Source organism: Copadichromis virginalis, linkage group LG15, assembly GCF_057382275.1.
Source record: "Copadichromis virginalis isolate Kocher_CV1m ecotype Utaka linkage group LG15, C_Virginalis_male_GT1.1, whole genome shotgun sequence".
Taxonomy (NCBI): domain Eukaryota; kingdom Metazoa; phylum Chordata; class Actinopteri; order Cichliformes; family Cichlidae; genus Copadichromis; species Copadichromis virginalis.
In genome coordinates, this window is record NC_140632.1 from 40120608 (window position 1) to 40261495 (window position 140888).

A 140888-nucleotide genomic window follows, 5' to 3' on the forward strand; every position below is an offset into this window, starting at 1 on the left:
CTTCGAGCCGGAGTGGAAACAACAGACGCGTTTCTGTGACTCCAATCCAAGGTCTGACTGCTGCATCCTGACGTCGTGGGAAGCCAGCACCGAAGTCTGTTGACAGCCCTCTCCAGGTAGAGGAGAAAGTCCTGGGATGTGAATTCGGGTCCAGGCCGGTGAATTAGTTCTGGTCGCTGGGATCCAGCCAGACGACCTGAACAACCAGCAAAAAGACGACTGAGGGTGAGAAAACACTGTTTTGGTCTGAACTGCCGTAAGGTTTTTGCGCAATAGGTCTAGCCCGCCGCAAGGGTCTAAAGAGGTCTAACCGGCCGCAAGGGTTTAAAGAAATAAACACGTGATAAATTATATTTAGACTGGTTTCAGAAGTAGCTGCAATTACTTCGTGACAAATTATTAAAAATGCGTGAATGTCTATGTCTATATGTGTTTTGGAAGTAAGTTGATTTCACAGCACAAATAAACTGCTGAACTACTTCCATGTTTGTGTATCCTGCAAAAGCCCACGTACTGGTGACAAAGGGGAAAGGTTGAGTTCCGCCTCATAAAACTGACACCGCTCCATGAATAGCACGGAGTAGAAGGGCGTGTAAGCCACCACTCCCGAGTCAAGTGTGCCAGAGAAGGCTTTGCAGTTCTGTGTAAATGGGGAATCAGCCCACCAAACTCACTGCTGACGAGCAGTGCTAGAAAAGAAATGTCCAGGCGCCAGACAAATCAGTGCTTGTAGATGGAGAAATCCTAAGAAAATAAAAGTCCCACTTGGGAAGGGAAATGTAGTCCTTCAGCGCTAACACATCTGAAGGAGGCTCTTTAAAAGAAGTAGGAGAGACGAAAGACTTAAAAAAGAAAGGAAAACATACTCAAGAATCACAATACTTCCTGGCCTGAAAAAAAAACCAAAGAAAAAAAGAAGCAGATAGGTGAGACGAAAACAAAGAGAAAAAACAAGAGAAAAAAAGATAAACAGTCAGAAAAAGAGAACATAATAATCCCTCATCAAGTGAAAAATTAGAGATCAAAGTACAAGTTTAAAAAGGGCTGGATACAGAGCCAACTGAATACATATAAATACAAGAGGAATAAAGTGGAATAAACAAAAGGATAAATTAAATTAGAGCTTATCTCTAATGTATTCAAACTAATAATAGCAAGGATAACAACCTGTAAACTGGTATTAACAATGAAACATAGTTGGGATGACGACCATGCCCAGAATGAATAGAATGAATGAAAGCAGATAATTCACACGAAGACATATTAAATGAAATAGAGAGATGCATAAGGTATATTAAGGTTGTGTCATTGTTCAGCCAAGGAAAGTGTGTGAAAAGGAAAATGTCTCCAGCTTGGGAAAGGGTGAAACTGCAGATCACCCGAAGCCCTTGATGGATACAAAATAAAATATCAATAAAATATTGTAATTTACTGTTGGGTCTGTGTTTCCACAAGCCCCGCTAATTCTAGAGACTTATTCATCATGAAGAAAACAAGACAGTCGATCGATCTATTATTTGCGCAAGGGAGGCCTCGTCTGTGTCTACCACGAAAATGACCCCCAGATCTGACCTCCTCCTCGTCAGAACAAAGCCACGCCCCCTTGGTTCTAAGACAAAGCATTGTATGTATATGTGTAAGAGTGTGTGTGTGTGTGTGTGTGTGTGTGTGTGTGTGTGTGTGTGTGTGATCCTGCTGATCAAAGGGTCATATAACATAAAAGCACAGGAGGAACATCCTTGGTCATAAAGAGGGTAGTCTCCCCCACACCCTAGATGGTTCACCCTAGATAGCACAGTGAAGCCATACAAAGGGGAGGAATTTTCCCCACATCAAACAGACCTTCACAAGGGTGTTCCTGTGATAATAAACACTACCGCCCCCCTCCCAGAATCTTAAGGATCTGGGGAGGGGAGGACAGAAATAATTCCTTAAAACTATGTACAAATGGTAAACATAAAAATGACAAACATTTAACAATTCAGCTTAACATTTACCATTGCTGTTATATGTAAAAAAAAAAAAGATAATAACATTAATAATGACATAATATTAATATGAAGAGGCACCTTAGTCAGTTATGATGTGAGGTGGATAATTGTTAGAAGTAGTCTGCATCAAGCTTAAGGTTGCTCAAATTCAGTACAACGACATATGAGATGAAGAAAATATCTAAACTAATTAAGTGCATAGTGTCACGACCTGTGGGATCGGCATCTCTCCACTCCTAGCCCCCCTTCTCTTCTCTTTTTCCTCTCTCTCCCTCTCCCCTGTTTTGCCGGGGCGGAACTCATGGCGGGTTCACGCCCTCGGTCCACGCCTTCCCGGATCGTGCACACCTGGGCCTCATCAGACCAGCTGGTATATTAGAAGGAGGAGATCAGCTGTTCAACGCTGGATTGTTGTGAAGGCTCTTGTCAGTACACACCTAGCTCAAGTTTCCCGTGCCTCTGTCTCAGAGACTTAACGTGTTCTTTTGTTCCTAGATTCCCCGGACCCGTCCCCGTGTTTCCCCGTGTGGAGTGTGGAAGGAGTGGCAGGTCGCTAGCGGAGTGGAGAGAGGCTGTTCTGAGCGCGTGTGTGATTTCCCCATTTTCCCTGGAGCCCTGGACCCCTGCCCCTCACGTCTTGTATATAGCACTAACCTCGCACTGTCTGTACATACACTTGGTGAAGATCTGTAATAAACTATCTCTGTTTGAACGCTACCCAGGAGTCCTGCGAGTGGATCCTCTAAGCAACCCGTGACACAGAGGCATTTGACCTGCTTGAAAACCTGTCATCCTAGATGAGACTTTGCTGAGATATAGAGCACACCTATACTAACAACTAATAAGCTAAACCCTGTATGCAACAGCTAAAGCTACAAGATTAAGAAGCTGAATTAAATATGTGGACACTGCTAAGCTTTTTTTTAGAGCAGGAGCTGCATGATATTAAAGCTCACACATGCAGCTGTCTGTGAGCTCAGTTTTTTCCTCACACTTCTGATTTGTTTTTGGCAGCAGCTTTTTTCTTTTTGTGTCCTGACTCATGTGTGTAAAGCGTTCATGCCATCAGCAACTTGTTTTTGTTTGTTTGTTTGTGTTGTTGGTTTGAAAAATAAATAAATTTGTGATCATACTTGTGGATCACAGTGACACATAATGATTAGGCATATGATTTACTAATGTCTAGTTTTAGAGCTGTGAGCAATGCATCCACATTGAGATTAAAAGCCTGGTGCAGACTTTATATGAAGCTGCTATAGAAAGAATGGAACCTTGTGGGAAAAGTTCAAATAAAGAAGTTTTTTAAATCCTAACTTAAAAGTTTGAAATATGTAAGATGTGTGAATTCTTTGAAAAAAATAGAAATGACCTAAAATGCCTTAAATATCATCATCAGTGGCACACCAGTGGAGAGAGTGGACAGTTTCCGATACCTGGGTGTCCACATCACTCAGGACCTGTCATGGTCCTGCCACATCAACTCCCTGGTTAAGAAAGCCCGTCAGCGTCTCTTCTTCCTCAGAAGACTTAGAGACTTCCATCTGCCACTGAAGGTGCTCAAGAACTTCTACTCCTGCACCATCGAGAGCGTCCTGACGGCAAACATCTGCACCAAGCAGGACAGACGAGATCTGCAAAGAGAGGTGCGCTCAGCCGAACGCATCATTCAATCAGAGCTCCCTGACCTGCTGTCCATCTACACCAAGCGGTGCAAGTCCAAAGCTAGGAAGACTATGATGGACCTCTCCCATCCCAACAATGGACTCTTCTCACTGTTGAGGTCTGGGAAGCGCTTCCGCTCCTTTAAGGCCAAAACAGAGAGAATGAGGAGGAGCTTCTTCCCCCAGGCTATTCGGGCCCTGAACCAGGTGTAGGACTGGACTCTCCCACACACGTCACTATAAGACTGGACTCTCACACACGTCACCACACGCACCACCACACATTTCCTATAATCCTGTAGTTCCTATAATTTATAATCTTTATAATCTTTATAATCTCTTCTGCTATTTGCACATTCTTTACTGTAAATTCTTAAGTTAATTTGTAAATTTTGTAGTAACCTGTAAATTGTAAATATTGTAAAACTTTTCTTCTGTCATTTAATGGTCGGGCATTGTACAGCTGCAAGCCTTTCACCCCCATGTCATACTGTGTATGGTTGTGTGTGTGTGACAAATAAAATTTGAATTTGAATTTGAAATAAAAATGTAGTGTCGCATCTACAAAAAAAAAGAAGAAGAAGCATACAGTAACTTAAAACTAGCATTACAGACAAATACAGTTTTAGCATTGCCTGACTATGATAAGCCCTTCTACCTGCATGTAGCGAGTCATAGAAGCGAAACCGCTCACATCCTCATACTCAGCTCAAAGTGCAGAACTCACAGCAGTAATACGTGCATGTGAATTACACGAAGGGTAAGACATAAACATACACACAGACAGTCAGTATGTTTTTTCAGCAGTACATCACTTTGCAAAAATTTGGCAGAACAGAGGAATGATTACACTGGACACCCAGTACAAACACTATTAGAAGTAATAATATTGCCAAAACAGTTAGGGTTGTGTAAATGTGCTGCACATCAAAAAGATAAATCAGAAATAACTAAAGGCAATAACTTTGCAGCTAAAGCAGCTAAGTTAGCCGCACAACAAACTGTAGACACATTAATGTCTGCATCCGCTATGCAAATACCATTTGACGTCCTTAAAGACGAACAAAGCGCAGCACCAACCACAGAACAAAAGAAATGGTTAAAGTGTGGAGCACAACTAAAAGATGATCTGTGAAGGAAAACCAATACTTCCTAAGTCCCTACACAGAACAGCAGCATTAGTGACCCATGGAGTAACCCATGGGTCATCAGGAGGGAGGCTCCAGATCATTATTACACACTTTTACACTCTAAATGTCGAAACTTCAGCAAAAGAATTTGTGAGAACATGCATGATCTGTCAAAAACACAATTCACGAGGCAGTCTGAGGACAAAAAGAGGACATTTCCCCACACCACCTCATCCATTTCACACCATTCATATGGACTTCATTGAATTAAGTGAAAGTCAAGGCTCAACATATGCTCTAGTGATTATAGACGTATTCTCAAAATGGCCAGTGAAAAAAAGCAGATGCAATCTCAGTTGCAAAATGCCTATGTAACCATTTCATTCCAACATATGGCATCCCTACTCTGATAAGATCAGATAATGGGACACATATTTTGTCAATGATGCGATCAGTAAAGTCTCTGAAGCACTAGGATTCAGCATAAGAAACCATTGTGCTTCTCACCCACAGAGTCCAGGCTTAGGCTTTGTGGGGATGAACAAAAGTATTTTACCAGCATAATATAATCTGCAGTATGATCATTGCTTTAACAATGTAACAGATAGCTTTAAGATGGCCTTAAGATGTTTATGCATACTGTTATCATATTAACTTTGTATTTCAGATGCAGTTATAATTATGTTATACACATTGCATATCTGCACTTATTTTGAGTTGATGTTTGGTTCATTAAGGGTCTTAAGCTTCACTGGCGTGACTGTCCAGGTGATACATGCTGAGGGAAACTAGAACATAGAAGAAATTGCAATACATGCTTACAAAACACTTATATCAGGTTATTTTTATTATCATTGATAAGTTCATATTTTTGTATTAAGCTTTTAGTAGAGGTGCTTGATTAAAACATTTATTTAGTAGATGATATATACATAGTTTCAGTTCAGGTTAGTACATACATGAGAGTGGCTTCTGTCTCTCTGTCTGGTGAGAGGTCAGGAGCTAGTCGGCGAGGTGAAGTAGGGTGCAATTGTGGTTAGCACACACACACACACACACACACACACACTCAGAGAGAATCATTTATAGGTGAAAGTTTAAGCATGTTTTGCTTGGGGTTGCAAAAGGAGCAGTTTGTCGCAGAACTGCAGCTGATGTGTCTGGATGACAAGCGAGCATCCGGCAGTAACAGGATGTACCTGTTATGATGACGACGGCGGCGTTCTTTTTAAATTGTGTTAAAAGTCATTGTGGTTTTGACCTGATCTATGTATAAAATGTATCTGTGACGTTGAAGGGGCGTCATTAAATTTAAGCCCAGGTGATGTAAAATATCTGTTTATGCTTTGATTAAGTCGAAGATCAATTGCTGTCTGTGGTGATCTTCCCACGCGTGTTTTAAAATCATCGTTTGACTTCACCCGGCCGGATCAGTGTGGTTATTCTTCGATCCCCTCTTGTACCCTTCCTCAATATTGAACCCTTAACAGCTTAAAACAGAGACTCAGAAAATGCATGGAAGAGACAGGAAGACCATGGCCTGAATGCACAGGCCTAGTAAAAATGTGGATGAGATTAACACAAGGCTCTCAAAAACTTACACCATTTGAGGTTGTTCATGGGAGACCTTTTCCACTATCCTTAGACAAATCTGTCAGAGAAGCAACTCTGGCAGAATGGATGGCAAAACTATTAGAATTTGAATGTTATGTTTCTTTCCACTGTGTTCCTGTTAATGATAGACTACAGATTTACCCTAAATTACTAAAATATCAACATTTTAATGTGAGAATCAATTCTAGAACATAAATGACTGTATCGGAGGAATCAATATTTCAGTATTGATCCGCACATCACTAGTACAGGGCTCTGTGCTGGAAAGCTAGCCAGATGCACGTGTACAGAAACCGTGTGTGAAAAGTGGTCAATAAAGAGAAGCCGTAAAGCATTGTGGCGGAGGTGTGGTCCTGGGTGCGGCTGCAGGGGAGGAGTGGTGCCGTGGGCTCAACGGGGCGGTGCTGGAGATGCCGGTGAGAACAGCTGATGGCGATTTGGACTGATAATGGTTTCCCTCCCTTTTTATAGTGAGACAGAGAGGAGCGGAGAGAGAGGGAAATCAGCTGGGACCGACAGCTGTCAGACTGTGTTCAGTCATAACCTGGGAAAATTGTAAATAAATGTGGAACCTGGTGATAAAGACCTGTGTGTGTGTGTGTGTGTGTGTGTGTGTGTGTGTACCTGTGTATAGTGCATTTCACAAGCATGTTCATGCAAACATCGTCGGGTCTGCCGTGATATGTTTAACATGGGACTTTTGCTCCTGAACCTCTGCAGACCGGAGCTGTACGAAGTCACTTTCCTCTTTACGCAGGACTGTAAGCTGTCATCTGTGAGGTGTGAGCGGTGTTTGTTTTTATCATAGTTCAAGGTGTGGGATAGCTACTCAAATACATATGTGGAAGATCGACAATCAACAAATTAGGCATACTGGTAGACCGCTCTCATCAGAAACGCAAATAAATCTGCTCAGACATCATTAAATGTTCTGTTTTCTTCAGATATTTTTTTTCTTGCGTTTCTCCATACTTGGCCTACCTGGGGTTGAAAGTCTCGACAGGGGCGGATCTAGAAAAATCTTCTTATGGCGGCATGAGGGTGGCAAAGAAATCAAATGGAGGGGAAAAATCAAAGCCTTTTTTTTTCAAAGACATACGCAGGTGGTTACATATGGTTAAAATGATTCAACTGCAGTAAGTGTGCACGTTTCTCATATCAATATAGTCCATTAGTTGATTATTGTCTGTAGCCCACATGATTAAACACTTTAGTTACATAAAACATGTGAGTTTAGATTTTATCTGCTGTATAGCATGTATAATAAATTAATATGTAGCCCAATAAGTATAAAATCCAGAAAGCTACACAACATGGGGCGGTTCATTTACAAACACAGGTCTAACTTGAGTTTCACACAGTTTTTATTAGAAAACAGTCAAATTGTTAAATGCTTAAAGTACACAAAATGTCAGAAATCTGCACCGTCATGAACACAAATTTAAACCTAATTTTTCGTGAGTTGTTGATTAACCCTCCGAGGTCTAAATCCCACGTTGTGCACATCAACATCACACATTTGTACAAATAAAGACATGTTAAATATTAAGCTCTGGAAACAGCTTGGTTGTTTTTGTTTGGAACATGTTGTTTTGTTGCCATAGCGATGCCTCCAGGGAAAAGTTAGGGATTTAAGCATGTTTTGAACGAAAACATCAGCATATGAACACAAAACTGAAGAGACACTGCAACCGTATGAAAGCAGACCACTATTTAGTGACATTTCGACGTTTCCCTGAGGATTAACTGCTCTGTAATTTACCAAGAACTAAAGTAAGCTCAAATTTCACTTTACAAACTTAAGATCATTTACTTCAATATAAAGCCTGATTTTCCTGCCTGCCAGGACAGTATTTATGTACTTTACATTGTGCAAGACTAGACTATATTTTCCATCATAGAGAGGATGATGTGGATCTATTATTCAGGAAAACAAATGAAGACTTAACTATTTGTCAGCTGATGTAATATTTGACAAATTATACATAAATGAGAAAATGTTCTTAATCATATCTGAGTGACAGAAGCTCTTTTTAACACGATTATTTTCTTAATTTAGGAAAATAGAGAAGACTTAAGTTTTCAAATTCAAATTTTATTTGTCACACACACACAACCATACACAGTATGACATGGGGGTGAAATGCTTGTAGCTGTGCAATGCCCGACCATTTTGTTCTCCAACAAACTATTAGAATTTCTGAGAAACTGAGGCTGCGTCCACATGTACACGGCTGTTTCTGAAAGCGCAGCTTTGTCTCTGCATTTGGGCCTTTCATCCACACCTAAACAGCAGATTGAGTCACTGAAAGGTGAGATTTTTAAAAACTCCTGCCAGGGTGGAGATTTTTGAAAACGACGTTTTTGTGTTTAGGTGTGGACGAGGAAAACGGACATTTACTCAGGCAATGTCAAAAGTGTGCGCCGCTGTTGACGCTGTGGCCACGTTAGTGTTTACATGAGATCCATTTCTACAATGGCCGATGTAGACAACATACTGTGTCTGTTACTCTTAGTATCTGCAGTTTTTACACGCTTACATATACACACACAGTTACTGTGCCTCCATTTAGAAACACAGAGGCATCAGACGTGGCTTCTACATTCAACACAGACGCTCTCCCAACCCAAATCCTGACGTCAGTTTGGAATAAATGTCATTTTAAAAAATGACATTTATGTATGCTGTATGCATTTTGTCCATTCCAAAGTTGTGAGTCTGTTCCAGCCAAAAAGCTGTCTTTAGTTATTAACATTTGAAACGATGAAGGCACGTGAAAGTAACACAAAATTAGCTGCTTTTCCAGAAAAAGACAAAAACTTCTCAGAAGTACGTAAGGTTTTGTGAGGTTTTCCCACCCAGGCTTCTAGACTTCTGATTGGCCAACATTTCCACACGGTTAAGATTTGGCGTGTTCTTGACAGCGTTTCAGTTTGTTTTTAGCGTTTACATGTGGAAGGAGATATTTTTTCAAAACTGCACATGTGGACTGGATTTTTTTTAAACGAAAAAGGAAAACGTGCGTTTTCAAACACAGCCGCGTACGTTCGGACGCAGCCTGAAGTCATCACAAAAAAAGCAAATTCTCTGAACATGCTGAGTTGAGGTTTACTGATCATTGTTGTTTTGTGTTCCTTGTAGTCAAAATGAGTGGAAGAGGAGATGGATCACACAATAACCGTCATGGTAAGCACATGTGCTCAGTCTTAAAAACAGATTTTCAGCAGATAGTTATGAATGCTAATTAAAAGATTAAATGATCTTGCAGGCCGACAGGTTAACCCACAAAGGTTTGAAAGAGGAGATCAGGAACCAGCTAATGAACCAGTTAATGGACCAGTTAATGGACCAGCTTTCGAGCCTATTCATGGACTCCGGGGCTTCCAGATCGATCTTTATTTTCTTCTCAATGATATGGTTTGGATGCTGAATGAGATAATAGATGTATTAGTGGAACAATATGTTAATTACCGTCACAATGCCAATGACAATAATGTCAACATTCAAAATATGAATGTGAGGGACAATAATGCCAATGCTGACAACAATGAACAGCACGAGGATCATAATGCTGTTGCTGTTGGTGGCATTGAAAATGAGGATTCTGATGAGGCATTTGAAGACTGTGAGGATGTTCACCAGTACATCCCAGAAGAGGATCCTCAGCCAGGTGTATCCAGGAGGAGGTCTAGAGAGATGGATGAAGCAGATGTGGAACCAAACAAAAGAATCAGATGGAGCGAGGAGTTTTCTGATGACGACTCTGACTTCTTCTCTGCTTGTGACACTGATAGCGAGGGCTGTCCTCAGCAGGTAACAGAAGAAGAACCGCAGCCTGGTGGATCCACGAAAAAGTCCAGAGAGGAAGATGTAGACGAAGAAGAGCATAATAGCAAAAAATCCAGGCTTGCAAACTCTGATTCGGGGACCAGCTCAGCTGTGTACGACCACTCTGAGAGCAGCAGTGATGAACTTTTTGAAGATGCGCACGAAGAGCTTGACAACCATGAAGCTGGAGGCTCGAGGAAGCGTTCCCGAGAGGACTTTGAGGAAGAAGAGGAATACTTGCCTGTTTGCAAACTTTGGAGGTGTTCAAATGAGTCCAGCAGCAGCAGTGATGAAGACTAACACTATTTCGATGGGTTTCTTCAGTATCCTTTTAGTAGGCTGATGGCCTACTCAGGTGACCCTGAATCCTCCATGCTGCAATAAGCTGGGCATACACTGTGCGATTTCTTTCAGTCGCGTTATTCAGCTCCTGCTCAAACTGTACGATTGACTCGCAGGGGTGAGAAGTTTGTGCCTCCATCGCTTGTGTCCAGATCACACACCGCACCGCCGTTCGACTCCATCTTTTTGCTCTCATTTCTGCGTTTGCGCGTGGGCAGTGTGAGACGCTGCGGTGACACCCTCAGGACGACCCACAGGATTTCAAACAGGTTTGGTTTTCTTGCGAGCAAACGATTGATGATCGGGAGCTGGTCGTGAGGTTTTAATTGCTTCTCATTACCCCGTTACCCTCGTTATGTAGACGACGCACGACACACGATTAAGGCCAAACTCGGGACGACTCCCAAAACGGTTGCACGACTGAAAAATTGGCTCAAAATGGGCCAAAAAGAGCACAGTGCATGCCCAGCCTAATGCTGCCGCGGGATTCCCATGATGCACTGGGTGTTTCTTCCTCACCCACTATGTTTAACAGACCTCTCTGTACTGAATTGTACTTGTTATTAACCTCTGGCTCTCTTCCACAGCATGTCTTTATCCTGTTTTCCTTGCCCCTCCCCAACCGGTCGCAGCAGATGGCCGCCCCTCCCTGAGCCTGGTTCTGCCGGAGGTTTCTTCCTGTTAAAAGGGAGTTTTTCCTTCCCACTGTCGCCAAAGTGCTTGCTCATAGGGGGTCATATGATTGTTGGGGCTTTCCCTCCCCTGTCTCTATCCTTCTTTCTATCTACCCCCCCCCCCCCCCCCCCCCCATCTGTCCTCTTAATCTCTTCTTTACAACCCCTCCCCCCCATTTTCATTTCCTCCATCATCTCTCTACCCTGTGTTCACTTTTGAGAACACAGGGTAGAGAGATGATAATAAAATGATAACAATAAACACAATTGGCTACATTTTACATGTGTCGGATCAATGTCTTCATTTAAGTCTGTCTTTGTGTATAATATGCATACTTTACAGACATTGTTTGACTTGTTATCATTCAAGACCTGATGGAGAGGTTGGAGCTGTGCATGTTTAATGCTACGTTTCGATCAAGAAATGAACTTGTAGCATAAATGTCTACTCATCTGTGATTGTATTAATCATTTCAGCTTCATAAATCAAACTGACTCAATCACCAAAACCAAAACGGGGCTCACACAGTAGTGTGTCCTTGACACAGCTGGGTCAGATAACTCTAGTGAGAACGCGTTTGTGTACCATCACAGACTAACACATGTACATTATCTCATCAGCAGAGGCTTCTATAATCTTACATTTCATGGCATTTGCATTCTACAAGCTTATTTATTGAGAAGTCTCAATAACAGCATGTTTGTGCAGGTGCTGCTTTGTTGCACAGACACTAACTCACACCAATATTCCCCCTTTTCACAAAATAAGCATTCTGCTTCTCTTATCCTAAAGCGTCTTTAATCTTCCGTCAAATGCCATTCAGTATTACTTGATTCCACAAATTTAAACAACACTCTAATACCAAGTACGCCTGTAAAGATTCCCTAAAATGTTGGAAGTGTTTAGACATAAAATTCACGGAGGTTAAGGTAAGCTGAGAGAGAACAAGGGGTTTGGGGAAAACAACAATACTGAGGCCAGAAATGCAAAAGCATGTCTTTTTCTGGATTCATGTTCAAGGTGGGTATCGGTTTTCACAGGGTCTTCAAAACCCACAACAAACACACCTGTCGAGTTTCCAAGTGACAACAAAGAGCCATTTCAAATCTCAAAGCGGCTAAAAACCGCACACACCCACATTCCAGCTGACAAGCGGAGGATCGTTTTTTTCAGCTGGATGTTCGACCTGCCTTTCTGCCATTTCCACCCTTAAACGTAACTCCTCAGGTCATGACAGATAAGCAATCACATTCAAACGTCCTGGGAATATTACAAAACATGTATCTCATTGCCTCCTCTCTGTGTTGACCCATCTTGTGTTCATTCGCATTTGTGCTCCTCAGAAGAAGAAAACAAAACAAACAAAGTTTTTAGAGCCAGCCTCCACATACCTCTATTAATGATCCTTCTCATATTTTTGGACCTCAACTGGATCTTTGAAAACCTCCCAGTGAAGTCACTGGGATCCAACTTATCCACTAACAGACAGCCGATACGGTCCAGAACGATCCCATCCTGGCCTTCACTCTGGTTCACCCCCTGGTCCTGATTTTGGTTCAGACAGTGGCCACTGGAACGATCTGAAGCACTGCTTTCAGCCCCAAGGCTGGTGGTGCTTTTGACATCTTCTAGAGACATGTCTCACTATTTGCTCATTAGCCAGTCTCCACAGGAGCTCACCGACACCTCGTAGGATATTGTCAAAATGTGGCCCTCCTCAGAAAAGGAAAGACAACCTTACATTGTTCCACAGAAGCCTCAAAAGAAAAGAATCCTTGTTCCAGACAGGTAAAACTTGAAAAGAGGAAGGAAAAATATTTAAAAAGGACATTTTCATTTTCTTCATCACCTTTTTCCCCACATCTTGGTATCCAGTTTCCTTTCAGGGTTTATTCTCTTTATGTTGTGTTCATCCCGAGACACTGAGCTCATCGCTTTGTTGTTACACAGATCTCCTGAGAGTTCAGGTCTTCCTCTCAAAGCTCTTCCTCACAGTTGTTTAAGTTTTTTTTTAGTTTCTTATTTTATTTGAAAGCAGATTTCAGTTTTCTGTAAGACCTTTCCTTCTCTTTGCGTGCCACGCTTCAACTCTCACATGCTCTCGGAGCGTTTCTGTCTATTTCAGCCCTCTGAGGCACAGCTGTGTTTCTTCACTCTCACGTGGTGAAAAATAAGGGAGGGGGCCAATTCCAAGGACGCAGCTTGATTGGGTGGTTTGTTAAATCTGAGTGGTTCTTTTAGCCCCTCCACTCCTTTGCATTTTCTTCTTCTCTTTTTCCTCTCTAAGGCTACGTTCACTCTGCAGGTCTTGATGCTCAATTCCGATTTTTTGATCAAATCCTATTTTTTTGTCTGCTCGTTCACACTACAAATAAAATGAGACAGCAAACGCGCTCTAGTGTGAACCAAAGCGGCCGCATGCGCAAAAGAAGACGTCACACACAACGCGCTCTGTTTAGACCCAGAGCAAACAATACAGGGAGTGCAGAATTATTAGGCAAATGAGTATTTTGTCCACATCATCCTCTTCATGCATGTTGTCTTACTCCAAGCTGTATAGGCTTGAAAGCCTACTACCAATTAAGCATATTAGGTGATGTGCATCTCTGTAATGAGAAGGGGTGTGGTCTAATGACATCAACACCCTATATCAGGTGTGCATAATTATTAGGCAACATCCTTTCCTTTGGCAAAATGGGTCAAAAGAAGGACTTGACAGGCTCAGAAAATTCAAAAATAGTGAGATATCTTGCAGAGGGATGCAGCAGTCTCAAAATTGCAAAGCTTCTGAAGCGTGATCATCGAACAATCAAGCGTTTCATTCAAAATAGTCAACAGGGTCGCAAGAAGCGTGTGGAAAAACCAAGGCGCAAAATAACTGCCCATGAACTGAGAAAAGTCAAGCGTGCAGCTGCCAAGATGCCACTTGCCACCAGTTTGGCCATATTTCAGAGCTGCAACATCACTGGAGTGCCCAAAAGCACAAGGTGTGCAATACTCAGAGACATGGCCAAGGTAAGAAAGGCTGAAAGACGACCACCACTGAACAAGACACACAAGCTGAAACGTCAAGACTGGGCCAAGAAATGTCTCAAGACTGGTTTTTCTAAGGTTTTATGGACTGATGAAATGAGAGTGAGTCTTGATGGGCCAGATGGATGGGCCCGTGGCTGGATTGGTAAAGGCAGAGAGCTCCAGTCCCACTCAGACGCCAGCAAGGTGGAGGTGGAGTACTGGTTTGGGCTGGTATCATCAAAGATGAGCTTGTGGGGCCTTTTCGGGTTGAGGATGGAGTCAAGCTCAACTCCCAGTCCTACTGCCAGTTTCTGGAAGACACCTTCTTCAAGCAGTGGTACAGGAAGAAGTCTGCATCCTTCAAGAAAAACATGATTTTCATGCAGGACAATGCTCCATCACACGCGTCCAAGTACTCCACAGCGTGGCTGCAAGAAAGGGTATAAAAGAAGAAAAACTAATGACATGGCCTCCTTGTTCACCTGATCTGAACCCCATTGAGAACCTGTGGTCCATCATCAAATGTGAGATTTACAAGGAGGGAAAACAGTACACCTCTCTGAACAGTGTCTGGGAGGCTGTGGTTGCTGCTGCACGCAATGTTGATGGTGAACAGATCAAAACACTGACAGAATCCATGGATGGCAGGCTTTTGAGTGTCCTTGCAAAGAAAGGTGGCTATATTGGTCGCTGATTTGTTTTTGTTTTGTTTTTGAATGTCAGAAATGTATATTTGTGAATGTGGAGATGTTATATTGGTGTCACTGGTAAAAATAAATCATTGAAATGGGTATATATTTGTTTTTTGTTAAGTTGCCTAATAATTCTGCACAGTAATAGTCACCTGCACACACAGATATCCCCCTAAAATAGCTCAAACTAAAAACAAACTAAAAACTACTTCCAAAAACATTCAGCTTTGATATTAATGAGTTTTTTGGGTTCATTGAGAACATGGTTGTTGTTCAATAATAACATTATTCCTCAAAAATACAACTTGCCTGATAATTCTGCACTCCCTGTATTGTTTGACTGATGGCCCTTAATATAAAGACTTCGGACTTTACGTTTCCCAATTTTTGCTTTAAGTTTTTTTGTTAATTACATAATAATGTAACTAACCTAATAATGATCCTTATTGCTGTTTTAGAGAGGAGCAGTGCTTCAAAGGATAGCTGCAGATTTCTGTCAGAATCTGCAGATTATACAGTACAAATAAAATGTTCACGTTTCTCCAACGTTGTCTTCCCAGCAGTTTCACCGGATGGTCAGGAAGCGTTCGCGATGTCTTCTCGGGCACTTCACTGGCGCTGATAGTTGGCGTCTGTCTTGTGTCGGTGACGTAAAAGATGGATTTAATGCGACTTGACCATCAAACAGCAGTCGCTTTCTGAAACATCAGATATGTATCGGATTCAGCACCACATACGAAAGTGACCCAGATCGGATTTGTGCCGTTCACACTGTCACACCATGATCGGATATGGGTCGCAGAGGGTCAAAAAAATCGGATTTGATGCACTTTCGCCTGCAGTGTGAACGCAGCCTAACTGCCATTCCTTAACTGTGATTCCTCCCCTGAGCATCCCTCTGTTTTTATCCAGTTTTATGTAGACTGCACAGCTTTTCAACCTTAGTTATCACAACACTGCCAACAAAGAAAGAAATGTGTCACTGCAAGTCAGAGGTGAAAGTTGAGCTGAGAAGACAAAGCGGTGCCATCCAGTCTCACGTTCAACATTCAGTCTGGATTGTAGAAACTACTTCCTCCCACATAGTGTGAGTCGGAGACTGTGCCACAATCAATTGTTTTTTGTGGGGTCTTTTATTATCATAGAATTAATTATTAATCTGAGAATGATGGTTATTTTAAACCCTATTTTTTCACATTTTCCTGCTGTGTACCTCTTACTTTAACCTCAGCAGCCCAAAGCAACCCCTTGTATTTCTTGTCTGATCAAATTGCACCATGTGGGACCTCTGTGACAGGGGACTTTTATCTAAAAGTTACATGTAAGAATCCTACATTCCAATTTACTTTATGAACAGTACAAAAGGATTAGCAATGAATTAAAAGTAAGTCACTAAATGTTAGAATTGGCTGGTTGGTGTGTGCTGAACAGGGCTGATACTTTATACATGCATGGCTTCATAAGACTGGTTGAAACAGGCAAAGTAACTGACATGTATGTTTACATTTACTGCATGTTTTACTTCTCAGAGTGAAAATGAAACGTTCACTTTTAGCAACTGCATTTTGCGCATGCTTTCAAAACTACTTAGATTTTTGTTTTGTAATGTAAAAGTATGAACACCACACTGTACACTGCATACAAGGTTGCATGCAAAAGAACTGCATTCCATACATGCGTGTAATTATTTTTAGTAAGTGCTGGGGAAGTATCAAAGGCTTGATTGTCAGACTAATAATTCATTTTTGTTGACTTAAAGTAAAACATCAAAGTGATTAAATTGATTAAAACAGCCTGTATAAGTGAAAAGATGTGTCACGAGTTTAAAATTGATCAGGTTTAAAAGTTGTACCAATGCACCACTGCAATGACCATATTATGTCTGCCAGACCCCCACGACCCCCACCTCCTTATTGTGATATTTTGCCTCAGGCTTTCTGCAGGTCTTTGGAAATACGTTTTTAACTCATTTTCAGTGCGGTCCTTGTCTCTGACCATGTCTTTTAATTGTTAAGCCCCTTCACACAAAACTAAGAACCATTCAAACATAAGGCACCTAACTCAAGGGATGAACTGGTGTTATGTCTACACATAAGACAACTTGCTAAAAAGAACTATACATAGTATCTGTTGGGGGAAAACTCTGTAAAAGACCCAGGAGAAATAAAGACACAATGAGACAAAGTTACTTTCTTTATCAAACGTGTACACGGGTGAGCTGCTAAGAACAACTCACACCATGCACAGTGGCTTGGTAATTTTTATAGGCACAGAGCACAGAGACAGTGAGAACAGGATAACAAATAATAAACAGATAAAATAAAACAACTCCATATATGGTGCTAGTCTCGTCAGCAGAGAGCTAGGGAAGATAAAACAATCTAAAACAATATGTCCCAGAAACAAGATGTGTTTGCTGGGAAAGTCTAAAAAGATCATTCTAAACTAATCTAACCATAGGCAGAGGGCAGACAAAAGGCATCTTTGTACATTTAAAAGAAGGTAAAGAAACATAGAATCATTTTTCCTGTAACAGATAACAACCTGTAAACTGGTATTAACAATGAAACATAGTTGGGATGACGACCATGCCCAGAATGAATAGAATGAATGAAAGCAGATAATTCACACGAAGACATATTAAATGAAATAGAGAGATGCATAAGGTATATTAAGGTTGTGTCATTGTTCAGCCAAGGAAAGTGTGTGAAAAGGAAAATGTCTCCAGCTTGGGAAAGGGTGAAACTGCAGATCACCCGAAGCCCTTGATGGATACAAAATAAAATATCAATAAAATATTGTAATTTACTGTTGGGTCTGTGTTTCCACAAGCCCCGCTAATTCTAGAGACTTATTCATCATGAAGAAAACAAGACAGTCGATCGATCTATTATTTGCGCAAGGGAGGCCTCGTCTGTGTCTACCACGAAAATGACCCCCAGATCTGACCTCCTCCTCGTCAGAACAAAGCCACGCCCCCTTGGTTCTAAGACAAAGCATTGTATGTATATGTGTAAGAGTGTGTGTGTGTGTGTGTGTGTGTGTGTGTGTGTGTGTGTGTGTGTGTGTGTGTGTGTGTGTGATCCTGCTGATCAAAGGGTCATATAACATAAAAGCACAGGAGGAACATCCTTGGTCATAAAGAGGGTAGTCTCCCCCACACCCTAGATGGTTCACCCTAGATAGCACAGTGAAGCCATACAAAGGGGAGGAATTTTCCCCACATCAAACAGACCTTCACAAGGGTGTTCCTGTGATAATAAACACTACCGCCCCCTCCCAGAATCTTAAGGATCTGGGGAGGGGAGGACAGAAATAATTCCTTAAAACTATGTACAAATGGTAAACATAAAAATGACAAACATTTAACAATTCAGCTTAACATTTACCATTGCTGTTATATGTAAAAAAAAAAAAAGATAATAACATTAATAATGACATAATATTAATATGAAGAGGCACCTTAGTCAGTTATGATGTGAGGTGGATAATTGTTAGAAGTAGTCTGCATCAAGCTTAAGGTTGCTCAAATTCAGTACAACGACATATGAGATGAAGAAAATATCTAAACTAATTAAGTGCATAGTGTCACGACCTGCGGGATCAGCATCTCTCCACTCCTAGCCCCCCTTCTCTTCTCTTTTTCCTCTCTCTCCCTCTCCCCTGTTTTGCCGGGGCGGAACTCATGGCGGGTTCACGCCCTCGGTCCACGCCTTCCCGGATCGTGCACACCTGGGCCTCATCAGACCAGCTGGTATATTAGAAGGAGGAGATCAGCTGTTCAACGCTGGATTGTTGTGAAGGCTCTTGTCAGTACACACCTAGCTCAAGTTTCCCGTGCCTCTGTCTCAGAGACTTAACGTGTTCTTTTGTTCCTAGATTCCCCGGACCCGTCCCCGTGTTTCCCCGTGTGGAGTGTGGAAGGAGTGGCAGGTCGCTAGCGGAGTGGAGAGAGGCTGTTCTGAGCGCGTGTGTGATTTCCCCATTTTCCCTGGAGCCCTGGACCCCTGCCCCTCACGTCTTGTATATAGCACTAACCTCGCACTGTCTGTACATACACTTGGTGAAGATCTGTAATAAACTATCTCTGTTTGAACGCTACCCAGGAGTCCTGCGAGTGGATCCTCTAAGCAACCCGTGACACAGAGGCATTTGACCTGCTTGAAAACCTGTCATCCTAGATGAGACTTTGCTGAGATATAGAGCACACCTATACTAACAACTAATAAGCTAAACCCTGTATGCAACAGCTAAAGCTACAAGATTAAGAAGCTGAATTAAATATGTGGACACTGCTAAGCTAATGAGCAAGTTACACATTTTTTTTTTTTTTTTAGAGCAGGAGCTGCATGATATTAAAGCTCACACATGCAGCTGTCTGTGAGCTCAGTTTTTTCCTCACACTTCTGATTTGTTTTTGGCAGCAGCTTTTTTCTTTTTGTGTCCTGACTCATGTGTGTAAAGCGTTCATGCCATCAGCAACTTGTTTTTGTTTGTTTGTTTGTGTTGTTGGTTTGAAAAATAAATAAATTTGTGATCATACTTGTGGATCACAGTGACACATAATGATTAGGCATATGATTTACTAATGTCTAGTTTTAGAGCTGTGAGCAATGCATCCACATTGAGATTAAAAGCCTGGTGCAGACTTTATATGAAGCTGCTATAGAAAGAATGGAACCTTGTGGGAAAAGTTCAAATAAAGAAGTTTTTTAAATCCTAACTTAAAAGTTTGAAATATGTAAGATGTGTGAATTCTTTGAAAAAAATAGAAATGACCTAAAATGCCTTAAATATCATCATCAGTGGCACACCAGTGGAGAGAGTGGACAGTTTCCGATACCTGGGTGTCCACATCACTCAGGACCTGTCATGGTCCTGCCACATCAACACCCTGGTTAACAAAGCCCGTCAGCGTCTCTTCTTCCTCAGAAGACTTAGAGACTTCCATCTGCCACTGAAGGTGCTCAAGAACTTCTACTCCTGCACCATCGAGAGCGTCCTGACGGCAAACATCTGCACCAAGCAGGACAGACGAGATCTGCAAAGAGAGGTGCGCTCGGCCGAACGCATCATTCAATCAGAGCTCGCTGACCTGCTGTCCATCTACACCAAGCGGTGCAAGTCCAAAGCTAGGAAGATTATGATGGACCTCTCCCATCCCAACAATGGACTCTTCTCACTGTTGAGGTCTGGGAAGCGCTTCCGCTCCCTTAAGGCCAAAACAGAGAGAATGAGGAGGAGCTTCTTCCCCCAGGCTATTCGGGCCCTGAACCAGGTGTAGGACTGGACTCTCCCACACACGTCACTATAAGACTGGACTCTCACACGCACCACCACACATTTCCTATAATCCTATAATTCCTATAATTTATAATCTTTATAATCTTTATAATCTCTTCTGCTATTTGCACATTCTTTACTGTAAATTCCTAAGTTAATTTGTAAATTTTGTAGTAACCTGTAAATTGTAAATATTGTAAAACTTTTCTTCTGTCATTTAATGGTCGGGCATTGTACAGCTGCAAGCCTTTCACCCCCACGTCATACTGTGTATGGTTGTGTGTGTGTGACAAATAAAATTTGAATTTGAATTTGAAATAAAAATGTAGTGTCGCATCTACAAAAAAAAAGAAGAAGAAGCATACAGTAACTTAAAACTAGCATTACAGACAAATACAGTTTTAGCATTGCCTGACTATGATAAGCCCTTCTACCTGCATGTAGCGAGTCATAGAAGCGAAACCGCTCACATCCTCATACTCAGCTCAAAGTGCAGAACTCACAGCAGTAATACGTGCATGTGAATTACACGAAGGGTAAGACATAAACATACACACAGACAGTCAGTATGTTTTTTCAGCAGTACATCACTTTGCAAAAATTTGGCAGAACAGAGGAATGATTACACTGGACACCCAGTACAAACACTATTAGAAGTAATAATATTGCCAAAACAGTTAGGGTTGTGTAAATGTGCTGCACATCAAAAAGATAAATCAGAAATAACTAAAGGCAATAACTTTGCAGCTAAAGCAGCTAAGTTAGCCGCACAACAAACTGTAGACACATTAATGTCTGCATCCGCTATGCAAATACCATTTGACGTCCTTAAAGACGAACAAAGCGCAGCACCAACCACAGAACAAAAGAAATGGTTAAAGTGTGGAGCACAACTAAAAGATGATCTGTGAAGGAAAACCAATACTTCCTAAGTCCCTACACAGAACAGCAGCATTAGTGACCCATGGGGTAACCATGTGTCATCAGGAGGGAGGCTCCAGATCATTATTACACACTTTTACACTCTAAATGTCGAAACTTCAGCAAAAGAATTTGTGAGAACATGCATGATCTGTCAAAAACACAATTCACGAGGCAGTCTGAGGACAAAAAGAGGACATTTCCCCACACCACCTCATCCATTTCACACCATTCATATGGACTTCATTGAATTAAGTGAAAGTCAAGGCTCAACATATGCTCTAGTGATTATAGACGTATTCTCAAAATGGCCAGTGAAAAAAAGCAGATGCAATCTCAGTTGCAAAATGCCTATGTAACCATTTCATTCCAACATATGGCATCCCTACTCTGATAAGATCAGATAATGGGACACATATTTTGTCAATGATGCGATCAGTAAAGTCTCTGAAGCACTAGGATTCAGCATAAGAAACCATTGTGCTTCTCACCCACAGAGTCCAGGCTTAGGCTTTGTGGGGATGAACAAAAGTATTTTACCAGCATAATATAATCTGCAGTATGATCATTGCTTTAACAATGTAACAGATAGCTTTAAGATGGCCTTAAGATGTTTATGCATACTGTTATCATATTAACTTTGTATTTCAGATGCAGTTATAATTATGTTATACACATTGCATATCTGCGCTTATTTTGAGTTGATGTTTGGTTCATTAAGGGTCTTAAGCTTCACTGGCGTGACTGTCCAGGTGATACATGCTGAGGGAAACTAGAACATAGAAGAAATTGCAATACATGCTTACAAAACACTTATATCAGGTTATTTTTATTATCATTGATAAGTTCATATTTTTGTATTAAGCTTTTAGTAGAGGTGCTTGATTAAAACATTTATTTAGTAGATGATATATACATAGTTTCAGTTCAGGTTAGTACATACATGAGAGTGGCTTCTGTCTCTCTGTCTGGTGGGAGGTCAGGAGCTAGTCGGCGAGGTGAAGTAGGGTGCAATTGTGGTTAGCACACACACACACACACACACACACACACACACACACACACACACACACACACACACACACACACACACTCAGTTAGAGAGAATCATTTATAGGTGAAAGTTTAAGCATGTTTTGCTTGGGGTTGCAAAAGGAGCAGTTTGTCGCAGAACTGCAGCTGATGTGTCTGGATGACAAGCGAGCATCCGGCAGTAACAGGATGTACCTGTTATGATGACGACGGCGGCGTTCTTTTTAAATTGTGTTAAAAGTCATTGTGGTTTTGACCTGATCTATGTATAAAATGTATCTGTGACGTTGAAGGGGCGTCATTAAATTTAAGCCCAGGTGATGTAAAATATCTGTTTATGCTTTGATTAAGTCGAAGATCAATTGCTGTCTGTGGTGATCTTCCCACGCGTGTTTTAAAATCATCGTTTGACTTCACCCGGCCGGATCAGTGTGGTTATTCTTCGATCCCCTCTTGTACCCTTCCTCAATATTGAACCCTTAACAGCTTAAAACAGAGACTCAGAAAATGCATGGAAGAGACAGGAAGACCATGGCCTGAATGCACAGGCCTAGTAAAAATGTGGATGAGATTAACACAAGGCTCTCAAAAACTTACACCATTTGAGGTTGTTCATGGGAGACCTTTTCCACTATCCTTAGACAAATCTGTCAGAGAAGCAACTCTGGCAGAATGGATGGCAAAACTATTAGAATTTGAATGTTATGTTTCTTTCCACTGTGTTCCTGTTAATGATAGACTACAGATTTACCCTAAATTACTAAAATATCAACATTTTAATGTGAGAATCAATTCTAGAACATAAATGACTGTATCGGAGGAATCAATATTTCAGTATTGATCCGCACATCACTAGTACAGGGCTCTGTGCTGGAAAGCTAGCCAGATGCACGTGTACAGAAACCGTGTGTGAAAAGTGGTCAATAAAGAGAAGCCGTAAAGCATTGTGGCGGAGGTGTGGTCCTGGGTGCGGCTGCAGGGGAGGAGTGGTGCAGTGGGCTCAACGGGGCGGTGCTGGAGATGCCGGTGAGAACAGCTGATGGCGATTTGGACTGATAATGGTTTCCCTCCCTTTTTATAGTGAGACAGAGAGGAGCGGAGAGAGAGGGAAATCAGCTGGGACCGACAGCTGTCAGACTGTGTTCAGTCATAACCTGGGAAAATTGTAAATAAATGTGGAACCTGGTGATAAAGACCTGTGTGTGTGTGTGTGTGTGTGTGTGTGTGTGTGTGTGTGTGTGTGTGTACCTGTGTATAGTGCATTTCACAAGCATGTTCATGCAAACATCGTCGGGTCTGCCGTGATATGTTTAACATGGGACTTTTGCTCCTGAACCTCTGCAGACCGGAGCTGTACGAAGTCACTTTCCTCTTTACGCAGGACTGTAAGCTGTCATCTGTGAGGTGTGAGCGGTGTTTGTTTTTATCATAGTTCAAGGTGTGGGATAGCTACTCAAATACATATGTGGAAGATCGACAATCAACAAATTAGGCATACTGGTAGACCGCTCTCATCAGAAACGCAAATAAATCTGCTCAGACATCATTAAATGTTCTGTTTTCTTCAGATATTTTTTTTCTTGCGTTTCTCCATACTTGGCCTACCTGGGGTTGAAAGTCTCGACAGGGGCGGATCTAGAAAAATCTTCTTATGGCGGCATGAGGGTGGCAAAGAAATCAAATGGAGGGGAAAAATCAAAGCCTTTTTTTTTCAAAGACATACGCAGGTGGTTACATATGGTTAAAATGATTCAACTGCAGTAAGTATGCACGTTTCTCATATCAATATAGTCCATTAGTTGATTATTGTCTGTAGCCCACATGATTAAACACTTTAGTTACATAAAACATGTGAGTTTAGATTTTATCTGCTGTATAGCATGTATAATAAATTAATATGTAGCCCAATAAGTATAAAATCCAGAAAGCTACACAACATGGGGCGGTTCATTTACAAACACAGGTCTAACTTGAGTTTCACACAGTTTTTATTAGAAAACAGTCAAATTGTTAAATGCTTAAAGTACACAAAATGTCAGAAATCTGCACCGTCATGAACACAAATTTAAACCTAATTTTTCGTGAGTTGTTGATTAACCCTCCGAGGTCTAAATCCCACGTTGTGCACATCAACATCACACATTTGTACAAATAAAGACATGTTAAATATTAAGCTCTGGAAACAGCTTGGTTGTTTTTGTTTGGAACATGTTGTTTTGTTGCCATAGCGATGCCTCCAGGGAAAAGTTAGGGATTTAAGCATGTTTTGAACGAAAACATCAGCATATGAACACAAAACTGAAGAGACACTGCAACCGTATGAAAGCAGACCACTATTTAGTGACATTTCGACGTTTCCCTGAGGATTAACTGCTCTGTAATTTACCAAGAACTAAAGTAAGCTCAAATTTCACTTTACAAACTTAAGATCATTTACTTCAATATAAAGCCTGATTTTCCTGCCTGCCAGGACAGTATTTATGTACTTTACATTGTGCAAGACTAGACTATATTTTCCATCATAGAGAGGATGATGTGGATCTATTATTCAGGAAAACAAATGAAGACTTAACTATTTGTCAGCTGATGTAATATTTGACAAATTATACATAAATGAGAAAATGTTCTTAATCATATCTGAGTGACAGAAGCTCTTTTTAACACGATTATTTTCTTAATTTAGGAAAATAGAGAAGACTTAAGTTTTCAAATTCAAATTTTATTTGTCACACACACACAACCATACACAGTATGACATGGGGGTGAAATGCTTGTAGCTGTGCAATGCCCGACCATTTTGTTCTCCAACAAACTATTAGAATTTCTGAGAAACTGAGGCTGCGTCCACATGTACACGGCTGTTTCTGAAAGCGCAGCTTTGTCTCTGCATTTGGGCCTTTCATCCACACCTAAACAGCAGATTGAGTCACTGAAAGGTGAGATTTTTAAAAACTCCTGCCAGGGTGGAGATTTTTGAAAACGACGTTTTTGTGTTTAGGTGTGGACGAGGAAAACGGACATTTACTCAGGCAATGTCAAAAGTGTGCGCCGCTGTTGACGCTGTGGCCACGTTAGTGTTTACATGAGATCCATTTCTACAATGGCCGATGTAGACAACATACTGTGTCTGTTACTCTTAGTATCTGCAGTTTTTACACGCTTACATATACACACACAGTTACTGTGCCTCCATTTAGAAACACAGAGGCATCAGACGTGGCTTCTACATTCAACACAGACGCTCTCCCAACCCAAATCCTGACGTCAGTTTGGAATAAATGTCATTTTAAAAAATGACATTTATGTATGCTGTATGCATTTTGTCCATTCCAAAGTTGTGAGTCTGTTCCAGCCAAAAAGCTGTCTTTAGTTATTAACATTTGAAACAATGAAGGCACGTGAAAGTAACACAAAATTAGCTGCTTTTCCAGAAAAAGACAAAAACTTCTCAGGTTTTGTGAGGTTTTCCCACCCAGGCTTCTAGACTTCTGATTGGCCAACATTTCCACACGGTTAAGATTTGGCGTGTTCTTGACAGCGTTTCAGTTTGTTTTTAGCGTTTACATGTGGAAGGAGATATTTTTTCAAAACTGCACATGTGGACTGGATTTTTTTTAAACGAAAAAGGAAAACGTGCGTTTTCAAACACAGCCGCGTACGTTCGGACGCAGCCTGAAGTCATCACAAAAAAAGCAAATTCTCTGAACATGCTGAGTTGAGGTTTACTGATCATTGTTTTGTGTTCCTTGTAGTCAAAATGAGTGGAAGAGGAGATGGATCACACAATAACCGTCATGGTAAGCACATGTGCTCAGTCTTAAAATGGATGAAAAACAGATTTTCAGCAGATAGTTATGAATGCTAATTAAAAGATTAAATGATCTTGCAGGCCGACAGGTTAACCCACAAAGGTTTGAAAGTGGAGATCAGGAACCAGCTAATGAACCAGTTAATGGACCAGTTAATGGACCAGCTTTCGAGCCTATTCATGGACTCCGGGGCTTCCAGATCGATCTTTATTTTCTTCTCAATGATATGTGTTGGATGCTGAATGAGCTAATAGATGTATTAGTGGAACAATATGTTAATTACCGTCACAATGCCAATGACAATAATGTCAACATTCAAAATATGAATGTGAGGGACAATAATGCCAATGCTGACAACAATGAACAGCACGAGGATCATAATGCTGTTGTTGTTGGTGGCATTGAAAATGAGGATTCTGATGAGGCATTTGAAGACTGTGAGGATGTTCACCAGTACATCCCAGAAGAGGATCCTCAGCCAGGTGTATCCAGGAGGAGGTCTAGAGAGATGGATGAAGCAGATGTGGAACCAAACAAAAGAATCAGATGGAGCGAGGAGTTTTCTGATGACGACTCTGACTTCTTCTCTGCTTGTGACACTGATAGCGAGGGCTGTCCTCAGCAGGTAACAGAAGAAGAACCGCAGCCTGGTGGATCCACGAAAAAGTCCAGAGAGGAAGATGTAGACGAAGAAGAGCATAATAGCAAAAAATCCAGGCTTGCAAACTCTGATTTGGGGACCAGCTCAGCTGTGTACGACCACTCTGAGAGCAGCAGTGATGAACTTTTTGAAGATGCGCACGAAGAGCTTGACAACCATGAAGCTGGAGGCTCGAGGAAGCGTTCCCGAGAGGACTTTGAGGAAGAAGAGGAATACTTGCCTGTTTGCAAACTTTGGAGGTGTTCAAATGAGTCCAGCAGCAGCAGTGATGAAGACTAACACTATTTCGACGGGTTTCTTCAGTATCCTTTTAGTAGGCTGATGGCCTACTCAGGTGACCCTGAATCCTCCATGCTGCAATAAGCTGGGCATACACTGTGCGATTTCTTTCAGTCGCGTTATTCAGCTCCTGCTCAAACTGTACGATTGACTCGCAGGGGTGAGAAGTTTGTGCCTCCATCGCTTGTGTCCAGATCACACACCGCACCGCCGTTCGACTCCATCTTTTCGCTCTCATTTCTGCGTTTGCGCGTGGGCAGTGTGAGACGCTGCGGTGACACCCTCAGGACGACCCACAGGATTTCAAACAGGTTTGGTTTTCTTACGAGCAAACGATTGATGATCGGGAGCTGGTCGTGAGGTTTTAATTGCTTCTCATTACCCCGTTACCCTCGTTATGTAGACGATGCACGACACACGATTAAGGCCAAACTCGGGACGACTCCCAAAACGGTTGCACGACTGAAAAATTGGCTCAAAATGGGCCAAAAAGAGCACAGTGCATGCCCAGCCTAATGCTGCCGCGGGATTCCCATGATGCACTGGGTGTTTCTTCCTCACCCACTATGTTTAACAGACCTCTCTGTACTGAATTGTACTTGTTATTAACCTCTGGCTCTCTTCCACAGCATGTCTTTATCCTGTTTTCCTTGCCCCTCCCCAACCGGTCGCAGCAGATGGCCGCCCCTCCCTGAGCCTGGTTCTGCCGGAGGTTTCTTCCTGTTAAAAGGGAGTTTTTCCTTCCCACTGTCGCCAAAGTGCTTGCTCATAGGGGGTCATATGATTGTTGGGGCTTTCCCTCCCCTGTCTCTATCCTTCTTTCTATCTACCCCCCCCCCCCCCCCATCTGTCCTCTTAATCTCTTCTTTACAACCCCTCCCCCCCATTTTCATTTCCTCCATCATCTCTCTACCCTGTGTTCACTTTTGAGAACACAGGGTAGAGAGATGATAATAAAATGATAACAATAAACACAATTGGCTACATTTTACATGTGTCGGATCAATGTCTTCATTTAAGTCTGTCTTTGTGTATAATATGCATACTTTACAGACATTGTTTGACTTGTTATCATTCAAGACCTGATGGAGAGGTTGGAGCTGTGCATGTTTAATGCTACGTTTCGATCAAGAAATGAACTTGTAGCATAAATGTCTACTCATCTGTGATTGTATTAATCATTTCAGCTTCATAAATCAAACTGACTCAATCACCAAAACCAAAACGGGGCTCACACAGTAGTGTGTCCTTGACACAGCTGGGTCAGATAACTCTAGTGAGAACGCGTTTGTGTACCATCACAGACTAACACATGTACATTATCTCATCAGCAGAGGCTTCTATAATCTTACATTTCATGGCATTTGCATTCTACAAGCTTATTTATTGAGAAGTCTCAATAACAGCATGTTTGTGCAGGTGCTGCTTTGTTGCACAGACACTAACTCACACCAATATTCCCCCTTTTCACAAAATAAGCATTCTGCTTCTCTTATCCTAAAGCGTCTTTAATCTTCCGTCAAATGCCATTCAGTATTACTTGATTCCACAAATTTAAACAACACTCTAATACCAAGTACGCCTGTAAAGATTCCCTAAAATGTTGGAAGTGTTTAGACATAAAATTCACGGAGGTTAAGGTAAGCTGAGAGAGAACAAGGGGTTTGGGGAAAACAACAATACTGAGGCCAGAAATGCAAAAGCATGTCTTTTTCTGGATTCATGTTCAAGGTGGGTATCGGTTTTCACAGGGTCTTCAAAACCCACAACAAACACACCTGTCGAGTTTCCAAGTGACAACAAAGAGCCATTTCAAATCTCAAAGCGGCTAAAAACCGCACACACCCACATTCCAGCTGACAAGCGGAGGATCGTTTTTTTCAGCTGGATGTTCGACCTGCCTTTCTGCCATTTCCACCCTTAAACGTAACTCCTCAGGTCATGACAGATAAGCAATCACATTCAAACGTCCTGGGAATATTACAAAACATGTATCTCATTGCCTCCTCTCTGTGTTGACCCATCTTGTGTTCATTCGCATTTGTGCTCCTCAGAAGAAGAAAACAAAACAAACAAAGTTTTTAGAGCCAGCCTCCACATACCTCTATTAATGATCCTTCTCATATTTTTGGACCTCAACTGGATCTTTGAAAACCTCCCAGTGAAGTCACTGGGATCCAACTTATCCACTAACAGACAGCCGATACGGTCCAGAACGATCCCATCCTGGCCTTCACTCTGGTTCACCCCCTGGTCCTGATTTTGGTTCAGACAGTGGCCACTGGAACGATCTGAAGCACTGCTTTCAGCCCCAAGGCTGGTGGTGCTTTTGACATCTTCTAGAGACATGTCTCACTATTTGCTCATTAGCCAGTCTCCACAGGAGCTCACCGACACCTCGTAGGATATTGTCAAAATGTGGCCCTCCTCAGAAAAGGAAAGACAACCTTACATTGTTCCACAGAAGCCTCAAAAGAAAAGAATCCTTGTTCCAGACAGGTAAAACTTGAAAAGAGGAAGGAAAAATATTTAAAAAGGACATTTTCATTTTCTTCATCACCTTTTTCCCCACATCTTGGTATCCAGTTTCCTTTCAGGGTTTATTCTCTTTATGTTGTGTTCATCCCGAGACACTGAGCTCATCGCTTTGTTGTTACACAGATCTCCTGAGAGTTCAGGTCTTCCTCTCAAAGCTCTTCCTCACAGTTGTTTAAGTTTTTTTTTAGTTTCTTATTTTATTTGAAAGCAGATTTCAGTTTTCTGTAAGACCTTTCCTTCTCTTTGCGTGCCACGCTTCAACTCTCACATGCTCTCGGAGCGTTTCTGTCTATTTCAGCCCTCTGAGGCACAGCTGTGTTTCTTCACTCTCACGTGGTGAAAAATAAGGGAGGGGGCCAATTCCAAGGACGCAGCTTGATTGGGTGGTTTGTTAAATCTGAGTGGTTCTTTTAGCCCCTCCACTCCTTTGCATTTTCTTCTTCTCTTTTTCCTCTCTAAGGCTACGTTCACTCTGCAGGTCTTGATGCTCAATTCCGATTTTTTGATCAAATCCTATTTTTTTGTCTGCTCGTTCACACTACAAATAAAATGAGACAGCAAACGCGCTCTAGTGTGAACCAAAGCGGCCGCATGCGCAAAAGAAGACGTCACACACAACGCGCTCTGTTTAGACCAAGAGCAAACAATACAGGGAGTGCAGAATTATTAGGCAAATGAGTATTTTGTCCACATCATCCTCTTCATGCATGTTGTCTTACTCCAAGCTGTATAGGCTCGAAAGCCTACTACCAATTAAGCATATTAGGTGATGTGCATCTCTGTAATGAGAAGGGGTGTGGTCTAATGACATCAACACCCTATATCAGGTGTGCATAATTATTAGGCAACGTCCTTTCCTTTGGCAAAATGGGTCAAAAGAAGGACTTGACAGGCTCAGAAAAGTCAAAAATAGTGAGATATCTTGCAGAGGGATGCAGCAGTCTCAAAATTGCAAAGCTTCTGAAGCGTGATCATCGAACAATCAAGCGTTTCATTCAAAATAGTCAACAGGGTCGCAAGAAGCGTGTGGAAAAACCAAGGCACAAAATAACTGCCCATGAACTGAGAAAAGTCAAGCGTGCAGCTGCCAAGATGCCACTCGCCACCAGTTTGGCCATATTTCAGAGCTGCAACATCACTGGAGTGCCCAAAAGCACAAGGTGTGCAATACTCAGAGACATGGCCAAGGTAAGAAAGGCTGAAAGACGACCACCACTGAACAAGACACACAAGCTGAAACGTCAAGACTGGGCCAAGAAATATCTCAAGACTGGTTTTTCTAAGGTTTTATGGACTGATGAAATGAGAGTGAGTCTTGATGGGCCAGATGGATGGGCCCGTGGCTGGATTGGTAAAGGGCAGAGAGCTCCAGTCCGACTCAGACGCCAGCAAGGTGGAGGTGGAGTACTGGTTTGGGCTGGTATCATCAAAGATGAGCTTGTGGGGCCTTTTCGGGTTGAGGATGGAGTCAAGCTCAACTCCCAGTCCTACTGCCAGTTTCTGGAAGACACCTTCTTCAAGCAGTGGTACAGGAAGAAGTCTGCATCCTTCAAGAAAAACATGATTTTCATGCAGGACAATGCTCCATCACACGCGTCCAAGTACTCCACAGCGTGGCTGCAAGAAAGGGTATAAAAGAAGAAAAACTAATGACATGGCCTCCTTGTTCACCTGATCTGAACCCCATTGAGAACCTGTGGTCCATCATCAAATGTGAGATTTACAAGGAGGGAAAACAGTACACCTCTCTGAACAGTGTCTGGGAGGCTGTGGTTGCTGCTGCACGCAATGTTGATGGTGAACAGATCAAAACACTGACAGAATCCATGGATGGCAGGCTTTTGAGTGTCCTTGCAAAGAAAGGTGGCTATATTGGTCGCTGATTTGTTTTTGTTTTGTTTTTGAATGTCAGAAATGTATATTTGTGAATGTGGAGATGTTATATTGGTGTCACTGGTAAAAATAAATCATTGAAATGGGTATATATTTGTTTTTTGTTAAGTTGCCTAATAATTCTGCACAGTAATAGTCACCTGCACACACAGATATCCCCCTAAAATAGCTCAAACTAAAAACAAACTAAAAACTACTTCCACAAACATTCAGCTTTGATATTAATGAGTTTTTTGGGTTCATTGAGAACATGGTTGTTGTTCAATAATAACATTATTCCTCAAAAATACAACTTGCCTAATAATTCTGCACTCCCTGTATTGTTTGACTGATGGCCCTTAATATAAAGACTTCGGACTTTACGTTTCCCAATTTTTGCTTTAAGTTATTTTGTTAATTACATAATAATGTAACTAACCTAATAATGATCCTTATTGCTGTTTTAGAGAGGAGCAGTGCTTCAAAGGATAGCTGCAGATTTCTGTCAGAATCTGCAGATTATACAGTACAAATAAAATGTTCACGTTTCTCCAACGTTGTCTTCCCAGCAGTTTCACCGGATGGTCAGGAAGCGTTCGCGATGTCTTCTCGGGCACTTCACTGGCGCTGATAGTTGGCGTCTGTCTTGTGTCGGTGACGTAAAAGATGGATTTAATGCGACTTGACCATCAAACAGCAGTCGCTTTCTGAAACATCAGATATGTATCGGATTCAGCACCACATACGAAAGTGACCCAGATCGGATTTGTGCCGTTCACACTGTCACACCATGATCGGATATGGGTCGCAGAGGGTCAAAAAAATCGGATTTGATGCACTTTCGCCTGCAGTGTGAACGCAGCCTAACTGCCATTCCTTAACTGTGATTCCTCCCCTGAGCATCCCTCTGTTTTTATCCAGTTTTATGTAGACTGCACAGCTTTTCAACCTTAGTTATCACAACACTGCCAACAAAGAAAGAAATGTGTCACTGCAAGTCAGAGGTGAAAGTTGAGCTGAGAAGACAAAGCGGTGCCATCCAGTCTCACGTTCAACATTCAGTCTGGATTGTAGAAACTACTTCCTCCCACATAGTGTGAGTCGGAGACTGTGCCACAATCAATTGTTTTTTGTGGGGTCTTTTATTATCATAGAATTAATTATTAATCTGAGAATGATGGTTATTTTAAACCCTATTTTTTCACATTTTCCTGCTGTGTACCTCTTACTTTAACCTCAGCAGCCCAAAGCAACCCCTTGTATTTCTTGTCTGATCAAATTGCACCATGTGGGACCTCTGTGACAGGGGACTTTTATCTAAAAGTTACATGTAAGAATCCTACATTCCAATTTACTTTATGAACAGTACAAAAGGATTAGCAATGAATTAAAAGTAAGTCACTAAATGTTAGAATTGGCTGGTTGGTGTGTGCTGAACAGGGCTGATACTTTATACATGCATGGCTTCATAAGACTGGTTGAAACAGGCAAAGTAACTGACATGTATGTTTACATTTACTGCATGTTTTACTTCTCAGAGTGAAAATGAAACGTTCACTTTTAGCAACTGCATTTTGCGCATGCTTTCAAAACTACTTAGATTTTTGTTTTGTAATGTAAAAGTATGAACACCACACTGTACACTGCATACAAGGTTGTATGCAAAAGAACTGCATTCCATACATGCGTGTAATTATTTTTAGTAAGTGCTGGGGAAGTATCAAAGGCTTGATTGTCAGACTAATAATTCATTTTTGTTGACTTAAAGTAAAACATCAAAGTGATTAAATTGATTAAAACAGCCTGTATAAGTGAAAAGATGTGTCACGAGTTTAAAATTGATCAGGTTTAAAAGTTGTACCAATGCACCACTGCAATGACCATATTATGTCTGCCAGACCCCCACGACCCCCACCTCCTTATTGTGATATTTTGCCTCAGGCTTTCTGCAGGTCTTTGGAAATACGTTTTTAACTCATTTTCAGTGCGGTCCTTGTCTCTGACCATGTCTTTTAATTGTTAAGCCCCTTCACACAAAACTAAGAACCATTCAAACATAAGGCACCTAACTCAAGGGATGAACTGGTGTTATGTCTACACATAAGACAACTTGCTAAAAAGAACTATACATAGTATCTGTTGGGGGAAAACTCTGTAAAAAACCCAGGAGAAATAAAGACACAATGAGACAAAGTTACTTTCTTTATCAAACGTGTACACGGGTGAGCTGCTAAGAACAACTCACCCCATGCACAGTGGCTTGGTAATTTTTATAGGCACAGAGCACAGAGACAGTGAGAACAGGATAACAAATAATAAACAGATAAAATAAAACAACTCCATATATGGTGCTAGTCTCGTCAGCAGAGAGCTAGGGAAGATAAAACAATCTAAAACAATATGTCCCAGAAACAAGATGTGTTTGCTGGGAAAGTCTAAAAAGATCATTCTAAACTAATCTAACCATAGGCAGAGGGCAGACAAAAGGCATCTTTGTACATTTAAAAGAAGGTAAAGAAACATAGAATCATTTTTCCTGTAACAGATAACAACCTGTAAACTGGTATTAACAATGAAACATAGTTGGGATGACGACCATGCCCAGAATGAATAGAATGAATGAAAGCAGATAATTCACACGAAGACATATTAAATGAAATAGAGAGATGCATAAGGTATATTAAGGTTGTGTCATTGTTCAGCCAAGGAAAGTGTGTGAAAAGGAAAATGTCTCCAGCTTGGGAAAGGGTGAAACTGCAGATCACCCGAAGCCCTTGATGGATACAAAATAAAATATCAATAAAATATTGTAATTTACTGTTGGGTCTGTGTTTCCACAAGCCCCGCTAATTCTAGAGACTTATTCATCATGAAGAAAACAAGACAGTCGATCGATCTATTATTTGCGCAAGGGAGGCCTCGTCTGTGTCTACCACGAAAATGACCCCCAGATCTGACCTCCTCCTCGTCAGAACAAAGCCACGCCCCCTTGGTTCTAAGACAAAGCATTGTATGTATATGTGTAAGAGTGTGTGTGTGTGTGTGTGTGTGTGTGTGATCCTGCTGATCAAAGGGTCATATAACATAAAAGCACAGGAGGAACATCCTTGGTCATAAAGAGGGTAGTCTCCCCCACACCCTAGATGGTTCACCCTAGATAGCACAGTGAAGCCATACAAAGGGGAGGAATTTTCCCCACATCAAACAGACCTTCACAAGGGTGTTCCTGTGATAATAAACACTACCGCCCCCTCCCAGAATCTTAAGGATCTGGGGAGGGGAGGACAGAAATAATTCCTTAAAACTATGTACAAATGGTAAACATAAAAATGACAAACATTTAACAATTCAGCTTAACATTTACCATTGCTGTTATATGTAAAAAAAAAAAAGATAATAACATTAATAATGACATAATATTAATATGAAGAGGCACCTTAGTCAGTTATGATGTGAGGTGGATAATTGTTAGAAGTAGTCTGCATCAAGCTTAAGGTTGCTCAAATTCAGTACAACGACATATGAGATGAAGAAAATATCTAAACTAATTAAGTGCATAGTGTCACGACCTGCGGGATCAGCATCTCTCCACTCCTAGCCCCCCTTCTCTTCTCTTTTTCCTCTCTCTCCCTCTCCCCTGTTTTGCCGGGGCGGAACTCATGGCGGGTTCACGCCCTCGGTCCACGCCTTCCCGGATCGTGCACACCTGGGCCTCATCAGACCAGCTGGTATATTAGAAGGAGGAGATCAGCTGTTCAACGCTGGATTGTTGTGAAGGCTCTTGTCAGTACACACCTAGCTCAAGTTTCCCGTGCCTCTGTCTCAGAGACTTAACGTGTTCTTTTGTTCCTAGATTCCCCGGACCCGTCCCCGTGTTTCCCCGTGTGGAGTGTGGAAGGAGTGGCAGGTCGCTAGCGGAGTGGAGAGAGGCTGTTCTGAGCGCGTGTGTGATTTCCCCATTTTCCCTGGAGCCCTGGACCCCTGCCCCTCACGTCTTGTATATAGCACTAACCTCGCACTGTCTGTACATACACTTGGTGAAGATCTGTAATAAACTATCTCTGTTTGAACGCTACCCAGGAGTCCTGCGAGTGGATCCTCTAAGCAACCCGTGACACAGAGGCATTTGACCTGCTTGAAAACCTGTCATCCTAGATGAGACTTTGCTGAGATATAGAGCACACCTATACTAACAACTAATAAGCTAAACCCTGTATGCAACAGCTAAAGCTACAAGATTAAGAAGCTGAATTAAATATGTGGACACTGCTAAGCTAATGAGCAAGTTACACATTTTTTTTTTTTTTTTTTAGAGCAGGAGCTGCATGATATTAAAGCTCACACATGCAGCTGTCTGTGAGCTCAGTTTTTTCCTCACACTTCTGATTTGTTTTTGGCAGCAGCTTTTTTCTTTTTGTGTCCTGACTCATGTGTGTAAAGCGTTCATGCCATCAGCAACTTGTTTTTGTTTGTTTGTTTGTGTTGTTGGTTTGAAAAATAAATAAATTTGTGATCATACTTGTGGATCACAGTGACACATAATGATTAGGCATATGATTTACTAATGTCTAGTTTTAGAGCTGTGAGCAATGCATCCACATTGAGATTAAAAGCCTGGTGCAGACTTTATATGAAGCTGCTATAGAAAGAATGGAACCTTGTGGGAAAAGTTCAAATAAAGAAGTTTTTTAAATCCTACCTTAAAAGTTTGAAATATGTAAGATGTGTGAATTCTTTGAAAAAAATAGAAATGACCTAAAATGCCTTAAATATCATCATCAGTGGCACACCAGTGGAGAGAGTGGACAGTTTCCGATACCTGGGTGTCCACATCACTCAGGACCTGTCATGGTCCTGCCACATCAACTCCCTGGTTAAGAAAGCCCGTCAGCGTCTCTTCTTCCTCAGAAGACTTAGAGACTTCCATCTGCCACTGAAGGTGCTCAAGAACTTCTACTCCTGCACCATCGAGAGCGTCCTGACGGCAAACATCTGCACCAAGCAGGACAGACGAGATCTGCAAAGAGAGGTGCGCTCAGCCGAACGCATCATTCAATCAGAGCTCCCTGACCTGCTGTCCATCTACACCAAGCGGTGCAAGTCCAAAGCTAGGAAGACTATGATGGACCTCTCCCATCCCAACAATGGACTCTTCTCACTGTTGAGGTCTGGGAAGCGCTTCCGCTCCTTTAAGGCCAAAACAGAGAGAATGAGGAGGAGCTTCTTCCCCCAGGCTATTCGGGCCCTGAACCAGGTGTAGGACTGGACTCTCCCAAACACGTCACTATAAGACTGGACTCTCACCACCACACATTTCCTATAATCCTATAATTCCTATAATTTATAATCTTTATAATCTTTATAATCTCTTCTGCTATTTGCACGTTCTTTACTGTAAATTCATAAGTTAATTTGTAAATTTTGTAGTAACCTGTAAATTGTAAATATTGTAAAACTTTTCTTCTGTCATTTAATGGTCGGGCATTGTACAGCTGCAAGCCTTTCACCCCCACGTCATACTGTGTATGGTTGTGTGTGTGTGACAAATAAAATTTGAATTTGAATTTGAAATAAAAATGTAGTGTCGCATCTACAAAAAAAAAGAAGAAGAAGCATACAGTAACTTAAAACTAGCATTACAGACAAATACAGTTTTAGCATTGCCTGACTATGATAAGCCCTTCTACCTGCATGTAGCGAGTCATAGAAGCGAAACCGCTCACATCCTCATACTCAGCTCAAAGTGCAGAACTCACAGCAGTAATACGTGCATGTGAATTACACGAAGGGTAAGACATAAACATACACACAGACAGTCAGTATGTTTTTTCAGCAGTACATCACTTTGCAAAAATTTGGCAGAACAGAGGAATGATTACACTGGACACCCAGTACAAACACTATTAGAAGTAATAATATTGCCAAAACAGTTAGGGTTGTGTAAATGTGCTGCACATCAAAAAGATAAATCAGAAATAACTAAAGGCAATAACTTTGCAGATAAAGCAGCTAAGTTAGCCGCACAACAAACTGTAGACACATTAATGTCTGCATCCGCTATGCAAATACCATTTGACGTCCTTAAAGACGAACAAAGCGCAGCACCAACCACAGAACAAAAGAAATGGTTAAAGTGTGGAGCACAACTAAAAGATGATCTGTGAAGGAAAACCAATACTTCCTAAGTCCCTACACAGAACAGCAGCATTAGTGACCCATGGAGTAACCCATGTGTCATCAGGAGGGAGGCTCCAGATCATTATTACACACTTTTACACTCTAAATGTCGAAACTTCAGCAAAAGAATTTGTGAGAACATGCATGATCTGTCAAAAACACAATTCACGAGGCAGTCTGAGGACAAAAAGAGGACATTTCCCCACACCACCTCATCCATTTCACACCATTCATATGGACTTCATTGAATTAAGTGAAAGTCAAGGCTCAACATATGCTCTAGTGATTATAGACGTATTCTCAAAATGGCCAGTGAAAAAAAGCAGATGCAATCTCAGTTGCAAAATGCCTATGTAACCATTTCATTCCAACATATGGCATCCCTACTCTGATAAGATCAGATAATGGGACACATATTTTGTCAATGATGCGATCAGTAAAGTCTCTGAAGCACTAGGATTCAGCATAAGAAACCATTGTGCTTCTCACCCACAGAGTCCAGGCTTAGGCTTTGTGGGGATGAACAAAAGTATTTTACCAGCATAATATAATCTGCAGTATGATCATTGCTTTAACAATGTAACAGATAGCTTTAAGATGGCCTTAAGATGTTTATGCATACTGTTATCATATTAACTTTGTATTTCAGATGCAGTTATAATTATGTTATACACATTGCATATCTGCGCTTATTTTGAGTTGATGTTTGGTTCATTAAGGGTCTTAAGCTTCACTGGCGTGACTGTCCAGGTGATACATGCTGAGGGAAACTAGAACATAGAAGAAATTGCAATACATGCTTACAAAACACTTATATCAGGTTATTTTTATTATCATTGATAAGTTCATATTTTTGTATTAAGCTTTTAGTAGAGGTGCTTGATTAAAACATTTATTTAGTAGATGATATATACATAGTTTCAGTTCAGGTTAGTACATACATGAGAGTGGCTTCTGTCTCTCTGTCTGGTGAGAGGTCAGGAGCTAGTCGGCGAGGTGAAGTAGGGTGCAATTGTGGTTAGCACACACACACACACACACACACACACACACACACACACACACACACACACACACACTCAGTTAGAGAGAATCATTTATAGGTGAAAGTTTAAGCATGTTTTGCTTGGGGTTGCAAAAGGAGCAGTTTGTCGCAGAACTGCAGCTGATGTGTCTGGATGACAAGCGAGCATCCGGCAGTAACAGGATGTACCTGTTATGATGACGACGGCGGCGTTCTTTTTAAATTGTGTTAAAAGTCATTGTGGTTTTGACCTGATCTATGTATAAAATGTATCTGTGACGTTGAAGGGGCGTCATTAAATTTAAGCCCAGGTGATGTAAAATATCTGTTTATGCTTTGATTAAGTCGAAGATCAATTGCTGTCTGTGGTGATCTTCCCACGCGTGTTTTAAAATCATCGTTTGACTTCACCCGGCCGGATCAGTGTGGTTATTCTTCGATCCCCTCTTGTACCCTTCCTCAATATTGAACCCTTAACAGCTTAAAACAGAGACTCAGAAAATGCATGGAAGAGACAGGAAGACCATGGCCTGAATGCACAGGCCTAGTAAAAATGTGGATGAGATTAACACAAGGCTCTCAAAAACTTACACCATTTGAGGTTGTTCATGGGAGACCTTTTCCACTATCCTTAGACAAATCTGTCAGAGAAGCAACTCTGGCAGAATGGATGGCAAAACTATTAGAATTTGAATGTTATGTTTCTTTCCACTGTGTTCCTGTTAATGATAGACTACAGATTTACCCTAAATTACTAAAATATCAACATTTTAATGTGAGAATCAATTCTAGAACATAAATGACTGTATCGGAGGAATCAATATTTCAGTATTGATCCGCACATCACTAGTACAGGGCTCTGTGCTGGAAAGCTAGCCAGATGCACGTGTACAGAAACCGTGTGTGAAAAGTGGTCAATAAAGAGAAGCCGTAAAGCATTGTGGCGGAGGTGTGGTCCTGGGTGCGGCTGCAGGGGAGGAGTGGTGCAGTGGGCTCAACGGGGCGGTGCTGGAGATGCCGGTGAGAACAGCTGATGGCGATTTGGACTGATAATGGTTTCCCTCCCTTTTTATAGTGAGACAGAGAGGAGCGGAGAGAGAGGGAAATCAGCTGGGACCGACAGCTGTCAGACTGTGTTCAGTCATAACCTGGGAAAATTGTAAATAAATGTGGAACCTGGTGATAAAGACCTGTGTGTGTGTGTGTGTGTGTGTGTGTGTACCTGTGTATAGTGCATTTCACAAGCATGTTCATGCAAACATCGTCGGGTCTGCCGTGATATGTTTAACATGGGACTTTTGCTCCTGAACCTCTGCAGACCGGAGCTGTACGAAGTCACTTTCCTCTTTACGCAGGACTGTAAGCTGTCATCTGTGAGGTGTGAGCGGTGTTTGTTTTTATCATAGTTCAAGGTGTGGGATAGCTACTCAAATACATATGTGGAAGATCGACAATCAACAAATTAGGCATACTGGTAGACCGCTCTCATCAGAAACGCAAATAAATCTGCTCAGACATCATTAAATGTTCTGTTTTCTTCAGATATTTTTTTTCTTGCGTTTCTCCATACTTGGCCTACCTGGGGTTGAAAGTCTCGACAGGGGCGGATCTAGAAAAATCTTCTTATGGCAGCATGAGGGTGGCAAAGAAATCAAATGGAGGGGAAAAATCAAAGCCTTTTTTTTTCAAAGACATACGCAGGTGGTTACATATGGTTAAAATGATTCAACTGCAGTAAGTATGCACGTTTCTCATATCAATATAGTCCATTAGTTGATTATTGTCTGTAGCCCACATGATTAAACACTTTAGTTACATAAAACATGTGAGTTTAGATTTTATCTGCTGTATAGCATGTATAATAAATTAATATGTAGCCCAATAAGTATAAAACCCAGAAAGCTACACAACATGGGGCGGTTCATTTACAAACACAGGTCTAACTTGAGTTTCACACAGTTTTTATTAGAAAACAGTCAAATTGTTAAATGCTTAAAGTACACAAAATGTCAGAAATCTGCACCGTCATGAACACAAATTTAAACCTAATTTTTCGTGAGTTGTTGATTAACCCTCCGAGGTCTAAATCCCACGTTGTGCACATCAACATCACACATTTGTACAAATAAAGACATGTTAAATATTAAGCTCTGGAAACAGCTTGGTTGTTTTTGTTTGGAACATGTTGTTTTGTTGCCATAGCGATGCCTCCAGGGAAAAGTTAGGGATTTAAGCATGTTTTGAACGAAAACATCAGCATATGAACACAAAACTGAAGAGACACTGCAACCGTATGAAAGCAGACCACTATTTAGTGACATTTCGACGTTTCCCTGAGGATTAACTGCTCTGTAATTTACCAAGAACTAAAGTAAGCTCAAATTTCACTTTACAAACTTAAGATCATTTACTTCAATATAAAGCCTGATTTTCCTGCCTGCCAGGACAGTATTTATGTACTTTACATTGTGCAAGACTAGACTATATTTTCCATCATAGAGAGGATGATGTGGATCTATTATTCAGGAAAACAAATGAAGACTTAACTATTTGTCAGCTGATGTAATATTTGACAAATTATACATAAATGAGAAAATGTTCTTAATCATATCTGAGTGACAGAAGCTCTTTTTAACACGATTATTTTCTTAATTTAGGAAAATAGAGAAGACTTAAGTTTTCAAATTCAAATTTTATTTGTCACACACACACAACCATACACAGTATGACATGGGGGTGAAATGCTTGTAGCTGTGCAATGCCCGACCATTTTGTTCTCCAACAAACTATTAGAATTTCTGAGAAACTGAGGCTGCGTCCACATGTACACGGCTGTTTCTGAAAGCGCAGCTTTGTCTCTGCATTTGGGCCTTTCATCCACACCTAAACAGCAGATTGAGTCACTGAAAGGTGAGATTTTTAAAAACTCCTGCCAGGGTGGAGATTTTTGAAAACGACGTTTTTGTGTTTAGGTGTGGAAAACGGACATTTACTCAGGCAATGTCAAAAGTGTGCGCCGCTGTTGACGCTGTGGCCACGTTAGTGTTTACATGAGATCCATTTCTACAATGGCCGATGTAGACAACATACTGTGTCTGTTACTCTTAGTATCTGCAGTTTTTACACGCTTACATATACACACACAGTTACTGTGCCTCCATTTAGAAACACAGAGGCATCAGACGTGGCTTCTACATTCAACACAGACGCTCTCCCAACCCAAATCCTGACGTCAGTTTGGAATAAATGTCATTTTAAAAAATGACATTTATGTATGCTGTATGCATTTTGTCCATTCCAAAGTTGTGAGTCTGTTCCAGCCAAAAAGCTGTCTTTAGTTATTAACATTTGAAACAATGAAGGCACGTGAAAGTAACACAAAATTAGCTGCTTTTCCAGAAAAAGACAAAAACTTCTCAGAAGTACGTAAGGTTTTGTGAGGTTTTCCCACCCAGGCTTCTAGACTTCTGATTGGCCAACATTTCCACACGGTTAAGATTTGGCGTGTTCTTAACAGCGTTTCAGTTTGTTTTTAGCGTTTACATGTGGAAGGAGATATTTTTTCAAAACTGCACATGTGGACTGGATTTTTTTTAAACGAAAAAGGAAAACGTGCGTTTTCAAACACAGCCGCGTACGTTCGGACGCAGCCTGAAGTCATCACAAAAAAAGCAAATTCTCTGAACATGCTGAGTTGAGGTTTACTGATCATTGTTGTTTTGTGTTCCTTGTAGTCAAAATGAGTGGAAGAGGAGATGGATCACACAATAACCGTCATGGTAAGCACATGTGCTCAGTCTTAAAATGGATGAAAAACAGATTTTCAGCAGATAGTTATGGATGTTAATTAAAAGATTAAATGATCTTGCAGGCCGACAGGTTAACCCACAAAGGTTTGAAAGAGGAGATCAGGAACCAGCTAATGAACCAGTTAATGGACCAGTTAATGGACCAGCTTTCGAGCCTATTCATGGACTCCGGGGCTTCCAGATCGATCTTTATTTTCTTCTCAATGATATGTGTTGGATGCTGAATGAGCTAATAGATGTATTAGTGGAACAATATGTTAATTACCGTCACAATGCCAATGACAATAATGTCAACATTCAAAATATGAATGTGAGGGACAATAATGCCAATGCTGACAACAATGAACAGCACGAGGATCATAATGCTGTTGTTGTTGGTGGCATTGAAAATGAGGATTCTGATGAGGCATTTGAAGACTGTGAGGATGTTCACCAGTACATCCCAGAAGAGGATCCTCAGCCAGGTGTATCCAGGAGGAGGTCTAGAGAGATGGATGAAGCAGATGTGGAACCAAACAAAAGAATCAGATGGAGCGAGGAGTTTTCTGATGACGACTCTGACTTCTTCTCTGCTTGTGACACTGATAGCGAGGGCTGTCCTCAGCAGGTAACAGAAGAAGAACCGCAGCCTGGTGGATCCACGAAAAAGTCCAGAGAGGAAGATGTAGACGAAGAAGAGCATAATAGCAAAAAATCCAGGCTTGCAAACTCTGATTTGGGGACCAGCTCAGCTGTGTACGACCACTCTGAGAGCAGCAGTGATGAACTTTTTGAAGATGCGCACGAAGAGCTTGACAACCATGAAGCTGGAGGCTCGAGGAAGCGTTCCCGAGAGGACTTTGAGGAAGAAGAGGAATACTTGCCTGTTTGCAAACTTTGGAGGTGTTCAAATGAGATCAGCAGCAGCAGTGATGAAGACTAACACTATTTCGACGGGTTTCTTCAGTATCCTTTTAGTAGGCTGATGGCCTACTCAGGTGACCCTGAATCCTCCATGCTGCAATAAGCTGGGCATACACTGTGCGATTTCTTTCAGTCGCGTTATTCAGCTCCTGCTCAAACTGTACGATTGACTCGCAGGGGTGAGAAGTTTGTGCCTCCATCGCTTGTGTCCAGATCACACACCGCACCGCCGTTCGACTCCATCTTTTCGCTCTCATTTCTGCGTTTGCGCGTGGGCAGTGTGAGACGCTGCGGTGACACCCTCAGGACGACCCACAGGATTTCAAACAGGTTTGGTTTTCTTACGAGCAAACGATTGATGATCGGGAGCTGGTCGTGAGGTTTTAATTGCTTCTCATTACCCCGTTACCCTCGTTATGTAGACGATGCACGACACACGATTAAGGCCAAACTCGGGACGACTCCCAAAACGGTCGCACGACTGAAAAATCGGCTCAAAATGGGCCAAAAAGAGCACAGTGCATGCCCAGCCTAATGCTGCCGCAGGATTCCCATGATGCACTGGGTGTTTCTTCCTCACCCACTATGTTTAACAGACCTCTCTGTACTGAATTGTACTTGTTATTAACCTCTGGCTCTCTTCCACAGCATGTCTTTATCCTGTTTTCCTTGCCCCTCCCCAACCGGTCGCAGCAGATGGCCGCCCCTCCCTGAGCCTGGTTCTGCCGGAGGTTTCTTCCTGTTAAAAGGGAGTTTTTCCTTCCCACTGTCGCCAAAGTGCTTGCTCATAGGGGGTCATATGATTGTTGGGGCTTTCCCTCCCCTGTCTCTATCCTTCTTTCTATCTACCCCCCCCCCCCCCCATCTGTCCTCTTAATCTCTTCTTTACAACCCCTCCCCCCCATTTTCATTTCCTCCATCATCTCTCTACCCTGTGTTCACTTTTGAGAACACAGGGTAGAGAGATGATAATAAAATGATAACAATAAACACAATTGGCTACATTTTACATGTGTCGGATCAATGTCTTCATTTAAGTCTGTCTTTGTGTATAATATGCATACTTTACAGACATTGTTTGACTTGTTATCATTCAAGACCTGATGGAGAGGTTGGAGCTGTGCATGTTTAATGCTACGTTTCGATCAAGAAATGAACTTGTAGCATAAATGTCTACTCATCTGTGATTGTATTAATCATTTCAGCTTCATAAATCAAACTGACTCAATCACCAAAACCAAAACGGGGCTCACACAGTAGTGTGTCCTTGACACAGCTGGGTCAGATAACTCTAGTGAGAACGCGTTTGTGTACCATCACAGACTAACACATGTACATTATCTCATCAGCAGAGGCTTCTATAATCTTACATTTCATGGCATTTGCATTCTACAAGCTTATTTATTGAGAAGTCTCAATAACAGCATGTTTGTGCAGGTGCTGCTTTGTTGCACAGACACTAACTCACACCAATATTCCCCCTTTTCACAAAATAAGCATTCTGCTTCTCTTATCCTAAAGCGTCTTTAATCTTCCGTCAAATGCCATTCAGTATTACTTGATTCCACAAATTTAAACAACACTCTAATACCAAGTACGCCTGTAAAGATTCCCTAAAATGTTGGAAGTGTTTAGACATAAAATTCACGGAGGTTAAGGTAAGCTGAGAGAGAACAAGGGGTTTGGGGAAAACAACAATACTGAGGCCAGAAATGCAAAAGCATGTCTTTTTCTGGATTCATGTTCAAGGTGGGTATCGGTTTTCACAGGGTCTTCAAAACCCACAACAAACACACCTGTCGAGTTTCCAAGTGACAACAAAGAGCCATTTCAAATCTCAAAGCGGCTAAAAACCGCACACACCCACATTCCAGCTGACAAGCGGAGGATCGTTTTTTTCAGCTGGATGTTCGACCTGCCTTTCTGCCATTTCCACCCTTAAACGTAACTCCTCAGGTCATGACAGATAAGCAATCACATTCAAACGTCCTGGGAATATTACAAAACATGTATCTCATTGCCTCCTCTCTGTGTTGACCCATCTTGTGTTCATTCGCATTTGTGCTCCTCAGAAGAAGAAAACAAAACAAACAAAGTTTTTAGAGCCAGCCTCCACATACCTCTATTAATGATCCTTCTCATATTTTTGGACCTCAACTGGATCTTTGAAAACCTCCCAGTGAAGTCACTGGGATCCAACTTATCCACTAACAGACAGCCGATACGGTCCAGAACGATCCCATCCTGGCCTTCACTCTGGTTCACCCCCTGGTCCTGATTTTGGTTCAGACAGTGGCCACTGGAACGATCTGAAGCACTGCTTTCAGCCCCAAGGCTGGTGGTGCTTTTGACATCTTCTAGAGACATGTCTCACTATTTGCTCATTAGCCAGTCTCCACAGGAGCTCACCGACACCTCGTAGGATATTGTCAAAATGTGGCCCTCCTCAGAAAAGGAAAGACAACCTTACATTGTTCCACAGAAGCCTCAAAAGAAAAGAATCCTTGTTCCAGACAGGTAAAACTTGAAAAGAGGAAGGAAAAATATTTAAAAAGGACATTTTCATTTTCTTCATCACCTTTTTCCCCACATCTTGGTATCCAGTTTCCTTTCAGGGTTTATTCTCTTTATGTTGTGTTCATCCCGAGACACTGAGCTCATCGCTTTGTTGTTACACAGATCTCCTGAGAGTTCAAGTCTTCCTCTCAAAGCTCTTCCTCACAGTTGTTTAAGTTTTTTTTTAGTTTCTTATTTTATTTGAAAGCAGATTTCAGTTTTCTGTAAGACCTTTCCTTCTCTTTGCGTGCCACGCTTCAACTCTCACATGCTCTCGGAGCGTTTCTGTCTATTTCAGCCCTCTGAGGCACAGCTGTGTTTCTTCACTCTCACGTGGTGAAAAATAAGGGAGGGGGCCAATTCCAAGGACGCAGCTTGATTGGGTGGTTTGTTAAATCTGAGTGGTTCTTTTAGCCCCTCCACTCCTTTGCATTTTCTTCTTCTCTTTTTCCTCTCTAAGGCTACGTTCACTCTGCAGGTCTTGATGCTCAATTCCGATTTTTTGATCAAATCCTATTTTTTTGTCTGCTCGTTCACACTACAAATAAAATGAGACAGCAAACGCGCTCTAGTGTGAACCAAAGCGGCCGCATGCGCAAAAGAAGACGTCACACACAACGCGCTCTGTTTAGACCCAGAGCAAACAATACAGGGAGTGCAGAATTATTAGGCAAATGAGTATTTTGTCCACATCATCCTCTTCATGCATGTTGTCTTACTCCAAGCTGTATAGGCTCGAAAGCCTACTACCAATTAAGCATATTAGGTGATGTGCATCTCTGTAATGAGAAGGGGTGTGGTCTAATGACATCAACACCCTATATCAGGTGTGCATAATTATTAGGCAACGTCCTTTCCTTTGGCAAAACGGGTCAAAAGAAGGACTTGACAGGCTCAGAAAATTCAAAAATAGTGAGATATCTTGCAGAGGGATGCAGCAGTCTCAAAATTGCAAAGCTTCTGAAGCGTGACCATCGAACAATCAAGCGTTTCATTCAAAATAGTCAACAGGGTCGCAAGAAGCGTGTGGAAAAACCAAGGCGCAAAATAACTGCCCATGAACTGAGAAAAGTCAAGCGTGCAGCTGCCAAGATGCCACTCGCCACCAGTTTGGCCATATTTCAGAGCTGCAACATCACTGGAGTGCCCAAAAGCACAAGGTGTGCAATACTCAGAGACATGGCCAAGGTAAGAAAGGCTGAAAGACGACCACCACTGAACAAGACACACAAGCTGAAACGTCAAGACTGGGCCAAGAAATATCTCAAGACTGGTTTTTCTAAGGTTTTATGGACTGATGAAATGAGAGTGAGTCTTGATGGGCCAGATGGATGGGCCCGTGGCTGGATTGGTAAAGGGCAGAGAGCTCCAGTCCCACTCAGACGCCAGCAAGGTGGAGGTGGAGTACTGGTTTGGGCTGGTATCATCAAAGATGAGCTTGTGGGGCCTTTTCGGGTTGAGGATGGAGTCAAGCTCAACTCCCAGTCCTACTGCCAGTTTCTGGAAGACACCTTCTTCAAGCAGTGGTACAGGAAGAAGTCTGCATCCTTCAAGAAAACATGATTTTCATGCAGGACAATGCTCCATCACACGCGTCCAAGTACTCCACAGCGTGGCTGCAAGAAAGGCTATAAAAGAAGAAAAACTAATGACATGGCCTCCTTGTTCACCTGATCTGAACCCATTGAGAACCTGTGGTCCATCATCAAATGTGAGATTTACAAGGAGGGAAAACAGTACACCTCTCTGAACAGTGTCTGGGAGGCTGTGGTTGCTGCTGCACGCAATGTTGATGGTGAACAGATCAAAACACTGACAGAATCCATGGATGGCAGGCTTTTGAGTGTCCTTGCAAAGAAAGGTGGCTATATTGGTCGCTGATTTGTTTTTGTTTTGTTTTTGAATGTCAGAAATGTATATTTGTGAATGTGGAGATGTTATATTGGTGTCACTGGTAAAAATAAATAATTGAAATGGGTATATATTTGTTTTTTGTTAAGTTGCCTAATAATTATGCACAGTAATAGTCACCTGCACACACAGATATCCCCCTAAAATAGCTAAAACTAAAAACAAACTAAAAACTACTTCCAAAAACATTCAGCTTTGATATTAATGAGTTTTTTGGGTTCATTGAGAACATGGTTGTTGTTCAATAATAACATTATTCCTCAAAAATACAACTTGCCTAATAATTCTGCACTCCCTGTATTGTTTGACTGATGGCCCTTAATATAAAGACTTCGGACTTTACGTTTCCCAATTTTTGCTTTAAGTTATTTTGTTAATTACATAATAATGTAAATAACCTAATAATGATCCTTATTGCTGTTTTAGAGAGGAGCAGTGCTTCAAAGGATAGCTGCAGATTTCTGTCAGAATCTGCAGATTATACAGTACAAATAAAATGTTCACGTTTCTCCAACGTTGTCTTCCCAGCAGTTTCACCGGATGGTCAGGAAGCGTTCGCGATGTCTTCTCGGGCACTTCACTGGCGCTGATAGTTGGCGTCTGTCTTGTGTCGGTGACGTAAAAGATGGATTTAATGCGACTTGACCATCAAACAGCAGTCGCTTTCTGAAACATCAGATATGTATCGGATTCAGCACCACATACGAAAGTGACCCAGATCGGATTTGTGCCGTTCACACTGTCACACCATGATCGGATATGGGTCGCAGAGGGTCAAAAAAATCGGATTTGATGCACTTTCGCCTGCAGTGTGAACGCAGCCTAACTGCCATTCCTTAACTGTGATTCCTCCCCTGAGCATCCCTCTGTTTTTATCCAGTTTTATGTAGACTGCACAGCTTTTCAACCTTAGTTATCACAACACTGCCAACAAAGAAAGAAATGTGTCACTGCAAGTCAGAGGTGAAAGATGAGCTGAGAAGACAAAGCGGTGCCATCCAGTCTCACGTTCAACATTCAGTCTGGATTGTAGAAACTACTTCCTCCCACATAGTGTGAGTCGGAGACTGTGCCACAATCAATTGTTTTTTGTGGGGTCTTTTATTATCATAGAATTAATTATTAATCTGAGAATGATGGTTATTTTAAACCCTATTTTTTCACATTTTCCTGCTGTGTACCTCTTACTTTAACCTCAGCAGCCCAAAGCAACCCCTTGTATTTCTTGTCTTATCAAATTGCACCATGTGGGACCTCTGTGACAGGGGACTTTTATCTAAAAGTTACATGTAAGAATCCTACATTCCAATTTACTTTATGAACAGTACAAAAGGATTAGCAATGAATTAAAAGTAAGTCACTAAATGTTAGAATTGGCTGGTTGGTGTGTGCTGAACAGGGCTGATACTTTATACATGCATGGCTTCATAAGACTGGTTGAAACAGGCAAAGTAACTGACATGTATGTTTACATTTACTGCATGTTTTACTTCTCAGAGTGAAAATGAAACGTTCACTTTTAGCAACTGCATTTTGCGCATGCTTTCAAAACTACTTAGATTTTTGTTTTGTAATGTAAAAGTATGAACACCACACTGTACACTGCATACAAGGTTGTATGCAAAAGAACTGCATTCCATACATGCGTGTAATTATTTTTAGTAAGTGCTGGGGAAGTATCAAAGGCTTGATTGTCAGACTAATAATTCATTTTTGTTGACTTAAAGTAAAACATCAAAGTGATTAAATTGATTAAAACAGCCTGTATAAGTGAAAAGATGTGTCACGAGTTTAAAATTGATCAGGTTTAAAAGTTGTACCAATGCACCACTGCAATGACCATATTATGTCTGCCAGACCCCCACGACCCCCACCTCCTTATTGTGATATTTTGCCTCAGGCTTTCTGCAGGTCTTTGGAAATACGTTTTTAACTCATTTTCAGTGCGGTCCTTGTCTCTGACCATGTCTTTTAATTGTTAAGCCCCTTCACACAAAACTAAGAACCATTCAAACATAAGGCACCTAACTCAAGGGATGAACTGGTGTTATGTCTACACATAAGACAACTTGCTAAAAAGAACTATACATAGTATCTTTAGGCACTTTTCTTCTTAGCAGCCTGTCACAAAACAATAAAACAAAACATAATTTGACCCCATTTCTTTAGTTGAATCGATGAAAATTACCGATATGAGGGCAGATGTGAAGGAACTATCAAGAGAAGTGGCAGTATATAAAAATGCATTTATAGCAGATGAACAGTATCTGAAAGTCATGTCTTTAAGCAATAGAAAACAAGCCAGATCTGAGGTCCAGATCCAGACAGGACCTGAGAGATGCATCTTGCAGTTGAGCCACTGTTTGCTGTAGTCTCATCAGAAATGATCTGAGTGGAAGGGAAACGGAGAAAAGGCCACGGTATGTCAAACTGCACATAAACTTGACTAAAAATCAACAAAAGATGTTAACTACTCGGTTTGAATGATCGTTAATATGTAAGGAAGAGATCAGGAGAGCGGTACAACAGTAACTGGAAAACACAGTGGCGTCTTCTTTTTTTAGCGTGACAATTATTTCAAACACACAAAGCAACACTATCAGTCATGGATTCATCTCTACAGAGTCTGGACCTCAACGTTACTGAAGCAGTGTGGGATCTTGGCAGAGAGCAGAATAAAAGGCAGCAACATCCAAAGAAGAGCTTTGGATGTCCTTCAAGAACTGTTCCTGAAGACTACTTGGAGATATAACACAGTCGTAGTTTAACAGCTGATTATCTTCCATCTGCCATTACCAAGCCCAAACACCGGCTCTACAGTGGTGCCCTCTAGAGCTCAAACGCTCTGCTTACAAATAGTGTTTCTTTCTGAGGAGGTCGGATTTGTTAGTTTGTACGTAAACAAGATTGTTTTGGACACAATTAGCTTTGCCTGCAGCTCAGAAAAGATAAAAACAAGAACTGAGGGCTTGATTTTAAAAACAAAATGAGACATTAAAACACTGATTACAAAAAATGCATCATGGCATTATATCACACTAGCCATTGAAGTGTACATGTAAACACACACACACACACCACAGATGGCTGAGCAGTTACTTTCTGGCAGATTTACTTAAACAATGGAAGGGTGGCCGTGCTCATCCACACCGTACAACCTTATTTAAGCTTCCAAAAATATATTTTGCAAACTTACAGCAATATTATACCGGATTAGTCTCTGCCATTCATGGTAAAAGTTGTCTGATCCACTCGTCATGAGCTCCTTAATTCTGATCTCTGTGACCTGTGAGCGGGATTAAAGAGACTGTCGACAAATACACGGTAAAGCTTAAAAGAGCTCAGCCATTTACACTGACGTGGCAAAAAACAGAGTCTCAAGTATCATAAAAGGGCTTAAAGAAGGCTTCTCTACAAAACTCAAGAAACTCTTGATAATAGAGGACCAAAAAGTTTTAAATGATACTCTCACATAGATAATGACTTTGTTTGAATAGTCCATGTTCTTTACAACTAAATGCACAGAAACAAATGCTAATTCAAATTTTAAATAATAAAGTTTCTCTCAAAATGAATCTTTGATGATGCTAAAAGGTAATAAATGCAGGTTTTTTGCTCCACTACAGTGGTGCTGATGTATAAATCAGTCATGCTGCAAAGGCAATTGAAAGCCCCAGTGGGGCAGTGCATTATAATGCACCTCCATATATTCAACAGCAAGTACAAGAAAATTAAAATCTTAAAAAAGAGTTTTCAGATTTAAACAATAACAGAATGACTTCCTTGAAAAAGCTTTGAATCTGTAATAACAATCCCTATCAGTACAAATGCGTGTACTGATGTGCTTATTTAAAAAAGAAATCAAACTAGACTGGTGCAGGGGAAACATGTTCCAAACACCCGTCTGGATTTCAGGAATTGTATACAGGGAACAAATTTAAAGGGATTGAAGGAACTTCAGAGATGCACAGTACTCTGACACACATGTCAAACTCTGTGTGTGTGTGTGTGTGTGTGTGTGTGTGTGTGTGTGTGTGTGTGTGTGTGTTACTTGTAGCGTAAGTCCATACACAGAACAATAAGAGTTAACTGGGTCGCTCCTACTGCTGTTGTTGAACTGCTGATCTGCTGTGCACACTTCACCCACAGTACACAACAGAAGGGCACAAAACCCCTATTAAATATCAATCAGATTTCAAAACATTTAAAACAGTCAGCAGGGTACTGCTGCCTGCTGTGATACATCCTCTAACACTGGCTTCCTCTCACAAAACATCCAAGCTGACTGCTTCTGGACATCTCAGCAATGAGATAGAGACCGGATCTCTAGACAACACATTAATCCACAGCCCACAACTCTACATGTCTTCTCAATGAGGAAAAATACCTCATCAGTGAGGGGTCCAAAAGGCCCAGACAGGGTATCAGACAGGCACCGGAACTGAGAGACGTGCGTGTTTTCTCTTCCAGACGTGACACGCTTTTTTTTTAAAAATGCTCCCAGACTGTAATCACTGGCAAGTAACACTGCTGCTATTTACATTAGCTCCCTCGCTGATAGCTAAAGTGTAGCGTAGCCATCACTGTTGATTGTTTATGAAGTCTTAATAATATAGCAGGCGTCGCTGTAATATCAGTCAACAAAGTGCTTGGTCCACGTGGTCAGTGGTTCATAACAAACCTCTCTGTTCTAGCCTACAAACTGCACTGGAAAGGCGGTAGCTGGTGGTCTGGAGATGTTTGGACTACAAATCGTCGATATAAGACTGCAACTACACTCAGCCCCGTGGGTTCCCCTTCTCTTAGTATCCCATGATTCCTTGGTGTCTGTGACCTCGCGGAGCACGGGAAGAAGAAGCCGAGCTCGGTCACGCTGTATGCAGGAGGTGGTGCTGCTGGCTGGTTAACTATTGCTCACTTGTACATCATGGCTGCTTCGAAGCCAGTCGAGCCGCAGTCTGGGACTGGACTACCCCGGTGGCAGCTGGCCCTGTTAGTGGGGGCTCCCATAGTACTCGGAGTCGGGGCGGTCTACCTATGGAACCGCAGCAGGACGAAGGAAAAGAAGGGGACCGGGGAGCGGAAAACACCTGAAGGCAGCGCCAGCCCCGTGCAGGGCCAGGACGGCGAATCTCGATCCGGCCGAGAGCAGGAGAGCATGGTGACGCTTCTGCCGCCCTCATTTCACTCTTACCACATTAGCATGATGGGTGTCCGTGCAGTGGGTACACTCTTCTGACTAACCGTGTCATTGCCATAAAAATACAGTCAAGGACATCGGACGTTACCGCCTCTAAGCAGCTGCTCTACCTCCGCAGTGCAAGGCCGGCAGCAGCCGGTCCACTGGAGCCAGATTAGCTTATGCTAATCGCTAGAGAGCTAGCACTCAAGCTAACAGTAGCTAGGTCAGCATGCCTGGCTGCAAATGTTTGCGTCAAAAGACTTGAAAAACGTCCGTATCTGACGCCAAAATTCCCGATGCTGAGCGGTAAAATAGACATCAACCACATGATAATAATAATTACCCGAAATGAGGTTTGAGTTTTGTAACTAATGTTTAGCTGGCTAAGGCTGCTTTCCCAGAAAGTGACGTTGGGCGGGGATGGTTCGAGTCTGTTTTAGGTAGAGACAGTGTAGCAGCCAAAGGTGACTGTCACCTCATTTACTCTCCACTGTCATGCATAATGTCCTCAGTGATGGGCTGTATTTGCTAAACAGTGTAATGAAGCCAGTGCGTTTTAAATAGATGTTAAACATTTTCGGTTTACTTTCTGTTACATGTACATCTTACTAAAGTTTTTACATGATCTTAAAACGGTGTGACACACATGGGTAGGACAATTCTAACTGAAATGGATGAAAGACCAACGTTTTATTAGGTAGATACAGAAGTTTCTGTTCTTAGTTCAGGAAAATCATCAGGACCTTAATAAAACACATGTTAAACTCTTTTGTTTTTGTAAAGTAGGATTTATTTACTTGAGCGAGAAATTCATTTTTGTTTATGAAATAGACGTAAATAACCAAAAAATGCACATATTTCTGTTAAGTATGCCTGTAAGCCATTCCTGGTTATGTGTATAATCAACCCTGATGTCTTTTTTGTGGTCATACTAAATATTAACTTTCGTACAAACTCTGTTTTTGCCTTACATACTTTGCTGCCACATATTTCCCAGTATAATATTAAGAAATTATGAGTGGCTCAAGACATGGCACAGGACCTACTGTGCCTTTCCAAAGGCCTCTAAAATGATCACACTAATTGCTCTCGACACAGTGTAAAAGTGTAGATAAGAGTTCTGTATTTATTCTAGCTAAAGGAAGCATCCAGGGTGAAATTACCAAGACTCTGCATGCTACTGAGGTTTTGGGTGAAATTAATTGCGTGTACTTAAAGTTTTTGGTTGTATGCTGGTGTTATGTAGAGTGGGGAAAAGCATTTGTGCATGCAGTGCATAATCAGGCATTCAGTGTGCCCTTGGTGTCAATAATTACTGCAGCAGCTCACCAATTTGTTCGGCAAACCTCAGACTGTCGGTCAGTTGTTGCGTAGTTGTCATAAATTTTTTTTGTTTCCTTGGTCACGTTTCCAGTTTATTGGACAAATCAATAATTGTCCTTCTCTCTCTTTGTTTTTTCATTTAGAGTCCTTTGGATCGGGCCCAAGCATCTAAGAACAAAGGCAACAAGTACTTCAAAGCTGGAAAGTATGAAAACGCCATACAGTGCTACACAGAGGCCATTGCTCTGTGCCCCACAGAGCAGAAGTCGGATTTGTCAACGTTTTACCAGAACAGAGCTGCAGCCTACGAACAGCAGGTTGGCACAACATCCTGTAAACTATGCAGAAGTTGTTGTAGAGTTTAAAAATAATTAAAGGTACATTTTCAGAAGCATAATGTGTACACTGAGCTCCAGCTACCCCAGTTTAAGTGTTATTACTGTTCTCAGTTAGATATTGTCCCCAGAGATGTTCACTAGGTTAAGCTGGTTGGGTTGGACCTAAAATGGCTTTAGTTAAAAAGTCCTGCTGTTCTCACACCCTGATGGCATGCTAAATGAAACAAACTGTGGTTTCTGTCGGCTCCTGCAGAAGCAAACGGTTCGTGTTCTTTGGACAAGATTGTGTTTGAGTCTTAACTTTCCTCTTTTATATTTGAGGATTTACCGCACAAAGTATCTCATTTTGTCTCAGCGAGAGGTTAAAGTGATCTCTCATTGAGACACAGCAGGGATGTTTCAAATTAAAACTTAACTGAACCTTTGATTTCAGATGAAGTGGACAGAGGTGGTACAGGATTGCAGTAAGGCTGTTGAGCTGAATCCACGCTATGTGAAGGCTCTGTTCAGGAGGGCTAAAGCTCTGGAGAGACTAGAAAACAGGAAGGAGTGTCTAGAGGGTGAGATGTTTTTATAAAAATGTTTGTTTCAAGTTTAACTTTTGAGGTGCAACTCTCATTGACAGTCTGCTGCGTTTTTCTCCTGTGATCTCCAGATGTCACAGCGGTGTGTATTCTCGAGGCCTTCCAGAACCAACAGAGCATGCTGCTAGCAGACAAGGTGCTAAAGCAGCTTGGGAAAGAGAAGGCCAAAGAGAAGTACAAGGTGTTTGTTCACTTTCAGATAGAGCTGGGCGATATGAGATTTTTTCATATCACGATATGTTTTTTTCATTTCAGGCGATAACGATATCTATCACGATATAAGCCAAATAACTATATTTGTAAGATTTAAATGTGCCGTTGCTCACAAGTAAAATGTGAAATAATCAGCAGCTTGTTTTTATTTATATATTTATTTCCCATAATAAGTTCAACAGGGTAGATGTACTTAAGGAACATGAGACTTTTTCAGATAAATAAAGGCAAATATTGCAAACTACACTAAAGGCAGCCGCTAAAGCGTTTAAGTTTCAAAATAGAACAAACGAAACAGACTAAATTGTCAATTCCACTTAGAAACAAAATATTAATTCTACAAATAAATCTTAGTTTGTTTTACAGGAGAACAGACAAAACTGACTAACTTTTGTCAATATCAAATAAACTGAGAACTAAAAGGAAATTCTCAATCTCTCCTTGTTGTATAGCTGAGCTTTTCAAACAGTTTTAACAGTTACTTTAGTCTGACAAAAGCCGAATGACGAATTAGCGCTTCCAGTCAGAGACTGAGGCTACGTCCACACGTACACGGGTATTTTTGAAAACGGAGATTTTCCGTTTTCGTTTTAAAAAATAATCCCGTCCACACATAAAGGCAGAAATGAAGGAAAACGCTGCTATGAACATGCCAAAGCAGCAGGTGGAGCTAGATTCCTAACCGTGCAGAAACGTTGGCCAATCAGAAGTCTAGAAGCCTCGGTGGGAAAAAGTAAACAAAGCTGGGGCATAGAAGCAGAACCGAGTCGTATGTGTGGACGGACAGTAACTGTGTGTATATGTAAGCATTTAAACACTGCAGAGAGTAGAATTAACAGTATTGTAGAAATTCATTTCACCGAAACAATAACGTGGCGCACAGTGTGACGCATGCACCAGTTTATTGTATTTCCAGACTTGCTTTCGGCACAATTTACAGTGCACGCTACTCTGTTTTTTGTCAGACTTGAAATAGCCGAAATACCTTCACACTACGGAACTTCTATGGCTCTTCCGTTCGACAATCTCTCCGGCATTGGAACCATCATCTGTTTTCTCTTCGGTCACGCTCGGTTGATTTTTCTAGTCGGCACACTCATTTCCTCCATTACCCGCTGGCTGCTTCCCAAACAAACACACGTGCGGCTTGGCACTTGTGCTGTACGTAACAAGTCACGCGACGTGACGCTGCGGCTGTGATTGGTTCGGCTCTGCGCTACTGAATTTGGATTGGCTGACCTTTTTTTTTTTTTTTTTTTTTTTTTTTTTTTTTGAGGACAAGAGCGGCGAGGTCTATCGCGATAGCTTAATTTCTCTATCGAGTAAAAGTTATATCGCGATACATATCGTTATCGTTCTATCGCCCAGCTCTACTTTCAGACACTTTTAGTTTTCTTTGCCTTTATCTTCACATTGAACTTTTTTTTTCTTTTTCCCAAAAACATTTTGTTGCAGAACCGTGAGCCAATGATGCCTTCGCCTCAGTTCATCAAGTCGTACTTTAGCTCCTTCACTGATGACATAATCTCCCAGCCTCTGCAGAAGGGGGAGAAGAAAGACGAAGACAAGGATAAGGAGGGCGAGGCAGCAGAGGTCTCAGAGAGGTTGGCATATCTTCTTAATCCAAACTTTTTTCATAACCTACAGTTTCTGTTGTTACAGAACAATGTAAAGAATCTGTAGCACTGTGTTTATTTATGGCACCATTCTTGAGAAGAATAATTCAAATCTAACCTGCATGTTGTCGCACGTATTTAGACTAACGAAAGCAGGCAGGCTTAATTAGACTAAAGTTGTCATGGTATGCTAATTTAAAAACTGGTGGTGTGTGCTCATTAGGAGACATTTCTGTAGGTAATAGTTTTCCCTATATGCTTAGCTCTGGGTACCTGAAGGCAAAACAGTACATGGAGGAGGAAAATTATGACAAAATCATCAGCGAATGCACCAAGGAGATCGAGTCAGGAGGAAGATACACCGCTGAGGCGCTGCTGCTGCGCGCCACCTTCTACCTTCTGATTGGAAACTCTACTGCTGCTCAGCCCGACTTGGATCGGGTCATCAACATGCAGGACGCCAACGTGAAGGTACAGACGATTTATTATTGGGGTATTTTGGTTGTTTGTGTGGAAAGACTAAAAAGTCAAATAACGGTCTCGGGTAATTTTATTGTACTTCTTGCAGAATTTTGCCTGACAAGCTAGGTTTTAGCCAGAAGATGAATAGGCTTACCAAGTTGTGACTTTGGGAGCATGCCTGTTTTTTAGATCACATAATTTGTAAGCTCCAAAAACCATTTCTTTACAGGAGTCTTAAAAAGCCTTCTGTACTCTTATCTGAACTTTACAGCTGAGGGCCAATGCGCTGATCAAGCGTGGAAGCATGTACATGCAGCAGCAGCAGCCAATGCTCTCTACACAGGATTTCAACATGGCCGCAGAGATCGACACGCGGAACCCTGATGTGTATCATCACAGGGGGCAGGTACGAGTGAGGGTAAACTAGTAACCTGCTGTTGATTTGGTGTAATAACTGTTAACATCCAGTTATGCATGTATTCTCTCTCAGCTGAAGATCCTGCTCGACCAGGTGGATGAGGCAGTGGTAGACTTTGATCAGTGCATCCTGCTCAGGCCTGACTCTGCTCTGGCGCAGGCACAGAAGTGCTTTGCCCTTGTAAGTAACCAGATAAAGGCAAAGTTAAAAGCAGTGCGGCTCTTCATATGTAACAATGCACAGGTTCAACCACTATCTGAAACTATTCAAAAATCACAGAAGGTAAGATTGTTGGAGAGATCAGTCCACATCAGCACTGATTCAGAACCGGCACACACCAGCAGGGTGTAGGCAGAACTCCACAGGTCACCCTGCAGTCCCAAAGTGATGGTGACAAAATAAAAGGGACAACAAGACAGTGCAGGGTTCCTTAAGCCTTTAGACGGTGTGTCTGAGTAATCTACATATATAATATTATAAAGCAGCGGCCCCCAACCACCGGTCCGTGGCCTGGTCGTTTGGTACCGGACCGTGAGAGTTGAGGCTCGGGTGTGAAAGTTATGGTTTTCAGGGCTTTTATCGTTAACCCGGTTTCCCTGGGTCTAATCTCGTGTTGTAGTTGTGCGTCTTATTTTGAAAGAAATATTTACATATTACCATAGCGACCCGAGTACATTAAGGGGCAGAGAGGAGGATGTTACTCTCAGTGTTGTTGGTGCGTTTTAGGAGGACGCTGCTAATAAAGTTACACAATTACACAGTGAAGTCACGTTTATTATTATTGTAGTATTATTATCGTATCATCTTATTTTGTTGTATTTATCCGCAACAGCTTAAAGGTCTGGCATTAAACCGTCCATGGCACAAAAGGTTGGGGAGCGCTGATATAAAGTCACAATAGAAGAGAGAATTTTAGGGTAACTTTTCCAAAATAGCAGGAATGGCTAACGGTATGAGGAGACCTGGAAGATATGCCAGAAGTCTTTGAAAGTTTGGATGCAAGTCATGTTTGAGATAAAGCCTGAAAAACCTGCTCTCTGGTCCTCAAGCATATCCCACTTTTCACTGATCACTTTCAGTTTCCTCTTAATGGTCTGAGCGTCCCAGTTCCTGCTGTCTGTAACTGCCTGATTTTGCCTTAAATGTTTAATTATTTCTATTCATTATATGATCATATGGTGATTTTTGTCTGTGCCATTTATCATTTTCATTTGACTCTTCTGTCCTTCAGTACAGACAAGCATATACTGGAAGTAATATTTCACAAATACAGACAGCCATGGATGGCTTTGAAGATGTTATCCGGAGGTTTCCAAAATGTGCAGAGGGCTACGCTCTCTACGCTCAGGTATGCTCGGCTGGAGATGGATATAAACAAAATGTGACACATGAAATAGAAATACCGTGTGTTTCTGTTCTGTTTTAATACTTGTTTGCAGTCTTCTCTTTCTCTGTGATAGCTTATTGTAACAAAACTGCTTATCTTGATTTGGCCAACTCCTCATGATATGTATTCAAAATAGCCATAAATCCTTAACATTTCCCACATTTGCTTGGAAATGTGGTTAATATGTGCACTGATTTATTTTTAGTAATTTTGTGAAAGCATTATAATCCTGTTGGGATGGGAAAGTGTCGCTTTCATGCCTGGTGGGCACGTTTTTACCAGTCCTCCTGTGTACTTCTCAGGCTTTGACTGATCAGCAGCAATTTGGAAAAGCCGATGAAATGTACGACAAGTGTATTGAACTGGAACCAGACAATGCTACAACATATGTCCACAAGGGGTAAGGGTTTCTCCCCTGTTATGTGGCTATATTGATCCATATAATGTCTCTGATTTGTTTGTGTAAATGTGACATGTTGTTTGCTCTGTCTGCAGTTTGTTGCAGCTTCAGTGGAAACAGGATCTCGACTTGGGTCTCGACCTCATCAGTAAGGCAATTGAGATCGACAACAAATGTGATTTTGCCTATGAAACCATGGGAACCATTGAAGTTCAAAGGTGAGTCACACAGTATGTGAGTGTTTGTTCCCAGGGATGATTTCTCTGCTGCTTTGTAATGTTTTCACTTGTACAAAGATAAAAATGGTAGCATGCTGGTATTTCTGTCAGGATGTTTTTAGGAGTCCCATAGTGTGCATTTTTCTTCTTTATAAAACACTAAATGAGAGAAAGCAGTCAGCTGCTGCGCTTTGTGCTTTTGTGTTGCCCCTAAAGGAATATATTTGTACCATTTTGAACAGACTGGTTGAAGTGTTACAAACATCATGTTTGCGGTTTAAGGATCTGATTCTTACTTCAGGTGTGACAGGTTCCTGGGTCTGGATGAGCCCTTGTTAATGTTAGGAAAAGGAGGAATAGGAAATATTGTAATCGTGTAACCAGTCTGTCTCAATCTAGACTTGCCCGTGGTGGGAGGCTGTGGGCTGGGGTGGGCATCTTAGTATTCCCTCAACTTGCTCCCTGTAAATTGGGGCTTTTCACGATTGACAAGAGGTTTTTTTTTTGTTTGTTTTTTTTCCCCCTGCACCTTTGGGTCAGGGAACGGGTGCTGACTGTCCTCTGCACTCGCCTAAACAACAGTTCAGCGTATCGGGAGCGCCTCAATGCTGAAGCTGCTGTACTGAGCTGTGGTCACAAGGTGTTTGGCGCCTGTCGTGGGCTGTCTGGCCCGTTGCTAGGAGCCATTCGATCTGTATACAGCCGTTGCAAGAGCTTGGTATGCTTAGCCGACAATAAGTCGAACTCATTCTTGGTGGGTGTTACTCTACCACGACTGCACTTTGTCACTGATTCTGTTCATGATCTTATGGACAGAATTTCTAGGTGTAGCCAAGTGAAGGAAGGCTTCTGCTTGGGCGGTCTCAGAATCTCATCTCTGCTTTTCTTAGATGATGTGGTTCTGTTGGCTTTAGCAGGTGGTGGCCTCCAACTCGCACTGCAGCAGTTCACAGCCAAGTGTGAAGCTGCAGCTCCACACTCGGCTTAGTGATCTTACATTATGGGACTCTTTTGGGAGTAAGATGATGCCTCCAAGAACTTAAAACTCTGATGACTGCTATGGAAACACTGTCCCTGGGGAAAAAATTCCTGTGGTGGTAAAAATGATCAAATCTACACATTTTTCAAGTGCTTGGTATAACTGGAGTGTTTTCTTTTTACAGGGGCAATCTTGACAAGGCGATCGAGATGTTCAACAAAGCAATTAACCTAGCGAAGTCAGAGATGGAGATGGCCCACTTGTACTCGTTATGTGACGCCGCCTACGCCCAGACAGAAGTGGCGAGGAAGTACGGGCTGAAACCTCCGACTCTGTAACCGTTTTGCCAATGGATCGCCAATCTCAGTCTTCATTGTTGAATCTAACTGTGTTAAAAGTGCAACTGTCTGACTTCACTTTGATTTGTTAAAAAATAAATACTGGATGATATGGGGGGGGAATTTGAAAAAAAGGACAAACCCTGAATATATACTGTTTACGTCACATTGAAGGGGATTATTTTCATGGAAACCAGATTTGTACTCAAAGTCAAACTGAGGCTATGATCCTGGTCTCTGGTAGACTCAGTGGTTTATCAGGATGTGGGGTGGGGGGTGGATTTTAACCAACACCGCCCTTTATGCTGACACTTAATTCCACAATGGCGTCATTGTCTTTTTTTTTTATGGCTCAGAATGAAAATAAAGGTTGTCATTTATGGAGGGAAAGTGTAGATGAGTGAGACGTATACGTGTCAGAAGATGTAGAGAGAATTGAAATGTTCAGTCTGTTGAACCCACAAGGGTTTGGAGACACTTTTAAATCGACAGACAATACTGTGAGAGCTTTATAGTTCCAATGGACTGTTCACTTGTTACTTGATGCTGATCTAAAGTGTTTGTGTCCACCTACTCCCATATTGTAACATACAGTATCAGTTCTGAATGCAAGATTAAAATTATAGTCAAATGTACAATGTCTGTATTGAAATGCTGGAGTTGATCCCAGGATACAAGCCTACAGAGTTTAGGCAAAGTTTTTTTTCTTTCGTTTTAAATGGTGGGATTGCCTGTTTGCTTTTTTATATACTTCGTGCAGCATGTTCACTTTATAAATTAATGTAAATGCAATGCTTGTGCTGTCTTGAACACTAGGAAAACCCTTTTTGAGGCTTTTGTTTTTTTGCAGAACACTGATTAGACAAACTTAGCCAACTTTGTTTTTAGTTTTTTTTTCTTCTTTTTTTAAAAGAAGTTGCCTCTTGTGTCAGAAGGGTATTTAGTGGTTTTTCCCCAGCTCATGTAAATTGGGAAACCTGATTCTTTTTATAGTTTCTGTGATTTTTTTTTTTTTCTTCTTCATGCTACATTTCCTTTTACTTTTGACTGAATACTTAACACGGTGGTTTAATTCTAATTTGCTTTTTTCATCTCTCCTTTTCAAACAACCCGAGCCTTATTGTCTCCAGCCTATGCAGCTCTGAGAATCTCTTGGTACGGTGTGTGGTTTGGTTCTCAAGTAGCATCTGTGCACCACTGATGATTGTACGTCTGGAGCATTTTAAAAAAAAATGCAACAAAAAGCTCCCGTTCTCTGTGACATTCATTAGTCTCACCCCCAGTACACTATCACTGCATGTGTGGTGATGCCAAGGAACCAAATCATGCATTTTGAGCTGCAGCTGGTGAGACGGACTCCAACTAAAACCATATTTACTTAACCTTCAGAACATGGATGTGAACTAGATTTTGGCTGTTTGATATCACTGACATTCTGCATCTACCATACGTGTGGTGACCAAAGTGAAAGAATGAGTCCTAATAAAGTTATAATTCTTGGAATGAGCTTTACATCTGATCATTTCTGTTCACCCGGATTGTGCAGCACATTGTTTTTAAACCCCTGTAGTTAGAAACTAAATTTCGTTCTGATTATCTGAAACTTTGATAGAATTTTACAGTTTTTCTGATTTTCTTGCTAAGTAGCACACGTAAGTATTAAAGATATGTCTATTGAACAGACTATAGAGTCATTTCATAGTATTTCCTAAAAGGCCTCACAGCTGACCTTCCCAGATTTGTTTAATAGGAATTGTGCAAACTTTCCTGTGAGGGATTTTATGAAGACAGGGCTGTTTTTAGATCTTTTTCTGAGGGGCCATTTTAAAATTGCTAATCTATTAAAACACTTAAGCGTGACCTTTCAGATGCTTTAGGGTAAAGCTCTGGCACCATAAATATGAATGTGGACTCTTGGGACTGCTGCTCCATGACGAAGTTGAAACCCCTAAAATATTTGGATGTCTGACCACTGACAGCAGCTCCTGGATATCAGGACATCCTACTGATATTACATTGGATTGATAAAAAACATCACTGTGATATTTCCCCAGACAAGATATCCAATTTAACATTTCATTAAGAGCAACTTTCTGTTATTATTCGAGTCAAAATGTGTGATGGTGTTTGCTCTCTGTGCAGAAATATTTTAGGAACAGCTGTTTGGGAGGTAAGGATATAACAGTGAAGTAGTTTAATACTGACTTATGTTACAAACTCTGTATTAAATTTTCTATATTTCTTTATTGTGTAAAGCTGTGACAGCAACTTTGACAGTTTGCCAAGGATCTGGCTCCAGGTGTTGCAGATGCTGGCAAGAAAAAATATATATCTGTGAATGCATTGCTACTAAAATGAAAAGATGGGCAGCAGAATAAATAATATTTAACTATTAGTTCATTAGAAAAAAGAAATATTCATGTCGTCTGGTCTATATGTATTTGGGCATGACACAATTTTTGTAATTTTGTCTTGAAAATAGGTTTTATTTGCTTTGTTATTTGTTATAGAATAACAAGAGAACAGGCCTCACTTTTCCATGAAACAGAACCTAAGTCGACTGTACAATTACTGCTAATCCTCTGGCAATGGCTTTAATTTACAAACATTTCAAACAAGTCTTGATTGTTCAATTTAAAATCAGCTGTTGTGGTGCACACAAGGAAAACTATTTAAAAAACATGTTTACATTTATAACAATACTTACAACTATAATGTATATGCAAAGACTACCACACAAAATCTAAAAAACAAACTTAAGTTTCCATTTATGATTATCTGAAGTTAGGAAAATTTACATTCAAATAAAAATAACTGTCATTCACACGATCAGAGCCAAATGTATAACCTATTTGCATCGATTGCATATGTTTATGTTTTAAGTGAGATATAAAGAATTTCTGACTCCTGACTTTAGTGATGTGTCCCACACTTTCTCACACAAACACAAACTTTGACCCACGTTTAGGATCGTGTCACTGTGTGTAAATTGTTTCTTCATCACACAGGAAGGTTGTTGGGATTAAACTCTGAGGTCAGCACATGTTGATGATGTTTTCTGTTTTTCTCTGTTTGTTGATCAATTATTAACTTTTAGCGCCCAAAATCAAAGCAAACAAGTAGTTTTCTCATCAGTTTCTTATCGCACTTTGATTTCACTTGTCAATCTCGACCCCTCGTTGTTCGGTGACGTCACCGCGCATAACGCGCGTGTTGACGACATCTGACGTGTCTCCGTCAACACAACAATGGCGGATGCCGTGGAGGAAGCTCTTCGGGGCAGCTGGTGAGACAATTTGTTGTTCAGTCAATATTTTCGGAGCCTTTGTCTCGATTGTCAGACAGTCGCGTCGGATTTCTGTCGCAGATTTCCGTGTAAAGTAACTAAAGATGAGTTTTTGTGTTTAAAATAGTGTTGGAGTTTGGTGACGTTACTGCTTACCAGCTAGCCAGCTACATGACAATTAGCTAACCCGGTTCTGATAAATTAACGGTCGATAAATCTCAGACGGATAAAATAACAGCTCTTAAGTCTGTTCGGTGACGAAGTCTACATTTTTATCGGTTTCTCTGCCTCAGTGGGAAGTTTAGTAGCAATGTTAGCCGGACAGCTAATATTTAGGCGGACAGCCGCTTCCCTTTAATCTACCCCAGCCTCACTCTGTTGTTCCAGTTTTATTTTACTCTGAAATATAGAAAAGAGTTTATAGAAAAGTGCTGGTTATATCTAAAAACTTTTAAAGCAGCTGCCATTAAGATGGTTGGCATCGTGAAAGAGGTCTTCATGTGTCAGATTAAAGGAAAAACCTGAACGATAGACCAGCAGAGAGGGCTCTGGTAGCTCTGTTGGTGTGAATGGTGCGTGTCCATTCAGATCTATCGTGAAACTTTGTTAAGAAAGACCTCTTCTGTGACACTGCCATTTGTCACAGTGCACGGGTCACTGAGGAGTTCCATGAGTATAAAAGTGACCTGGATTTTATACATATGTATAAATGTGTACATACAATCATCGGAGATTTTGAACAAATGCGTTAGACATTGTTCTTCTCCGGCTTCATCAAAACGTCAGATGAGGAAATATCTAAAAATGGTGTTCATCTCTTTGGAGATTTGGAGAACCAACACACAGATTCACAGGGAAGCTGTGAATGCCCCCTTTTATGATGTTGCTGTATTGTTTTCCTCTTGAGTTTGTCACCTGTCTGTATGCGGAGTTAAATTAACATGTATTTTAAAAAAAGGATTAAGATGTAAATTAAGAGCAATAAACAACACAGGGCATTTAGTAAAAGCTGACATAATTTACATAATTACTCAGATGTGAATAATGATTGAGTTAAATATGAAGTTAATAATAATGCATGTTGTTAACCCGGTTGCCTCACAGCGAGAAAGTCATGGATTTGAATCCACCATCTGACCCTGTCTTTCTTTGAGTTTGCATGTTCTCTGTGTGATTACTACTCTCGCTTCACCAGTTAACTGCTGTTTCTAAATTGCCCATAGGTGTAAACATTGTCTGTATGTCTTTGTTAGCCTTGCGACAAACTAGCAACCTGTCTCTTGCTCTGTAACATACACTGCAGCCCCCTCGGGAAGATGGATGTATGAACTTAATAAAACGTAGTGCTGGACAGTACAGCACAATTTTGAAGATTGGCAGTTTTGTCGTTTATAGTGGTATTATTAGTAATAATATTGTTTCTGCATCAGTGAGCCTTTGCATGGGTTTACTCTGAACCTTGGTGTAATAATTTACCTTAAAATGAACTCTTCAAATCTTATGTTTTGTTTTCAGCCTATGAACTTTTATCTTTATATTTTGTGGGATTGTAACTGTGCCGTTCGTTACTCTTCAGGGACCAGGATCTCATTGACGCTCTTGACTCTGGTGGCTCAGACATGGAGATGGAGAGGGGCACCATCCAGGAGCAGTCAGCTGAACACAGGGCCAAGATGTGGAAGGTGAGAACGTTGCAGCAGTTAGATTGTGGTTTCAAACAGTTATTGGACATGTACAACATACTTTGTACGTCTGTGGACAGAAGGCAAGCATTCTTACGTTAAGGTGTGAGTAGACTGGATCATCCCTTATTGGCACACCCAAAGAAAAGACTTCAGTTATGTCTTACATCACATAACAAGAGTCAGTATTGTATGTCAAGCATGTGGATGACAATAATGATGCTACTTATAGGTGACTGACTCGTCTTGGCTTCGCATACAAAATACCAGCCTGTGAAAAGACACGTCATCGGCTGCACCCAGTTGTAAAGCAGCTTTGAATGGGATGTTTATTGTGTCTGATAATAGGCTGTTTGATAATATCATTAGGAGACCTTTTAGTCACTGTGTAAAGTTCAGAGAGCCTTTAATTTTACACCTCATAAAATTGAATAATTTGGTTTATTATAAAAAAGTTCAAATAATGCTTAAAGTCAAATCAAACACAAAGTGTTTATCAGTGCAGGAGAGCAGATGCAAGATTTCTTTTTTCACTTTAGGAAAACCTTAAAAATGAGAATAAAGTAGGTGTAGTTTTGTTTGTGTCAAATTCTGAAAACATTCGGACCTAAAAGTAAAAATTTGCACTTTGCTCCATTAATCATCGTATAAGTCATAGACTATAAACTGAAATTCACTTGGGCCACACGTGAAATGACAAAAAATATCACGGGCCAGACATTTACATTTGATTGATATGTTATATAATAGTTATTTATTTTTAAAGCTAAGCACTCCATTTACCAAAACAAAGTAATGGATTCTGATTTTAAACAACCTGTTTCACAAGCCTGAATATAACAACTCTGTGGAGTGGGCGTCTGTTTTGTGATAGCACGTCTAAGCCATAATTCCTAGACCTCCTCCTCACCAGTCACTTTCTTTAGCTCCTCCGGGAGTCTTGGGTCTGCCTGAGGGTCATGTCCTAGTTGGACATGCCTAAAACATATGACATGTCCAGGAGGTATCCTGGTCAGATGCCCAGATTACCTCAAAAAGCTCCCCTAGAGCAGGAAAAAAGAAGAAAGCTCATTTCTACCATTTGTATCTGCAGTCTCATTCTGATCATAAGTGAGAGTGGGAACGCAGATTGACCAGTTAATCACCTGCATTCCCTTCATGGTCAGGTTTCTCTTTAACACAACACACTGGTACAACCTTCGCATCAAAGCAGATGCTGCAATCTGGAGCGTTCACTATGGTCTTCTCATTCCTGCAGCTTCAACTTGATAACTCTGTGGTTGTGTGTTTGAAAAAAAAGAAAAGAATGAAAAGTCTGTAATCGTGTGGTTTCCATGTTACAGCCTGGAGGTATGAAAATGACTGCTCATAAAAAATCTAAAGATATCAAATGAACTTTCAAAGTTGTCGGTGAGTAAATATGGCCTCCCTAAGGGAGACATGAAGAAACGTATCTTTACCACTTTGTTACTTTTCAAAACAAAAACAATTATTTGCTTTAGCTGCGTGCCACGTTCATTGAGATCTGGAGCCTGTTTTACCTGTTCATCGCTCTGCAGCTGTACCAGTACCGGTACCGAAAAAAAGAAGATTTATTCATAACACACGTGAAAAGGCCCAGGAAAACCGAGTTAACGATAAAAACGATAACAAAATAACGCTGAAAACCGATAAAGACCCTGAAAACCAGACATTTCACACCTGAGCCTCAACTCTCGCGGCCCGGTACCAAACGACTCACGGACCGGTACCGGTCCGAGGCCCGGGGGTTGGGGACCGCTGAACTAGAGGGTGCAGAGATTTTTTTTAAAATTAATTTCGTTTTTTTTCTCTCAAAATGTTCCAAAAATAATATCAGCAGCTTCTACAGTATTTTCTTCATGTGTATGAATTTGTTGTCCATCAGTGCAGTGAGATTTTGGCCACTTATAGCAGATCAGTCTTTATTTCCTGAATGTCAGGTCTCCTTTTCTCCCCGTGCTCAGCACTGAATCCTTGTTTTGTTTTTGCAGATTGCTCTCAATGTCTCCGGAAAAGGCGATAGCCTGGCTTCCTGGGACGGTGTCCTCGATTTACCAGAACAGAAGCTCATTCATAACCGGAGTCAGCAGCTGATCGGTGAGTAAATGTCAGTGCCTCTGAATACGTTGACACAGTCCTGACTTTTGGATTTGCAGTGAGTTTCTCAAGTGTTTTCTGGCACATCCAACTTGAGAATAAATTTTTAGTTCAGTAAAAGTCAGTGCATTATTTGTGTCAGGAATTTTGCTCTATTTTGTTTTTTGGCTCCATATCTCAACATTTAAGATCCACTGGGTTTGGCTGGTGAGGTTAAGGGGCTAAAATTCAAGAAAAAAAAATTATAGGCTGTTTGAGTTTAAAGTTGGATATTTGTGGGGGAAAAACAAGCTCGGCTTAGATGAGATTTATTTTTAAAATTAGGGATAAAATTCACATATTTGAACTCTTTGGATTATTAACTCATAAAGCATGTTAGGCCTTATCTTTAAGTCAGAAAAGAAACTAAAAGCTCATTTTCATTAAATAGAGTTGCTCTGGACTAATAGCACTGGTCTCTGTGTGCAGCTGGCTCTGAGACGACCGTCTACAAAACACAAAGTATTTAGTAATAACATCGATCTGCTGTTTGCAGTTTATCTTATTGCAACTCTTGTCTGATATGATGCGCTGCTAATGGGCTGAATATGAGAGTTTGTGCCTGTGTGATGTTGGTGATCTACTGCTAAGACTTCTGAAGCCCTGATGATCCTCCAGAAATGTTATGTTTGGTTTAAAAATACTTTCTTTAAAGGTTTAAATCTTCTCCCTAATCTCAGTTTCCTATCATGTTCCTGTGAGTTTCCGATGCTGGTGTGGGAGGATACTAACGCTTCCTTGTTGTGGTAGCATTGTCCGCCCTCCATAATGCAAAAATGCCTCAGTGGAGCAGCACTCTTGCTGCTGAAGAGATGCAGAGGAGTTTATTTACCACTTCCTACATTAGATAGAAAAAACGGGGAGTTATACCATCGGGGTAGCCTCGTGAATCATCTAGCCTGCTCTAACTTTGTACTTTTTTCCCTTCTTGTTCAGTAGAATAGCTCCCCTCCCCTCCAGTCTTTGTCACACCCTCCTCTAATTTGAAATTCAAACCAAAAGTCCCGTCATTTATTTAAAGGAGTACGGAGCTGTGAGCATGAACAGCTGTCACAAGTTTAGATTATATGCTGACGTGAAACTATGGGGAGAGATTCAATTGAATAGAAATCTGATAATAATGACATCATTTAATGCATCAATAGGAAAAAAAAAACTTGACCTATTTGGAAAAGATAACTAAAACTGCCGACCCCCTCCGTGTGTCCCATGTTTAGACCAGCTGGCAGTGTCAGAGGAAGAGAGGAGTGAAATGGTGTCCGACGTTGAGTCAGTCATCACTTTCTACTGCAAGTCGCGTAACATCACTTTCACCCCTGAGCTCAGCTGGCCGCACCTGCTCAAACCACTGCTGGGGCTTCATCTACCCCGGAGCGACCTCTACAACTGCTTCTATGCTATCATGAACAAATACATCCCTCGGTGAGTCATCTCAGCCTCCTTGTCCCCTTCACCCCACTCACACAGACACGCAGGCTTTGACTGTAAAAGCTTTCCCGTTTCAGGGACTGTGTGCCCAAAGGCCGACCCTTCCACCTGTACAGACTACTGCTGCAGTATCACGAGCCAGAGCTGTGCTCGTTCTTGGACACCAAAAAGATCACACCAGACTCCTATGCCATCAACTGGGTATGTTGCCTCATGTTAAATAAGTTTTACAACATTTTTGCCCCATTTCAGAAAAAGATTCAGTCAAAAACAATTAACGGCATACAGCTTCAATTTTGGTGAAATAAAAGTTGGTACCAGCATTTTTACCCCTGCAGAAGTGATATTCGTTCACATGCATTTACTCCATATTTTTTCATCAGCTGTTCTCCACCTGTGCAGCTCTAGAGCTCAAGTAACACTGCTCTTCATGTGGCCATGGCAAACGATGCGTCTGTGTTTGTCTCTGTTCCACAGCTGGGTAGTCTGTTTTCAAGCCACTGCCTTCCTGAAGTTACCCAGACATTGTGGGACTCGTACCTCCAGCAGGCGGACCCTTTTCTCATCTTCTTTCTCATGCTTATCATCCTCGTCAATGCCAAGTATGCAGCCAGAAAGATAATCCAGCTTGTGGCTGTTTGTGCCAGCTCTGAAAGTTTGTTTTTGTTTGTATCCTCAGAGAGACCATACTTACACAAGAGGGAGAAAGCAAAGAGGACATTATCAGTGAGTTTGTTCCTCTCTTCTCATTTGTACAGTTTTTGAACGTCTTTTTAATGTAATTAAATGTGGGGGAAAAAAATGTCATCCCAGAAATGCTGGAAGCGTCTCCTTCTCTCCTGGAGTCTGAGGACATTGAAGACTTGTTTTCACTGGCCCAGTATTACCAGAGCAAAACCCCTCTGTCGCTCAGAAAGGTGAAGCAAATAAAAACTGAGCAGTGCTGAATATAAACAAAGAGACAACGGCAGCATCTAAAAAAACCTCATTGTTTGTTTCCCTTTGTCTGTTTCTGTAGATGAATCAGAATCTGTTTGGTAGCAGTTTGGTGGCTCTCAAAGAGGAGGACACTGACCTCAGTCAGGCATTGTGCCTCCCTGTGTCTGTCCCTGAAATCCTGCAGGCAAACCAGCTGCAGCAGGTCAGTGACACTTTGAGTGGGAAATTATTAACTGTTCTCAAGTTTGCCCTGTGAGTTTAAGGAAGAAAGAGGATGTGAGGAAACTGGACTTTTTCTTTTTTTTTTTTTTTAGGATGGGGTACGTTTCTTCGTGGTGGATTGCCGGCCTGCAGAGCAGTACAATGCTGGCCATCTGTCCACAGCCTTCCACCTGGACTCAGACCTGGTGAGGGACAGGGGCTTTAGGGATTTGTTGAAAAATATATTTGCAGTAAACGAATATAAAACAAGCTTTATGTCTTCTTACAGATGCTCCAGAACCCATCTGAGTTTGCACTCTCTGTGAAGTCCCTCCTGGAGACACAGAAGCAGTCTTTAGAGTCGGGGTCCATCGCCAGCGGAGAGCACCTGTGCTTCATGGGCAGCGGGAGAGAAGAGGAAGACATGTACATGAACATGGTGTTGGCACATTTCCTGCAGGTGAGCTGTGAAAGTGGGATCCATATATAACGATTACAAACGTTTCCTTTAGATTTTTTCAAACTGTCAAAATCTCTGTTTGCTTATAAAATAAAATAAACGAAGCAGAAGCAGGAAAGTCATTATAATTCATGCTTTAAAAAAAGTAGTAATCACTGGAAGTTTTAACTGGAAAAATGAGAATTGTGTGACCTTGTTTGGCAAAACAAATGATTTTGTGATCTTTGTGTTGCAATATTATGGATGATATTCTAGCAGATCGGCTAATTTCAAGCTTTCTGTTACAGAAAAACAAAGAGTATGTCAGCATCGCAAAAGGAGGTTTTATGGGTGAGTAGGAAAATGACAATACTGACAAGCACATTAGTCTGCATACACACAGAGAAGTAATATGAACATGGAGAGGCCTATTTTTGCGTGTATGTGTAAGTTATAGTTTTTGTAATGGTTACATCGGTGAGGTGATGCAGCAGTGGCTGTCAGTGATTTGTCAGGATCTTGTTTGGACAAATCCATCATCATTTTTTTAGCATGAAATAAAGTTAAAATACTATATTCATTTCTTGTACATATATGTATGTGTATAGGGTAGATAGATAGAGAGAGATATGTTTCTGAGAAACTTGTACACATCCACATTTTTATATATCTGTCTTTTGGTCACAACTGCAGTACAGAAAATTGTGAAAGCTAAAATTCACAGAGACACGTGTACTTCCAGCTCTTCAGCAGCACCTGGTAGACATGAACGTCGAGGGGCTTGACTCCTCGTACGTCCACTGGATTGTCAGCACATCTGGATCTCACAGCAGCCTCAGCTCAGCAGATGTAAGAAGTTAGGGGAGCCAGCCAACCCCCTTTATCATAAAGGACATAAACATCACAATATGCTCCACACTGGAGGTGTTAAGAGAGATCTTCTGTCTGATGGCACGGATTGTTACATTTTTCCATGAATACAGGGAGAGTCTCTGAGCGGCCCTGGAGACAGCAAAGGTGTGAAGTCCCTGGTCAACAAAATGACATTTGCTCTCAAGTCCAAGTCGGTCAATGTTAAGGAGAAGATGATCAGCTTCATTGAGAATACCTCTGCCCCCGTCGACAGGTGAGAAACTAGTTCCTCAAAACATTCACCACTGAAGCTCACACTGCAACACACACTCTCAATTTTCTGTGTAAATCATACAGTTCGCTACAATAACAGAATGCAAATTAATATTATAACACTGAAAAAAAATCAAGTTTGTGATTCTTCTCACATATCAAATACTAAAAACCAAAGTACCAGAGCGCCTTCTGAGAGCCAACTGATCCCTCTTCAGATGAAATTCTACCAGAACAGTTCAAATTTACCGTTTTTTGACATCCTGCTAGTTTGGGTTTAGTGCATATTTACACCTGACTGAAAACACCATATTTGCTTTTCCATATTTCCTGTCATGAAATTAAGTTCCTTGTGCCTTATCCCATAATAGAATATCTTTCAATCTACCCTGGCCAGAGAAGGTGATTCCAGATCGGTAAGAGCTCCCAAACATCCAGATGTTTATCACTGGCATGCCCACTGGCTGTAGACCCGCACCACTCCCAGGATTTTGGAGACTTTTAACGCATGCTTAGTATCAGCATCTCCGCCTACACCTGCCTACACTCATGTAACAACACCACACGTTCCCATACAGTACGGGCAGCAGGCTGTCTATGAGATACCGTTTCTTAGAATTTCTCTTCATGCTTTCACTAACAACATAAAACTGCTGTTTTGTCTGCACTGTCGGAGCTGCTCCAGCCTTTTAGGAAGCATTGAGTCATCTTTACATCCACAAGGTCGTCGTTTTCTAGTCTAACTCACCGAGGCCTTTGACTTCACCTTTGTTTGCTTGGAGATGCACTGAAAAGTCTGTCTTTCCATTTCATTATAGTTCTTTCAGATGATAGTCAGGGCTATGCAAAACCATAAAATAAACTATAATTTGCTTTAAATAGCCCTGAATATCATACAACCACTAATCTGTAACCCAGATGTCGAGCTAGAAATGTCTCGTTTAACCTCTTCCTTTTTGTATTTAACAGCACAACCTGTGGCAGTAGTGGGCTAATATTTTTTTTTACTGCAGGCTGGAGGTCTTCATGCCATTGATGTTTGTGTGCAAACTGTTTAATGCACTTAATGTATAATTATCTAGTGTGACTATAATGCTCTGACCTGCCTTGTTGCCCTCTGTAATCAGGCATGTGAGCAGCAGCGACCGCGTCGGCAAACCTTACCGGGGAGTGAAGCCTGTGTTCAGTATTGCTGATGAAGAAGAGTACGATACAGGTAAAATTACAGCTAACACAGATTACAATTAGAAGAGGGTATTATTTTGTGAAATATTTAAGCATTGTGAGGGCTTTTATTTTGAAGAACAAAATGATTACTTCCATCTGATCTTCCTGCCAGATGAGATAGACAGTTCCTCCATATCTGATGATGACCGGAAGGAGATTGTCAACATTCAGACCTGGATAAACAAACCTGATGTAAAACATCATATTCCATGTAACGAGGTGAAAGAAACAGGTCACATGTTCCCCAGGTAAGCTGTCAGTTTTGTTTAGGAAACGTTTTAAATGAGTACAGTGACCTTGAAGCATATTGCATGGCAGCCATAATAAGGGCAGGTTGAAGTCTTTAAATACTAAGGTAAGGTGCTTCACTGCTTCCTGAACATAGTTCCTGATTTTCAGAGGCTCCAAATTAATTGAACAAGCTAACATACGTTTAAATACAAGGATTGTTTTTAATAGTTGGATAAAGTCTGGAACCCATGAACATCAATAAATCCTGTGTTTCCTCTGCCACGCCTACCGCGTCTGCCTTCGCTTGCTGCTTGTTTATGGGACTTTCTGCTTTCAGTTTTATCTTCAGTAACTGAAAAGAGATCACGTGACTGACTTGGCCATTTCTTTTCCTTCAGAAACTCTTGGGTTGGCTTTGCAGGAAGCTTTGGATCATTATCCATCTGCGCTATAAAATACCATCCCACATGTCTTGCTGCATTGGACTATATTTGACAGCATTAATCGATAGGGCTGTTCGATATAACGATATATATCGGACGACGATATAAAAACGTCTATCGTTTCATTTTACGCTGTCGTTTGTTTCGTGGTGTCGCAAAATAAACTGTTTACAGCAATATTTGTCATGGTTCTGATGGTCACTGTAGTGGCTATATTCATTTCTTAAAGTTCTCTCTTCCTCTTATATTTTATATAACCACACTGCTGACGGACAAGCGCCTGTTTTTATGTGTTGTCCTTAGCAACAACGACGGTAACACCTTCGCGTGTCCGCTTGTTTATGTTCCACGTAAACCTTTCACAATAAAGCTCAAGATCCCGTTGAGACTTTTCAAAATAAACTGAATCACGTGAAAGAGCAGATTATTTACGGATGAGAAGTAAAAAAGAGCCGCCAGGTGCTAAAAAATAAACCTTAGACTCAAACGTTAGAACAGGCTTTTCCCCGCAGCACGCCGTGTAATAAATACTCACAAAGAAAATGGCGGCCGTTAAAACTTATGTCTAAAAATGTATCGTTTCATGCATCGGTTAAAACACTCGACTCCAGCTACATGACGCACAGCTGGAAACACTTCACACAAGTCGAGCTGCCCGAGATTCACAGACTTTACAGAAAATGTTACATTTTTGTGATTTATATCGTTATCGGACGATAGATGTCTGATATCGGGATATGAGGTTTTGGTCGTATTGCACAGCCCTATTAATCGACTGAATATTAAGAAACTCATTGCAAGTGTCCTGGGAACTCTCAGGATTTTCAAAGTAAAGTGTATGTCTTTGCAAGAAGAGGAGAAAATGTGAATGACTAACATTTCTTGATAATTTAATTTTCTTCACTGAAATCGTGATGCTTCCCATTGAGGTGAAAGTATGTTTTTGGCTTCTTGAGCACAGTTTTTGACATCCTTCCCTGGGTGTCAAAATTCAAATTTTATTTGTCACGTACAGTCATACACAGTACGATATGCAGTGAAATGCTTACACAACTGCTCGTGACCTAAAGAAAAATGAAAAGGCTATGAATAAGATGGGAAATAAATATGAAAATTAAAAAGGGTAAATTTAACTAGGAAGGAATAAAATAAGATAAAATATATAAATTAAAGTTGAAAATAAAATAACTGTACAACAAAATACACAGTATAGAAATATATAAGAATGTATGATAAAATATAAAAAAAAAAAAAAAACACCCAGCACGCCCCTGCGGGCGGTTTATCCTTCAAGCTCGGGTCCTCTACCAGAGGCCTGGGAGCTTGAGGGTCCTGCGCAGTATCTTAGCTGTTCCCAGGACTGCGCTCTTCTGGACAGAGATCTCCGATGTTGTTCCCAGGATCTGCTGGAGCCACTCGCCTAGCTTGGGAGTCACCGCACCTAGTGCTCCGATTACCACGGGGACCACCGTTACCTTCACCCTCCACATCCTCTCCAGCTCTTCTCTGAGCCCTTGGTATTCCTCCAGCTTCTCGTGTTCCTTCTTCCTGATATTGCTGTCATTCGGAACCGCTACATCGATCACTACGGCCGTCTTCTTCTGTTTGTCTACCACCACTATGTCCGGTTGGTTAGCCACCACCATTTTGTCCGTCTGTATCTGGAAGTCCCACAGGATCTTAGCTCGGTCATTCTCCACCACCCTTGGGGGCATCTCCCATTTTGACCTCGGGACTTCCAGGTTATACTCGGCACAGATGTTCCTGTACACTATGCCGGCCACTTGGTTATGGCGTTCCATGTATGCCTTGCCTGCTAGCATCTTGCACCCTGCTGTTATGTGCTGGATTGTCTCTGGGGCATCTTTACACAGCCTGCACCTGGGGTCTTGCCTGGTGTGATAGACCCCAGCCTCTATGGATCTTGTGCTCAGAGCTTGTTCTTGTGCTGCCATGATTAGTGCCTCTGTGCTGTCTTTCAGTCCAGCTTTGTCCAGCCACTGGTAGGATTTCTGAATATCAGCCACCTCCTCTATCTGCCGGTGGTACATACCGTGCAGGGGCCTGTCCTTCCATGATGGTTCCTCGTCTCCCTCCTCTTTCTTGGGTTTCTGCTGCCTGAGGTATTCACTGAGCACTCGGTCAGTTGGGGCCATCTTTGTGATGTATTCGTGGATGTTCGTTGTCTCATCCTGGACTGTGGTGCTGACACTCACCAGTCCCCGGCCCCCTTCCTTCCGCTTAGCGTACAGCCTCAGGGTGCTGGACTTGGGGTGAAACCCTCCATGCATGGTAAGGAGCTTTCTTGTCTTTATGTCAGTGGCTTCTATCTCCTCCTTTGGCCAGCCTATTACCCCAGCAGGGTACCTGGTCACAGCTTTTGTAGCGGCCTCTTCATGGTTCCCATTCGCCTGCGGGATCCCCAGGTACTGGCAAATATGAATATGAATGAAAAAAGAAAAAAAAAAAAAAAAAAAAATATATATATATATATATATATATATATATATATATATATATATATATAACACAATAACAGCAGCTGTGCAAGTATTAAATGGACATGAAGAAATAATGTCCATGTTGTGCAATCCACATTATGTCTTGTGCAGTGCAAATATGCTTAAAGTGATTTAAGTGATGAAGTGAAAACAATGTCCAGAAAGTCCAGTGTGTGTGTAAGAACCATATGTGTGGGTCAGTACTGTGTGGTGGTGTGATTGAGAGACCGTATCGCCTGCGGGAAGAAGCTCCTCCTCAGTCTCTCTGTGTTGGTCTTCAGGGAGCGGAATCGCTTTCCTGACCTCAGCAGAGAGAACAGTCTGTTGTTGGGATGGCTGAGGTCCTTCACCATCTTCCTGGCCTTGGTCCAAGGGTGGACGAGTTTGGCTTCGATGTGCAATGAGAAACGAATAAACAAGCAAGCGCTGCGGCCACTTATTAAACATTAACTCCTAACACTGATTCTTCTTTTGTGTTTCCAGTCATTTGTTGATCACAGCCACTCACATGTACTGCCTGAGGGAGATCGCCACAAGGAAGGGCTTTGCTTACATCCAGTCCAGACAAGCGCTGAACTCAGTGGTGAAGATCACATCCAAAAAGAAGCACCCAGAGCTGATCACGTTCAAGTTTGGAACCAACAATTCAGCTGGAGTGGAGATTTCAGTGGTTGAGAGGTGCTTGTCTGCACGCAGATGAAAAACTAATCAGACATGAATTTTAAAGTAGTGGCTTTACGATTTATTAACATTTTCCCTTTCAGCTAATGTCTTTTTCTCTGTCTCAGATATTTGATTCCCAATGCGGGCGATGCCACGAAGGTCATCAAGCAGCAGATCATGAAAGTCCTGGATGCCCTGGAGAGCTCATAAATGGTGGTGGTGAGCTCGTTTTGGGAGATTAATACAAACTGTAGGAAGAGGCTCCGCCGGTGAAATCTACTCTCCCTCCTGGACAGATCCCAGTGCAGTGTTGACTGTGAAGCCCCGTGTGTCTGTCTTTGGGACATGTGGGCACACTGCTGACTGCAGACCTGTGAGCCAGGCTGCGAGTGTTGAAATATTTAGGTGCTCCGCTGTCATCCAACCATTATATTATACTTATTTAAAAAGAAATATTGGTTGTAGTGTATGTTCTTCTCTACTGTTAGTATAAAAGGGGATCTCATTACAGAGGAGCTCCACTCTGATGAGTTCCCGCTGGCCTTAACGTAGCGTACTGACCGACCAGTGGCGAACTTCTTTCATCCACACGTGACTGACCTTTTCTTTTCCACCTGAGCATTTTGATGATGACCCATTCTTTTGATGTGAGCAGTATTGAGTTTCTCGTAACATGTTGCGTAGATTTAACGATCATCTGGTCAGCATGAGTCAGCCAGCTCGGACATAACAATGCACACCCCCACCCCAGAAAAGCAGTACTGGCACATGAAGCAGATTTCCTACTGCAGTAACTGTTTTTGATAACTTTACTTTTCCAGCAGGCAGCCTTAAATATAAACTATTTGGCGGTTAGTTTATAAATATGTAATGTGTATATATATATTGTGTAAACTGCTCTGTATACAGACCTTTGCAATGTCATTTTGAAAGCATATCCTGAGAGAATATGCAGTGAAACTTGTAAACTTTGCCAGGTTTGAAGTTCCCCTTCTTTCTGATTTTCTGGTTTTATGAAAATTGATTAACCTCATCTCATAGCAGTCTGATGTAGCTCCCAGAAAGCCTTTCTGGACTACATTATGAGCACCTCAGTATTTTCTCGTCCCAGTCAGATTCACCATGTGAATGACATCCCCCGCTCCCCCGATGAGTAAATTATATCCAGAAGGCTGAAACATTAGGGAGAATGAAAACATCACACTAACGAGCTGCAGAGGTTTGAAAGGAATGGACCTGATATGCTCATTTGCAGCTCTATTTTTATTTTTGGATTCAACTAGAGTAGCTTTGCATGACTGGCAGTGCAGAATAATCCTTATTTATGTTGTCCTCCAGCTTCAGTTCATCTGTTGTCTAAAGTTCCTCCTCTTTTAAGGCAACTTGTATTCTGATTGGCCCCCGAACAGCACTGATGTGATCTCTTTGACATCATACAAGTCAAAGTGTGTAACCCCGAGCCCTGAGAGCAGTCGGAAGTCTGAGCTTGGGCTTATGGGGATTACGCGGACATAGCTGATGTGATTATTTGAAAGTGTGGCCATGTTTCATATGTTTAGTATTCGTGTATGACAGGAAATAAGTAAAAGCATATGAAGTCCACTTTAAAGACGGTTTTCACGGTGCACAAAAAGCTGATCTCATTTCTGACCCACATGAACAACTTTTCTGTCCACACAGAATAGAAGAGCAGCACAGGTGGTTCTCAAACTGTGGTGCACAGATCCACAGGTGATTATGACCAGGGGGGAAACATGGGGTTAATCCACCGTGGATGAGTATGATTTTTTTTGAAAGTATAAAAGTAGACAAGAGTTTGGTGTGGTTGTGGTGACATTTATTTCACTGAAATTCAGATTAGATTTTTTTTTATTGCTATTGATCGTCTCATGTTTTTGAGTGGCAGGCGTGCTACAAAAAGTTTGAGAACCGCTGATGTGAAGTTATCACGACTACACTGATAAATGGGCCGCTGTTGACTTCTGATGGATGTTTCCCACTTACAGGCCCCAGTGTTCATCTGTGCTGTCACAGGATTTTTCGTGCTGACTTAATTTCCAAAGTGATGAAAAGCTTTAAAAAAATAAAAATTATTTTTACAGGGTGAAGATTTGTTTCCCTGGGAAAAAGGCAACATAAGAGGAAAAAGAAAAACGTCATCTATCAGCCAAATTTTTTTGTAACATCAGTATCCAATTTCATAATCGGTGCATCCATATTTATATATAAATATATATCTCTGTCTGTCTCATGTATTAGCTAAAACCATATACTGTGTTAAGCAGTCTGCAGTCCATACTGAGCAGTTTCAGTTTGCTTGCCACTGTTGCCTTCGGCCTCATGCCTGTGACGTGCGATATGGGCACCAGCAGTGGCGTGAAGATCCTCTAAAATCGCGGTTCTGTTCGTAGAGCGGTGGTGTTTAAGGTTCGGCTGAACGGTTTTATTTTGCATGCTTTAACAGCTCCACATGGGTGTCACACTAATGTGCGATTGGTCTGTTTCAGAATTGCCACGCCCCCCTCGATCGCCGTATCTTATTCTTTAGTCATGAAATCTGCTTGGACTCATTCTTGCTTTCTTCCTGCTTATTTATTTGCTTTGAAGTCTAGTTGTGTGTTCAGCCTCCCACAGAGACCTCCAGTGTGACAGTTGCAGTTTAAACTTCAGCCCAGAGGGCATTGGCCCCTTTCTCAGACTGAAAAGCACATTTAAACTATGAGCAAAGTAGAATTCAAGACAAAATCTGTTCCCGACCCTCCCTCCAGTCTGAAGCATTCCTGTGTAATCCATGCGTTGTTGTGCTTTTCTGATATTTTCCCATTGACTGGAACATCCTCGACTGGGAGTCTTTACATTCTCTGTAACATCACTGGATCAGGCTGTCAACCACTAGTCCAGAATGCAACATGTCTCAAATGTAATTTGCACCTTACTGTACTGCTGTTATTTTCTAAGCATTTCTGTTTTTAATAAATGGAGATTATTTGACTGCACGTTTGGACACACTCATTGTGAAACAGCATTTGACATGCAGTTGTGACCAAAGGTTTTTGGACATTAACTTTAATTTTTTCTGTACAGCAAAGTGGATTGTAAACAAGATGTGATTGAAGTGAAACTCTCAGCCTTAATTCAAGGCTTTAACAAAAGTATTGCAAAATAAAATATTAAACTACAGCCTTAAGATGAACAGTATCAAGTAGAAAGTACGTTATTTGCATTGAAAATATTGTCCAATAGAAGTAGAAGGTAATGTAATGTGAAATTACTTAAAGTACAAGTACAATGAAACATTAAAAGTTTGTAAGCATGTATACTAAATTACCTTTCTCCGTGAGTCCTGCCTGTGCTGACTTTGTAAGACGTTGGTAAGTCAGTAAGACAGCAGGGGTGGGTGGTATGACCCCATGCCACCCCTCTGGACACGCCCCTGTTCTAACAACCTGGAGGAAAATTTCTCATCCTAATTTTTTTTGCTGTTTAAATCTTTGACTAAAAATTATTCAAAACCTGAACAAAATTAATTGTGGTTTTAATCATGGCCCACACTAATTTTTTCTTCATTTACTTTAGTATTATTCTGCAAAATATATTTTTCTTAGTTTATCATATTAGTCAAATAAGCAAAAAACAAGAAGCAAGCAAAAAGCAACTTATTTGTTTTATGTCCAGAGAAAAAACATTTAAAAATCTTAATCCTTTATATACTTCAAACAGGGTCACAGTCCTCCTTTTGAATATTTTTGTTTTTCCTTTCCTATATATAGCTTAGCTATTCTCTCTGCAGTGGAAGGTTTGACACTATTTGTGTACCCTGAGTAATCCCCCTATTTTTTAATCGCTGAGGTTCATTAATGCTAGTTCATCTTATTTTTTATTTTTTTTACTTGGAAATACATGTTATATTTAGGAACGTTATTACTGAACAGAGCCACTGAGATCCTTACATCATTTTTATTGTTTATTAACCAGAAAAGTGAATAATAATGACGATCTTGTACTGAATCGACCCACCCCCTGTGACGTTACACCGCCTTAAATCTTCACGTTTAACGACCTCAGTTTTTCATAAGCTTAAATTTATATTGTCAACTCACCTAAAAATAACACTTTCGATTTCAAAACAGTCAATATTTTTTAGTACTCTTTATTTATTTTTTTATGTTAAATCAAGAAGGTCTCTTATTTTGAAAACCAATCCGCCACCCGGAATCACATGACCGGACTGTGGCGCGGTGTAGTGAGCAGATAGTCCTGTGTGTACATGTCTACTTTAGCCAAAGTCATGTCCAGTAAGTACAGAGGTCTCCGTGTTTCGCAGTTTAATGTTAAATCGCTGAGCGCGGTTTTGAAGCCTGCGGCTCTCCGTCACTCGCTGAAGTTCCGTGTTTGTTTCCTCAGAGTTCCGTCTGGCGGTGGTTCAGCTGCAGGTGAGCAGCGTCAAAGCAGACAACCTGAGCAGAGCCCGGAGGCTGGTGAGGGAGGCTGCAGGACAGGGCAGCAAAGTGGTGCTGCTACCGGTGAGGAGGAGGAGGAAGGGCGCCTCACGGCTGCTTGTCAGCAGTCTGAAGTGCTTATTTTAAAATACAACCAACTAAACAAGCCAGTGTCCGGGGACAAATACAGCTGTAGATTTTATTTAAAAGACGTGTCCCCTGAGAGGACGGCGCTTTACCATTAACGCGGTGTCGTCTTTGTGTTTTTATGAACTGTTTGTTCCCTTTTCTGGACATCCGTTAGTGCAGGAATGAAATATTTCTAAAAAGTTCCCAGCACAGGACCCTCAGATGACCTGCCTTTTTGGACTGCTCAGATTTACCCTATGAGCTTATGATCTCCCTGTCGTTAACACAGGAATGCTTCAATTCTCCATATGGGACCAGCTTCTTCTCCAGATATGCCGAGAACATCCCAGGAGAATCCACCCAGGTGCTGTCGGAGGCAGCAAAGGAGAACGAGGTGTATCTGGTGGGAGGTGTGAAAGCACCCGTGGATTTAAAGCTATTACATAGAGTACATTAAAGTTCCTTCTAATGTTACTGTAAAGGAGCTGATGATGCTTCATGTAGTTCAGCTACAGTAAGAGTTGTGTGTATCACGCTGTGGTGTTAGATCCTCAGAGTTAAAAGCTCACCAGTAGTAGAGTTGATATATAACTCCACTGTGTTTCCTGCTGTGGGTTGTCAAGACGATGTGGAAAATGTAATCTGTTTCTGGGTAAACTGTAGGAAAAATAGTGAGAACTTTGCATGTTTAACTCCTGGAAAACAGCTGCTCTGCTGCTTGCACTCTACCGTGTTTTATCCTCTAAGTGTTCCATCAGAAACCTTTTTAACAGATCCATCGCACTAACAAGCTCAAGGTTTCGTTTCACGAGGTCGGTGTATGTGCAAGTAATCCTATGAGATAAAACCTCAGGTTTAAGACTTTTTTTTAACTCTTGGATGAGTACGATGTCACAAAGACTGATCTCTGCTGTTCAAACCTTCTGTTTCCAAGAGGTGGCCAATCAGAAGAAAGGAGAGGGGAGGCGCTGGTCTCAGGCAGAGGATGGACTGATGGGCTTCACCACGGACAGTATAAAAATAGACATGGCGATCTGACCTGTTGAAGTCCTGTTTTTTTTTAAGCATTGAGTTGAAAGTTTTCTCCGTCGTCATGCTGGGTGCAAAGTACAGCAGGTGACGAGGTTTTACAGAATTCTCCCAAAGATTTATTTCTTTGGTTGTCGTGTCTCTTTCATGTGTCTCTGTCAGAGGATAAACACATGGAGATGGTAATGATCGTAACAGGGCCACTTGCCACCCAAGCGTGGTCATCGTTTAAGAAGATTGGGATAACTTTAAATCCAAGTTCAGTTCAAACTACTTTTCATTATGTCGATGTAGGTTTCCAGTTGTCCAGGTCATTGGGGTCTTAACTGAACCTTCTTTATGTTTGTGATGACATCCGTCTCTCTCGTCCAAGAGCCTTTTCATTTGAAACCTCTGGAGTTTTTAAGCTCTTACAACTCGTCATCATCCACAGGATCCATTCCCGAGGAGGATGGTGGGAAGTTGTACAACACCTGTACAGTGTTTGGCCCTGATGGAGAGATGATTCTTAAACACAGGAAGGTATGTGTGGGTCATATACAGTGTGTGGTCAGTTGCAGAGATGAATCCTCTTCATCTTTTTTCTTTCCTCCTCTAAGATTCACTTGTTTGACATCGACGTTCCCGGAAGAATCCGCTTCCAGGAATCTGAGACGCTGAGCCCGGGGAGCAGTTTATCGCTGTTTGACACACGTGAGCGACAGCCGCAGACTCTGGCTTTCTGCCTCGCAGTCTGGATGAGCATACATTGATCTGATGTGTTCCTCCTGCAGCGTTCTGCAAAGTGGGTGTTGGGATCTGCTATGACATGAGGTTCGCGGAGCTCGCCCAGCTCTACAGCAGGAAGGGTAAGCGTCTGAAAGGAGTGTTTAGATTTTGTTTTCCTGTGATGTCCCAGAGCTGATTGGACTGCGCTTTTGTCCTCAGGCTGTCAGCTGCTGGTTTACCCCGGAGCCTTCAACATGACCACAGGCCCCGCCCACTGGGAGCTCCTGCAGAGGGGGAGGTCAGACTGAGGGTCATAGTCACCCACTCCCAAAAGAATAATTTACTGCAGACATGTTAGAGTCATCTTTCAGCCACATATCTGATCTGAGGGTTGAGCTTTCGTTAACCAGACATGTTACTTATAAGGCACAAGAACGCCTGAATGAACACAAGCTGAATAATAAACGCAGCATGACGAGAGCTCAGTGACTACAAACTGAGATCTGCTGCTGTTTAAATCTGCAACGAATCATTTTAATGTCTCTTTATGCAGGGCGCTTGATAATCAGGTGTATGTGGCCACAGCATCACCTGCCAGAGATGAAGCTGCCTCCTACGTGGCCTGGGGTCACAGCACCGTCGTGAACCCGTGGTAAGAAAACAAGATCAAAAATGCAGGGCGTGATAAGGCGGTTAAAGTTTTCAGAGGGACAACTTGAGGCCGTAAAAGTAGAAGAATTCAGGGTTTTAACAATGTAGAGCAGTTGGGGTGGAGTACAGATGTAGAATCAGCAAGCTGTTGTCAGAGTTTATCTCACTGCCGTCTCTGGGTAAGCTGAGGAACTCCAGTAGGAACAGTAGACAAACTTGAAAAGCAGCTTTTTTTCAGACGCAAATTCATTGTAACTTTGTATTTCATGAGCTTTAAAAACTTTGTCACAAGGTTTAAATCCAGTGAAGCCTTCCTACGCTGAGCCGTTTATTGTTCGGATGCCATGCACACCATGTAAAGTGTAACTCGGGTAACAGGAGGCAGGTTAAATAGCCCACGGTGGTTTTTTGATTTGGATCTTGGCTGCTACACAAACGGCTTGAGGGAATATTTCACGTTGGCAGGCGCGACCAAAGAGCTTTAAAGTTCATCTGGGAATTTTGGCTTTTCCAGGTGTTTAGTTTCTTTCTGAGGACTCCACCCCGTCGTGTTACCTGAACCTTCCTGCAGCTCCTCTGCTGTCATGTGTGGGTTTTGTTTGTCTGTCTGAGGAACAGACGTGTTTCTTTAAGCGGAGGTTGTGTGCTGGGAGCAGTTTGTTATCTTAACCTGTTCTACGGGCATCAGCTGCTGACGTCGAGTGAGTGTCACCAAGAGGTCTGAAGAGTTACTCATCAACTCTGAAAGTGTCGTCAGCTGAAAAGTGTCCAGCGACACGTCCCTGCCTGCCTGTGAAGAATCGACGGCTTACGTCATGACCGTACAAAACAGATGAAACTTAAAGCTTAACTGTGCGTTAGCATTTAAAGTTTTAATGTGTTTCCTGCAGGGAATCTATATGAATGTAAAATAAAAAACAACAACTAGCTCTTATAACATAGAATAAATTATTCAATACTTTTTTGTAAAAATGAAATAAGAAAATATCAACTGTGAGGAAGTTTAAAGGAGCGTTTCTTGTGCTGATTTGTGAATAATTCTGTTGTTACAGGGGGGAAGTCATTTCCAAGGCTGGACCAGAGGAAGCTGTTATTTATGCCGACATCGGTGAGGAAAAGCAGAAGTCTGCTTGTCTCTGTGGAATGTGAAAGTCATTTACAGTTATGTAATCTTTGATCAGCTGGTGAGGAAAGTGGAAAAATGAATTTCTGCTCTGAGAAGAAGTTTTAGTTCACTGCTTTAATGATTTCCTCTACAGAATAATACTAAAAAATGAAGACCTGACAATGTAAAACAGAGAAAGCATTTCAGTCTGGCACAGCAGCAGTTACTGCACAGTGCTCGTGTTTACTCTGCCGTTGCTGTGATTGTGTCTTCTCTCTAAATGTGTCGCGTGTTTTCAGACCTGCAGTATTTGGCCGACATCCGGCAGCAGATCCCGATCACATCTCAGCGTCGGGACGACCTCTACGCGGTGACGTCAGTGCAGGAAGGCTCGAGCTGAACTCTGAACCTCGGGTCCAGCTCTTCAAATCGAGCCAAAAGGATCCTGTAAAGTCTCATCCATGTGATTCTTGTTAAAGTGGATTGAAGAGAGAAGCAGGCCTGCAGCAGCTCGCTGTCTCACTGTCCAGCAGAGGGAAACATGAGAATCAGCTGGACAGTCGCTGATTGGCTGTTTTAAGATAACTTGAATGAAGAAACTTTGCATTAAAAGCTGTGACTTTTGTATCCAGTGCAGATCTAGTTAAAAGCTTTTTGATGAGCAGTGACTCATTTATCATTTCTGGTTACAGATGAATGGGAAGACTGGCCGCTTGTTTGTTTTCAGAGCTTTCTTTGTTTCTGAATCAGTGCTCAAGAATAAAAAACAAACCTGAAATCCAATGCAGCTTTCTTCTACTGTAAAAGAAATATGAATTCACCTCTCGTACGCCTTATAGATCTATGAAGTAAAAGAGGGCTTGGTGTCATTTTGGAAGTCTTTATTAAATCTTCAAATAGGTTCAAAAAAAAAAAACCTAAACAAAACAACCACCAAGAATTGTTCTTGTACAGTATTTTAAAAACTGTATATTTAAATGGTAATTACAACAAACATATTTACACATCAGTGCTCTGTGGCTTCAGTTTTTTAAGTGACCGTCAGGCTCAAACATCCGTCTCCCTTTGTTCCTGGTTCATCAACTCGTCTTCCAACCTGAATTGATACCGTCTTTTGTATCCTGATGGTGACAAATAAACAAGTTACAAAAGCACAACAAACAACCTGACAGCTGTTATACTTTCTCTTGTTATGTGCCATATAAATACTTTTAAAAGTGGTGGATGCTCATATTAAACAGGTTTATACAGTGAGGTCAGCTTGCATACAAGTGATTGCTGAGGGAAAAGCTCAGACTTCAGACTGCTCCAGGGTCTCCAAATCATCAGCTTAACAATGAGCTCTTTCAAATTGCATTTTACTCCAGTACAGTACAGACACTTCATTGGCTCCCACCACAGTATAAACTTCCCTTTAAAATTCCTTTTAATAGTTCATAAAACTCAATGGTTTGGGCCCCAGTACAGCAAGATGCCCTTAGATCAAAACTCAAAAGCTTTTGTGTTCACACAGGCTGCCATTCAGCAGCTCATCACTCATCCATTTTCTTTCTGTTATCCAATTCAGGGTCACGGAGGGCTGGAGCCAATCCCAGCTGACATAGGGTGAAAGGCAGGGAACACACAGACGTCACGGTCAGTTTAGAATCACCAGTTAACCTGATCCCATTAACTGCATGTCTTTGGACTGTGGGGGGAAGCCAGAGTACTCTGAGAGAACCCACACATGAACTCCACAAAGAAAGGCCCCAGGTGGGATTTTAACCCACGACCTTGCTATGAGGTGCTAATCACCGCATCACTGTGCCGCGCTCAACACTGTAGTTTTTCTGTAAAGTTTTATTTTGAAGTTTTCACTGCCTTAAGGTATTTTAAACCTTCACAGGTTTTTATGTGTTTATCATTAAGCACATTGAGTTTATGTATAAATAAATCAACTGCTCTAAACACTTGATGTCAGGTGTGATTTTCTACATCCAGCTCTGTGTGACGTCTTACAGAAGACGTTCCTAATGCTGTGATCTCAGGCACACGTCTTACAGCTCTATTAAAGGAGGCACAGATTTGCTTTGCAGCATGACAGCATGCTCAAACATTCATCCAGACTCATATAAAAATAGAAGCTAAGAGCCTCTTATCAGGGCATTTTTCCCAGTAGCAAAAACATAATTTCCATAATTTCTCCATAAAGTCCACCAAAAAAAAAAAAACTCCACAGGTTCCAGTCTAACGGCAAAGGCTGCAAATATTTGATTTAACTATTTGCACTATTTTCTATTAAATTCACTGATAAACAAACACATTGATCTGCTTACCTCTCCATTGTTGTTTGTGCTCTTCCTTCTTCCTCTTGTTTATTTTGTCCAGGTGGATCTGATACGCCACTCCAGCTATCACCATGATCCCAACCACCACACACAGACCTGTGCTGAACATCCACATGGCCGACGATGCTCGATTCGTCACAGGCCTGGCCTCCACTCCATCTGAGCAATCATCAGGAAAAAACAATAGTAAAAATGTTTTCAGTGTGCCATAGAGCCAAGGCCAATAAATAAAGTGTAAATAAATAAATAACACCTGACTCCAAAAAAAACCTGCAATAAAAAAAACACTAAAGAAGAAGATTTAAAATCCAAAGAGTTCAAATCCATAAACTGTATTTAAAAGATGTACATCGTCAAGGTGACTTTTTAAATTTTTGACTGATTGATTAACTGATTGATCCAAAAGTGATAAGATTTAAAAAACAAAACACAAAACTGTCTGTCTTTACATGTTAAACTAGAGCTTTCAAAAATTCAAAGATGATAAAAACTGGACTGGTTTGCTAATGTTAATTAATATCAAACCAGTCAGACACGTGACATTACCCAGTACAGGGAACCAGCTGATAGCAGAATTTGCTTAACTATGAGTTTCACAGATAAGGAGAATCGTGCTGCTGTGTCTGAACACTAATGACTGCACTTACAGGTTGACATCACGGTTTGGTTCATAGATTGGTTATCAATGATGCACGACACAATGGAGTCGTGGGAAATGTTGAGGGTCAAGTGGCTGGTGATGTTGTAGAGATTGTCTGGGAGTGATGTCATCTGAGTCCTCACCGACCCTGCGGGGGGCTCCTCGCTGTCGTTGATGAGCCAGTACACTGCAGGTGTGGGATAACCTCCAGTGGAGTGACACAGGAAGACCTTCTCATCGCCCTGCACTGCCTCTTCCTTCTCCAGCTTTGGGGTGCTGAAACTGGCTGCAAACATGTGTTGATTCTATATTTAGTAATATTTAGAATCTCTTTTCCTCCAGTAATTACATGAAAGAAGCTGAGGGATTAGAGAAAGCATTAAGACATTACTCATCATGGAAACAATGCCTCCAACACTCCCACAATATGATTGTGAATGTTTTCATGCAGCAGTTTATTGTTTTTTATAGTCTTCTAACTACATATGGTACCTACAAATCATTACAGACACGTGTGGCATGTTATAAATGTGCAGGAGTTTTGCTGAAACACATCTGAACTGTTACAATTCAGGTGTTTATATGATAAGATCATCTACCAGTGATGTAAACAGGTGCAAACAAGCAACAAACGTGACCTTATATTATATTCAGAACTCTTTAAACTCCCATCTGGACTCAGGCAAAGAGGGAAGAAGAATAAATAATGTCTGTAACTGTGTTGGTGCAAAGTTAAAAGAAAACACTCACTGCATTATATTGCAACGTATATTGAACTGGAACCTGAATGTTGTGTCTGTGCATGAATACAGAGACTTTGGTCACAAACACATCTAGAAAACGTTCAATTTTGTTAATTAAAAAAATCCCTAAAATACAAAAAATAAGTGTCTCGTGCTTAAAATTTACGGCTTTTAATGTGTCCTCATTCCGACAAAATTTACAGCCATGGCTGCCACCAACCACCAGAGACTGGACTTCTAAATATCCTTCTTCTGCTTCCCCCTGAATCCCGCGGGACTTACCTGCTGTCCTGAGGCATGTGGTGCACAGCCTGGCGCTCTGATTCTTCCCTAACACCATGAAAAGGCTGTAAGACATTTGGTCTTCAACGGGACGAACCGCTGGCAGGTTTAAAGACACGTTTCCAGTCAGAGGAGCGTCAGCTGGGACTGCGACTCTGTTATTGCTCCATGTCTCCACACTTCCATCGGGCTTCCATACCGACCTGAGTACCAACTCACTGTCTCTCATCCACTCAATGGTGACATTCTCGGAGTTGACTAACTCAGGGAGAACGCAAGGCAGAGACATTGGCCGTCCCACGATCCCCAGAACACAACTGTCATCTGCACACAAAAAGGAGACACGCTATTTACTGTCATTATGTCACCGTGTGATCTGCAGACAGTCAGGCATCTTACCCAAACAGGCGCGCAAACTAAATAAACTCAACAGAAGTCCTGCGCGTAAAAGTGCCACCGGCGTCTCCGGATTTGGGCGCATCTGCGCACAAAAACTAGAAAATCTATCAACAGACGTTTTTCTCTTCAGCTTGGAAAAACAAAACTCGCTCATTTCTGCGTAATTCAAAAGTCAAACTTCACTTCCTCGTCCTCTGCTCGTTCCAACCCCGCGTACACCTCCGACCTCATTAATGTCAGTCATGCGGCGGCCTGTTGTGCCATACCTGCTCTCGCTGCCTCTCTGTCTCTCTCTCTCTTTCTCGCGTCTTTTCTGAGTTAAAAACGTGCAAAAATACCGCTGAAGGATTTAAAAATAAAACATAAAGTAGAAAAATAAAAAATCAAGCATAAATCTCGAGGACGGTTAGTTTCTGTCAGCAGTTTCATGTCAGGTAACACACACCCAAACATACGACACGAAACGTGATGACATCTGACTCTGTGACTCATTCACAGCATCTGGAGAAGAAGCTACAATCAAACTTCCTGTTATTGCGGTTACGTTCGTTTCATCCAGAGGAAACACAACGAGTTTGTGTTTCATTCTTTCACCTGATCGCGACTGTGAAACGGAGAGTATCATAAAAGTAAAAGTAGTCATTACTTAAGTACTGTACTCGGTTCTAAGGTACTTGTAGTTTACTTTCATTTTCTGCTAACTGAACGTGATGGACACGTTAATCTACACACAGTTATTAGCTAATCAAAAACATTATTCTGAAACTTGTCTCATTTTAATACTTGTGCCAGTAGATTACTTTGAGTGTTATTCAACCCCACTGGATGAAAGTACTTACTTAATATACTAAGTTTACTTATGAAGTTTTAATTTACTTTTAATTTATTTAAACAGATCTATCTTTGTTTTATTTCTGTTCTCCTCTGTACTTCTACTACTTTGGATGGAAATATTGCACTTTGTACTTCGTACCTTTTATTTAAAATCTTTGTTTAATGTTTAGGAAATTTCAAAATAAAAGTTTTTTTTGTTTAATTATCAAAGAAAGTATCAGCAGTATCCAAGCAGTTAAAAAAAACCCAAAAAACGTGATAAATACAAAAATTAGTCATTTTTATGAGTTTACATAATGACTTTTACTTTACTTGTGCCATTATTTACGACTTTTACTTCAGTAAAGAGTCTACCCAGATAGCAAGGAGACATTGAACAGATGTTGATTTTCCATCTGAACCATCAGAATCGTCAGGATTGAAATGTCAACACAAAACCAATGTTGAAACAACATTGAAATACTGATGAAACCTTACACTGACATTGAAATAACATTGATTCACTGTTGTTCTGTCATCGTTGATTGTTGATCTATTTATAGTTGACAAGGTGACAACAATCACGTTGAAAAACCATCGATTTATGGTTGAGCGGGAAATTAAAGCTGCTACCACTTGGACTATTCCGCAGCACCCCTCTCAGTGGTACATCCCTCCAGGTAACCATTGTCTTGTACAGTAGAGCGGGAGATTAGATTTACTCTCAGCGGAATTGACCGGAGAAGGCATCAGTTCATGCACTGCACTGGCCTGCACCACGATTAGTATAAGCCTTATACTAATCTAACCGAATTTGGGGGAGGCTGTGCCTCAACCGTTAACAATACCGCTGCCATCGTCTCTCTCTGACCTTATAGCTCACTTAGGCTACTGACTGAGGTAAAATTCTAGAACAGCAAATCTTCGCGCGTTTTCTGCAGGGGCGCAATTTTAAGCGCCCCCAAACCATTTAATTCAGCGACGCTGATAGGTCAAATATTTATTATTTTCCCCTGGCAACCATTTAATGATAGGCTATTTCGCTTTGACGAGCGCCCCAGAAGAAGAAAAACACCGTTTGTTGGTTGAACTTTAATGAGTCAGCTGGTGAAAATGTTAAAATACGCCTGGCTGTATATGGGCACACACATAGTAAAACTATCATTGATGAATTTTTTAAAAATATATATTTTTACTCCTCCACATTTGGGGGGGCGGAGCCCGAGCGCCCCCTATGGGCCAGCCGCCACTGGTATAAGGTAAGAATGAATGACTTTTGTTCTATTCGTTATTTCCACGGTTGCATTTGAATAACAGTAAAAAAAAACAAAAAACTTGTTAATGTAAAGTTTCGGATAAAATGTGGGAGCCTGAAATTGTGTCTACTTTCATCTTACAATCCGGCAACAAATAAATTGCACTGCGAACAAAGTCTATCAACAAAGAAAACATTTTGGTTTCATACTTTTCCATTATATTCCCTTACAAAGCTAGCTTTAACGCTTCGAGGGTTCCTTTGTTCTTGCCGTCGCCTCGGCGCTTGACCCAGACTTTCGCTCTGTGGTTGCTTTTTAGCATAGTACTACAAAAAATTGTAAATCTGTGATATATGATTGATAAACGTAAAGGTAACTGTATAAATGTGTTCAATGACTTTGTTACTTTTAATGATTGGAGAGCACCCGCTTCGATTCGCACTCAATTCAAACTTTACGCTGCACGCTCACCTAACTTGCGTTTGCACCTTTTGTCCACACGTAAACTGCGTTTAGCATTTACGTGTGGACGAGGAAGACGGAGAAAACGCAGCGTCAAAGGTGTGCGCCTATTTTGACACCACACTGTGCGCCAAGTTTTTGTCTCGGTGCCATGAATTCCTACAATGGCAGACTTAGACAAAATACTGTTAATTTTATTATCTTCAGTGTTTAAATGCTTACATATACGGGTTTGCTTGTAATTGTTGCCTATATACATTTTAAACTATTATTTATTATTTAGTTCAATCAATAGATCAAGTTTTGTAGTGACTATGAAATATATTGTAATTATCTGTTTCCTGTTTATCCTAGACAGGGCAAAAAAGGACTCCAAATTAAAAAAAAGATAAAAATGAAAGACTGGTGCATTGTGCAGTTTAGCACTGGTGGTACAGAAATAGTCCCTAGATCATGGATAAATGGGGAGAAATTGTCATGGCCTCCATATCCTCCGTGAGACACATTCAGGATCCACGACGCAGTAAAGAGGAGAGTTCATCCTGGTGCAACATGGCTCACCTATGCACCAGTCCGACTTCTAATAAGCCATGGTGGGTATCATCTGGATTGGTGTTGTATAAATGTAACAATAACAAGTTTTTCGTGTCCTAATTTATGTCTGGCCATACATTGTGTTTGTACTTCCAGACACATTTCACGAAGCAGAACGCAGTCTTCAGAAATATCTAAGTGAACACTGTGATATGTCTGACCTTCAGTCCGAAGCTGAAACTCAGACCAGTCATAAAAGAAAGCACAAGTAAAACTGTTTTTATTTCACAAACACATCTTTGATTGCTAAGAATTTATGATCTTGTCTTTTATACATATCTGTGGTGCTTGCATACTGCAATATCACCACATAATATAGTCCAAAAAGTGGAAGCTTGTAAACTTTTTATAAATGCAAAGCCGTGTACACTTGTGCACTTCAAAAAATTCCGTGTATACTGTACCTTCTTGCACATCTCCGTTTCCTGTGTGTGTTGTTATAAATCAAACTGTAACTTTAGGAAAAAATATTCCAAAAGCACATTTGTAATTACTTATGACCGTTTTCAACTTTTTTTCTTTAGACCAAATCCCCTGTACACATATAGTGACTCAGAGGATGAGCAGCCCACAAAAAAATGGTTTCCCCAGGCCCCTCGAGTGAAAGTACCAGGTAATAAAATACTGTCTAGTGTCTTTGTACATATCTGTGTGTGACACAAGGAAACGTTTGACAAGTTGTCTGTATTCTTAAATACTTTAAAAAAAATCATCTTTTTCTGTCAGACCTGACGAGAGCTGTTAACGAACTCCGTGAGGAGGTCAGAGCCATCCGCAATACCGGCTGCAATGAATCGGTAGATGCTGGGGTACTGGCTCTGGATTTGCCCTTGCACAACATTGAGGAGCTAAACAATGCAGAGCCAGCTCTTCAATCACAAGAGGCAAATAAGGCAAAGGTAAGTATATAAAGGTTATGTACACTTTGTAACTATAAAGTGTAATAGCTGTCAGATGTGATTTAAATACATAACAACGGCCTGTTGATTAAACACACAAGCACTTGCATACACATTTAAGACATGAGACACGCTAATTCCATCTCTTAAAATGTGTCTATAGGTGAGACGCTTTGCCTTGATTGGAGCCTGACGCAGCAGTTAGGGGCAAACTCTATGTCCGAGTTAGTCTTTGCACAAGCAGTGCAGAAATGGCTCCGATACGCCCCAGATCGTTTGGGTGGTGCAGGACGCACATCATGCAAAAAATTACAAACTTCTGTGAATCATATAAACGTAAATCGGAAACTGTCTTTTAATAAAGTATTTAGCAAACGAAACATGCCTATTGACCTTTTTTTGTTTATTTTTTTTCTCTGTTACATCACATGCAATGCTTTCTTATTTTAGGATATTAATATTGACATGATACATTGTGAGACATTTGGGTTTTTTTTTATAAAGGGTGTCCAATTTAAGGAATAAGTACAATTATGTGTTTAGGTGGTTGAAGTATTGATGGAAACATGCAGTAGTTTAGTATTGGTTAAAATACCTATAAAGAAAGGTAGATTTCCAGTCATGATTTAACTGTTTTAATAAAAAGCAACTGTGCGAAAGAGGCGGAAAATCAACACCATAGCTCAACAGTGTTTCAATATCAGAATCTGACATTGTTTCAATGTCAGCAGTATTAGAAAATATAACGTTGAATCAACGTCAGGTTTCAACATTGATTCAACATCAAAACCTGACGTTGTTTCAACATTAAAAAAGGGTGCAAGAGTGACGTTAGGTCAACGTCACACTTCAACGTTGGTTCAATGACACAGCCTGATATTGACTCAACATTGTTTCAATGTTTCCTTGCTATCTGGGTAAATACTTGTTTTATCACTTAAAACAGATAATCAGTATAAAATATTTGTGCAACATAATTTTTCATGTAAAATATCCATAATTAAGGCAAATGGTTTTAAATGAGCCCGGCAATTTTTCTGAACCAATTTTCTACACTTTATTTATTTTTACACTTCACTTCAACTCCATTGCAAAACAAAAAATCCTGGTAACACCATTTTGCCTAAATGAAAGTGTAAAGCCTGCTGTTTGTTCTAACATACTGTCTGTCACTTTAATCTGTAAACGACAGTATATAACTGCTGCTGTGTTTTTAGAAGCTTTGTGATTTTATTGGGAAAATACATGATTTCATATTTTATTTTAAAAATCTCATAGTGCAGTGAAAGTATTTCAAATTAAATGCAATTAGAGAAACAAAACTTTAAAAACATCAACAAATGAAATGTACATTCTGAGTGAAGCATTATTGTTATTATCTCACTTTCATATACCCAATTTGATCTTTCAGTTTATTATTTTATTAATACAGTTTTCTTCAGTTGTTATTGTGCAAGAATCATTTATACTATGCATACTATAAACATATACAAATATATACAGCAGTATAGGATGAAATCTGAAATAAAATGAAAATGAAGCTACCTTCATGAGATATATATATATATATATATATATATATATATATATATATATATATATATATATATATATATATACACACACAGCGGGGAAAATAAGTATTTGACACATCAGCATTTTTATCAGTAAGGGGATTTCCAAGTGGACTATTGACACAACATTTCCACCAGATGTTGCCATCAAGCCAAATATTGAAGTCATACAATCAAATCAGAACATATAAGTATACAAGTTAAACCACAATAAATAAAGTGAAATGACACAGGGAATAAGTATTGAATACATGGAGATAACAAGGGGCAAAATGACATAGAAAGCCAGGAGATCACCTGAAATCTGTCAGTATTGATAGAGAAATCCTGTCCCCTATCAGTACTAATTGATATCAGCTGCTTTAGTCCTAATTGATGGCCTATAAAGGCTCCTCATTACCCAGAAGGCACACAGGAAAGACTTCATGATGGGTAAAAGCAAAGAACTCTCTCACGATCTTCGTAATCTTATCGTTGAAAAGCATTTTGATGGGAATGGTTATAGGTGCATTTCCAGAATGCTGAATGTTCCTGTGAGCACTGTGGGGGCCATTATCCGGAAATGGAAAGTGCATCAGTTCACCATAAACCTGCCACGATCAGGTGCTCCACGCAAGATCCCTGTCCGAGGAGTCCAAAGAATAATCAGGAGGGTTCTCCAAGAGCCAAGAACCACTCGGACAGAACTTCAGGAAGACCTTGCATCAGCAGGTACTGTTGTTTCAAAGAAAACTATAAGCAATGCACTGAACCGCCATGGCATCCATGCACGCTCACCACGCAAGACTCCATTGCTGAACAAAAAGCATGTCAAGGCTCGGTTAAAATTTGCGCAACAGCATTTGGAGAAGCCTGTGGATTATTGGACGACTATAGTATGGTCAGATGAAAGCAAAATTGAACTTTTTGGCAGTCATTCTACACACCATGTTTGGAGAAGAAATGGCACTGCTCACCACCCCAAGAACACCATACCAACAGTCAAGTTTGGGGGTGGAAGCATCATGGTTTGGGGCTGCTTTTCAGCAAGGGGTACTGGCAGACTTCATATTATTGAAGGCAGGATGAATGGAGAGATGTACCGGGACATTCTGGATAAAAATCTGCTGCCATCTACCAGGAAGCTAAAAATGAAAAGAGGGTGGACATTTCAGCAAGACAATGATCCCAAACACAAGGCCAAGGAAACAATGAAGTGGTTTCAAAGAAAGAAAATCAAGTTGCTTGAATGGCCCAGTCAATCACCTGACCTAAATCCCATAGAAAATCTATGGAGAGAACTGAAGATTAAAGTTCATAAAAGAGGCCCAAGGAACCGTCAAGATTTAAAGACCGTTTGTGTGGAAGAATGGGCCAGAATCACTCCTGAGCAATGCAGACGACTGGTCTATCCATACAAGAGGCGTCTAGAAGCTGTAATCACCAACAAAGGCTTTTCTACAAAGTATTGAATAAAGTGTGTTCAATACTTATTCCCTGTGTCATTTCACTTTATTTATTATGGTTTAACTTGTATACTTATATGTTCTGATTTGATTGTATGACGTCAATATTTGGCTTGATGGCAACATCTGGTGGAAATGTTGTGTCAATAGTCCACTTGGAAATCCCCTTACTGATAAAAATGCTGATGTGTCAAATACTTATTTTCCCCGCTGTGTGTGTGTGTGTGTGTGTATATGTGTGTATATATATATATATATATATATATATATATATATATATATATATATATATATATATATATATATATATATATATATATATATATAATCTCATGAAGGTAACTACAATACGGCAGCAGGGATCAGTGAGATGCTTGGCTACAAGTTGAACAGCCACAAGGAGCAGTACCCTCCAAGGCTGAGATCAATGTAGCACGGAGGGAGGTTAGCCAACTATCGGAGTTGCAGAAAGGCGCGATGAGGAAGGTGCCTAAGAAGTACAGGAAGCTGTCCATACCTGATTCCTTGGAAACTGCCAAGCAAAGACTCACAGCCTTGGCCAGCCGCTTGAGGAGGTACACCAGAGAGATAGAAGGCAGGAGAATAAACCAGCTGTTCTCCACAGAACCAGCAAAGGTGTACTCTCAGTGGCAAGGGAACAATATGAGAACAGCACCACCAAGGCTGGAGGCAGAACAATACTGGAAGAGCATATGGGAGAAGGACGCAACCCATAACGGCAATGCTCAGTGGCTAGTGGATCTGAGGGCAGACCATAATGACCTCCCCAAACAGGGTCCAGTAACCATCACAGTGGCAGACATCCAAGAAAGGGTCTCCAGTATGAAGAGTTGGACAGCACCAGGGCCCGACATGGTTCACGCCTACTGGCTAAAGAAGCTGACTGCACTCCACGAGTGCCTGGCAGCATAAATGAATCAGCTGCTAGTTAACGAGAGACACCCGGAATGGCTAACTGAAGGCCGGACGGTCCTGATCCCCAAGGACCCCAAGAAGGGACCGGTCCCCTCCAACTACCGACCAATAACCTGCCTCAGTACTACATGGAAGCTCCTGTCAGGCATCATATCGGCTAAGATGAACAGGCACATGGGTCAATACATGAGCGGGGCACAGAAAGGGATGGGCAAAAATACCCGAGGCGCAAAACACCAGCTACTGGCAGACCAAGCAGTCAGCTGAGACTGCAGGACCAGACTGACCAACCTGTGCACTGCCTGGATTGATTACAAGAAGGCCCATGACTCAATGCTCCACAGCTGGATACTGGAATGCCTAGAACTATATAAGATCAACAGGACCCTAAGAGCCTTCATCAGGAACTCAATGGGGATGTGGCAACACTGGAGGCCAACTCCAAGCCCATAGCACAAGTCACCATCAAGTGCGGGATCTACAAAGGAGATGCTCTGTCCCCACTTCTGTTCTGCATAGGCCTGAACCCCCTCAGTGAGATCATTAACAAGACTGGCTATGGATACCGACTACGGAACGGAGCAGTTGTCAGCCACCTCCTGTACATGGATGACATCAAGCTGTATGCCAAGAGTGAACGAGACATCGATTCACTGATCCACACTACCAGGCTATACAGCAATGACATTGGAATGTCGTTCGGACTGGAGAAGTGTAGTCGGATGGTAACAAAGAGAGGGAAGGTAGTCAGAACTGAGGGGATTGAACTACCAGAAGGCAACATTGCAGACATAGAGGACAGTTACAAGTACCTGGGGATCCCGCAGGCGAATGGGAACTCCATTCGCTCCAGCAGATCCTGGGAACAACATCGGAGATCTCTGTCCAGAAGAGCGCAGTCCTAGGAACAGCGAACATACTGCTCAGGACCCTCAAGCTCCCAGGCCCCACATATATATATATGAACTCAAACTAAGTGAAAGTTAAATCGATGTTGCGCAGTAACGTTTTAGGGGGCGGAATAAATCACAATATTGTGAGTGAAATCAGCATACCTAAAAACACTGAATATAAATATTAAAACTGTGTTTTTAAATAACCTTAAACTCTTATTTTGACAATCAGCTGTGTTTTAGAAAATTGTGGAAACATAACTACAGAGGAAATGACGCAAACAGGAAATACTGGTAAGTCATACTCACATCCCCGGGTTTAGTCTTCCAGGAAACGTTTTCTTCCAGACTGGATCAAAAAAAATCTTATTGCGCTATTTTTCAAGCGAATAATCTTAAATGTAAATGAGGTTTTATCCCATTCAGGTGTCTCTGTTTAGCTTAAAATCCTTTACTGACGGTAAATTTGTCGTTTAGTGCGAACTCATGGAGGAAATGCTAACTGGAAGGCAAAACGCGGGGACCAAAAAACCCAAAAGGCCCACGAAACTCAAAACACAGCTACTCACGGGCTGATCCTGGTGTCCTTTCGCTCATAATCAGTCATAGTCCAACTTTTTGTATATTTATTGAGATAAATTATGTTTTCTAAACCAAACAGGAAGTGTGATCTCTACAGGTGAGCCTGTAGAAGAACGACGTCAGCAGCGCGCGTGTGTGACCTGCGGTGATCCACGTTGTGTGAACTTCAGGGTTTGATGAGCTTCCTGACAGCCCTGAGGAGGATTAGCTCGTGGATGCCCGTCCTGCAGCGATCCTGCACGAGGAGCTGTCAGGTAGGGGCACGAGCCACCTGCAGACTGCTGCATACACCTGATCACGCACATGCAGTCAACACCTGTCAGCGGCAGAGAGGGGCAACTAGCCTGCAGACCAGGGCATTTGGGCTCTCCGCGTTCAGGCCGAAGAGCACAGATGACCTCGGCAGCAGCAACGGGTTTCATGAGGAGGGCGAGGATGAAGATTTCTTGGAGGACAGCGAGGTGGAGGAGCTGTTCCAGCAGCAGATTCCTGCAGGCATCGGAGAGGAACAGCACAGGGTGTTCATCGTCCACCCAGATGTGAAGTGGGGAAGCAGGAAACAGCATCTGACTACAGGTAACAGCACACACATGCTCAGATGAGCCAGATGGAAAAAGTAGATTTAAATGTATGTTTTTCCTTATTTTCTGACTAATGTAGGTGTCATATTAAACACTGCTAGAGCTCCACCCATGTGCTGTTTAAAGCTTCTGTTTGTGAGAGGCAGCCAAGAAGAAGAAAGTCTGGCAGGCTGCAGTGAGAGCAGTTTTAAGGCAATTATCCTGAGCTATGATTGCTCTCCAAGAACAAAGATACACCAGTGGAGATTATCACAAGTTTGCACCGTTACATTTGCAGCTGAGCTGATGATGGCCGAGGCTGAGGGGCTTGTGAACACCTTGGAGAACTGGACTGTGGTGGACAAGATGATCCTCTCCACCAAGACTCCAGAGAAGAAGAGGATATTTGGGAAAGGGAACTTCCAGACTCTCACAGGTATGATCCACTCCGGTGAATCAGAAGGTCTAGACCAAGTGCTGCTTACATGTGAATTACCTGCTGTTTCCCTGCAGAGAGGATCAGGCAAACAGCAGGAATCACTGCTGTGTTCGTCAATGTTGAGCGTCTGACTCCTTTGTCTGAGGTGAGCATGTCTGAAAACTCTGGCTGTGTTGGATGAAAGGTTTCTTTTGTTGATGATTCTTTTTCTTCTTCTTTATTTTTCTTACTCATTTCTGTTTAGAGGGACTTTGAGGAAGTCTGGGGGGTCAAAGTGTTTGACAGATACTCAGTAGTCCTCCACATTTTCCGCTGCAACGCCAGAACCAAAGAAGCCAAGCTTCAGATCTCACTGGCAGAGATCCCTCTGTTAAGGTACCTTACACTGCTACCTGTGGGTGGCTTGTAAAATGTTTCAGTCTGTTATGATGATGCCTTCCTATCAGTGTTAAGTCACATTTGGTACGTTAATGGCAGATCACGGCTGAAAAATGAAATGGCAAACTTGGATCAACAGGGCGGAGGATCGAGATACATTGGCGGATCAGGTGATGCAGCATCCACAGTGGAAACGAGTCTACCTGTGTGTATAGATGTCTCTTTTTGATTGGTTGTTACCAATACTGTATATAAATCATGGTTCTGAATCCATAAAGCCCTTACACCAATTACCCACATTGAAATAACTTATTTTATATTGTTTCCAGTTAATTAAAATAACTCTAATCTCTAATAGTATAATAAACTCTAATAGCTTTTTAATCTAAATCTAAATTTTATACCCCTGAGGCTGGCTGTGCATCTGCTCCCAGACCGAGGAGCTGTCACATGTAAGGTGGTAACCACTACACCATGGAGCTACCTTCTGCTTCACAAACCATGCCGGGACAATTTTAATAATATATGATCAGTTTTCTTCAATTTGGATCTGATACAGTTATATGTTCGTGCCATTATTGAGGCATGCATCTTATTCCCATATTTTGCAGTCTTTCTAACAGCCAGCAGGGGGCGTCAGGTCTGGTTTGAGCTTCAGCTTCAAACACAATTGGCTTTACAATCAATCTTATCGACCACTTTGTAACATCATGGTGGCTAAGTCCATCTTTTATATACAGTCTATTTGCAAAATAGGAAGTGAGCATTAGGCGCTCCTACGGTGGCTGTGTTTCCCGGCCAGATATTTGTATCAGTGATGAGCAGAAAGCCGTACTGCTGGGAAATGATGATATAAAGTCTCTGGTCCTTTCAGGAGAGACGCTGTACGAGATCCAGCAGAGGCTGTTGAAAGAGCGGGAGATAAAGATCCGCTTGGCGCTGGAAAGACTTCGGAAAAAGAGGCACCTCCTGCGATCTCAGCGCAGACACAGGGAGTTCCCCGTCGTCTCAGTGTTGGGATATACCAACTGTGGTGAGAGAGGCTGGAAACGTAGAAGACCAGTAAAAAAGCAGATTGTTTTCATATAAAGTGTTAAATGTTACAGCATCCACAACAGTGACACGTTTCTTCTGATTTCATCTGTCCAGGAAAAACGACTTTGATCAAAGCTCTGACGGGGGACACCGGCCTCCAGCCCAGAAACCAGCTTTTTGCCACACTGGACGTTACCGTCCATGCTGGCCAGCTGCCGAGTCACATGACCGTTCTGTATGTGGACACCATCGGCTTCCTGTCCCAGCTGCCCCACCAGCTCATCGATTCATTCGCTGCCACCCTGGAAGATATTAAGCATTCGGTACGTAGCAAACCGAGGTTTATCACACACTCGCTGCAGGAGTAAAACTAAGAACTAAAACGAGGTGTGAAAAACATTTTAGCGATCCAACATAAAAATCTAAACTTGGCGTAAACAATAAAAAATGAAACAGTTCGGGCTGTTGATACAGGAAAGGATGCTGCTTTCATTTTGTTCGTACCAAATTCTGTCCCTAACCTCTGAATGTCGCGGCCGACATCAAGCCATGTGTTTCCACTTGTCTGTTGTCCAGGTTTGGTGCGCTTGTGTGACTTTGGTTAACTGTTCGTGGCAGTCGAAGCAGCCACACCATCGTAAGCTTTAATTAAATTTAAATTCACCCCTGAATAAAAACTGTAGGGGCCAAGCCGACTTTTAACGTCTTTGTTGAAAGATTTTATTATGTTTATGTATAGAAGTACATTTCATTTGAGGTTCTCTAGATGTGTTTGCTCTTTGTACTAGAGAAGTTACACTGTGCAAAGCTCAGCATAAAGTCTCTACCTTTGTATGTTATCTCTTCCACTCATGGGTCTGTGATCGTTATATGTTATCTCTTCTTGCATGTGACTGTGACGCAAACATGCTTGAGTATAAATAAAGGGTGGCAACTGCTGCGGAGTGTGAGTCTCCGTTTGAGCTCTCACCCGTGTGCACGTTAAACCTGCAAACCTGTCTGAGTGTCATTTATTCTGACCTGAGTTGCATTACAGGAAAACTCCTGACAGTCTTCTAACTGCTGTAAAGTTGCACATTTTAAAACGGGAGACTGTGGTTGTGTTTCTCATCATTTCAGGATCTTCTGATTCATGTTAGAGACATCAGCCATCCAGAGACAGCGAGTCAGAAGGTGAACGTGCTGAATGTCCTGAAGAACCTGCAAATGCCCGACAGGCTGATGAACTCCATGATAGAGGTCCACAATAAAACTGATCTCCTCACCAAGTAAGGGCAAAAACCAGCTCACCTACCACTGTCATCAGCACATATATACAGTAACTTCCATCAGGACCTGCTTATAATGTACTACGTTATTATTGGTATTATGGCTGACATCATATTTCTGACCTGTTTTGTTATGGTTGTCTCTCAGTTACGAGTCTGCAGAGCTCGCTGCTCTGCCTATATCAGCCCTGGAGGGGAGGGGCTTGGAACAGCTGAAGGAAGCAGTGGAGGAGGAGATCTTAAAGGCTACGGGGAAACAAATTTTAGATCTCAAAGTTAACCTGAGCTCTCCTCAGCTAAGGTGGGATTGTCTGTGTCAGCGTATCATTTGGATCAATGGAGCACGTGTGGTAACATGTGTATGCTTTTCCACAGCTGGCTGTACAAAGAGGCCACCGTTCAGGACGTGCAGGTGGATGCAGACGAAGGTTCGGCCGTTGTCAAGGTCATCATCAGCACCGCTGCTCATGGGCGCTACAAGAAGCTGTTTGGAAGCAGATGAGAGGGGAGGAAGGGCGAGATAGCAGAAGTAAAAATGGACTGTACCTCAGTTAAAGAAAAGACTGCTTTTACTGTACAGTATGTTAAAATATATAATGATACAAATCTGTTACAATGTTTTCTTGTAAAAACTCAGATTGCACAAAGATTCAGATGCACAAATGACCCACGAGAGATAAAAGGCAAACTTCAGATGGCTCTAAATGCTCAGTTTCAGAGTTTCATCTCTTTCTACACACACCTGCTGTGAAAACCTTCTGCTTGCGACTGGCAGCAAGTCTGAAGAAAGTTGGCTAAAGGGGGAGGGGCTAAAACAGCTTGTTTTTATGGTAAACTGAGGGTTTCACGAAGCCACTCTAGTCGAGTATAGGAATAAAAAGGTTGTACTAAGCATAAAATGCCCTCATGAGTTGATGTTGAGGCAGACAGAAGTTACAGTTCTTTCAAGTCTTAGTGGAGACAAAAATTCACGTAAACTGTGAGACACCGAGGAACACAGGAAATGAGGTTTGGTGTGGCTAATAATGCTTTTTCATCCGTCTGGAGTTCTTCCGGCAAAGTTTTTGGTTCAGTGCAATCACGGCAGAGCAGAGCGGCAGTGAACCCACAAAGTCTCCCGCGATGATGTTGAGGCTCCCGGCGTCTGATCCGGGACTCTGTTCCTCAAGCCATGTCCTCAAATACTCCCAGTTGCTGTAGGTGAGTGTCCGCAGGGATTCCTTCTGGTTCTTGGTGATGTAATATCTGTCAGCTGTCAGGTTCAGGCCGGACACAAAGAAGCCCTCTGAGGAGAGAAAACGGAGTTTTTAGCCACTGACGCGCATACATATCTAATCTCTACAGTCCAAACTCACCTGGACGTCCCAGGTCTTTGTGCCAGTCCAAGTAAGTCATGACTCCATGTGCTCTGCGCTGGTTGGCCCACCAGTAAGGGACGGGAGGCCACAGCTCCTGATGTCTCACTGCAAGCTGGCATTCATAGGAGAGGATGACCTGGTAACCCGACGCCCACAGACTCCGCAAGGTCAGCGCCGATTCCTGTGGAGGACCAGCGGGCCACTCTTAAGTCCCGGTGCACCAGACATTTTTTGTACCATAAATCACCTGTGCAGAGAGACAAGCTCACCTTCTGGGGACACAGCTTAGAGCCAAACAGTTTCTTCAGGGACCAAATGAACGATTCGTGGCATTTGTCATCCATTCCTTCAAAATGGCTGCAAGCGAGGATAACGATCTCCTTCGGGTGAGCCTCGAGCCAAGCAGCAACAGACTCAAGTGTTTCCTGTTAAATAGGATACTCACTGTAACTACCAGAGGAGCCAGACTTACGCTTTTAAAAATAAACCGAACCCTTTAAGCTCTTTGTAGAAATCTCCACCTCTAAATAAACTGACATACAAAGAACTCCAGCAAAAACTGATAAAATCTGTACCAGCTGGTAAATGCTAATATTGTTTAAAAGACTTTCTGTTGCATCTCAAAATAATATAATCCAATAGAAATGAGATCTATTCAGGTGCAGCAGAACCTTGAACTTTGAAAAAAATTGTGCAGTAGTGATTTGTTTTTTCTAATAACACTAACTGTCAGGTGAAAGTGCTAAACTCACCAGTACGGTCACATGAGTGTATATGACGTGTGTGAAGTACAAGTCGCTGGACGAGTCGTTTGGTTTGTGTGCAACACGAAGGTCAAAGTACCGAATCCCCATTGAAAGCTGTTCTTCAATGGTTTTATCCTGACAGGAAAGAGGTCAACATGATTTCCTGATGGAGGCGTCACTGAAACCAGTCCTGGATTCAATGACCTCGTCATCAACACCACCTCCCATTTTTGCGTGCATTCATTTCAAACATTTTTTCGACTGACTAATTTCGGTTTACATGGTTCCATCCAGCTTACCTGTTTCAACCACATGCAAAGTACTTTATTTAACACTCATTTTCTACATCATAACCAGTTTAAACGATTTATCATTTGCGTTTAGATACAAATGATATATTTTTAATCAATAGTTCTTTTTCTCTAGATGTCCAGCACCGTGCCTGACAGTTGGCATGATGACCAAATATCTCCGCTTTGGTCTCCTAAGGACGCTGATCCAGAAATCTTGTGGATTGTTCAGATGCAGCTTTGCCATGTTCTTATAAGAGAGAAGGTTTCTCCTCCCAAACAGCCTTCAGCCTTTTTCTAATTTGTTATCCTGAACTTTAACGATTAACATGCTAACTGAGGCCTGTTGAGTGTGAGATGCAGCTCTTGGGCTTTCTGTCGTTTCTCTGAACATTGCAGGGTTTGACACTGACGGAAATTTGAAGGGATGTCCAGCTGTTGGCAGCTGTTTTGCATGTTTTTAACGTGGGAATAATCTGTCAACACTTGTCAACACACACCTGCATGTTCCAGGCCAGGAAACTGTCACAACTTCTGCTTTTACAGAGATACTCACGCATGCTGATGCTCAGTTGATAAAGTTCATTTGATTAGCTCGCACCTGGCAGGCACGTGGCCTTTTATTTCCTACAGCAGCAGTAACTGTGAAAAACAGTATCGCTGCACTTTTTCTGTTTTCTTGATTAGTTTTTTTAGACCTTGGCTCCTGAGCCCTGGTCTGTAAATACATTTGCAAAGCACACTGACTAGTTAAGAACTTTTTTGGCATATAAACAGCATTTTGTACTACAATCAATATTTGTACAGCAACACTGGATCACATGACTACTCACATGTGGAGTGTTTAAATGTATTTCTTCTCATTTTTGCTTTCTATCATCAACTTACAGTCTTTCTGTCTGCAGCCAACAACTTTTTTAAATAAGTATATTAAGAAGACCAAACAACCTGTTTAAACTTGGGACCGTCTCGTCTCAGCACCCATGGCACTGACTTCTCAGTTGTCCTCACACCTTTGCCGACATAGTGACAGCGCAGTGGTTGTATTTTCAGTGCCTACCTGTGTGGTGGCCCATCTAAAAATGGCCGGCCTTGTGAAGCAGCTAAAAACTCCATCCAGGAGCCGGAAAAAGTCCGACTCAGCCCTGACCAACGGGGAGTTTATGTCCAGGCAGTAACTCATGGCATCGTGGCTTCCTACAGGAACACATTTTAAAAGTAAAGAAACTGGTTTGTGGCGCAAGTTGCTTCAAAAAAATTCTTACTTGCTTGTTTATCTGATAAATGTTGACTTTGTTGTTTACTGTGTCTGTGTGTGATCATGACTGTTTTGTGTAACTGTAACAATCCCAGTCTGAATTGTCCAGTGGTAAAAGAAGATCATTTACTTCAGTGAAAGTAACAATACCAGAGTGTAAAATATGTATGTAAATGTTGTATTTGTGAGTGAAAATATCAAAATAATATCAGAGAAATGTAATTAAATTAAAACAAAAAACAATGTTCCCAGTGAGAGGGGAGCCCCAAAGGTCAGGGTGACCAGGTCTAACTTCACACATCGAGTCCATTCTTTCAGTTTTGTAAAACTAAAAGAATAACAAACAACACAAGCAAAACGGCTCAGCTTCACATGAAAATGATTTTTCAAACAGGGTTTGAAGATGTCGGTGGTGGTGGTTGGTGAGGTCAACTGTTCAGTGTCGCTACAACAAAGGCCCGATGTCCTCTACACCTTAATCTGTTTCTCAGTAAAGGCCAGAAGCATCCAGCCAGCTGACAGCAATGATCTTTTGGGAGTGTGCATAGTTTAAAAACCAGAAAGGTGAGGCAGGGCTAACCCATCCAGTGACTTAAAAACAAACAATGAAACCTATGACGCGCTGCAGCCAGTGTGAAGTAGCCAAAACAGGGGAAATGTGGTCTGGTTTGCACACAGCCAAAAACAAATCTGTCTGTGAATATGCAGAGTTTTAAACCACAGAGATAACACATTTCTTACACTGCATATAAATAATAAAAATATAAAGTAGTTGTGAAATACGTTAGTGGAAGGAAAAGTCTAGTGTTGAAGTACACATGTAAAGTAGAATAAATAGTACTGACATAAAGTATTACCAGGTATTACTTCAATATTAAGTAAACGTATTTAGTGATTTTCCATTGGTAGATAATTGTAACACTGATGCTTTTGATATTTTTGTGTTTAAAGCGCCTTAAAACTTCAGGTGACTGTCAACATATTTAAACACAGAAATACGACAATTACACGACTGTTGGCTGCGCTGTGCGTCTATAAATTCACGAGGAATCCTAAATGTGCGAATGTACCTGGAATGGCCAGGTGTGTGAGAGGAACGTCCCACAGCTCTTCAGGTAAGGCTGACATCCAGTCCCGGCAGCTCGCATCCATGTCGCTCAGTCACTCACCGAGTTATTGATCCGGTAGATCTGTTTCGAGTGATCGATGCGGTTTTAATCCCCTGTGCGCTGATCTTTAAGCAAACAAGCTACTACATGAGACAGAGGAGGAGGGACTCAGGAAAAGCTTTAATTTCCTGGTTTCCACTGACAGCTCAGTCATATGTGGATCATTTAGGGACATTTGGAAAAGTCTCCGAAAACTTTCGTAGCAGCGGGTTTCTTTGAAGTCACCACGACTTCCCCAAACAGGAAGTTTTGAGCGACACGTCATTTTTATATTTGTCGGTCACTGTTTCTACATCACTGTAGTTTTTTTTAATGGTGGACCAAGAGCCGCCCCGCTATTACTTACGGCAGTTCAGCCGTTGGCACAGCAGAGGGCGCTCGGGAGGTAAACTCAATGGCGCTAAACAGCGAAAATTATAATTGTTTTCTTGCTTTAAGACACCTTACACACATACAATAACAGTAGTCGACGAAAAGGTAAATAACACAAGACTCGTATTCTTTAGTTTTCCTACACGGAAGCAGATTTGGGCCATTAAAACGTCAATCTTCTTCTAATGCATGCTGATTGGTCCATTGGAGTGTTCAACCTTGCATATCATCTGTTTCTCTCCCCAACCCTTTAGATTCACACATAGGAAGAATCTGTCTAACAAACCACAGTAAAAGTAATAAGAATATTCGTGCTTTGTTCCAGACAGAATCTCTAACTTTCCCACATGTGGTCTCTTATTGGAATTCCTTTGTCAGTGACATTAACTGGAAAAGAGTATGGACAATTCCTAACAAGTATCTGGTAACGAATAAAGTGAAGGAAGTCTCATTTAAAATACTGCATAAATTTTATCCTGCTAATCATTACATGACAAAGTTCAAAAGGGACATAAATGTGAGCTGTGGATTTTGTGGAAGCCATCCTGAGACTGTGCAGCACCTCTGGATCTGTTCATACACTGGAACATTTTGGAAAGACTTCAGTAGATTCATTGCTGGACATCTCTATAATGACTTTACTGTGAAACGGGAAAATGTTGTATTTTGTTTCTTTCGAAGGCTGTGACGTCCCAAATACCAAAACTGTACTCGAGACCGGGAAATAAATAATAATTATTAAATGAATGAATAAATAAATCAATAATGGCGCTAACAGGCTTCACAGGATCCACCAAATTTGCATTAAAACCCGCGTACAGCACGAAATTTGCATTATTGGGCCACAGCTTGACGGCACCGTTCACCCCGGTGTTTGTAGGAAACAGCGCGTTCACAAAGTAGTTTTTTCTGTGCCGTTTTTATTTTATTGCAGTCACCAGGCCCTGCCAGGTTCCCGCTGCTGCATAGTAAAAATCAAATTCTATTAATAACTCAAACAAGAAAAATGGCACAAACCTCTCAGCGGGTACTGAACCATAAATGTTAAATATTAGAGCACTCACACCTCAGCACATGGTTTTCCTAAGCGGTCTGTGCTTTTTATGATGCCAGGTAATAGCAACATAAAAGGTCTCATTTAAGTGTTTGTTTTGTTGACTTGCCTGGTTCAAGGTTACTGAGTCACTGCACCACCTTGTGGTCTAAACGGGCATTACACAAAGCGCATTTCAGCCCCACAACTTCATGTTTTGAACATGAAACTGTAGCAGTGATTTGTTTGAAATTTGTTCATCGCTTTAGTGAATTTGGTTTGAAACTATTTTAAATACATTAATTTACAATACCTTTTAAAATAAAAATCCATGGTATTCCTAAGAATGATCATTTGTGACACACATGACACGCATGTGTAGTGTGACACAGATGAGACCCAGATCTTGTAAAATGTATTAATACATCTTTTTAAAATTAACTTCAGATAATGTTTTCTTACATATGTGTCTGCAATATTGTTGTGATTTGGCGCTATATAAATAAAATTGAATTGAATTCAATATGACTGTATGTGGGAGTTATCATGAGGACAAGTTACTACTGAGGGTAAATCTTTTCCCACATGTGTCCCGTGGCCTTCTCACTGATGTGGGTTCTCATCTCGGCTTGTAGTTCAGAGTTACAGCAGAATCTTTTCTGATGTTTTGCGTGAACATCTGATGAGATCTTTGTGGATTTTCATGCAGCATGTTAGTTTATTGCTTTCACCAAATTTCTTTCTCAAAAAAATTGCAGAACTATGGCTTCCTGTTTGTGTGGACTCTCTGGGACCTCCTGTTCCAGACTGGAGTTCCTTTCAGGTCATACAGGTGAGAAGTGGGAACTTTCTCTTCCTTACAGGCGTGTTGCTGTGGGAGTTCTTAAAAAAAAGACAGAGAAATACATGATTAAAAACACAAATCTGGACAAATATATTTTAAATGAAATCTGGGAGCCCTGTTGTTCTGCACACAGTTTTGTTTGCAAAGCTCACAATGAGCTTTATGAGTAATCATAATTTTATGAACCTTTACTAGCAATACTGTGGCTTTGGGTGATGCATGGGTTTAACTGCTAAGTGTCCAGATGTTCTTGCCAGCATCCATATATGCACAATACCTGTTCATTTGAACTTTGATGAGCCTGTATTTTTTTTTAATCCATGACTGTAGAGCAGGGAGGTGTAATTGGAAGGTAGGTGGTTCAAACCCTGGCTGCTCTGGTCAAAGTATCCTAACCCCCCCAAAAAAGCACAGAAAAAGTCCATTTACTATTACATAATCTCTTCAGCCTGTGTCCTGAGTCTGCAGCTGTGTGCCCAAAACACCTCACCTAGCAGGCGTGCAGGGGGCCTTCTAGCTGCTTCTTTTGATATGGATTAGTCCCAGCTCTACTTTGAGTCAGCATCCTGCTCATACCCTCAGCTGCCCATAAAAACCGTGAACAAATAAACCCCATGTTTCCAAAACACAAAATAAAATAAAAAACGTGAACTCTTGATTTTATTTTGCATCTCATGAGCCAGTTGTAACAGAACACACAATGAATGAAGTGAGTGGAGAAAAGTTATTTTAACTAATTTGTTTCCACAGGGAAACCAGCGTGACACAGACGGATGATATGAGCTAGCTCTCCTGCTATGTTTCTTTCTTTGAAATCGCAAAGCTGTGATTCTAGAAGTTCACTGAATTCACAAAAGTTAAAGATTATTTGGAGACATCAAATCATAAACAGAAGGGGCTGTCTCCAAAAAGGTGAGACACAGTGGATGAGATTAGAAAGTGACAGATGTCTCCTCCCTCAGCAGCAGGAATGCCTCAGCAGGCCGACACATGTCCTGCTTTAGTCTCAGTGGATAACAAGCCTCCGACAGTCTGACAGAACAACAGCACTGCTGAGAGGACATGAGAGGATACCGAGGCGTTAAGTACACCTTATTCATCTTCTGCTACTTCTTTTGGGTGAGTCTCTCCCATTTTAAGCAATTTATTGTTTAAAAAAATGTAGCATCATACTTTCATTAGTGCGTGATAGTAGCAAGCCTGTTGCATAATAGTGACTAAATGCCTCAGTTGCACCATAACAGAGGAAGAAGATGAGCTACAAACAGCATTTTAATATTTAATATTAACTCATTTATCCTTCTGATTTTATTTAGATATGTTGGATTTAACAGTGAAGAAAAGCCAGTATCAGAGAAACATGCTCTCTCTCTCTGTTAGTACCCTTACTGCAGCAGTTTGGATCAGCGAGTTTTTAGGGCAGCTTGATAATAATAAACTACAACAATTGTCCAACCTAGAAGTAATAAATCCATCAGCTACTTTTTCAGCGCCACTCTGAGACAGGATGTTTCCATCTTTAAAGATATTTTGGAAATGCAAGAAAGCAGTCCTACACTGTTTAATGTGCAAATATTTAACAAATCCAACATTACTGGAAGCCAAATCAATGCCACCTAAAGTAAGTATCTGGATTCTAAGAGTTTTAGGGCCAGAGTGGCAGCTCCCAGATGGCTAAGCTCCTCATCCTTCCTGTAATGGAAAGGCCAGCCACCCTTTAGAGGACGCTCATTTCCGCTGCTTGTATCCGTGATTTCTTCACCCTTTTCTGGGTGAGGACCATGACCTCAGAGTTGGAGGTTCACCCAGCAGGGAAATTACTGTAGTTTAACTAGCTGGTGTTTGTCATCTGGCTTCATGAATAGAAACTGGGTATCATCTGCATAGCAATACAAATCTATGCTGTGCCTTTAAATGATGCGGATTTCAATCATCAATAATCTCTAGCAGGGGAGGGCTTCTTTCCCATGAAGGCCAGAAAGATGGCGTGTACAGAAAGTAACAAAGGAGGTACTCTGTAAAAATAACCAGTTATTTTTCATATGTCAGGCGTAGAGATGGACATTGCCAGCATGCTAGCAGATATCTGCTACTCAGTGCTAAATGACATACAAATAGTAGAACTTCACTCAACAAAACCGGAGCACACACTTCCTGGTCTGTTATCACAACTGAACACTGTTAGTATTTAGCTGTCAGCTAAAGAAGCCACATCTTAACAGTGCAAACTTTATTATAAGATTAAATTTTTTTTTCCACAGTTATCCAAGTGGCCTTTAGAGGAACTGCAGGTTTTGATGCTTCCACAATGGCTTCGTTTTTCAGCCCTAGAAGCTGTAGCTTGCTCCCGGGCAGGCTTCCAGAAGCTGGCCAATCAAAATGAAAGTGGGCTCTTAGGGAGGCATTTAAAGAAAGAGGAGGCCAAAACGGGTTGTTTCACAGAGAGGATGAAGTGAGGGGCTGTGTGAAGGGCCAGGATAACAACCACACTGATACACTTTATATTTAAGACGATGTTTTCCAATAAAACCATCTCTGTTCTGTCAAGTATTTTTAGAACAGTTTCAGAGATAATCTCCATTTATACTTACGTTCTCACCATACACAAAACGGCATGTATGTGCTGGTAAACAGGAAGCAATAGAAAATACTGCAGAGGAAGAACAATAGCAGAAAGTAAGAGCAGAAATGTGTCTTCTTGGACCGATAGTGAGATGGAACGTAAAGCAGGGGAAACTTTGGACTGGGGCCTGTTTCAAAGTAAACATGGTGGCATACTCGGGAGGCACTGCGAGTGTGACATCCATCGCCAGCAGAAGCCACAACAATGTGAAAACAATATGTCAGTTGAACTGCTCTGGTCTAATCTGTGGGACTGATAAGACCCAATCAGGATGCAAATCTAGGTGTTCATGTCGTCATGTCCAAGTGGGCTTCGTCTCATCCAGGCTAAGCCACAGTCACAGAAATGAAAATGATGTTAATTCCAGTGACAGTAGAGCTAGTTACAGCTGTTCCTCTGTTTTAATGAAATCTGCGTTTCTCTGCCACTTTGCAGGTTGTGAGTGCCATACTTACAGCAGTGGGGATCTATGCTAAGATCGCCAGAGAGAAAGGTGGGTTAGTTTAGTCCACTTTGAATTATTGATTTTTTCCTGGCATTATTAAAAAATGAAAGGAATTTAAGCCTCATTTCTCTGCATTTTGTCTGAATGTTATCTTTATTGTGCACAGTCAAGTTTGTATGAAGGTTTGTCTCAGCTTTGTTTTGTCTAATTCTCACATATAGATATCTGGTAGCTATCTCTAGATGAGTCATAGGGTGGGTGGAACCAGGCTACGACCTGGACAGGTTGCCAGTCTACTGCAGGTACAACACAGAGTCTGACAACCATTCACACTCAGATTCATACATGTGGCCAATTTCAAATCACCTTCCATGTTTTGGACTGTGGGAGGAAGTTGATCAAGTTGTCATGGAAACAGTGTGAGAGTGTAACGAGTACAGACCCTACCAGTCTCTTGATATGTAAAATATTAATTACTGGGTTATAAAATCTGTCCACACAGTCACTTTGTGAAGATTCAAACTAATTAAGCAAAGATTTGTTTTATGGATTGTGAAAGTCTCCAAGTCGGTGGTCCTGGAATAACGACTGTATGTATGTCGGGTAATCAAAACAAGGCTTGTTGATCACATTCCTGAGGATGAGCCACAAAGTTATTCAGACATGTTTCAACGTTTACTCGCTCTTGTGTTATCACTGATGTTGAGGTGAATGTTGGCTCGTTCACGAACCTCTGGAAAACAACTGGGATTTAGACCCGGTCAAAGCACTGAGGCAGACTTTGTGAAGGACTTTTCCAGGATTCCCAAAATGACCTTTTGGGTTCCAGGGTCCATTTTGGAATCAGGTTTAAGTCGGGGTAAGTTCTGCTAACAATAGGTAAGCGAGGACATTTAGCCATGTCTTCACTTTTGGAAAGACCTTAAAAGAGATTTTTCAAGGACTTGGGTTTCGGGTCCGTGTTATGATCATCTTTAAGTCAGGATAAGGGTCCTGGAAATCCATTATATCCACAAACATAGAAGTGCAAACATATACTGTGTGTGTGTATGTGTGTGTATAGATGTGGTTGACACCCTGACGGTTGATCCCGCTCTACTGTTGATCGTCGTCGGCTCTGTGATGTTCCTCATCACGTTCCTCGGATGTTTCGGGGCGCTGCGTAACACCATCTGCTTGCTGAAGATGGTATGTCAGTGTGCTGGTTTTTATCTTGTTCTGACTCTGGCCGTCTGTTCTAATCAGCTCCTATTTGTCCTGCAGTTTGTGGGACTCCTGGTGGCCATTTTACTCTTGCAGATCGCAGCTGCATTCGTGGGATACTTTTTCACTGATACGGTAACAAGACGTCGAGAAATCGTACTAAACCGAAGCAGTAAACAAACCAACGTGACAGTTCTCTTGTTTTTCAGGTGATGGAGAGAACTGAGAGGCTGATGATGAAGGCAATTGAACGATACAGGGAGGACCAAGACCTGGAGAACGCCATTGACTTCATCCAGAAGAAGGTGGAGACGAGTTTTAAGAGTCAGTAATCTTTTTTGTTCTTTCTTTTTTACTGTTGTGATGACTGTGCTTCTGCTTCACTGTGATTGCAGTTCCAGTGCTGTGGAGTTGAAAGCTATAAAAACTGGTCCCGTAACGCCTACTTTGAGTGTTCGGACACCAACCCGAGTCTGGAGGCCTGTGGAGTTCCCTTCTCCTGCTGCATTCGCTTGCAGAACCAGGTTAGAACCAGTCAGTGAGCCAGTCCTGGATGTGTTTGGGATGCCTCAGGTGTACCAAGGCTGTTCCATTCTTTACTTAAGTAGAAATACAGATACTTGTGTTTAAAAAACACTCTAGTAAAAGCTGAAGTACTGAATCTCCTTCTTTACTCAAGTAAAGGTGAAAAAGCTCTGAAATGTTCTCAAAGCAAGAAAGTAAAAAGTAGCTCCTAAGGACAGTTCTAGCATGGATGTTTATGCAAAAGCAACTGAACCCTGCGCTGTATTAATATAATAATAATAAAATAATATTATACATGATAATACAAATGTTCAAATCTAAATTCGGTTATGTAGGACACAAGAGTGACTTCTTCAGTTGCCTCAATAATGGCGTCGTTGTAAATGGTAAGTTTTCCTCTTCATCTAAACAGCTGGGAGCGGCTGTAGTGGCTCCACGTGGGGAAAAGAGTCACAGCTAACAATCATTTCTAATGTGAACTCAGATTTTCTTTGTGTTCAGGCTGTGATCAGCTGACCTGCTGGTCTTTGTGGATTTATAATTGAATTTAACAGGATGTAAGCAGATGTTTCATGAGCTGATTTCCCTTTCCTTCACTAACAGTATGCTGTATTTTGTCTTTACACTAAATCAGCGTAAACGGTTTAACGTCAGAAAATATTTTCACGGACCGGCCTTTAAGGTGTCGCGGATAAATACAACAAAATAAAATGATGCGACCGAGACAAAAACTGTGGTGTTTTGTAAATATAAGAATAAATATTAATTCACTGTGTAACTTTATTAGCAGCGTCCTCCTGAAATGCACCAACAACACTGAGAGTAACATCCTCCTCTCTGCCCCTTAATGCACTCTGGTCGCTATGGTAACGCGTAAATATTTCTTTCAAAATAAGACACAACTGCAACACGAGAAAGACCCAGGGAAACCGAGTTAACGATAAAAACCCTGAAAACCATAAATTTCACACCCGAGCCTCGACCCCCGGGCCCGGTCCGTGGCCCGGGGGTTGGGGACCGCTGCACTAAATCATATACAGTTGGTATAACGGTGGAATTCAGCGAATTAATCTAAGCATCATCAGCTTAAATGCAAATGAATCTCTGCTACACTCGACGTGACTCAACACTGGCCATGAGAACGACAGCCACTGTGTTTGTGGGATTTGAAATTATTTGCCACCTAAAGTCGTTCCTCCCTTTATGCTTACTCTTTTCAGTAGCTGCAGATCCTTTAAGGTACACCTTTTAGGTAGCGTCCTTGTGGAGAGCTAGCACTGGAGGCATTCTTAAAAAAGTCAAAGAAGATCACACGAGACACACCTATGGTATCAAATTTAAATGAGCTTTTCAGAAAATTTGACGGTCAGAGGTCAAGTTTTCTGAAAATCTTGTGAATACGATTACTCGAGGACAAAATTGTAAAATTATACCGTAGGTGTGTCTACTCGGAGACTGGGAGGCAGCGATGGCTGTTTCCAGTTCAGCTCACACCCTGTTTGATGGGCAGGATGAAACAAGATGAGCTGAAACTATTGATACAGGTGAACGTTGAATCCATGCACAAATTAACTTCTTGTCCATGCTGGTGTTCAGTGCATCAAAGCCCTTTTTGTGTTACCTTAAGCAGCTTCTTTCTTTTGCAGACTGTACTGAACACCATGTGTGGTTATGGGATGCAGCAGCTGGAGGAGAAACTGGCCCGTCAAGACATATTCACCATCGGCTGCCTGGATAAAATTGTCTGGTGGGCCAAACACAATCTGCTTCTGGTGGCTGGTCTGACCGCCGGCCTGCTGCTGCTCGAGGTAACACTAGTGAACGTTTGGCTGCAAAAAACCCTCTGAAGTCACTGACAGCAGTTTCTGATCTTTGGTGTGTTTCCTTGAGCAGGTCTGCATGATAGCTTTGGCTGCTGTTCAGATCTGCTGGATAAAAAACGTCCTACAGCGACAGGAAAGAAAAGCAGCTCAAAGCAAATCGCAGAGGAAGGAGAGCCTCTGGTTTCCTCCTTTTGCAGAGTTTGATGATTAATAAAACCCTTTGTTGAGAAAGTGGGGGATGCTGTGTTTACACTGTGAATTTATAGGTTTGAGCTGTGGATTTGAGGTTTGTACAGTGGGTGAACGCATCGATGCTGGGCTCCAGGAGGCAGTTGAAATACTACCTCGTGTAAAGCCCTGAAACTCAGTTTTGTCATTTTTATGTAGCGCTCAGTGTTTCTCTTGCTGCCTTTCTACTAAACAGAATTTATAATTCACCAAAAAGATCTGAGTTAGTCAAAACATGACATGAACAGATATGTTTTTTATAATGTGAAAATGTTTCATTATCATATCATGTGCAAGCTGTTCTTTGGTCAGTGAAATAAGTCAGTCAGCCTCGTTCTGTCCAGTGTGAAGGCTTGTAAAGCTTAAAGTAAGCATAGTTAATGCTGTGAAAGCCTAATGTATTTCTAAAGCTATCCAAGTACATTTGTCGCTCAGCCCCACTCTCCTGGCTGACTAATCTCCCCGACCTCCTGATGCCTGCGTTGCATGTTTATCAGCCAGGAGACTGAAGTTTGCGTCCTGTTTGTGGGACCTTCTGCAGCCTTTCATCCCACTTGCTGTTTTGTTTTCAGCCGCCTGCACTAAAAGCTACTCGGTTTGGGCTTGTGACTCTGGATGCAATGTGACCCTTTACACTGAGGAATGACAAACGCCAAAGGACACCTTGTGCATAACTGAAGCACACCTGCTGCTTTAATAAATATTCATCATGCTACAGCCCAGCAATGAGAATGACCTGCATTTGACATGGGAAAAGAATGTGTTGGCTGTTTGGGATCTATAAACAAGAAATGAATGAACATTGAAAGAATATTATGTGCTTACAAAACTAACTAAAGTCTTTATTTTGATCTGTGTTTATTTGGTTTAATTTGCCAATAGATCCGGCATGGGGAAGCTTTGGTGTAAAGAGACTGCAGAGCATGTGTCTGTGATTGTGTTTGTACTGTTTTATTATGAAACTGTTCTGAACCCTTTATATCCTATAATGTGATAAATAAAATACATATTGTGATAGAAATAGATTTAAAAAAAAAAAGAGCTAAATTAACAAAAACTCTAAAAGCTGTGTTTGTCTGCACGTCTGCTATTAGCTGTTCAAACAGACCAACCTCTCCCGTCAGGTTGCCAATCTATTGCTGGACTAACCCAGAGAGACAAACATTCACATCTATGGCCAGTTTAGGACAACCAGTTAACCTAACCCCATGCATGTATCTGGAACTCATGCAGACAAACTCCAAACAGAAAGGCCCCAGCTAACCACTGGATTTAAACACCAGGCCTGTGCAGCTTGCCATCCCACTGCCTTACCTAAGTTTTACCATATTACCATAAATTATTATTGTATGAAAAGGCTGCTGCTGAATGACATCAACTATTTCTAAATACCTGCAGAGATGGCGTGCTTACATGCTATTGGGGTGGCTGCAGCTCAGGAGGTAAAGCAAGTCGTTTATTAATTGGTTAGATGGAAAGTACTTACAGTGTAAACTGAACTTTGCTGTTTGCTTTGAGTTTCAACTTAAATATTAACAGAGAGCTCTTGTTTGTGTCTACATTAGGATAAGGGTTGGGTCTCTCAGCAGGGCCAGAGGTGTATATTGTGAAATTATACAACAATACATATCAGGCCATGTTGCAGAGAGAGTAAGCTACTGAAGTACTTTACCAAACCGGAATGAATTATGTGCAATATATTACATTTATGAGTAGAAATTCCAATACTGCTGTGGTTAGTACTCAAACGCTGCTGTGTATCAGTATATTGGTGTTTCCAGATGGTTCTGCGTTTTTCCCTCAGATGGGAGAGTGTGATTGTTGCAGTTTATCTCTAAGATTGAAGCATCCTTGCCTTTAAGTATTAAGCACTGTAGTGGTATTGTAAAGCGCTTTGGGTGCCTTGAAAAGCGCTGTATAAATCCAATCCATTATTATTATTATTATTATTATTATTATTAAGCACCTCGAGGTGACTGTTGTTGTGAATAAAATGAAGCTGAACTGATGTGAACTGAATTGGACACAAAATACACTCCTGGAAACAGGTAGTCATGGCAACAAAGACAAAAACAGTGAAACAAGAAAACAGAGAAGGAAGCTGTGTGAAAAAGCAGGACACTATCCCCTCTTCTTTTTTTTTTTTTTTTAGTGAAAAATGTGTATTTTTAAAATCCTGAATAAGCATAATAAACCTGGTGTGAATACATTCTCACATCAGAGCCTCGTACTTTGATTATTTATCTACTTTCAATATTTTTATATTTTCTTTCATTAAAAAAGTTACCACATGTAAAATGATTTTAACTGGTACAAGCAATAAGAATAAAAGTAAATAAAAGTAAAATGTGTGCATTATTCACAGGGTTACATGCAAAACTGTCATTATTTGTACCTTTGTTGTATATGGAGGGTCAGAAGTGGCAAAATGAATTGAAAAAAAAAATACATAATTTAATAATTAATTAACTGTGTCAATGATTAATTAAAAATGTAATAAATAAATAATTAATTAAATGTGTCAATAGTTAAATACAATTTGAAATAAATTTTAAAAAGTGTTTTTTAAATGTTTTAAATCAAATGAATGGGCATGTAATTAATTATTGAAATATTTATTCAATTAATCAATTCTAATTTTAATGAATGAATGAAACATTTAATTAATTATTAAATTGCGTATTTAATTAATTCATTTTGTCACTCCTGGCCCTCCACAGTTGTACAGATTAAACATGTTATACAACTGCTGGGGTATAATGACCATCTGAGGTGCTTTTAAAGTCTTTAAAAAATGATTACGATTTTGTAAGAAGCTGATTCTGTTATTAGAACATACTCTTTTATAAATGTTCATTCCTGTTTCATACTATGTAAAACCTGCACTGACTCTATTCCACACTGGTGTTTCCAACCAAACAATGATCTGATTGGACTGGATTCAGTCCTTCGTGCATTTCAGTCTCTGTTCCTCTAGTGCCCCCTGCAGGCTGCATTGTAAATTCAAAACTTGGACAGCAATCACACCAGTGACCAATCTCGTTATCTTGCTAGAAGTCTCATCCTGAGTTACAGAGTTGCAACAAGGCTTGGCATCTTTTAATTTCATTTAATTATTGCTAAGCTAAAACCTCTGAACATCAGGTCATTTTACAACGTGCCCATCTGCTCTGAAAGATTTGCATGCTAAGTAAAACTTACAAAGCTAAGAGACCCCCCTGGTAAACCTGCCTAATCCCTGCTGTTCTTCCCAAACTAATTAAGTCTTCATAGTACCTTTAATCTGTGGTGGATTATTAGCTAAGGCACCTGCAGTTGCATGTCGTTGGACGGATTCAGTCCCGTGGCTCTCACACTTGCTTTACTGGATTAATGGCTGCAGTGCTTTGTGCAGGTAAAAATAACTGCAGTATCGAGCTGCAGCAATGACGTCCCTTTACTGTCCAACCTGCACACTAAAAAACTGCAATTACTATCAGTGTTCTACTAAAAGCCATAATTCATTGTACACCGGCTGGCCACTTTATTAGGTATACTGTTATATATACTGCAATCATATGGCAGCAAAGCAATGCAGTATTGTTTAAATGCCACAGCCTACCTTGGTTTTGTTGTCACTCATGGCATGTCTTTATGACCACAGTGTATTCATCTTAAGTTCAGCACAAAAACAAAGGAAAAATTGCATTTGGTGAATTGTTTATTTGTTGTAACAATGCTTAGATCGTTGGATCCTGTTTATTTCCCCTTAAAATATGCTACATTTGTAAGAAAAATCCACTGGTGGGTTGAGCAGCAGAGTTGAGTGGGCTGCACCCATGAAAAACTTCCATTGCCAAACAGATTATTCTGCTGTGGAGTTGATTGTGACTTTTGTGGTTTATTGAATTAGATGATTGAAATCTGCAGAAACAAGCAATTTAACAATTCATTTATTTGATAAACTGTGGCCTCAGTAGCGTGTGGAAGAACACACAGGCACAGCAGCCTGGCACCTCCTCATGCTGCTCACCAGCATGGTCATAAAGATGGCATCCCATTCTTCAATCAGCATTTACTGTAAATCAGCTGTTGTGTTTGAGTAAGCTGTTTGACATTAGCAGATAAATATTTGGCAAGTTTTCCATTGCTGCATTTTTCAATCTGCCACAAAGTGATTCTGGCACACTGTCGGGCAACTTAGTAAGAGAAAGCAGTCCTCTACTCACACAGTATAGTCGTGTCCAAATTCATGGGCTGCATCCTCCTGAGGACCCGGCCTTTGTGGTCTACGTGGGCCTCAGAAGGTCGGGTAGGCCGGAAGTAAACGGCCGTGAAATTGGACGGTCTAGCCTTCAGATTAGCGTCACCGCTGTCTCGGTGGAGTTTAATAAACTTGGCTGTCTTCTGCTTGCTATCTAAAATATAACAGGACACTGGAGTAAACGCTCGACCGTCTCACACTTCTGTTTAATCAGTTTTCTGTTTGACTTTATTCAGTTGTGCGAAAACCACCCGGGGGATTAATAAAGTTTTATTTTATCTAATCTAATCTAATCACTTTAATCTCAGCCAAACTGATTTACTCACGAACAAATAAAACACTGAAAAAAGCCCAACAATAACATTTTTAGGTTGTCGAAGTGACTTATATATTACGTTTAAACCGAGTAGCCAAAGTCCGCAGCGATCTGAAAATGATGTGCCGGGAGTTGTGCTGTTCTCGGCGGCTATCGCTATCGAGCTGGTGGGTAACAGACGTCTCCGAAAACGTCGAAGCACTTTTGCAAATATGTGGTGTCTTGATAACCCGAGCAGATATTTGATGTTTACACAGCTACTTTCTCACCTGAAAATATGTTAAAAGTTTATTTTGTGACCCAGAAAGATGAATAAGAGTCATTTTAAAACTTAGTAGCGGCCTCCATTGCTGGAAACTGGAGTTTGGCTGAATTCTGGGATATGATGGGCCACGAAGGACACACCCGACCCATCCTTCAAATTCGGGGAAAAGGAGGACGCATTTGTCAGCTGCATTCGGAGGAGTCTACGAATTTGGACAGCCTTCGGCGCGTCGCTGTGACGTAATCGGTCTACAAACGCGGCCTCAGGAGGACGCAGCCCATGAATTTGGACACGACCTGTATAGTGTGAGTGGGGTCCTGCTGACTTCATCATTAGTCTAACCTCAGATTCAGGAGAAACATTGTGGTTTTTATCCTGGTTACAGAATGCTGGATCAGGTCTCTCTCCTTTCAAAGATATTTGAAGGTGCATCTGGGTTCTCATGGGTTTTGTGAACTTGGTGAAGAGAAGGTGATCAGTTGCATCCCTCCTTTGTGAGGTGCTTTGGCTGTGTGGGTTGTCTGACTTGTTCCCACAAGCCATTTAGTCGGAGTACAACCATTGCAAGAGCTTGGGCCGCATTGTCAACAATAAGTTGGACAATAAGTATTGGGTTAGGGTTAGGATAGGACTCTGCCACGGCTGCCCTTCGTCACCAAGTTTATAATTTTTATGAACAAAATAAAAGGTAATTGTGTCCCTACGCTCACCTACGGTCACAAGTTGTGGGTAGTGACTGGAAGAAGGACATTGTAGATACTAAAAGGTGGAGATGAGTTTTCTTCAAAGGGTGGCTGGCCTTTCTATAGCCCTTTTCCACTAGTACCTACTGGGCCCGGCGTGACTCAATTCTTTTTTTAGGGCTTTCCATTATTTGGTAGCACCTGGTACCAGGTACCTTTTTAGTACCTACTGCTCTGGGTTCCAAGTGAAGCACGCCACTGAAAATGTGACGTCAACAGACTGCATACTGCCGATAGGTCAGTCAGTGGCACGAAGGAGCAGCTCCTTCACAAAAATCAAAACTGCCCTTTTTGAAAGCACAGGAGAGAAATGGCTTCACACAAAGCAACATGTCAGTGCACACGTTTACCACGTTTAGCAGCAGGTATAGCACCTTCTCAATGTTTTCATTTGCTGTGTTGTTTGTGTTACATACAAATGACATCACTGGACTTTCAGCGCCATAGCTATAACGGCCCCATGCACTCTGAGGCTGCACTCGCTCTGCTAGGACGCTGTCCCTGTAACCTGATCCTGAATAAGTCAAAAAAGATGGATGGAGGTCAAGTTCTGCAAGTTTGGAAGTTCTGGCTTTCCATTCATTGCAGGATATTTTTGACTCACTTTGACATATGTACAGAAATATCCTCATGAAAAAGAATTTATGTATATATTAACATGTATTTATTTTAAAAACAAACAAACATAAATGACAAATAACACACCATGTAAAAAAACACAAGTGTCATACAACAAGATGCATTTTGATGAAGACAAAATTTCAGTAAAACTTCAGTAAAAGTTGAAAATGCTAGCGTTTGTTGGGCTGATGGTGTGTGTTGGCAGAAGAACAATGAGGTTAACAGTATTTACAGTTGTGGTCTGAAGTTTACATTCACTCACCGTGGGCATTATTGCCATGGTAACACTGAGCTTTTAATGGTTTTTAGTGCTGTTCTTTTCCCAGAGTGGAATAATTGAACATTATACCTTTAATGACTTAAAAAAATCATAATTGGGTCTAGATCAGGGGTGGGCAATCTCAGTCCACGAGGGCCGGTGTCCTGCAGGTTTTAGATGTGTCCTCGAACCAACACAGCTGATTTAAATGGCTAAATTAGCTCCTCAACATGTCCTGAAGTTCTCCAGAGGCCTGGTAACGAACTAATCATGTGATTCAGGTGTGTTGACCCAAGGTGAGATCTAAAACCTGCAGGACACCGGCCCTCGTGGACTGAGAATGCCCACCCCTGGCCTCGATGTTTATATATAGAATCAATACTGTATATACATGTACTAACTTAGTTCCTTAAGTTACTGGTGCTGGATTTATCCCTATGATGTATTGTATGTAACTTCTTACCACAACTGTAGATTAAGGCAGGTCCACATTTTCACATTTAACTCAAACAAACAAACAAACAAACAAACAAACAAACAAACAAACAAACAAACAAACAAACAAACAAACAAACAAACAAACAAACAAACAAACAAACAAAAAGCTACTTTAAAACAGAGACATTCAGGGGCACTTCAAGCAGTTTAAAGAGCTGTATCTCAACCACTGAACATCAACTCATGCAGCATACAAATCTTTAATCTTTCCTTTAATTTCTCCATCTCACTTTTAGCCCTGAAGATAAATAGTCAATATTTCATTCTATTTTTATTTTCAGTACAGACTCCCAAACTCAAGGTAATATACACAGCTAAGAAGTACTGGAAAGGTTAGAAAAGTACATAATTAGAAAACATTAATAACACTATTATTGTGTCAGAATTTCCAGGGATCCATATTGTTTAGATTGATGAATTTCTGACATTCGGACCTGGAAATATTATTGTGAAGATAAACACAACAACAAACACAACATGCAACTGACAACGTTGTGCTCTCAGAATACCAATTTCTACATACCAGTTACTTATTGTTGTGCTTTTAATTTAATATAGACATATGTATTTTATAGAGTTGGGTGTTTTGAAACGTGTTGATTGTTGTGCTGAGACGTAACTTTTACGTTAAAGGCAGTTATTCTCCATATCTGCCTTGTGTTGCAGTTTTTACAGTTTGACTACCATCTGGTGAGTAGCTTTTGAGTGTTTGCATATAATCTCATGTCTTACATGCAAACTATGGGTAACAAACTATGGGTAATCTGCTAGCAACCAAAGCCATCACAAGGAGGCTTTTGGTACAGCACCCTCTTCGTGACCCATTTTATCCATTCACACCGATTCACACAAGCACTTTTTCTATGTAAATGCTTTCTATCTGTCACACATTCATACTCCGATGGATGCATCAGAGAGCAACTTGCCCAAGGATATTTGACATATTGACTGGAGCAGATGGAGATCCAACTACCAACCTTTCAATTTGTAGCTGACATCCAAATTTTTCCCTTGCAACTGTTGGTTGCATCTTGAGCTACATAAGCATGACGTCACTCAGCACGTAGCCAGTATTGGTATCTTCATCACGCCAACTCAGATGACATGAGTTGTTGTATTACATAGAAGACATATAGCACATACAGTACATCTTAGTGGTTCAGAAAAGCCTTGTCAACTATGTTTTGTCACTGAGGATGGAGTGTGAGCATCAGCTATGCACAAACTTGAGCCCCATAATGCTGATTTTGCTATAGATTATGCAGAGCTCCTTTCATTAATCCTTACAAGTGAATTAGTAAATTGAGAGCACTTATTTGTGGTGTGCTTTTCAGATCTCCTGGCCTTAACAGAAAGTTGGTTTTGTGGCTCCAGAGGCTTCTGATAAATCACTGAAAGTAACCAATTCTGAATGTTTAGTAGACCCAGAATTAAATTAAAATCTGTTCACATTAGCTGCAACTGTCATCGACAAAATTCCACAAATCCACACAGCACTTTGTTTACCTTTGCAATATTCAAGTGAAAAAACAAAAAACAAAAAGAAGAAAATAATGCACCTCGACTTTGCATGAAGTCAGTGAGAACGCATGCCAGCATGCTACTGTATACAAAGGAATCAGAAGAAGGTTGACTCTACAAGAGGAAGAGCACTTGAATTTGTTCATTACACTTTAACCCTTCACCCAGTGTGTGCACCGAGCATCAGCCAATCAGATCGCAGTCCAGTGTCTTGCCAGTGGAAACAGCTCCATGTTTCCACTGGCAACATCAGGAACTGGATTTCTTATATGAAACCGGAATAAAATGAACTTCTCCTGAAAGGAAAACTCATTTTACCTGCAGTTACAAACAATAATAATAAAAACAATAGTTTGACATTTAGGTGGCTTTAATTCGTGACATGTGACACCCAGTCATTCTAACCACATGGTGGCTATGATCAGCACAGCAACACAAACCCATTTATTTCAGCCACAGTGGACCAAAATAAGCCGATGCAATAAAGCCTGCAATTCCTGTAGCTGGAGGGCTTCTTTTAAAGGGACCCTATCTGCTTTGTCTTGTTTTCTGTCCTGCATTCACTGCTGCAGTCTCTGATGTTATTAAATGTAAAAGTAATCCCAGTGAACAAAAAGTGCCAGCTTCAGACTGCTCTGTGCTGTTCATGAGCACTGGGTGCTGCCCCTCTGCAGGCTTCCAGAAAGTGCCTAATCAGATGAATGTGGGCTTATGCCCAGGCCTGAAAGAGACAGGAGCTTTTTTGAGACAACAGATGAGTTGAGGGGTTGCTGGAGTGCTGAAAATGAGAACAATAGAGGCTGCTGAAATGTGTTACCTCACACATTTCTTGTCCTTAATGAGCAAGAGAAGCTCCGAAATAAGCAGTCCAGTTTTGGCCACCTCCACCTCAAGTTAGCTTAATCAAGCTGACACCAAGAAGGAGGTTCCTGTATAGAATTAATCTCTTCTTAACAATCCTGTTCAGATGGCACTATGAGGTCTCACAGACCCAGTTGGACCTTTGCAAGGTGAGTTGCTCCACTCTCTCCATTCACACCTGGCAGATGTTGTAGTAGACTGTGTGTGCATTCATCTGGCTCACCGAGTCACCCGTCAAATCGAACGTGCAGTCTTTGTGTGTGTGCATCTCCGTCATTGGCACATCGACCGTGTTGGAGTTTTTGTGCGGAGTCTGCGTCCCATAGGACGGCGCAGGCTGCAGATGAAGTGCAAAAACATGTTAGCCTCTTACTGCAGCAAGATCAGCATGCTTAATCAGCAAACTAGCTACGACCAGTTAGCCCCTGCTTTGAGTTTCATTGCTAATCTAGATTAACTAACTTCAACTTCATTCAGAACACAGAAAAGAACATCTGCCTTCTCACAAAGAGGTGTTTGAAGCAACAAAACAACTCAAGAAATGTTGATCAGTGCTGGTAAGTTGACAGAAACAGCTTCTGGTGCGCTATTAACAGACTGTTCTTCCTGGCAACATGGAGCACTGAGTTCAGTAGATATGGGAGGAGCTAGTCTGAGGCTCAGGATGACAGTAGGAGCTTTAATCCTTTGTAGTTGTTGGTCCAATCTGAACACACCTACTGCTGTAATCGTATTATGTCCATAGACATGAATGAAGAAACAGGTCACAGGCTCAGGTTTATAGTCATCAGGTACATACAGAGATATGTGGTCAGTAAAGTTGGTCATATAAAGACAGTCATATAAATGGAACATGTCCCAAACCCTCTAATAAAGGTAAAAGTCCCATAAATACAACGATGAGACACAAATGTTTTTGAATTTGCTGATTTGAGTGAATTTGTTGTTGGGAGTTTTTAACTATTTTCTATTCAAAACAAACTCTAAACAGTTTGCACATCACTACGTTCTGTTATATTACCCTATTACACAGCATTTCTTTTTAAATTAATCTTTTTTAGAAACAGGATCATACTAATATACAGTTGTGGTCAAAGGTTTACATCCGCTAATCACAGGAACAAATTTCATGGTCATTTTGGGCTTTCTGTTAATTTTTTGAACTGTTCTTTTTCCAGAATGGGATGCTTGTACAGCATCCATCTTTCAGCCTTGGATTATCTCTAACATTAGGCCAGTACAAGAAGAAACAGGCTCAGCCTGATATATGTACATATGATCACTTAAATACTTTAATAAGAGGTGCTGAATGTTCGACAGTGTCTTTTGACTTGACAAGGCCAAGGTCTACAAACTTCTCACATGATAAACATGATTTGTAGTTTTTGCTGGACAGCACTCACTGGACTGACCAATTCTTCCAAGAGGAGTGATACTTTGCCATTGTTCATAGCATCGGTCAATTCAAAGAGTGCTGTCAAGCAAATCCTTTCATGCTGGCAAATAGAAACTACCAGCTGTAATCGATCATGGTTTTACCTTTCCTGCTGTGCTCAGGGGAAAGTCTTTCCGACAGAGGTGCGCAATGATTCCTGCTGCAAGGGCGTCACCAAGAACGTTGATCATGGTACGAAACCTGTCACTGCAGAGAGAAGGAAAGACAAAATGCCACAAGACCACCTCACCAAGGACTGATTCCATCCTTTGAAACCTGTGATTTTCCATAATCAGTACTTACAGGATCCAATCAATGGCTACGATTAGTGTGATGTCATCTGGTGGCAGGCCTACTGATGTGAGTACGATTACCATGGTAACCAGACCAGCCTGAGGAATCCCAGCTGCTCCAATACTGGCGGCTGTAGCTGTGATACTGGAAGACGGGGAGACATGAGGAGAGTTAGAGATCAAAACTGAAAGAACATGAGCAGACAGCAGGCTTCTTCAATGTTTATTATGTATTTTCATAAAGTTTTAAAAGGCTCCACTGGCTACAGGAGAGTATAATCTGTGTCTCCCATGCACACAGACTGGTTCTGTACAGATAAAGTGAAAGTAACTGTTTGTCTCATTTTACCTGATGGTGACCAATTGGCCAAAGTCCAGCTCGTAGTCATTAACCTGAGCAATAAAGATGGCTGCCACTGCCTCATAGAGAGCTGTCCCATCCATGTTGATAGTGGCACCCACTGGGAGAACAAAACGAGCGATCTGCCGGTCCACATGACAGTTTTCCAGCAAACACTTCATGGTGATAGGCAGTGTGGCAGAGCTGTGGACAGGTGGCATTCAAACAAAAGCTTAATAGGCCCATATTCTGTTTCGTATCGTCACTCCTCAGTTAGCGTTTAGCATATTTGCTATGAACCTTTCCAGGACTAACTAACTGAAGCGTAGGAAGCAGGTTAAAGTAGGGCTGACCTGGAGGAGGTTGCCAGGGCGATGACCAAGGCCTGCAGGAGGCCACGGATATAGCTGAAGGGGTTCTTCCTGGTGAGAAGGAAGTAGAAGAGAGGAAGGAGGACAAGTCCATGAACAAAGAGCCCGGTGAGCACAGTAACACCGTACCAGCCCAACTTCTTCCCCAGTGTGCTCGGATCCTGCATGTCCAGGATCTTCCCCGCCACCAAAAAGATAATCCCAAATGGAAAATACCTGGAAGAACAGAACATCATTATGAATCCTATAAGAGCTAAACGTGAAGTTTGTCTCTGAAGCTTAAGGCAAAACTTAAATGTTTTACATTCATTCCTTTCATGTTCATTTCACATATTTTTCATATATACCTTGTTCTTGAGTGGAGTTCAGATATCATTAGTTTGTTTAGAATTATGAACATAGATTTCTTGAAGTCCACTGAGCATTATTTTAGAAAATTTGATCGGGTTTTGCAAGAAAGAGTTACTATATTAAAATAACTCGCAAAATATTTTTCAATTTAAAAAATGTAGAAAAAAAACAGCCTCTCCCATTTAAGATCATCTTCTCAGGAACCTCGTGACTGTTCTTCTCCCATTTTTTGATCATTCCTTAGAAGTCCTGTACTGTTGGTGAGAATGGTTCTGGTTACGGGTGCTCTCACCAACAGTAGCATTCTTTGAGGGTTGATTCAGACTTAGGTGTATACATGCATACAGAATAAAACCTGTAGAGCTGCATCTGTTTGTGTTGAGCGTTAAGGTTTTAAAGCCTTGCTACAGTTTTAAATCTCCTCGTATTTGGTATTTGTCTTGACAGTTGACACATATGACCACAAAAACACAGCTAGTTAAGAATATAATAAAGAAAATATACACAATGCGTGTTGTTGTGACTATTTTCCACCCAGTGGGATTTGTTTTTGTGGTTTAGTTTAATTAAGCTCACCTTTGTTGGGATAGTGAGATTCATTTTCAGTAATGTGAATACCAGTACAGTCAAATGAATCAGTCACTACAAGCTTTCATGGCTCATTTACAAAGCCAACCATGCACTTTTGATTCAAACACAGGTGTAGAAAGCTGCAATTGTAACATAGGCTCTGCATGGCATTGTTCAACCCCTCAAATTCAAACTGAGAGTCTGCACATCAGTTTGTCAATTTGAAGTTATTGTGGGGGTAAACAGACCCCTAGCTGTATGACTGTACTCTGAGTTTTCATCTCACCAAACAGCAGCGTTGATGATCTTCATGACACACTCGTTGATGCACTGACAGACATTGATCAGTGGGACTCCTCGCTCTCCCATCCTGCCCAGCAACAAACCTGCAGCACACATAAACACTGATTATGCTTGCGTTTCTATGCAAGCTTCAGCTCTGTAAATGTTATCACAGACTTTGCCCATAAATGAGGGAGGTCTGGAATGGTGGGAAAACCATCACAGACTGTGGAGAAGGCAAACGAACTCAACAACTTCTTCAACAGGTTTGACCAGCACACAACCCCCCCACCCTCACCTTTACCTACAGAGCCCTCTCCCCACTCTCCTACCTCCCTCGCTTCCCCCCCTTCCTGGCACTATGACACACCAACTCTGAATTATGCCACATTCAGAAGTTTGCAGATGACACGGCCATCATGGGGTGTATCTGGGATGATCGGAAAGAGGAGTACAGCAGTGTGGTGAGGAACTTCGTCACATGGAGTCACACAGACCACCTGCAACTCAACACCTCAAAGACTTAGGTGTGGACTTCGGGAGGTCCAGAGCAGGGCCACTGCCAGTTCAGAGGGGGAGGAGGTGGAGGTGGTCAACAAGTACAAGTACCTCGGGCTGTTTTTTGCACCTGTACAAAAAAGCCCAAAGCCGACTGTACTTCCTCAGGAGGCTGAGGTCTTTTAACATCTGCAGGAAGCTCCTGAGGATGTTTTATCAGTCGGTGGTTGCTGGAGTACTTTTCTATGCTGTGGTGTGCTGGGGGAGCAGCACAGCAAAGAAGGACTCATGCAGGCTGGAGAAACTGATCAGGAAGGCTAGCTCTGTGGTCGGCATGAAGCTGGACACTCTGGTGACAGTGGCAGAGAAAAGGACACTAAAGAAACTGATGGACATTATGGACAATGCTGGGCATCCTCTGCACACGGCCATAAACAACCAGAAGAGTCTGTTCAGTGACAGGTTGCTTCTCCCCAAGACAAGAACTAACAGACTTAAAAACTCCTTTGTCCCACACGCCATCAGACTGTTTAACTCCTCTCTGGAGGGGAGAGGGAGGGGAGACAGGAGGACAAAGGAGGGGGGGACAACTAAGCTGTAGTGCCTTTCACTGTGAAATACTTTTTGTTAATGGGGCGACCGTGGCTCAGGGGGTTGGGAAGCGCATCTGTAACCAGAAGGTCGCCGGTTCGATCCCCGTACTCTCTGTCCTGGTCGTTGTGTCCTTGGGCAAGACACTTCACCTACCGCCTACTGGTGTTGGCCAGAAGGGCTGATGGCGCGATATGGCAGCCTCGCTTCTGTGGCTACAACCGTAGCTGCCTCCACCAGTGAGGGAATGCGAGAGTGAATGAATAGTGGCATTGTAAAGCGCTTTGGGTGCCTTGAAAAGCGCTCTATAAATCCAATCCATTATTATTAATATCCAACAATGCAATAGACTTCAATACTTGAAATGTGCAATTCCCTTGTGTTCTTATTCCTATTTATTCTATTTATCCCTTTTGTATACTCTGTATATGCATATATATGTCTCTGTATTTATATATGTGTATATATGGTATATTTCTGCTCACACTCTGTAACTTCTGTTGGTGCTGTGCTATTGGAAACCGAATTTCCCGGAGGAACCCACTTGAGGGATTAATATAGTTTTATCTAATCTATCTACACCCCCATCACCATCAACGGCGGTGCTGTGGAGAGAGTGAGCAGCTTCCGGTTCCTTGGGGTACATCTGGCTGAGGATCTTACGTGGTCAGTACACACAAACAAAACAGTGAAGAAGGCACAGCAGCGCCTCTTCTTTCTCAGGAGACTGAAAAGATTCGGCATGAGCCCCCGCATCCTCAGGACCTTCTATCACTGTGCCATTGAGAGCATCCTCACTGGATGCATCACCACCTGGTATGGCAACAGCACCGCTTACAACTGCAAAGCTCTCCAGCGAGTAGTGCGGTGCTCTGAACGGATAATTGGAGGTAAGCTTCCCTCCCCCCAAGACATCTACAGGAAGCGCTGCCTGAGGAAAGCGGGGAGGATCATCAAGGACTCCAGTCACCCCAGCCATAAACTGTTCAGACTGCTTCCATCAGGAAGGAGGTTCTGCAGCATCCGGTCCCATACCAGCAGACTGAGAGACAGCTTCTTCCATCAGGCCATCAGACTGCTGAACACGTCATAGACACCTCAGCTTCACTACTGGAACTTCAACATTATGCACTACATACTGTACAGTAATGCCGCTGTTTTGCACGTCTCAACCAACTCTGTATATCCATCCATTCACTTCCGCTTATCCTTTTCAGGGTCGCGGGGGGCGCTGGAGCCTATCCCAGCTGTCATAGGGCGAGAGGCGGGGTACACCCTGGACAGGTCACCAGTCTGTCGCAGGGCCAACACACAGGGACAAACAACCATTCGCACTCACATTCACACCTAGTGGCAATTTGGATTATCCAATTAACCTATCCCCACAAGCTGCATGTCTTTGGACGGTGGGAGGAAGCCGGAGTACCCGGAGGGAACCCACGCAAACACGGGGAGAACATGCAAACTCCACACAGAAAGACCCCGGCCTGATGGTGGAATTGAACTCAGGACCTTCTTGCTGTGCGGCAACAGTGCTAACCACCGTGCCACCAACTCTGCATATTTTTTATATATTTTATTTTATTGTTTACTCTATTTAATTTGTAAAATATGTATACACACACACACACACACACACACACACACACACACACACACGTAGAAAAACATATTTTGTATACACATCCAGTACTATTATATATTGTACATATATTTATTAGTTTCAGATGTAGCCATTCTTATATTTTGCTTGTTTACATTATTGTATTTTGCACAACTCTGTTGCTTGTGAAGCTCGCACACAAGAATTTCACTCACATGTACTGTACCAGTGTACCTGCACATGTGATGTGACGATAAAAGTGATTTTATTTGATTTGATCTAATCAAAATTAAGAAAAATTGGTCTTGACTGGTTCATCACACAACCTGAAAGTGGAACTATTGTGTTTTCCTTATTGTCTGTCACACTTGCTCGTGCTCATGCACATATTATAAAAGAAGTAATCTCTCCAAGCCAAAAGAATAGACTTCACCGTGCTCTGATTATTCAGTTTCAGACAGTTTTTTTCAGTTCTGGGACCCATATAATGTCATATAAAGAGAATATCTTATAACATTAGTTTGTTATATAACAAAATAGCAGTTTCTGTCATATCTCAGGCTTCTGTGCCTGAGATATGACAGAAACTGCTCAGTTTAGAAAAAAAGATTCAAGGGTTACTCTTAGTAGGCTTTCAAGCAGAAAAGAGTTAAAGGGCCTCACAGCAGGAAAAGCTTGTTTCACAAGGTGGATGAACTTAGGGGCTACACTATAGAAGTATGAATAAAGATTATTTTTAACTGTCAATCATTCAAACAATATTCTAGTGGAGTCCAAAAAGAAATGAACAGGTCATTTCTGATCAGGTCATTTCTGGTTACAAAAACCAACATGTTGGCAGTTAAAACGCTAATGATGAGGTTTCAAAATTTACGATGTTACCAAGCCCGATCCCACTCACCCATAGTTGCAGAGAAGATAACGATGCCAAGGACATTCATCTGCTGGCTGCTGCCTGGACTTGTCTTGTATATGACATCTGGAGGAGGAGTCAGCTCGAGGTACACCATGCGCCCTTTGGGGTCATTGTCATCAGGGATCACATAGACAAAGTTGGGCTGAATTGTTTTGGTTGGGACTTTGAGGATGGGAATCAGGTCTGTTTTGTACTGAAGAAAGAAAATCATATTTAGTTACAGGATTCAAGCTTGTAGCATTAAAGAAACAACACGATTCTGTTGTCTTACCTGTTGAAATGTGGCCTCAATTAGATTGGAAGGAACCATGTTTCTGTGATAAACAAATTACATCGTTAGCTTTAAACAAACAAACAAACAAACTCCTCCCACCCGCTGCCTCTTCTGCATAGGAGGAGCCTAAGTTTCCTCCATGTTGTTCTTTTGTTCTTATTAATTTTTTATTTTGGAATAAATTTTATTTAGCAGCACGACTTGGGTGGCTCTTCTACAGGATGACTGTCTGCACCCTTTGCTGGGAGGGGTTCATCACCTCAGGAGGTAAACAATCCAACGAATCCTTCCAACATGGGAGTGACTTTCAAACATGGCACGAGAGCTTGGTCTGCCAACGTGCCACAGCAGAGATCATGCACCGCCACTGACTTGGTTAATCTATCACTTATCCCTGCAGGATTACTAAAAATATACTGATCAGCCCTGCACTCTAATTGGATTTGTGTGTGTGAGAGAAGAAGAGAGAGTGTGTGTTGGTTTTCTACGTTTTGTTGACCTCAGTTCAGCTGAACATGTCAGAGTGGATGTGCATCCGGACGGTGATCTCTAATACCCAAAACAAACTGTAAAGCTGTGTGCACGTTTCTATGCTGCTGTGCACCAATCCTCATTTCCCTGAATCTCACAGAGGCCACAGAGATGCAACAAGCACAATTACAGGACATGTACCAAAGTGAAATAAACCAGAATTATCCTTTTGATGTGTTTTCCTCCAAACCAGCACAACCGAGGTTCATGGAAATGTTGTTGTTGTTTAGAGGAAAAGCCTGGCACATTTAGTTTCTGCACATTCTCCAAGTTAAGTGTGAAACTTTTTACGAACTACACAGCAAAACAGAATGAGATTCAGCACACTGAATACAGCGTTTGTATTTTTGATAACCTTGTATTTGTTAGGAGTTGGGTTCTGGTTATGTGGTGTTTGAGTCACTGAACCTGGCACACCTGTTACTCGTCAGCTGCATTCTTCAGAAGTGTTCCCGACAGAAGACTAGTGTCGGAGTATTGACGTTTTTGGAGTCTGTAATTCTGCCCCTGCCTGCTGGAGCCGTTGGATTATTTCTGGTGACTGTCAGGAGTTTTGTTTCCTCCCCAGGATTTCGCCTCGTCTGGTTTGTTTCCGTCTGGAGGCTTATAAACAGTACCAAATCGAGGGCACTACCTGTGTGTGTTTCCGTCACCTGCACGTCCTGGCTCCGCGTCCCCATTCATACGCTATTGTACATACTTGTAAAACCTCCTCATCACAGTAAATAAACTGTCTTCACCACAACTCTGCTCCCTGCGTCCATCTGCATTTGCCATAACAGTATTTTTGTTCTGTATTCTGTGCATTATAGTCTTCTGGTTATAGTGTTATTTTCACATTCCTGGACTTACGATGACCTTGGTTTTTGTGCTGTCAGTTTCCTGATTCCTGATTTATTGATCCTTTTTCTGTCTCCCCAGTTTTGTCCCTGTGTCCGTCCCGTCTCTCTGTGTCCTATCTCCACCGTAGTCTGATTTCCCTTTTTTTACTAAGTTTGTACGTTCATGTGTTACGTTCAGTTTTTGCTTCCTCTGGCTTGTTATTTTGATTTTGTTGTGCTGTGTTCCCCAGCCGTGTCCACTCTGTCCTAGTCTCCTCATGTGTATTTGAACCCTCAGTCTGCTTCTGTTCTTTGCTGTTTCCTCTCTTATCCCTTATGCTGTGTGCTCATCTGTCTGTATGTTTCTCCACTAGACCTAGTTTCTCAGTCAGTTTGCTCCTGCCCTGCTCTGTCATTGTGTTTTATTAACCAGTCAGTTGCCAGCTAATAAAAGCTGTGTTTTAGGTTCAGCCTGTGTCACAAGTCCTGCATTGGGGTCCTCTTCCTTCCTTCCTTTTTTTTAGCATTTACTTTCACTTTTTCTTTTACAGTTTGCTCTTTCAAACACAGAGAACAATTATCACCACACAAATAACTGGCAGGGACCCTTCCAGAGTCTCCAGCTGACTTTTGACCTGTCACACCTGATGAGGTCGAGGAGGGCATCAGCCGAGGTCATGACAGGCCCGCCACCCAGCCGGTTGCTCTCCATCTCTGTGCCCACACCTGGTTTGATGATGATCACGAGAAAGATGCCGACCACTACAGCGATGAAGGTGGTCCAGAGGTAGTATGTGACGGTGAGGACACCCATTCGGCAACATGCCTTCGACTCCATCGATGATAGACCCGACATTAAACTGCACAGCAAGGCAAGGACAGAGGGGGATTTAGAAAATAGTCTGGATCCATCAACAGAGAGGATACACAACTGCGCCATAGTGCTGACTGAGAGGTACTGAATAAGAAAATCTATAACAGATCTCTGCTTCTTCAGACTATTTGTTTTAAAACCAGTTTGGGGACATATCTAACAGCAGAATCCTGTTCTGCTGTTAGAAAACTACTCTGTACTTACTACTTAAGAAAAGACTGAAATGTTACTGATAGAAAGCCATGGACACAGTTATTTTTGTGGGTGGTCTTATTGCGTAGATTTGATGCTGGGAGGAGACACAAATCACACTGAGGTTGTTTGAGGACGGCCATGAAAGTCTGTGTCAAGTCAAATATGTGGAGCTATCCATGTTTTTCTTTTAGAGGATTTACCCTTCTAGTTGAAAATTTATGGAGGAGAATCTTTAAATCACTCATATGAATAAAGTCCACGAGTCCTGTCATTGGACTGGACTTTGATTTATGTTATAAGTGTCATAAGTGTGAGAATCAGTATCTCGAGGCAAAACTTTCCAAATAAATATGCTGTTAATATGCCTTTGTTTGATATTTTTATACGCATAATTTATGGATTTTCTTTAGTAATGTGGGTGAGGAAACATATGTGGTAACACACAGACAAAAATGTGGTCCCACTGTAAACACCTGCTGGTAGATTTAGTCTCAATTAGAAGGCCAACTGGACTGTTCCTAACAAACAGGTAAAGTACTGCATGTTTAACTGAAATAACTGTAATAATAATAACAACAACAATAATAGTTTAACACAACTGGCACAGTTCATGTTTAACGTCATAGATACACTCTCTGAGGAGCGCAAAGCTGACCTGCAGAAAAACAACACACAGGAAATACAGCAAGCTCAAATGAAGTGGGATGATCCTTTAAGGTGCTTTTGTTAAAACAAGAGCTTTAACATCACAGCCTTCTAAATCTAAGAGTTCTATAGGGGGCTTTTCTCTTCTCACGGGTTCATATGGCCAGAGTTTCAAATAATGAGATCAGCCTCTGTACAAGTAATCCCTGCAAGCCACAAACTCAGGCTTCAGACTGTTCTAAAGGTCGCATCCTTAAATGTGCATCTATGGTTGTGAACAGAGAAGCTCCACTAACCGGCTTCTTCAACCTTTGGGTTGAAGACGTTTGAGAGGAGCATCTTATCAGAAGAAAGTTATATTCAAGGGGGAGGAGCTAAAATAGCTTATTTCCAATGTTTCAGACAGAGGGTGAACTTAGGGTCTGCACTAAGGCCCAGCATAAAAAATAATTATTTGATTGGGACTATTTCTCACAGCCCATGTGCATGACTGGATGGATTATTTGAATCATACAAAGCTACTCTAGTACAAGAATACAAAACAGTCCACTTTAAGGAAATCTAACTGCACCCTACAGAATGCAGACTGTTGCAAAGCCTCATGGTTCTGATTACAGTGATTTTCCTTGTCATACTGTGTGTCGGTACTTTGACCCACCTGGACGTGATGAGAGGAAGGATGAGCATCTTCAGCATCCTCATCAGCAGCTCACCAGGAAAAGAAAAGTAGATCTTGGCCTGTAGAGACAAAAACAATCACTTAAAAAATAACAAAGGTTTTCATTTGTAATCTGTTAGACTTAAAATGTTCATTTAAGGTCTTAAATCCAGCTCTTTGTAACAGTTTAAACAGATTTTATTCATTTACATTTGATAAGTTGAATCACATGAATTTCTCTGAACGTTTTAACCAAGAGATTAATGTAAAAGAAATCGATTAACAAAGCTTAAAGTTTTGTTTCATGGCCTTAAACTTTTAGTTGGAACAAACCTTTGGACAGATTTTATGGAGAGACACAGATTGGTCATAGACCCACAGAGGGTCACACGCTGAACATGACGCACATCGTGCTGAATCACTGAAAACTTCATAAACTCAGTGCACATAATGGATAATTACAACATGCCATTTGTCCACACAGAAACTCTGGGTCCATGTTTAAAAAGATATGACGTTTTTAGATAATTGAATCTGACAGGAGTTCCATATATTTCCATTAAATAATGTTAGCATGCAAGTCTGAAATGTGTTTTCACAGAATTACAGCACAACCTGGTTTCCAATCCTCCACGGAGATTTCAGTTTCCAAATTTTCAATCCAAGCATTTATCTTACATTCACTTTGTCTGATACACAGAGAAAATATTCAGTGAGAAGCAGTTGTCTGTTTGAAAATGCCTCGTTGCTGCCAGAGGTCAGAAGATGATAAGATATAATAACCACTAATTACAACCAAAGTATGTGAATCAAGCCTTAAAGCAGATGAGCTACAGCAGCAGGTAAGAATGCAAAGTGGACACTGAAAACCACACAGGCTCACCTAAACGGCACTAAAGAAAATTGGAAAACATCTTGCCTGGTCTGATGAGTCTTCATTTCCGGTGCAACATTTGGAAGGTAGAATTAGAGTTTGGTGTTAACAGCTTGAAAGCATGGTTCTAACCTGCCTACAAACAGCTTATACCGGATGTGGAGGTGTCATAGTGAGCAGATTCTTGTCAGACTTTTGGTGCTTTAGTACCAACTGAGGATCATTGACATGCCTGACATGCCACAGCCTGACTGACCTCCACAGTCACCAGATCTCAGTCCAGTGGAGCACCATCGGGATGTGGTGGTACATGAGATTTCAATCATGGATGTAGAGCTGACAAATCTGGAGCAACTTTGTGATGCTATAATGTCTAATAATGTCTCTCTGGACCAAAATCTCTGAGGAAGTGAGGACCTTCCAGCACCTTGTTGAATCTATGCCACAAAGAATTAATGAAGCACTGAAAGCAAAAAAAGTGGTCCTAACAGGAACTATCAAGGTGTAACTAATTAAGTGGCCAGTGAGCTATATACTGTTATGTTATATGTTTTCATCTTATTGATTTTAATTCTTTTTATTTGATTATATTATCCCTCTGTTGAGCATTTTGGCAGACAGATGTCCTTTAAATGTGCTATTTAAATAAAGATGACTTGACTGTAAGCTCTTATGAACAGGTTCTGATGAAAATTTGAGACTGAGTCTTTATCAGAAATCAAACACATCAGGTCCTCAATTCGGTCTCATCTGTTATAGACAAATTAAATTTAAACACCAAATAGTAACAACAACAACAACATGTCTGTGAAGGTTCTCAGTCATCCAGGTCATCGTAGTCAAAGGAGCTTGCAAAGAAAAGCGTCTGGACTTCTTTAAGTTACTTGAAGACGTTTCACCTCTCATCCGAGAAGCTTCTTCAGTTCTAAGGTCAAATGGTGGAGAGTCCCAGATATAAACCTAGTGGGAGTTTCCCCCCACAGAGGGACAAAGGACCCCCTGATGATCCTCTAATCGCCTGAGCCAAGGTGGGAAACTGGGTGTGGGTCCCAATCAGCCAGAGTTTCGGGTGTGTTCATTGTGAAACCTGGCCCCACCTTATCATGAGAATTCCTGAGGTGAGTGGGCGTTAAGGCGTCTGGGAAGGATCTCAAAACTGGATTATAGATGGCAGAGAGTTGGTGTCGTAAGCCCCGCCTCTGTTCAAAGATGGTCGCTCACAGTGGACATAGATGCTTCTTTCACTCCTCTTTCAAACCATCTGTCCTCTCTGTCCAACATGTGAACATTGGCATCCTTGAAAGAGTGACCTTTGACCTTAAGATGCAGATGGACTGCTGAGTCTTGTCCTGTGGAGGTGGCTCTTCTGTGTTGTGCCATGCGCTTGTGAAGTGGCTGTTTGGTCTCTCCGATGTAGAGGTCTGAGCATTCCTCGCTGCACTGTACAGCATACACCACATTGTTAAGTTTGCGTTTTGGCGTTTTGTCTTTCGGGTGAACCAGTTTCTGTCTGAGCGTGTTGCTGGGTCTGAAATGCACTGGGATGTCGTGCTTGGGTTTAAATCTGGGACTCTCCACCATTTGACCTTAGAACTGAAGAAGCTTCTCGGATGAGAGGTGAAACATCTTCAAGTAACTTAAAGAAGTGCAGACGCTTTTCTTTGCAATTTCCTTAGACAACAACAACAACAATAATATGCATTAAAATAAAATAATCTTTCTTTTTACAGCCATTAAAATATGGCATCATGCCTCATGTTCTATCATTTAACACAAAGGACAGAAGTTTATCATTCAGTCAGGATTTGTGAAAGTTTGCACCACATAAACGGAGCTTCCAGCAAAGAATTCATCGGCCTCAATATTTATGATCACACTGCTGCCTTTTATTGATACTTGGTTACTTAATTACTTATTCATGACTATTTAGTGTATTTATCTTTCAGAATGATGGATTGGCCACTTTGTGTATTATCTCTATCTAGCTAAAAATAGTCACTGTTAGTTAGGATGTTTGGATGTGTTTGCTGATATGACACAGACCAGTCGTGCTTTTGTTGCATCATTCCTGTCGTTCTCTTCTTTCACGTTTTTTGTTCAGTTTAGGACCAAGCTAAATGGTAGATGTAAAAGTAAATAAAACCAAAAAACATTTATTCCACAAGGATGCAAGAATAAATCTCTGTGTCATAACACATAATGCAAATACTGTGATTACTCTCAGCTTTCTAAAAATGCAGCTCATTCAAAATGTTTTTTTCCTGTTGTTTATTTTTTATTTTTTTATAAAACTGCTGTTAAAACTAAATTTATATAAAGTGCATTTAACTTAAAATGAAGAAGAAGTCTTTCACTTCAAATCAAATCAAATCAAATCAAATCAAATCACTTTTATTGTCACATCACATGTGCAGGCACACTGGCACAGCACA

At 41.4% G+C, this 140888-nt stretch overlaps 11 protein-coding genes and 1 long non-coding RNA gene across 18 annotated transcripts in view; 9 read left to right on the plus strand and 3 right to left on the minus strand.

Annotated features, from left to right (window-relative positions):
- Positions 1-8010: 8010 nt before the first annotated feature.
- On the plus strand, positions 8011-11522 carry LOC146693031 (uncharacterized). The gene is made up of 3 exons (XM_085433365.1): positions 8011-8169; positions 9539-9583; positions 9666-11522. The coding sequence occupies exons 2-3, from the start codon at positions 9544-9546 to the stop codon at positions 10523-10525; spliced, it is 900 nt and encodes a 299-aa protein (XP_085289491.1). The 5' UTR covers positions 8011-8169; positions 9539-9543; the 3' UTR covers positions 10526-11522.
- A 12907-nt stretch (positions 11523-24429) lies between these two features.
- Positions 24430-27925, plus strand: LOC146693032 (uncharacterized). Of its 2 annotated transcripts, none has more exons than XM_085433364.1 (3): positions 24430-24582; positions 25938-25982; positions 26075-27925. In XM_085433364.1, the coding sequence occupies exons 2-3, from the start codon at positions 25943-25945 to the stop codon at positions 26932-26934; spliced, it is 900 nt and encodes a 299-aa protein (XP_085289490.1). In that variant the 5' UTR covers positions 24430-24582; positions 25938-25942; the 3' UTR covers positions 26935-27925. The 2 variants fall into 2 exon arrangements, with proteins under 2 accessions (XP_085289490.1, XP_085289489.1); XM_085433363.1 differs by lacking the exon at positions 24430-24582 and adding an exon at positions 25034-25121.
- A 12833-nt stretch (positions 27926-40758) lies between these two features.
- On the plus strand, positions 40759-44266 carry LOC146693033 (uncharacterized). Of its 2 annotated transcripts, none has more exons than XM_085433362.1 (3): positions 40759-40916; positions 42280-42324; positions 42417-44266. In XM_085433362.1, the coding sequence occupies exons 2-3, from the start codon at positions 42285-42287 to the stop codon at positions 43274-43276; spliced, it is 900 nt and encodes a 299-aa protein (XP_085289488.1). In that variant the 5' UTR covers positions 40759-40916; positions 42280-42284; the 3' UTR covers positions 43277-44266. The 2 variants fall into 2 exon arrangements, with proteins under 2 accessions (XP_085289488.1, XP_085289487.1); XM_085433361.1 differs by lacking the exon at positions 40759-40916 and adding an exon at positions 41353-41455.
- An 8283-nt stretch (positions 44267-52549) lies between these two features.
- Positions 52550-62685, plus strand: tomm70 (translocase of outer mitochondrial membrane 70). Its single transcript, XM_085433369.1, has 12 exons — positions 52550-52885; positions 54373-54546; positions 55001-55127; positions 55223-55332; positions 56820-56968; positions 57244-57451; positions 57714-57848; positions 57933-58040; positions 59092-59208; positions 59550-59647; positions 59743-59865; positions 61029-62685. Exons 1-12 carry the CDS (start codon positions 52652-52654, stop codon positions 61180-61182), a joined length of 1737 nt encoding a protein of 578 aa, XP_085289495.1. The 5' UTR covers positions 52550-52651; the 3' UTR covers positions 61183-62685.
- Positions 62686-64385: 1700 nt separating this feature from the next.
- On the plus strand, positions 64386-80500 carry tbc1d23 (TBC1 domain family, member 23). 2 transcript variants are annotated; one of them, XM_085433367.1, is made up of 19 exons: positions 64386-64468; positions 66045-66150; positions 68163-68268; positions 69525-69729; positions 69813-69936; positions 70213-70337; positions 70415-70461; positions 70549-70652; positions 70754-70876; positions 70989-71081; positions 71165-71335; positions 71623-71665; positions 72057-72163; positions 72298-72440; positions 72811-72855; positions 73567-73655; positions 73779-73914; positions 77325-77519; positions 77630-80500. In XM_085433367.1, exons 1-19 carry the CDS (start codon positions 64431-64433, stop codon positions 77712-77714), a joined length of 2085 nt encoding a protein of 694 aa, XP_085289493.1. In that variant the 5' UTR covers positions 64386-64430; the 3' UTR covers positions 77715-80500. The 2 variants fall into 2 exon arrangements, with proteins under 2 accessions (XP_085289493.1, XP_085289494.1); XM_085433368.1 differs by lacking the exon at positions 72811-72855.
- A 1218-nt stretch (positions 80501-81718) lies between these two features.
- On the plus strand, positions 81719-86481 carry nit2 (nitrilase family, member 2). The gene is made up of 10 exons (XM_085433373.1): positions 81719-81799; positions 81909-82027; positions 82362-82482; positions 83535-83623; positions 83701-83794; positions 83875-83949; positions 84029-84107; positions 84363-84461; positions 85513-85568; positions 85865-86481. Exons 1-10 carry the CDS (start codon positions 81772-81774, stop codon positions 85963-85965), a joined length of 861 nt encoding a protein of 286 aa, XP_085289499.1. The 5' UTR covers positions 81719-81771; the 3' UTR covers positions 85966-86481.
- Positions 86231-90438, minus strand: LOC146693037 (T-lymphocyte activation antigen CD80-like). Of its 2 annotated transcripts, XM_085433371.1 has the most exons (6): positions 89957-90438; positions 89558-89881; positions 88540-88818; positions 87881-88051; positions 86569-86686; positions 86231-86406 (listed from the first exon to the last, which is right to left on the minus strand). In XM_085433371.1, exons 1-5 carry the CDS (start codon positions 90108-90110, stop codon positions 86613-86615), a joined length of 1002 nt encoding a protein of 333 aa, XP_085289497.1. In that variant the 5' UTR covers positions 90111-90438; the 3' UTR covers positions 86231-86406; positions 86569-86612. The 2 variants fall into 2 exon arrangements, with proteins under 2 accessions (XP_085289497.1, XP_085289498.1); XM_085433372.1 differs by lacking the exon at positions 86231-86406 and having other exon boundaries at positions 86585-86686; positions 90223-90438.
- Positions 90439-92770: 2332 nt separating this feature from the next.
- Positions 92771-94392, plus strand: LOC146693038 (uncharacterized). Its single transcript, XR_014915043.1, has 4 exons — positions 92771-93080; positions 93178-93289; positions 93606-93694; positions 93808-94392. It is a non-coding gene; the product is annotated as an uncharacterized LOC146693038 (long non-coding RNA).
- A 4752-nt stretch (positions 94393-99144) lies between these two features.
- Positions 99145-104041, plus strand: gtpbp6 (GTP binding protein 6). Its single transcript, XM_085433374.1, has 10 exons — positions 99145-99986; positions 100269-100406; positions 100484-100554; positions 100654-100784; positions 100887-100957; positions 101662-101820; positions 101937-102145; positions 102942-103090; positions 103239-103391; positions 103466-104041. Exons 1-10 carry the CDS (start codon positions 99587-99589, stop codon positions 103590-103592), a joined length of 1608 nt encoding a protein of 535 aa, XP_085289500.1. The 5' UTR covers positions 99145-99586; the 3' UTR covers positions 103593-104041.
- On the minus strand, positions 103642-108167 carry plcxd1.2 (phospholipase C, X domain containing 1, tandem duplicate 2). Of its 2 annotated transcripts, XM_085433375.1 has the most exons (6): positions 107813-108167; positions 106545-106681; positions 105201-105329; positions 104718-104873; positions 104446-104629; positions 103642-104375 (listed from the first exon to the last, which is right to left on the minus strand). In XM_085433375.1, the coding sequence occupies exons 1-6, from the start codon at positions 107892-107894 to the stop codon at positions 104110-104112; spliced, it is 954 nt and encodes a 317-aa protein (XP_085289501.1). In that variant the 5' UTR covers positions 107895-108167; the 3' UTR covers positions 103642-104109. The 2 variants fall into 2 exon arrangements, with proteins under 2 accessions (XP_085289501.1, XP_085289502.1); XM_085433376.1 differs by lacking the exon at positions 105201-105329.
- A 2981-nt stretch (positions 108168-111148) lies between these two features.
- On the plus strand, positions 111149-119015 carry LOC146693041 (tetraspanin-33). 2 transcript variants are annotated; one of them, XM_085433379.1, is made up of 8 exons: positions 111149-111279; positions 113219-113276; positions 114292-114416; positions 114492-114566; positions 114641-114736; positions 114827-114955; positions 116603-116764; positions 116850-119015. In XM_085433379.1, the coding sequence occupies exons 1-8, from the start codon at positions 111223-111225 to the stop codon at positions 116988-116990; spliced, it is 843 nt and encodes a 280-aa protein (XP_085289505.1). In that variant the 5' UTR covers positions 111149-111222; the 3' UTR covers positions 116991-119015. The 2 variants fall into 2 exon arrangements, with proteins under 2 accessions (XP_085289505.1, XP_085289503.1); XM_085433377.1 differs by lacking the exons at positions 111149-111279; positions 113219-113276 and adding an exon at positions 113284-114087.
- Positions 119016-125204: 6189 nt separating this feature from the next.
- Positions 125205-140888, minus strand: part of slc1a8a (solute carrier family 1 member 8a) — a 22678-nt gene continuing 6994 nt past the window's right edge. The window contains exons 2-11 of the mRNA XM_085433380.1: positions 137583-137662; positions 135855-136070; positions 133856-133898; positions 133570-133777; positions 129981-130080; positions 128756-128989; positions 128412-128606; positions 128073-128207; positions 127874-127976; positions 125205-126671 (exon numbers count right to left, since the gene is read on the minus strand). Coding sequence (XP_085289506.1) covers positions 126507-126671; positions 127874-127976; positions 128073-128207; positions 128412-128606; positions 128756-128989; positions 129981-130080; positions 133570-133777; positions 133856-133898; positions 135855-136070; positions 137583-137662 — 1479 coding nt within the window. The 3' untranslated portion in view covers positions 125205-126506. The remainder of the gene's footprint in view (positions 126672-127873; positions 127977-128072; positions 128208-128411; positions 128607-128755; positions 128990-129980; positions 130081-133569; positions 133778-133855; positions 133899-135854; positions 136071-137582; positions 137663-140888) is intronic.

Coding starts and splice junctions, on each gene's coding strand:
- gtpbp6 (XM_085433374.1), top strand. CDS start 99,587: ATGAGCTTCCTGACAGCCCTGAGGAGGATTAGCTCGTGGATGCCCGTC. Junction 100,555..100,653: donor GTCTGACTCCTTTGTCTGAG/GTGAGCATGTCT, acceptor ATTTCTGTTTAG/AGGGACTTTGAGGAAGTCTG. Junction 102,146..102,941: donor TGGAAGATATTAAGCATTCG/GTACGTAGCAAA, acceptor TCATCATTTCAG/GATCTTCTGATTCATGTTAG.
- nit2 (XM_085433373.1), top strand. CDS start 81,772: ATGTCTACTTTAGCCAAAGTCATGTCCA. Junction 83,795..83,874: donor TTTATCGCTGTTTGACACAC/GTGAGCGACAGC, acceptor TTCCTCCTGCAG/CGTTCTGCAAAGTGGGTGTT. Junction 84,462..85,512: donor AGCACCGTCGTGAACCCGTG/GTAAGAAAACAA, acceptor CTGTTGTTACAG/GGGGGAAGTCATTTCCAAGG.
- tbc1d23 (XM_085433367.1), top strand. CDS start 64,431: ATGGCGGATGCCGTGGAGGAAGCTCTTCGGGGCAGCTG. Junction 70,877..70,988: donor AGGCAAACCAGCTGCAGCAG/GTCAGTGACACT, acceptor TTTTTTTTTTAG/GATGGGGTACGTTTCTTCGT. Junction 71,336..71,622: donor TGTTGGCACATTTCCTGCAG/GTGAGCTGTGAA, acceptor TTTCTGTTACAG/AAAAACAAAGAGTATGTCAG.
- LOC146693041 (XM_085433377.1), top strand. CDS start 113,940: ATGTTGGCTCGTTCACGAACCTCTGGAAAACAACTGGGATTTAGACCC. Junction 114,088..114,291: donor GGAATCAGGTTTAAGTCGGG/GTAAGTTCTGCT, acceptor GTGTGTGTATAG/ATGTGGTTGACACCCTGACG. Junction 114,737..114,826: donor TTGACTTCATCCAGAAGAAG/GTGGAGACGAGT, acceptor CTGTGATTGCAG/TTCCAGTGCTGTGGAGTTGA.
- LOC146693031 (XM_085433365.1), top strand. CDS start 9,544: ATGAGTGGAAGAGGAGATGGATCACACAATAACCGTCATG. Junction 9,584..9,665: donor ATCACACAATAACCGTCATG/GTAAGCACATGT, acceptor ATGATCTTGCAG/GCCGACAGGTTAACCCACAA.
- LOC146693032 (XM_085433363.1), top strand. CDS start 25,034: ATGTACACGGCTGTTTCTGAAAGCGCAGCTTTGTCTCTGCATTTGGGC. Junction 25,122..25,937: donor GCAGATTGAGTCACTGAAAG/GTGAGATTTTTA, acceptor TGTTCCTTGTAG/TCAAAATGAGTGGAAGAGGA. Junction 25,983..26,074: donor ATCACACAATAACCGTCATG/GTAAGCACATGT, acceptor ATGATCTTGCAG/GCCGACAGGTTAACCCACAA.
- LOC146693033 (XM_085433361.1), top strand. CDS start 41,368: ATGTACACGGCTGTTTCTGAAAGCGCAGCTTTGTCTCTGCATTTGGGC. Junction 41,456..42,279: donor GCAGATTGAGTCACTGAAAG/GTGAGATTTTTA, acceptor TGTTCCTTGTAG/TCAAAATGAGTGGAAGAGGA. Junction 42,325..42,416: donor ATCACACAATAACCGTCATG/GTAAGCACATGT, acceptor ATGATCTTGCAG/GCCGACAGGTTAACCCACAA.
- LOC146693037 (XM_085433371.1), bottom strand. CDS start 90,110: ATGAGCGAGTTTTGTTTTTCCAAGCTGAAGAGAAAAACGTCTGTTGAT. Junction 89,882..89,956: donor TAGTTTGCGCGCCTGTTTGG/GTAAGATGCCTG, acceptor TTTTGTGTGCAG/ATGACAGTTGTGTTCTGGGG. Junction 88,052..88,539: donor CCAAACCGTGATGTCAACCT/GTAAGTGCAGTC, acceptor ATGATTGCTCAG/ATGGAGTGGAGGCCAGGCCT.
- tomm70 (XM_085433369.1), top strand. CDS start 52,652: ATGGCTGCTTCGAAGCCAGTCGAGCCGCAGTCTGGGACTGGACTACCC. Junction 57,849..57,932: donor TGTATCATCACAGGGGGCAG/GTACGAGTGAGG, acceptor ATTCTCTCTCAG/CTGAAGATCCTGCTCGACCA. Junction 59,209..59,549: donor GCTACGCTCTCTACGCTCAG/GTATGCTCGGCT, acceptor TGTACTTCTCAG/GCTTTGACTGATCAGCAGCA.
- plcxd1.2 (XM_085433375.1), bottom strand. CDS start 107,894: ATGGATGCGAGCTGCCGGGACTGGATGTCAGCCTTACCTGAAGAGCTG. Junction 105,330..106,544: donor TTAGATGGGCCACCACACAG/GTAGGCACTGAA, acceptor CTTTCCTGTCAG/GATAAAACCATTGAAGAACA. Junction 104,630..104,717: donor CTAAGCTGTGTCCCCAGAAG/GTGAGCTTGTCT, acceptor GGTCCTCCACAG/GAATCGGCGCTGACCTTGCG.